At 38.5% G+C, this 144,179-nt stretch overlaps 4 protein-coding genes and 4 long non-coding RNA genes across 9 annotated transcripts in view; 3 read left to right on the top strand and 5 right to left on the bottom strand.

The window, feature by feature from the left end:
- LAMA5 (laminin subunit alpha 5) overlaps positions 1–10,738 on the bottom strand; it is a 97,004-nt gene extending 86,266 nt beyond the window's left edge. The window contains exons 1-2 of the mRNA XM_072414450.1: positions 10,421–10,738; positions 6,511–6,663 (exon numbers count right to left, since the gene is read on the bottom strand). Coding sequence (XP_072270551.1) covers positions 6,511–6,663; positions 10,421–10,669 — 402 coding nt within the window. The 5' untranslated portion in view covers positions 10,670–10,738. The remainder of the gene's footprint in view (positions 1–6,510; positions 6,664–10,420) is intronic.
- Positions 10,739–43,373: 32,635 nt separating this feature from the next.
- RPS21 (ribosomal protein S21) lies at positions 43,374–52,571 on the bottom strand. The gene is made up of 6 exons (XM_072414449.1): positions 52,489–52,571; positions 47,681–47,756; positions 46,903–46,966; positions 46,170–46,241; positions 44,762–44,817; positions 43,374–44,107 (listed from the first exon to the last, which is right to left on the bottom strand). Exons 2-6 carry the CDS (start codon positions 47,728–47,730, stop codon positions 44,098–44,100), a joined length of 252 nt encoding a protein of 83 aa, XP_072270550.1. The 5' UTR covers positions 47,731–47,756; positions 52,489–52,571; the 3' UTR covers positions 43,374–44,097.
- A 116-nt stretch (positions 52,572–52,687) lies between these two features.
- On the top strand, positions 52,688–67,793 carry LOC140333059 (uncharacterized). Its single transcript, XR_011921275.1, has 4 exons — positions 52,688–52,787; positions 61,820–61,963; positions 63,613–63,775; positions 67,170–67,793. It is a non-coding gene; the product is annotated as an uncharacterized lncRNA (long non-coding RNA).
- Positions 67,794–68,458: 665 nt separating this feature from the next.
- Positions 68,459–69,211, bottom strand: LOC140333057 (uncharacterized). The gene is made up of 3 exons (XR_011921274.1): positions 69,079–69,211; positions 68,871–68,987; positions 68,459–68,734 (listed from the first exon to the last, which is right to left on the bottom strand). It is a non-coding gene; the product is annotated as an uncharacterized lncRNA (long non-coding RNA).
- On the top strand, positions 68,813–82,121 carry LOC140333056 (uncharacterized). The gene is made up of 3 exons (XR_011921273.1): positions 68,813–68,991; positions 71,229–71,402; positions 81,467–82,121. It is a non-coding gene; the product is annotated as an uncharacterized lncRNA (long non-coding RNA).
- On the bottom strand, positions 72,384–84,839 carry CABLES2 (Cdk5 and Abl enzyme substrate 2). Its single transcript, XM_072414447.1, has 9 exons — positions 84,101–84,839; positions 83,374–83,460; positions 82,921–82,998; positions 81,456–81,564; positions 80,596–80,743; positions 79,270–79,370; positions 79,057–79,163; positions 78,581–78,785; positions 72,384–78,234 (listed from the first exon to the last, which is right to left on the bottom strand). Exons 1-9 carry the CDS (start codon positions 84,190–84,192, stop codon positions 78,094–78,096), a joined length of 1,068 nt encoding a protein of 355 aa, XP_072270548.1. The 5' UTR covers positions 84,193–84,839; the 3' UTR covers positions 72,384–78,093.
- Positions 84,840–88,882: 4,043 nt separating this feature from the next.
- Positions 88,883–118,744, bottom strand: RBBP8NL (RBBP8 N-terminal like). 2 transcript variants are annotated; one of them, XM_072414445.1, is made up of 13 exons: positions 113,332–118,744; positions 106,701–106,816; positions 100,804–100,846; positions 99,969–100,064; positions 98,717–98,829; positions 95,666–95,738; positions 95,338–95,507; positions 94,313–94,395; positions 93,715–93,872; positions 92,289–93,096; positions 91,152–91,245; positions 90,694–90,767; positions 88,883–89,049 (listed from the first exon to the last, which is right to left on the bottom strand). In XM_072414445.1, the coding sequence occupies exons 2-13, from the start codon at positions 106,765–106,767 to the stop codon at positions 88,942–88,944; spliced, it is 1,887 nt and encodes a 628-aa protein (XP_072270546.1). In that variant the 5' UTR covers positions 106,768–106,816; positions 113,332–118,744; the 3' UTR covers positions 88,883–88,941. The 2 variants fall into 2 exon arrangements, with proteins under 2 accessions (XP_072270546.1, XP_072270547.1); XM_072414446.1 differs by lacking the exon at positions 113,332–118,744 and having other exon boundaries at positions 106,701–106,984.
- Positions 97,594–103,640, top strand: LOC140333054 (uncharacterized). Its single transcript, XR_011921272.1, has 3 exons — positions 97,594–97,671; positions 98,267–98,347; positions 101,955–103,640. It is a non-coding gene; the product is annotated as an uncharacterized lncRNA (long non-coding RNA).
- Positions 118,745–144,179: the final 25,435 nt, after the last annotated feature.

The raw sequence follows: 144,179 nt of genomic DNA, 5'->3' as shown, positions 1-144,179 counted from the left end.
CTCCAAAAAGTAGCTGCCAACTTGTTTGCTGAGGTACAATGCCACCAAGCTCCACAGCCTATTAACCATAACTGCAACTATTCATGAGCTACAGTAAAGTCAACGCTATAATTAAAGAGCAAACTGGGTGGCCCCGTGGAGGTTGTTAACTAGCTTGTTAAAAGCTGTGATAAATAGCAGTAAACATTCAGCTCTGTTACCCTGATCTGGAAGGGTGCTAGACCATGAATTCATATAGGCTGTGCATGAATCCCCCACCTACCTGTGTTTGTCTTCACCTTCTGTCACCTCCTCATTGCCCGCACACACTCCCTGTGACCTTATTTTATTAACAGCATTTCTTTTTTCATTGTTCTGACACTCTGTCAAAGAGTTTACAACTTTGTGTAGAGAAAAGGGAACAAAGCAGAGCGGCAGATGGATAGAGGAAAGGGCTGTAATGCAGCATTAAAAGTCTGGAGACGCTAAGCAGATACTGCGTATGCTAGGTTTTATATCCATGCTGTCAATGTCATCCTAGCTTGACTTGTTGGGGAGTCACTGACCCAGAACAAATGCACAGATCATTAGGCTTGTGAGTTATATTCTAATGCAAACCATACACTAAAGATCCAAACAAGGATTTAAAGGTATAGGTAGTATCATACAACAAACTAACTGTATATTCTGCCTGAACAAACAAGAAGAGTATTGTGGCTGCAAGTAATTCCATAGGTTGGAAAATCTGAACAATCCACAAGAATATCTAATACTTTAGGATGTTAATGGTTTAAATTAGCATTTATCTCCCTTTCAACATGTGGGAACCCTAAATATAATATTTAATTCTTCAGGCAAACCGTGCTAGAATAACTATATCCACAGCTCACAGTACATTAGTGTGTCTGTCATTGAGAAGAACATCTTTTACATTGCTGATCAGTGGGAGGAAGGTCATCTTTGCAAAAAGATCCCGTATCCTGGTATTTTTAATAGTTTACTGCAAAGTGAAGGGTAGAACAACAACCCTTGTTCTGGACTATTTACTGTATGTATTCAAGGTTACTGTGAACAAAAAAAGAGTGCAGTGCTGGAATCTGAAAATATTTGACTTGCATATCACTAGTTTCAGTTTTAAAGACCATTTAGAAGATGCAGATACCATCAAGGAGGGAGGTTTATCAAGCAGTACAGCCAGGCACACACAAAATAATGGCAGCCACTAGGCAGATACAGAATATCACCTAGTGAGTTTAAAGGAAAATAGTTATGTTTTATGTATCTTTAGGAGACTAATTATGTACTGTTGTGCGAACTTTCAGTGCTCAGCTGATGTCTGGGAAAATCTTTTGTGATTATCCCTCATAGACCAGAAACACAATATGACTTCTAACTGGCCTTTTCCTTCCGCGGATTACAGAAACATTTCTACCCGCAGCCCGGAGGTTTTTTTTGCCCTCTGAAGTATAATCAATGATGTCAGTGTGAGCTCTTGCTGACTGATGGAAGTGAAGCAAGAAGAGGCCTGCACCAACATGCACTCCTGAGGGGGGCAAAGCAATGCAACAGAGGTGGAGGGGAATTAGTGCAAAGTGCCATCTCTGGCCACATCCTGAGATTTTCACCTGACTGCTCAAAACCAAAAAAAGAAAATAGAAAAAATGAGAAGCATCCATTAGCTGTCTCACATCACAGAGCATGGATTTCCTGATTGTATTTTCATTGTCCTTTCCTGAGTGACGGCTTTGAACTTTGAACTAAGATACAGAAAAGTTTAGAACAAGCTAGTCCAAATTATGCTGCCACCTTCCTCCATGGCCCAGTGGTTGACATGCTCAACAAAGTCTGGAGATCTTTTAAAGGTTTCTAGAGCCAAATCAAACATGACTTGAGTTCATCCTTCTAAATATAGACAGCTAATTAAATGGAAAACTAGCGGCTCTGGAAATTATCAAGTGCTTCCAGGCAGCTAATTTTTCAAACAAAAAGGAACTTTCTGAAGTTAAGAAATAGAACGATAGATAGATAGATAGATAGATAGATAGATAGATAGATAGATAGATAGATTCAATGACATTTTGTTCTAAAGCGCTAACAAATTTATATAACAATGCATTTTATTGTATCCAAACTCATGTTATTTTCTTTAGAAAGATACCTTAACACCCTCCCCTTGAAAAGTCATACTATGTGGAGCTTAAATGGTCACAGGAAAGACAGTTTGATGGCAAGCTATTAAAAGAACCCACAATGACAGGCGCCACAGGCAAATTACCTGTGTATGTTAAGGAGGGGAGGTACCCAGCTATAAAGCCTAGGTATTTAAGGAATTCTCCTTAAGGGGTCCTCAAAATGCACAACAAACACATTCCAAAAAATGACATCCAATGCCTCATTCAACTAAACCTATTTGCCCACCCGGAGTGCACAATTACAAATACTGAGTAAATATAGGAATGTGTGGAAATATAGGTGGTACAACAACACATGGCAATTAGGTCCCTGTATTTTAAATTAGGGGATTTTACTGTGTTTTTTTTACATTTGATGTTACTATAAAACTTCCCAGAAAATACTGCAGTGGACCCCAAGCATATATTTCTACAGGAGAAAAGCATTGACATTTACAATTTATACTATTGGGCATTTATGACATAAAATAATTATTGTCCATTAAATAAATGTTTTTAATGTTCTACTGCACGCTAACATTATTTAAAGTGGAACCTTAAAAGTTAAGGTTTGCAAATGAGCAGATTTTTCATTGCACCTGCAATAAAAATTCTTATCTACCTTTTCACAAATTTCTGTAGAATGTACATTTAGCTGGCCATACTTGGTTTGCCCCAGGATAAAAAGGAATAACAACTTCATTATCTAGTCAATAAAGATGTTTGAAGATTCTGAATCCAGAAGAAGGTGGAAAAAATATGTCAACGCTGGCAATGTGCATGTAACATTGCTGGAGGGATGGTAAGTATATTTCCACAATAAAGTAGCAGCTGAATAGGTGGAAGCCAATAGGTAAGCAGCTGGATGCACAGAATAAATGTTCAATGTTTACCTGCCAATACACTTACATTTTAGTTCAGTGTATCTTGTGATTCATATACCCCTGCCAGACAGCACTGCTAGGTTGGTGCCATCATTTGTTTCCAGCTGTGGTTCAGTAATACAGCTTTTTCATCCGCCCACCACTACTCTGCCGACTGGTTTACAAACGCCAAAAAGTTAATCAATATTCTTCATAATTGGAACCAACCAGGATTATTTATCATCTGCTTGAAGTTCAGTGACTTTGACAAGCCCTAAGACCATCCAGGTATCTTTAGTGATAGTCAAGTCATAAAAGGAGAGAAGTGCAGATGATTAAAAGTGCAGTGCAGTCATACTAGACATAAACCTCCAAAGACTAAGCACACAGTCTAAATGCAAAAAATCTTTTTTATCAAGCTAAAAAGATGGATTTCAGCCAATTCTGACCTGAGTTGTAACCCATGATTGCCAAAGTGCATCAGAAGAGGAGACCCTTCTTTTGGGGCCTATGTGTTTTAGATTGCGAGCTGGCTCTTTGGTGATTTCTGTGAAATGTTATGCTGGTGGGAAAGGTGCACTGTCTGCGGCTGCTGCTGGATTAGATCAGTGCACAGCCAGGTGAGCCAACAATATGCCTTTTTATGCCTCGGAACCTTTTCCAGCCAATCTGTGATCACTCTGACTGGCCAAAAAAAAAAAAAACAGAAGAGCTCTGTATTACACAATCTGTAAATGCAATACAGTGAATGATACCAAACAGCCTGGAAATTGTGTTTTTGGGAGATGGATCTCAGTCCAAAATATTCCTATTTAAGGATACCAAATTTTAGTTAAAATAGATCAGCAAATTTAACTGCTGAAGAGCTAAGTCATTAGGGGGTTAAATGGATAGGGACATACATGCCACCAAAGATGTCAAGAACTCTTGTTTGAAAGGAAAAATTTGTAAGCTCTCCGGATGTACTAGAGACTGCACAGGTACAGACTGATCCCAGGATAACTGGAATTCCATACATATCCGCAGCACAGGAAACAAAGACATTCTTCATCTTCTTCTACCTGACTGTAGAAAAGAATAATGGACTGAGAGAGAGTTAAGAAGTTTCAGGGAAACAAGAGTATAAACTGATGAAAGGGACAACTTACAGAAGAAAGCATGGAAAGACTAAAAGTTAAGTGCAAAGTAAACTCAGAAACCAATCGGAATCTATCCATCAAAATGAACACTTCTTAAAGGAATTATTTATGTCAAGGACAGAGAGAAAATCCTTGAATTGATTGCATTTATTACAACCCAATATATTTATTGGTGGTATTGGCTACAGTACATACATTGACTTATGGATGGCAAAAACTTCCTAGTGTTGCACGGTACCTTAAAAAGTCCTAAACTGATTATTATCAACATGTCCAATCAATCCAGTAGTCTCTTTAAATTCTCTTCAGATCTGAATATTTTATCAGAAAATTGGTTGTACATATATTTTGGCCTGTGTGTCCTACATGCATGTGATCTGAAGCCACTGTTATCTTTCCCATATACTGTTTTTGTATGTTGTTTTGTAAATCATCTTTTTAAGGTTTGCTTCTTTATTTTCTTACTCTCTCCCCCCATTACATACTTTGTCATCCTGTATTTCCCCCTAATCTTTCATGTTGGCTCAGTATTACTGTGCTTATCTAGAGTAGTTCTTCTATTTCAAGATATGGGCTCTGAAAACCTTTCCTTTCATCCTAAGCTGCTCTTTTCAATGATGGAACTTTAGGAGTACTGTCTGGAGATTTAATGCACCAGTGGTACTCAGTAAATAAGTAATTGACAGATAAGAGGCACTGTAGGGTGGATGCAGCGGTGAATCATGGCTCATGGCGGAACCCCTAGAGACTCGTCTCAGAAGCCCTTCTGAGAAACTCTGAAGCATCTGAGCTAGGAAGCATCTCCTTTTTTTGTATAAAATGTTTCCCCTTTCAACAAAAATTGAATGGCCAGCTTTCACTGGTCCTTTTGACCTTGACATTCTGCTTGTTCTATACATTGTTTAGTTGGAAACATTACTTCTCTATTACAACCATCCAGGGAATGTATCAACATTGTGACTTAGCAATTTTCCCACACTGGATTATAAAAGTGCTCTCAAGATCGCAATAATCTGAAAAATGTCAGCAAGTATTAGTCATCTTACATCATTTGTGCTGGAAGAATCTACGAGGACACAGATGGGGATCAGCCTTAAAGGTACCTAAAACCACTTTGTGCCACAAAGGAATTGATTGTTATGAGCTTTTATCAATTTGTTTTAGGAACACTACAAGAATCAGAGTAGGAGTTCAGTGTTCTATGAAGAGATTTCCCAGCGTGCCAAGTATTCACTTGCATTAGCTATTTCATCATTTCACAGCGCGAAATTAAACCTAATGAGCCAGCAAAGGCATTACAGAAATAGACAAATAATTGTAACTTTAGCAAAATACAAATGGCACATAGAAGGGCATTCAGATGTGAATAGGTCAAAACATGGTGGTCATGCATAATAATGATATATTTCCTATTCTCATGGTACTGAACTGATTGCTCATCACTGTACATGGCTAAACCTGTTGCTGACTAGACAACCATTAGCCAAAATAGCGCTGTCATGCAGTTGCACTTTATGTTTGAGCAACATAAAAATGAAGATAATTATGAGCAATGTGTGCTAATATTAAAAGAGAAAACAATGTATAAGCGCTACATGGTTTCTGGAGCACAGCCCAAGCCTGTAACATTAAATAAGGACCATAAGAAGAACCCATCAGGGCATCCCTTCCTTTTCACCTTGCCATCCCATCCCTAAATCTAAAACAAGTGAAAAACAACTACACATCTCCTAACCTTACACAGATTAGTTTAATTTCCAAATTTAAGTGCCTGCTTTGTTTAGCACAGATATAAAAAACCTGCACTGCTGGGACACTTAAGAGTTCATCAAAGCCGGGAATGCTGCAGCTTGCTACACTTAGATGAGACTCCTATTTGTCACTTCACAGCAGAATGTCAGTTTGCTCCCAGAATACTGCTCTGTTGTCACAGTGTCCTGAAATGTGTGTGTTGGGGGAAGGGTTCCACACACAATAAAATACAATTAAATGCACCATCCCCTCCTCCTGCACAGACAGACTGGAGGAGTCACAATATTAGAGGCCACCAACAGTTAAACGACCAACGAGAGTGTAACCTCAGCCCTCGGAACAAAGACACGACTACATCAAAACTAGGCTCTCAGCTGATATTTTAGATCTAGAAGGAACAATCCCATACAGAAGTTTTCAGAACTTCCTTTACGCTCTAAATTGTAATTGAAACACTGGTTCTGGATGAACTTTTACATTTGGTAAAACTGTCTTACACATCAACTGAAAACTTGATACAATGTGACACAAGAGTTCCCTAAACCTGAATCATGCAGCAAAAGTTAAGACACTTGCTCAAATTATCCTACATTAAGTTCCACACACCTGCCCCAAATCCAATGTGACATTGACTTGGTTGTACTGCAGTCCTCTGGACAAGGGAGGGCTCTGCCACCATCTTTCTGTGCCATCAATAGCATTAGTTATGGGGTGCGCTCTCTCTCCACCAGTAGCTAGACATATGTCGCAGTATTGCCCCTGAAAAAGAAATCAAGACAGTCAGTAAAGTAATACACACATGATAAAAGTTGTTGCATTTAAAATATTTGTGTTTTTGACAAAAATAAATACTGAAGGCTGTTACATATTTAGAGTGCGATTTGATGAAAATAATTTTATTAAACACAAGGCAATGTAATTGCAACATTTTCTTTTAAAACACAGGACCTGCCCAAATACACCTTTAAAACCTACAGATCCCAAGAACTTTGGTTTTAACCCTGTGACAAAGATTTTTTAAGAATCCTACTACATGATGAAAATGTTGCATATTTTTTTTCACCACCTGATGCCATTGGTGACATTGGATGACAATTTGGAATTTTTTTGGCTCAGATTGAGAGATCTTATAGGGTCTGATTTATTACAGCTCACTAAGACTGAAGAAGATAGACTATTATGGGAGAACCTTGGTGATCCAGCAAACCTGTAATGGATTTCTTCAAAATCATTTGCCATTATTTGGCAAATGATTTCATCCCTGGACCAGATCCATTTCAGGTTTGCTTACCAGTATTGCTACCTTGGTTTTGCCATTTGAAACAGGAGAGTATAAGCAACCACGCCTATGCGGGAAAAAACAAAATATTGCTCCTTAGCAATCTAACGCAGAGAATCGATACTACATATAGCCAAATCTCATCCTCTGTCATGAGGAATTATTAAATAATGTGATAATATTAATGTGTGATTAATGTATGTATTCAGGCATTTTCACTATCTCATTGTTTCCTAGTGGGAAATGAATGCTTTACAGCCCTACCCTCCTGATTAAACCATGAATGCATCCTGCTGGGGCTCTTAAGTACTTGTATGCCTCTCAGAGCAAGGTCAGACATTTGGCGGTTCAAAGGGGCCGCTGGCAGCTCTGATAAGGGAGCCATGCAGCAATTAGTGATATATAAGCTTAGTCAAACTCAAATCTGTGAAGGAGACCTGGATGAAAAGGCGAGACAGGGGCATGGTCTACAGCTCCATAGACACCTGTAAATGAATGGGCTATGGGATTTAGGGGTTTAAGAAAATGTGGATAGCTGATGATAAGGCCCCTTTATAATCCTAGTATCTGCCAATTACAGAGCTGGATCTTACAGAAAGAAATCTAGGCGGGAGCCTAGGGAACAGTGGATAATAAAGGGACCCAGCTACAACAACAGCTACACCTCCTTTAGTAAACTAGTAAACTTAGAAGTTCAAAAATATTCACCCAAGGGAGAATGTATTTGTGGCCAGTGGGGGTCTGATTGGATGGCTCATGCCAGTACAGCCAATGTAAATGGCGTGCCTTCCCTTTGTCTACTGCAGTTCTTATTAATGCCATTTAAAAGGATGAGCAAGGCTAAGCTGCTACCTTGCCTAAGGCCACTTTCCTAATCATTCTCTGCCTGATAGGCTTCAGTGTGAATTACTACCAACAGCCAAAAAGGAGACATACTGAGCAATGCTTTCTACCAATGTCAGCCATTCTTATGATGATAATGTCCTAAGAGCTACAGTGTAGCAGTCAAGGCCAGACACTTTCCTACTACCCCAAGCCGATTATATAACAGTGGCCCTGTGATGAATTGTATTCACTTATGTAATATAACAATTGTAAAGGACTGACCACTGCAAGTACCATCTATTTGTCACTGAGCCTACAATCTAATACAGCATAGACTGAAAATTGACTGCAAAATACAAATAATTCATCACAAAATAAATCAATAAAATAAAAAACCACAGAAGACCATTGTATGCCTCACGAGCCACACTCTTTCCAATAATCCCAGCGCCATTTTATTTTGGCACTGAGAATGCTAAAGCAAGGCCAGAATGCTCACGCTGTCAGTGTGTAAATAATTTCTATGACCCCCATAGCTGGAATCCATTCATCACTCCCATCACACCATACATTGCCAGTTATTGATTTTATTAATAAATGTGAAGAAACTTTATCCCATCAAAATTAAGACTGGTACTGACAGGAAAGTCAATTTTCCATCAGCTTGACAAAAAATAAGTTGTTCAAACTCTCTACCATGCTTTAGTAGTGTGAACAAAGTTGTCCTGATACCTAGAAATAAGTGCACCCTCATGACTGTGTAACAGCACCACAAAGCTACAATCCACAACCCAGCACTGAACACATTTAAGGAAAGGGTTGTACAAAGATGCTGAACTCCTGCAACAGCGCAAATGAAGAAATGTTACATTTATTTGAAAAGTGTTGCACAAATTAAACAAAACACTAAACATCACTTTATAAAGGTTATCACACATGATTCACACAATATATATATAATATATACAATATATATTGAAGATTCCCAGAGAATCAGATTACAAGTGTGTGAAACTTGGGTTATAAAAATGTATAAATGGACCCCCAAAGTAATTATCTGACAACAACCTTTGTAATGACTGTATGTGAGAACTGACATTGACATCATATTACAAAACATTATTGGCAACCTTTATAAAGCAGGGAATTTTATCATGCATCTACTGGGGATAATGTGTCACTTAAACAACTGGATTAGAAAAAAAAATCACCTGTAGTAATTGTTTTGTGAAAGTCAGAGTCACTACTTTAATATATGCTGCAACTGTATCTGAACCCTCAAAATTGCAACTAATATAAAATATTTAAGATTATAAGAGCTGCCAGCACCATGCAAATGGATGAGCACAGACATTCCATACCAGTACACAACTCTACATACTGTCTGTGTTTACAGCCAACATGGCATACTATAGTAATTGGCTTACATTATCTTTTTCTTAACAAGTCTTATCACATTCTGACTTTGGCTTCTTTTCATAGTAAACCTTGCTAGGAAGTCAGCTGGGTACAGCAAAAAATCATCCCTCCAACAATCAAACTGTATCTAAGTTGTCTGCACTTATAAGCACCTAGAGCAGGATTTCTTCACCTTTTTGAATATGGGGGTGCCATAGAAAAAAAATTTAGGTCTTGGTGAACCCCTGCTATAATTACTATATCCACAACTCACACTATATTAGCTTTGTAATCAGTGGGAAAATGCCTCCTACATGGTTAGCAATTGGATAGAATGTCACCCTTACAGATCATTGGTGTCACATACACTGATCTAAGAGGCACAACTTGCTTATTGCCCCCAGCCACCTCTGGAAGATCCCTGGTTGGGAAACATTTCTCCAGAGCTTTTAAAGACATAGAATGTATCTGTGAATTGTTCAAAACCATTTCTGTGCATAAACTTTTGCTTACAATGACACCAGCCACAAGTGACAAGTACACAGATTCCTGGGTTATACCATTGTATAGGGGAACCTCTACCAGAGTTTGTAGACATTACAATGTATTATAAAGTCATTGGAGACCTGGTAACAAAAAGACATCCTTGTAAAGTTGTCTTTGTTCCTGTGGATTTGTATGTATTTCATGATGTTTATTCTTATGTTGACATCATTCTGTATTTTACACCTACACTTCTCTCATTGTTTAATAAATGTTTTATTTGTTTCTATGTGATCCTGCATTGTTGTATTCCTATATATGTTAAAATCTTTAATACAATGTTACTTAAAAAAAAAGAGGGGCATCCACCCCCTACTAAAGGCTGTTTGTGCTGCAGCTCCTAATGAAAGTGAAACATCAGCTAAGTTGGACTCAAAGTAACAATGATATAACAGCAGGGGACAAGGGACACAATTTCCTCCCCTATAAACAATGCCAGGCTTTAACCCAGTGTGTGCCATGATACAGTACCTGGATAGTCTGGCTGGGCTCCCCTAACACAGGTCCACCCACTAGCTTGCAGTACAGGTCCTCAACAGGTCTGCCATCTTCACCCTCTCCGCAGGTGGCTGTGGCTGAAATCTTGGTGCCCTCTGCCAGGTTAAAGTAGGGAGGGTGCAGGCTGAAGCCATTGACTCCAATAATGGGCAGCACGTGGGCACAGATCGTCCTCCAGAGGAGACAGAGAAGCAGGCAGTGGTAGGGTCCGGGCACTGCCATCCTCCCGGGGTGCTGTGTATGGAGAGATGAGACTGCGCTACTGCTTCTGCTGCCTGATTCATCCAGCACTGAGAGATGGAGCCACTGACGAGGGGGCGGGGCATAACACAGACCTGCCCCAGGGCTCTCACCACTGCTGGGGGCATCAGCTACACCCACTGCCCTGTGCTGAGACCCAGCAGGACCTGTATATAGGGCATGTATGGGGCTCATTTACATCCCTCCCTGATCAAATCTTATCATTGTGCAGCTGTTTTACTGTTTATGTTCATTGTATTTGTAAATGAAAGGTTTATAAACATGCATCATTGATTTGTTTGCCTTTTTTGTTTTACTTTAGGCTGCACTTTGTAGTAACATAAACTGGGGTTGTAGCATTATTTCATCAAAGGGTCAGCCCACATATGACCATATTCAGGTTTCCTTGTATTTTATGCAAGGGATATTATTATTATTATTATTATTACTACTTATAATAATAATAATAATAAACTGTGTTTATTTAGCATCACCATATTAGCCAATAAATAGGGGTTACAAATGACTGACAGATACAAACACTGTCATAGGAAGAGGAGAGAAGAGCTGCCCAGAAGAGCTTACAATCTAAGAAATTATGCTCACATATATATATTGTTATCATGATCTCAGCAGTTTGCACATATTATTGTACAATATTGTTACATTATCAGCACAATATTTATTCATATTATTCATTTATATTTCTAACTTCTAAATTTATATAGCGCAGGTTGTAGAAAACTGATAGAAACTGTTATGAGAGTGTTAGAAAAGTGCTAATTTAATTTAACACTGCTTGAAAATGGATACAGAACTGATGTGTGAAGACAGAGTGCCTGATTTATTAAAGTTCTCCAAGGCTGGACAGGATACACTTTCTTCAGTGAAGCTGGGTGAACCAGAAAACCTGAAATGGATCTGGTCCAGGATTCAAAACATTTTCTATCAAATAGCAAATGACTTTGAAGAAATCCATTCCAGGTTTGCTGGATCACCCAGCATCACTGAAGAAAGTGTATCCTCTCTAGCCTTGGAGAGCTTTAATAAATCAGGTCCAGAGTTTCTCAACTGGGTCCCACCAGAGTTTGGGGGTTCATTAAGTAAAAAGCAGTTTTTACCTCACAGGTCAATTTAGGTAAAACCAATATTCTTTTTGGTAGTCTCAAGGGATGATATTCTTCCCACTGGCCAGCAAAGTTAAGGGGCATGCTTCCCACTGACCACCACATTAATGCACTGTGAATATACTAATTTAAAAGTATTGGGTGCAGAAAATGTGCATTTTTGAATGTTTGACAAACAGTACAACCAATGATTGCAATTTGTTTGACAACAATATTATTCTGTCTTTTTTCCACCCAGTGACTTCTTCAAACTGTACAAACCAACTGCAGGACTTTATTATGAGCAACATCTGCATTTGACTCTCATCAACTGTCATCAGTAGGGCTCTGTTAAATGAACATATTGCTTTTATAACTAAGCTACTGCAGCCTCTGGGTCAGGAAGCCCAGTACTGTGTAGATCTGTGTACTCAAGTTATGGAGCAGCATCAGTGATTAGGAGTGAAGATGCTGGGTGGAGGACAGGAAGGGAGAAACCTAACGCTTCTTCTTCCTGCTTTAACAATGCAGACAGAATTGTTCACAGGGGACATGGGGTGTGCTATGATATTAAAAGGGAACACTTTTTTTTTTAAAACTATTCCAAACAGTCCTAAAATCCTTTTACAGTACCATCTTGGCTATTGGTAAAATGACTTCCTTTTTCCATCATGGCATGATGCATGTCACACCACCTCGAGCTTTCTAGGAATTTCTCAGTTTGGTGTTTTATTTCAATGTACATTGTTTCTGTGACTTTCATGTGCAACCATGCAATGCAATACTAAGGTAAAAAAGGAGAAGTGTGCTCATAAGTTGGAGACCACTTGTAACACCAACATGAAAACCTGTTGACTAATTTATTAGCCGAAGGCAAAATTTCAGAAGACAATGAGCTCTTTGGCAGGTATAAAAGGACAACATGGTGAGACGTCTAAAGCCTAGGACACACAAACAGATGAATTGCCAATATTTGAAATTATATTGAAATACCAGTTTAAATATTTGGACTTTAAATAATCAAAATTCTGACTGTAACCTGGCTTATTTGCATTATGTTTGTGTGCTTAAAATAACAGATGCAATGACTGTCCAACAAATGATCTGTAGTGCCCAACGTAAATCATCAAGTGGCTGGCTAAACGCAGTTGTTGATAATCTCGCCCCCAGCTAAGGTTACAGAACAGGCCTTACCAGCTGGGAAACAGCTGTCTGCATGGCACTGCCCTTGTAGCTGGCATGCCGCAGCAGTGGCATCATTGGATTACTGTTGCAGGAGGTGGAGATTGGGCACTGTCACCGAGAGTGGCACTCAATTTGTAAATGGTTCACTGCTCTATTGGAATGCAAATTATACTAAAGCACATAGCAGGAATGGTCTACTGAGCAATGTTTAGATTATAAAACAAACAATAGGAATAAATAGATGATTTTGTGTTCAAGATGACTACATGGAATCCCTGTTAGTATGACCCTGTTAGTTGCCAATTCAAATAATATTTTTAGTAAAATATTCATAACATAAATATTAAAAAAAAGAGTATAATCACAAAGAGTAATACAATATGCAGCCATGAGTCACATTGGATGCTAACACGATGGAAGAAGGTGAATGATTAGTCTGTGTGCTTATGTAGATATTCACCAGTGTACTGGAAAAAGTGTCTTGCAATTAACATTTGTAATGCTTGCACATCCTGGGTTGGTTTGATTGAGTGCCACATTCTAAATTCAGATTAGTCTTGTTTAGAGAGATTATTAATGAGTGAGAGTAGAAAAAAGAAAAACCGGGGAAGCAAAAAAAAAAAACTGTTAGGAGGAAAGGGAAAGGGAGTGAAAGAGAAGAAATAGAAAGAAAAGGAAGAAAGAGGGAGAAAAAGGAGAAGTAGAAGATATAGCAAAACTAAAAAGTGGAGGGGGGGGGGGCAGATGGGAAAAAAAAAAGGGCAAGTAAGAAAGATGAAAACAAAAACTGAGAAAGAGAAGAGTGGAAAGAAAGAGAAGGAGAGAAGAGACAAGGAAAATAGAGAAAGAGAAAAAAAGGAGTAAAAAGGGAAGAGAGAAAAGAGAGGAAGAAGATAAGAGAAATAAAGAAAGATAGGAGAGAAAGAGGTGATACAAGGAAAGAGAAAAATAGGCGAGCAGGTTAAAGAAAAGAGAAGAGAGAAAAATGAGAGAGAGAGAAAATGAATGAAAGTAAAAAGCGAAGCAAAGGAGGAGGGGAGATAAAAAAGAAGAAGGAAGAAGAGGGGTTAAAATGAAGAGGAACAAAGAAGGTGAGAAAAGAAAGGACCAGATAGGAGATGAGAAGAGAGAAGAAAATAAAAAAAAGAACAATGGAGCACAAGAGAGACGAGGAAAAGATAGAGAAAAATGAGAGAGAGAGAAAATGAATGAAAGTAAAAAGCGAAGCAAAGGAGGAGGGGAGATAAAAAAGAAGAAGGAAGAAGAGGGGTTAAAATGAAGAGGAACAAAGAAGGTGAGAAAAGAAAGGACCAGATAGGAGATGAGAAGAGAGAAGAAAATAAAAAAAAGAACAATGGAGCACAAGAGAGACGAGGAAAAGATAGAGAAAAATGAGAGAAGTGAAAAGACAGAAGAAAAGCAAATAAAAGAGAGAACATTCCAAGTATGCACTTTTTAGTGGTTAAAAAAACAGAGTAGAAAAAAAGGATTCAAAATTAAAGTACTATCTGCCCAGTATGTGAATTTTAATATTTTAGGTCTTGCCTAGAGTTTTTTGCGAGTTCAGTAGGGTCATTGCATTTTGCATTCAGAGAAACCCAAGATTTGAATACATTTTATTTTTACAAATGCATTTTACATTTTTAAGCAATATTTCTTCTAAAATGATGCCTCCAGGAAATTTCCTTTTAAGGCTTGCTCCAACATGCGGTTTTTAATCCCATGTTTATATGTGTGATGTGACAGAAGGCCACAAATCTCTAAGGGCCACATTCTGTGGAAAACACCGGGAATTCTCAGCGGTTTGAGGACACAGGAAAAAGCTTTTTGTCTTGTTTCTTTGCAAGAATTGCATGTTAGCCAGTCATCTGGTGTTTGTGCAAAAGGATAAACATAAGTGAAGGACCTCCGCAGTAAACATACAAATAGATAATATGTCCTGCGCTTTGCTACGGAGAGGTCACAGGTCACAAATCTGCAAATCGTTACATTTAAACAACACAATCTTTTCATATAAACAAATATAAGGAACAAATTCTGCATCCTATCGGGTTAGGTAGTGGCAACAGCAGTTCAGCTTGATAAATTATCACAATCATGTTGTTGTAAGGGGGGTTATTAGGATGGAAACAGGACCTTCAATACCTTTCAGAATCCCTTTACTTTATCTGGCTCACAGTTTTCCAGAAGGCTGGAGGCTGAATTGCTTACAGTTGATTACGTAAAATATGGCATCCCAAGCACAGGCTCCTGGTTTACTTTGCTGAGTGTGTTGTTTTAGTAAGATTACAAAACACTGATTGCAGTTAAAGCAGCCTTAGCCTCATACATGGCAAGATATTCATCACCAGAGGCGATTGTGTTCATCCTGAGCAAAATTAAGCATTTGTTCAGCTATAATCTGTCCTGTACTGATGACAATAAAGAATGCTTACTACTGGGGTGGACACAGCTGTGAGCTTCATACTCATCCTCCCTTCTCCATAAAACAACAAGGCCGTGTCTGTACAGTAATCATTCATTCTGACTTTTTCTGGCCATGAGCTTATTATTAAACATCTGTATGATGCCAAACACTTAACACTTATTCTAAAACATGTCAGCACTGGAATGATGTGTCACACATTTTACAGAACAGAAGCAGATATGTATCTGTTATAAAGTCTGACATAATGTTTGCAATGTATACAGCTGACGTAAGAGGGAGGAAATGGTTGTGAGAAGTAATTTTCCTAAGCCAAATTAAATCTCTCAAAATGGTTTTAACAAGCACAGAAAATTCAGAAAGGTAAAAAAAAATGTTGTCCTCTACTTGACTGAAATCATGGCTGGCACAAGAAGAGTGCCCATTACATATTACATGATTTGTTTTTTTCTTATTCTGATCAGTCCAGCTGTGACATGGTGAAGAGGTGGACTGGCCCACACATGAAGACTCAGATCTTTCTGCATATTTCTGTGAAACGGTAACAGTTCTCTGTTTTCATAAGGGGTTTGTAGTTTTTATAAAATGATAGTGGTGCTGTGCAGTGTTATCTGTGGATACAAATAGCTCTGGTGTGTAATCATTCAGCCATAGGGTGACGACACTGGAGACTAAGATTAACACTGAAGAATGATTCACTTTCCTACTGTATAAATCTCTTTTGTTTCACATTTTCAAAATCCACAGGGAAAGCTTATCTGACTGGATAAAACAGGTGAAACTGAAAACGGCCGCATAGCTTGGCCTGGGAACTGCATCCAACCACCGAAGCAGGCTCTGTGTGAGTGGGGCGGCACTCAACTTCATCCCAGAAAGAGGAAATATGAGAAGAGAGAGATGCAGGATTGAAATATGCAGATATCTGTACAATTCTTTGACATTTACATGGAGGCCTAAGTAACAGATGGACAAATACATTCCCTCATGTAATCTGCATGTCCTGCTTAATGTACTATGAATGCTTGGGTCCTCTGGGAAGCCATTTTGTACTGGTGCCAAACTCATGCACACTGGAATCTCAGCCAGGGTTCATGGAGCAGACCTCCAGCTGTTAAAGGACCAAGGGACTGCTGATACTAGAATGCCCTGTCAGCTACTAGCTTCCAGGACCTGATGCAATCTGCAGTCTCTCAGCAGGCGGATGATCTTCTGTAACCCAAAGTGGCTTTAAGAACTACAGTATGGACATGTGATTCTAAAACTTTTATGCTTTTTTTTAACCTATGCCTTTCCCACAGTTTCCTGTAAGATCTGTCTATCAGTGATCAGCTTAAAAAGCACGCTTACACTCCAATAATTTCTCCACATTTCCTACACTGTCCAGCTCATGCTGTAGGTCAGTCCTAAAGAATCTTGTGATGAGAAGTGGGCTCAGTGCCAGAGCAAACACAAGACAGCAGGTGGAACCTGCCAGTGCACTTAAGTGGGTGAATGTATGGTGGGGGCTGGGAGAATGATCGGACTGCACGTCTATCAAACTGATGATTCTGGGAAGACTCTTGTAGAGTCAATGACATTTCACTGATAGGCAGAATTTGGTGAACTTGCAGTCTTTCATAAATAAATGTTACAGGTCTGCTGAGAACAGACATCTTAACCAAGTTACTGAAAGAATATGATAGCCCACCAGGCACTGGGGACATGGGATACTTCTGTACCAAGACCCAATGAAAAGAGCTTGACTTTTGCAATGCAGGAACTTTCAGATATGGTGGAAGGGTAGGAAGTTTTCTGAGTATGAGACCCAGAAATTCCTGATAGTGGCCCTCTTGCCAGGTAATATCATTTACCTGCATTTACAAAGAATGAAATGTCAATCCTGCATAATAGGTTGGCGCTTTATAAATCCTGTTTGGTAATATTATTAATAATATTCCTAGGTGGAGCCACACTTTAGGCACACATTTCAGATTTGTAAAGATCAACTGTATAATTGCCACTATATGGATGAGAAAATCATTAATAAACTAAAATAAACAGGTGAATCTATCTTTGGTCTAATAAACAGTAACTCCCCATATTTCACTGAATACGGAAATAACAAAAAAGTCGTAATACCATTATTTGCCCATTTCATGCTTGCTGGGAAACCTTAACTGCTCAGGCTACAGGCTTACTAAATTCCCATAATCAGGTAAACATGCAAAACTGTTATTTATCTATCCATTGGTTTGCCGAAAGGGAATCTATTTTTTTCTGGCAAGTGAGAATGATTTTTGTCCTCTAAATGACATATCCACTGAACTAAAAACAATTACAATGCAGGCACATTACTGCGGGGCTTTTACATATGCCGCTCAGTTTGATTTTAGCCTTGGCAGCTGCTTTCCAGCACCAAATAGAAGCTTCAACTAATCTAAAGAGATGAAGTTTTGACAGGTTCTCTTTTCAGATTCCAGCCCTGCTAAATTAAAAACATCCTGACAAATTATTGTAAACAATAGTCAGTTATCATTATTACATTTAAAATAATGCAAATTATTATTTAATGTTCCATGCAAGGTGCACAGTTTACAGCTCTGCTCTATGGCAGTAGATTGGTAAAAAAGACTTTGAAGCAGGAAAAAAAAGGCTCAGCTAGTATAAATTACAAGGAAAGCTGAATTCTGGGGAGAGATCAGAAAAGAAGAGAGAAATGGTACATTCAGCAAACAAGAACAGAGAAGGGAGGAGACATTCTTGGCATACTGAGGGTGTAGGGGGCATTCATAGTCCAGGTGGTCTGCTACGTTCTCACACAGTATAGAGGGAGGGATGAGGCACCTACAGCTTATATAGAACAGCTGGATATTTCTGTACCACTCTGTGCCTGCATTCTGCCCTCATATGTGCATTCCAACCGTCCTATACAGCTGGAAGTATTCATTTCATGTCAGTAGGGCCCATTTAGAAGGCATGCCGCTCTCATGTCGTGTACACCTGATTCAATTGTAACAAGTGCACTAGGGCTACCCACACATGTAGGATTATTGGTCTCTGAAAGTGATCCTTCCCAGTGACAGATGATTTTATACAATAGATTAATATTACATAGTATTTATATAGCACCAGCATGTTACACAGCGCTGTACAAAGTCCATAGTAATGTCAGTAGCTGTCCCTCAAAGGGGCTTACAATCTCATGTAGATGTATCTATACAACATTCTACATTCTACTCTTCTGGGCTGAAGCACAGGACAGATAGGAGCTCTCATGTGTACCAGGTCTCAGTAAGATCAGACCAAGGTAAACTGCAAAAATCTATCAAAAGCAAGTGTGTACAATTCAGTCTAATACACCCATTGCTTCCTAACAGCCAGGAGAAGCTCAGCAAGCCAGAGGATCCCAAAGCATCCCGCATAATAAAAAGTCACATGTGTAAATAAGATTGGAAAGGTCACATGACCACTGAAAGATGCCGGGTCATGTTATCACACTAAATATACAATATATATACATTCAATTCTATTGTGATGGACCTTTTATTGCCTTTGGGTGAATGAGATGCTATTTCAAACAAAACTCTCCTGTCTGATTCCTAGAAAAACAAGCCCAATCATGCTGGGACTTGCGGTACATCTGCAGCTAGAAGAAGGCCAATTTCCTTTTCATGCTTTATATCTATTAAACCATACCTGTCTCTTATTTATAAGGAATATCCATCTCTTGAAAACAAATTTGTCTCCTAAAAATTTTCAGTTGATTGAATTTTTTAATTCAGGATATTAGTATTGGTAAACAAAAACGCACATGGGTTTACCAATCATTTGGGGCATGACAGGGGTGTGTCTTTAGCCTAAATACTTTGTTCAATGCAACCTTTCTTTCCTACCTCAGCTATACCTACACTTTTATGTGTCTGTGACTACATGGCCTAGTGACATGAAATCTCTTACCTGTATGAGTCTACCTCACACTACATCAGTAATCACCTCAACATGTCTGACACAGGAGATCTACTAGTTATGTCTGGGACAGGTCACTGAGGTAACACATTAATCTACTATTGATGTCTGAGAAAGGTCACAATCCACTAGTGATGTCTGGGACAAGTCACTAGGGTAACCCATTGATCTACTAGTGATGTCTGGCACAGGACATTTAAGTGAAAGTACAATCTACTAGTAATGTCTGGAACAGGCCCCAATCTACTACTACTGTCTGGGACAGGTCACAATCCACTAGTAATGTCTGGGACAGGCCCTAATCTACTACTAATGTCTAGGACAGGTTGCTAAGGTTAGAGTGATCTACTACTACTGTCTGGGATAGACCACAATCTACTAGTAATGTCTAGATCAGGGTGCTAAGGTTACAGTGTGATCTACTAGTAATGTCTGGGACAGGCCACAATCCACTAGTAATGTCTGGAACAGGTTACTTAGGTAACACATTAATCCACTAGTAGTGTCTGAGAACAATCATAATCTACTAGTCATGTCTGGGACAGGCCACAATCTACTACTAATGTCTATGACAGGTCATAATCAACTAGTAATGTCTGGGATAGGTCACTATGGTTGCATGGTGATCTACTAGTAATGTCTGGGAAAAGTCACAATCTTTCTACTAGTAAAGTCTGGGACAGGACTCAATCTACTACTAATGTCTGGGACAGGACTCAATCTACTACTAATGTCTGGGACAGGTCACAATCTACTACTAATGTCTGGGGAAAAGTCACAATCAACTAGTCATGTCTGGGACAGGGCACAATCTACTACTAATGTCTGGGAAAGGTCAAAATATACTAGTAATGTCTGGGACAGGTCACAATCGTTCTACTAGTAAAGTCTGGGATATGTCACAATATACTATTAATGTCTGGAAAAGGTCACATAATACTAGTAATGTCTGGGACTGGTCACTAAGGTTACAGTGTGATCTACTGGTAATGTCTAGGATAGATCACAATCTACTATTAATGTCTGGGTAAGGTCAGAATAAACTAATGTCTGGGAAAGGTCACTAAGGTTACAGAGTAATCTACTAGTAATGTCTGGGATAGGTCACAGTCTTTCTACTAGTAATGTCTGGGACAGGTCACTAAGGTTACAAAAGAATCTATTAGTAATGTCTGGGACAAGCCACAATCTACTAGTAATGTCTGGGACAGGTCACCAAGGTTATAGAGTGATCTAATAATAATGTCTGGGTCAGGTTGCAATCTACTAGTAATGTCTTAGACAGGTCACCAAGGTGGCAGTGATCTAATAGGGATGTCTACACTACTGGCCAGTAGGAATAATTTCACCCTAACAGATTACCCAAAAGATCATTGGTGTCCGTTAAACTGGCCTGAGAGTTCAAACTGTTCATTGCTTAAGGAACCCCCAGCAACCTCTGAATGAACCCTGGTTGACAAAAACTGTAAAAGGAAATGATAATGTTTGTCCCCAGTATGTCATCTACTGATGCACCCAGTGGATTTCTGATGTCAGTGAACCACTGTATATGCTATATCATGGCTGCTCCTCTTTGCGATGGTTATCTAGCACAGAGAACTCAACAAGGTGTCTCTCCTCTCCATAAATATGAACAGCACTGTGTGTACATTTATCATTCATTACACTGTCACTGGAAATCATCACAAAACATTGTTTCCAACAATAGAAATCTAGCACATGTACATAGCTTTAGTTCAATATAGGTAGGCAAATGGCAGTGCACTATCATGCCTCTAAACTGTGTACCATAAAAATGATTGGCTAAACTGAGAAGAGCATTTTTTTAGTTTCACTTATGCACTAACAATGGAATAACGTAGAGGCTGGATGAAAGGTTATTATTATTATTATTATTATACAGTATTTATATAGCGCCATCATATTACACAGCGCTGTACAGAGTCCATAGTTATGTCACTAACTGTCCCTCAAAGGAGCTCACAATCTAATGTCCCTACTATAGTCATATGTTATTAATGTAAAGCACACTTTGGATAGTTAAATACTGGTTAATAAATTTTATAAGGGTCTGAATATCAACCCAAAATGAGGGACAATGGGACTTGGTTTTGAAGAATGGACAATCTCTCCGGATCAGGGACATTAGGGAGGTTTAATTATGTTTTGTAATGGAAAGATAACATTTTTTCTTTTAATGTGAGGCAGGTTGTCCCAACACCTGCAAAGGTGTTAGAAGCAGGTAAACCTACGTTTCCCACACAATAGTCCCTTGTGCTGCTGGAGAAAATAATGGAGGTTTGTCTGTTGTCTGCTCCCCCCCACTGCCCCACGCACTTTTCATGCCCTCACCTGAGACACCTTTGATCTGACATAAAACAAGATGTATGTTTGAAGTCAGGAATAAAGAAAACGGCTGAATTCTCTGATAGCGAGTGCCTAACTAAACATTCTTTTTTATTTATAGGAAGTCAGGCTGGTTCTTGTAAAAAGAACATTGTTCAATCAGACTACAATCAGCAACTATGTAGTGTAAACCCAAATACATACGCATGATTCTCCCCCAAAAACCGTCATGGCTGTCTTGGGGAAGAATCAGACATGTGTACAAAAGCTCCCCAATATTGTGGATTGATGAATAACCAATCTGGAATGGGGTTCTGCTCGCTCGTCCTACCCCATATTCTCCAAATGTGTATGTACTGTGCTCATTCATTTATCTGTCAAAATGCTCTCAAAATATTGTTTCAAGGGACAATCATCTGACATCCTAAGAGCTTACCTAATTATATAAAAGTTAAGTATTTTGTGGGTGGGTCTAAGTACTACATATATAGCTGTTAAAAAATATAAAGAAGATTGTACAGAGATTACAAATGCATTATATGGCGGAAGACTTCTACTAGTCATTTGCCGCCAGTCTACAGAACTACAAGTTCAGAGGTGCTGAGTCGTCTGAAGATTTGTCTGTACACGTTATCCCCCCTCATCTCCTCGTCTTAATGTCACCCATTACGTATTTCAGTAGGCCACTGCAGGCCTTTTACAGGTATATTATTATTATCATTTCAATATACACCCTTTGATGTATTTCCTGCAAATTATATCAGAGTAAACAATCTAGACTGTTTATACAATCTTTTCATTGTTACTGTCCTATTCTTGTGTTTTATAGGAAAATTCCAAAATGTTATTGTATGACTAAAATTAAAAAATGTGTATATAAAAAGTTACACAAGCTGTTTTGCAATTTTTTTTTCATTTTAAACTGCAACCACCATAATTTTTTAAAACTGACATTTGTCACTGTGGGTTATCAAAGACTTATATTTCTGCTTTTCTATAAATGCATGCAGAATAGGAAATGGGAATAGAAAGAACCTATGTGAAAGGCTTTGTGTACAAGGGCATGGAAAACACCCACTCCCTAGAAATGAACACCTAAATGGAGTCTTACCTGAATGTCTCCTAAAAACCTACTGATAGGTTACTTGCCCCCCGCCCACCCCAACTGGCCTTAAGCTCTGTACCCATGTCAAATATTAGTCACCTGAGACAAACGGTTGTGCTCATCTTGGGTGAAAATCTGGCATGCTTACAGTGGTTTCTCCCCACCGCCAAGGCACATTGAAGAACAACAGATCTGAAATGACCGCTGTTCACTCCAAAGGAGGAGTGCACAGTGGGGTGCAGCTTGCCTGTCCTTGCCCCTCTACTTTCCATAGAACAGAATGGTGCTGTGTGTGCTGTGTGTACAGTGCTTATTCTTTCATCTGTCACTGGAAACAACCACAAAAGACTGTTATCTGATCTTCACCAGACATCTGTACAAGGCTTTAAACTTTATTAATGACATTAGGGACATCGGATTGTAAGATCCTCTAAAGGACATTCTGTAAAGTCAACAAAATTTAAAAATACACATTCAGTAAAGCATGTGCTTCCTTGTGAGTGCCCACCTATGTAAAAAGCTCCCCCACTACAAAATATGATCAGATCCATAGTGGAAAGGTACAAACAGTACAGACACAGTACCCAGTGCTATATTGACTGCATGAATAATATGACCAGATGTTTAGAGACTAATTAGAGAGTACAACATTCATACGGAAATCTACAAAACCCACTCAAATGGACTGGAAGACGAACCCACTGTCTTTGGGTACTAGCAGAGATCAGCAGATGTTCATGGCCAAATGTTCTTGAGAAAATACCAATTACCAGGGAATGTTTTTTTGGCAGATGTTTCATCCTTCCTCTAGCATGAGATATTTATTACTTACCCCCCTTTATACATATTAGAATGCTTTGTTGGGTAGCCAAGTTTGCATACAGTTTAGTATACAATCATTAACAAAAAAGATCAGTTTGCAGTCAGGTTGTGCCTGACATTTATTATCTATAGCAAGCTTCACCTTAACCTCCCATATACATCTACCTTTACTGTGGTCATTCCTTTGGGAGTCTAGGAAGTGTTTGGCCCCAGGTGGTGTGTAGGTAAGCCATGTGCCACTCTCACTATCCCCCCCCCTCTCCCTAAATCTGATATCATAAGGTTGGAATGTGGGCCCTGGGGCGTGGTGTTTTACAATAAAGGAGACATTCTGCAGGAGCCAGAGATCACATCTCAAACACTCACCTGCACTGCTTACAGAGAACAGGGACTGGAGAGGATAACCCCATGCACACTACAATACAAGCTGCTGCAACTTGTACAGGGAAATTCCACCTTGTACTATGTCATTTTTAAACAATGAAAAAGTGCCTAAACTAGCATTTTGTCATATGTAGCTGTTAAACAAACAATGTTTTAGGGAGTTATAAAAAGAATACCCAAATACAAGGAACCTTTTTGTATTATCTATTCTTCTCTGCTCTAGCATAAGCCCATCCAAACCCCTAAATGATTGTTTTTATATAAAAAAAGGTGATATCTGCACATATCTGATTTTTATATGTCCCTGTTATATTAGTACGGTATTACCGCATCGCCCAAAAATATCTTAAAAAATGCGGAAGGATTGCCTACTAATCATATCAGAAAGCACCTTTTTGGTGAATGGAGGTCTCCTTCCCTGTCTGAGTTCATGGAAAACTTGACTGTTACTATTGCTATACTATATACTATTGCACTTTTTTATCCTGCATGTGGAAACTACTTGATAGTTATAAACTGATGAACTGTTTGCAGTTTTGTCCTAGATTTGTAAAAATACCAACACAACTATTATTTATTTAATTCTTTTTAAAAAATATATAAATGTCAAACTATTTTCTTCTAGAGGAAATATCACACAATGCACCGTCCCAGCTTTTTTCTTCACTGTTGCACAGCACTCATTCTGTAACAAAAAAAAAGAAAATTAGTAATGTACAGCGAAGTGTATTAAAATATTTTTTTCGATAATATTCAATATTGCTACAAACAGCCCGAGTTTCCCTTACTACAATATGAGAAAACTGTTCTGACTCTTGTTTTCAAGAAACTGGCGAAAAACTCTAGACCCTCCCGTGATCCCTAATCTCCTGGAAGGCGTCTGTATCTTCTCACCTGAAAACAAGTCTGTAATTGTCATTAATTATCTGTAGAGTAAATTGCAAACACTAGATTTTCTCTGAACTGTAAAAATTCCTTCAGCAGAACGTCACTTTATATCCCATGTTATGAATTATGTGGGAACATATATAGGAGCACCCAGGAAACACTGGGAAAAAAACCCTTACTGCTTTTTCTCCTAATACATTCTGATATATATAAAATATAACTTTAAAGGCTTATTCGCTTGAACAGTTGTGATGCTGTGTGGTTACCACCTCATATCTGCATGTAACTGTGGCTTCTTCTGTATGTTCATTCATTTTGAACAAGTATGAAGATGGGGCTTTACCAGTGGCTGTCATTTGCCTGGAAAATGGGCAAGTGTCACCCTGTGTGAAGAAAACCCAAAGCTGACTGGGGGATTTGGAAGTGAAATATTCAACAAAAAAGCACCTAAATACATATACCAGAGCTTTACATCTGTGGGATTCCGCCTCTAATACCAATTCTTCCTTTTTGTCGGCCTAAACCCCGCTCTGAAAGATAGCCCTTCACGGACACCTCACCCAGAGGTTTGTAGCAAGCTTACATAAACTAGCCCATCATAATGTTAACACTACGTTCCTGAAAAAAAAAGGTTCATCAAAACACTTCAAGACTAGGGAATATGGATCATCAGAGAACCAGCAAACCTGAAATAGATTGTTATTAGACAGTATTAAATAGCGCCCACATATTACGCAGAGCTGTACAAAGTCCATAGTCATGTAACTAGCCATCCCTCAAGGTGGCTCACAATCTAATGTCCCTACCATAGTCATAAGTCTTTAATACAGTCTGGATAATTTTGGGGGGATGCCAATTAACCTAACTACATGTTTTTGGAATGTAGTAAGAAACAAGATTACCCAGAAGAAATCCACTCAAATATGTGAAGAACCTACAAGCTCCATTAAGTTTCCTGGCTGAGATTTGAACCTGGGACCCAGCGCTGCAAAATCCAGAGTGATAATCACTGAGCCACCATGCTGCCCCTAATCTAGTCAAACTAATAGCAAATCTACTCCCCACCTCCTAGATTGTAAGCTCTTCGGAGCAGGGTCCTCTCCTCCTCCTGTGTCACTGTCTGTATTCGTCTGTCATTTGCAATCCCTATTTAATGTACAGCGCTGCGTAATATGTTGGCGCTATATAAATCCTGTTGATTATGATTATTATTATTATTATTTTTATTAATATTAAAATAATTTTAGGAAATACATTCAATTTGCTGGATCACCTGTTACACCCAGGATGGTCTATATTCTCCAGTCTTGGACAGCTTTAATAAATGAAGCCCAATGTCCACTCTCATATCTACTGAAAGCCCACTGTCATAGCCTCTGCGTTCTTCAACATTGTAGTATTAAGTCTTGTTGTTTTGGAATGAGAACATTTTTCCTAGTACGGATATTCATCCTACGCATCATGCGCATATCATTGCGTACTACGCAAAACTAATTCACCCTCTCTACACTTTTGATAAACTGGAGAAGAGAGCAGTAGACAAGTTGTGTATAAGCAGGCTGAACAGGTATTTATGTATCATGTAATCTTTCTTCACTATTTGTTGCATCTCAGCTTCTGATCTCTTGTGGCCGCTTTTCTGATGGAGACAACAGTAGACAATGCCTGTGTAAGATGTTTTAAAATAATTTGTGGTCTCCATTGAAAGCCTGATACAGGGTGACCATGCAGGAGCACAGTATAGAGACACAGTATCCTCACCCTGTAACAAGGAACTCTATGGCATGATTGCCAGGTATTATTTAATTGAAGCTGCAAATTAAAAAAAAAAAAAGATGATGTTTGAGATTCCATTAACATGTCAAAGCTTATATGAGATTTTAGTGATTGGGGTTACGTACGCCTAAATTAATATGTTGTTTTCCTTGCATGGATAACACACAGGTTTGCATAAGGCTATTCAAAATAAAACAAAAATAACTATTGAGACTTTTACCGGAGTTCAGTGAAAATGACCCCCAGATTCTAGACATTGATCTGGAAGGCCTGAGAAATACCTAATCCTAAATCTCGGCATAAGTCCATGAGAATTCCCAGGTATGCCAAGATTCCAAAGACCTTTAAAGGGAGGAGCAATCTGGGAAATTTGGTCAGTAATGATTCTTTATGTGACTGACATCAATAATGGAAACCTCTCAAGTCCTCTTGAAGTGCTGACATGAGATACTACAAATATACCCACTTTACATTGCTCCTATTTATAAAATGCACGAATGAAAACATCCGCTGCTATTATGCGAATGAAGGACAGAAAAACCCCGGGGGGCTTCTGTGTTTCTGCATTCCTTCATCAGAGATAGAAAAGCTTGGAAATATTTTGGCTAGAAGGGTGACAGGTTCTCCTCAGGAATGAACAGAATATAACGGGAACCGGCAAGTTTGAGTCACTCACACCAGAAGTTTATATGGATATAATAGACACAACATTCCTTTTAAACAGAGTGAATATCTTTAAGAATTTATAGCTCTGTTTAAGGTTCCTTCCTGCTTCATCATAGGAAAAGCACAAACCAAGGACAATTTAACCCTGAAAATGGTTGCCTGGATCGCAGCAGAGAAGTGAGCTGGGACAGAGAACCAGGGAAGAACTGGCAAAGAGGGCAAATGACACAGGGCACTCTTAGATGGATACACAATATATGTGCAAGTGAACTCTAATATGTAAATGGTGATCCGCTCTTATGGTTGCTGTCCCCTTGTTCTCACATTCTACACCTCCCTTTAAGCCCACCACTATGTAGGGGGGCCTCACTAACAAAAAGTGAGAAGGTGCAAGTGGTGGTAGAGGTGGTTAGGACCTAGAACCTCAGTGATTGGTGCCTATTAGACCACCCTAGTATTAAAGACGCCTGGGTGAGTTCTGCTGCAAAAGGGGATTGATGTCCATGGACTGGGAGGTAAGTGGCAGTGGATTACTTTATTGAATAAATATGAATATATGAATGAATATATTGAATAAATATGAATATTTATTGAATAATTAATTAATAAAATAAATATGTAAGTTTCTGCTGCAAAAGGGGAAGGATTTGTAAGAACCTGGAGGTAACTAGTAGTTTTGTGTCAATTGGATTTCTTTAATGAATCACTGACATGGAATAAACATATAGGATTGGAGTTCCAGCTTTACTACTTGCGCACTAAGTCATTAAATAACCAGTTAATGAAGCAAGGTTAAATATGTTCAGAGCTTGCGGAGTAAGTTGCCAATGGCAAATCCCAAGCTTTTCTTATTAGAGATCTCAGATTTGTGATAAAACCCAACCACCGGCATCTAGCCCCAGGCACTTATGGACCTATTATATATAAGCACTTTTACTTGCTCCTTGATAGAAGGATGTGTGGGTGAGGTTTAGCTGCAGGGTGGACTGCTATTAACCCACTAGATTGACGAAGTTGAGTCTGGAATGCGCTCATAATTAGAGGGGTGTTTTTTTAAGTAAAAAAGCCAATAACAGACACCTTGCCTTATCAGCTCTCAGACAAGACTCATAGTTTAAAAATCCCAACAGGTTAACAACTATTTCAGCATGTCGTGATTGTGGATATCTGAATCCGGATCAAAAAAAAATGTTGCTTTCAGCAGCCAATCAGAGTTTTCCTTTATTTGATTCAATGTTGGAGTAGGTACAGACACAACTTGGCTCCCAATGATTTTACAGGAGGTTGGGCCCCAAAAACAACTATTCTGTGTGTCTGGTTTAGAGAAACAATTCACTTGTTAATGAGTAGCCCTTTCAACTTCAGAGACAAATAGAATGGTTTACATGTAATTAGTGCTTTTAGAAACTGTTAAAAAAACTTTTTTTTAAAGCAGAGTTCTTCTTCACCTTTGTGGTGTCCCCAGTGAGTGGGATGGATGACTGTGTGAACAGACAAGGCACTGTGTAATTACAGGAGAGAGAAATGGCAGTCAGACGTGAAGTGAATGAAAGAGTTTGGGCACGTTGGCTCTTGTGCCTGTAAATGGGACGTTTTTCGGATACCTGGAAAGGCATCCAGCTGTGCAGTAATGGCACACACTCTTTCACTGCCAGAACAACTTTCTTTGCTAAAGTAATAAACCAACAGTTATTAGGTTGGTCATTTTGTCATAGATACCGCCAAAGTTTACCTGACATCATCTGTGGCGTGGAAAAAGGTGAAAGGTGATAGTGTTGGTGGTCTGAGAACAGAATTCAAAGAATTTTGGAATGTGAAAAACAGCCCTGGAAAATTATATTTGTTTTGTAAATTTATTTCACTGCCTACTTGTATATTGTTACAGGAGAACCTCAGGTATAACACCTGATTCTTTCATTTTTCATATTTTTTACCTGACCATTTTTGGAGGTTGCTTTGGGAAAAAAAAAATATATTTTTTAGTTCAACCAATATATTAACCCAAATTGAAACTTGACAATGTTCTACTGTATTGACACTGTCTAACTATTGTACAAAATAGTTTCACCCAGCAGAGAATTGCGTCCTTCCAACATTTACTTGGATTAAAAAAATACATTACAGCTACAGGAAACTGTGGGTTTAATATTTACAAATAAAGAAACTCAAAGGGCTCTATTAATAAAACAGAGAATTTGACATTCCCTGAATCATTCCCAGGTAGGAATTAATTACTGCATATACCTGGAAGATTTCCACTAGGGAATGTTTGATTCCCTGTTTTATACAGTACATAGATCCCCAAGTGTTCATCACTTTCTATTATATAGGTCTGCTGATAACTTTGCTTTTGAGTGGAGTTTTCTTTTCAGAGAAAGCACAAATGGGCGCAGTTACACAAACTTTCTAATTTTCACACCACATCCATTTATCTTGATTGAGGATGACATGGCTGTCATACACATCCCTTCAGTTTCCAAAACACAGCATATACAGCATACATATTTAGAACAAGTCTGTAGCAGTTAGTATTCAGAATTTGTCTGCCAATTAAAGTGCTCTTATGCTCAGATTATGGATATGATATATTCTTAACAAGCAGTAAAGGAGCTTAAAAATGAGACATCTTTGAAACTGGTTTTAATGTGAAGCTATCATTTCTCAAATATCACGGAAAGGCTCCAGAGTTGGGTTTAAGTTGTATTTAACAGTTTAAACTTGGTTTGCACAAATGCTTTTTCAATGTTCATAGGCTGCAGTAACCAGACAGTTGACAGCCTACCAACCACCAAATGATCGCCACCTCCATGTTATATAATTAAAACAAATGGGAACATTCATAGTGGTGGTTTTATTAAGCATTCATCCCCCATGGTAGTGACTCCTGAGTTCTCAAACCTTGGCAATCAGTTGTCTCTTAAAATGGTTTTAAAAACCTCTGTGCCTGTCAACTTCTACGGAAAAAGTCCAACACATCTGTAGACAGCCTGATTGCATGCAGATGGGAAGAGGTAGCTGCACTGCTTTACAACCGTAAACCTGTAAACCAGGACTTAGAAATACCAGATTTAAATTTCAATGTCTTTGTTGCAAACTTTATAAATCAATTTCTTTATAGGCTTATGGATCTTGAGATTAATACTAGCTTGTTTAAAAAAAGGGCTTCAGAAATTGTAAATACTTAAGTGTGCGTGAACTGGGTGCACAAGTTCACTTTAAGTCCCCAAACTCCACATTGTTGGCTAGGCCTATATTGGTCTCATCATCAGTTTTTAGGCAATAAACACATTAGCACCTAAGGGTAGAAATATACCTAAAATTGTGTGTTTAACAGTCCAGCAGCATACTGTAAAGAAAGAGTAATTGAGAACCTGAAAAACCTTTTCTGGAAACAACAGGACCTATGTCCAGCAGCTGGGCATTTGACCAACATGCAAATGTATTTTACATCAAAAGGAATGCATGGCTCTAAGGCAGAAAGGAAGTGATATCTGAAGCTCCTATACAACACAAACTCGTCAAACTAAGTATCAAAACTTCATGGAACACATAAAGAAACCTAAATATTTTTTCTAAACATTTATATTTGCAAAAAGTTCCCCACGTCTTCTTCTAAAAATAAGTGGAGCTATGTTCGATATATTGAAAAATCAAAGTCCTAGAGTCAGCATGGACCCTGGCTTAACTACAAACCAGTATGATCACAAAGGCTTCTTCTAGTCATAAAGGTAAAAATTTCTTCACTTAATGAGTTTTTGCTTAAAGATATTTTCACAATCTGGTGTTAGTGGTGCTTATTAGCCCTTTTAAGTTAGGAAGCAGGCTCTGTCCCCTTCACTTAATTAGTCTATGTTTAAAGATTATACATTAGGGGTTCATCCAAATAAAAGAGTCAGTTAGAATGAACATGGGCTGTACACAGCACTGTTGTGTTCTTTTCTATGGAGGAAAGATGAGGTGCAGACTCCCCTCGCAGTGTTCTCCCCAGGAGTAAACAGTACTTAGAGGTTTACTAACAACCACTGATGTTTCCTCCGGCATGGAGGATGGCTAAATGATGTCTAGAGACAGATGTACGAAGTTAGAATTTTAGCATCTTGAGGTTTTACTGTTTTATCTTACAGCAGACACCCGAAGTTTCCTGAAAGTGCTCCTATTAACCCCCCAAAATGTTACCCTTTGACACTAGTTTCAATTTGTTTTTCTTCATCTTAATCCCCAACTTCAGGACCAAGCCTCACCCATACATCACCCCTTGTTCATTGAGGGAATTTAATAAAAATGCTCTGGAAAGGGGTCAGCATTTAGGAACACTTCTTTTCTAGGGTGTAATGCTTAGATACAAAATCAAGGAAACCAGAATCAGGGGAAAAAAGAAAAACCTTTATCTGTGAACAAAGGTAAATAATAGGCAACTTGTGCTCTCTGATTTCAGGTAGAACTTTTCTAAAAGTTTTACTGGATTTGATCTTTTGCTTTGAAGGCCATTCTCTTTTAACCATTCCTTTGAGGTGATACTACAAAAGCTCAAATCACCAAAACACTGACTGGTCTTCCTTAGTGAGCATCACAAACACCAATGGCACGCTAGGTTCAAAAAGAGTCAAAGACAACAAATAAAGATAAAATGATTAGTATCAGCTTGTAGCAACAAAATGCTTATCAGCACATGTTGCATAGAATGATTGAAAAACATAAAGAATGATATTTTAATTTTTTATTAAAAAACATATTGTATGTTCATACTGATAGTAAAAACATGACTGGAAAAGAGAGTGGTGAAGGAAAGAGACACAGAGGGGTTTAGATCTGGATTGGTGGTAACTATAGAAGTATATTTTCCAGAATGCTTTCCTTTTCTTTGCATGTGTAATAACAGCTGGAGGAGCCCAGGCCTGTCAGTGGGCTGATCCATCATCTATAATTTTAGATATGCAATGAAGAAAATACATGTTTGTTCTGTCCACACTGTAACAGGTTGAAGCTTATAAATAAAGTTCATTCATATTGCAGGGCCAGCTGTCATCCAGAAAACCCAGCACTGTAATGAGACAAGCAAACTCAGCTCTTTCACATCAATCCCAAAATACCTTTTCCAGTAACCCCAATATTTTTTTTCACATTAACATTCACAATTAAGCTGTAACAACATCACTAACCCTTCCTGAAACCCCAACTATAAGCCTTCCTATACTATTACAGTAACCCTCCATGTAACCCCAGCTGTAGCCCTCCCTAACACTGACCTATTCCTATAAAACACACATTACCTGTAACCTTCACAGTAAACCTACATTGCTTGAATGCTCACTACGCAAAACCTTTCTGTGCCAAAGTTCAGGGCCCAAATCTCAGTCACCCTTTTCCTTTCTGGATCAGCCAGGTTTTCTTTTGACTAATTTTACATGTCTGGAAAGTGGAAGTGCTGGGTGAACGTAGAGACAAGGTGGCGAAGTCTTGAGAGTAGACTGAGAATTTGGCAGCTTGGTGTCATGGAGTGACATAAGGGCAGTCTGACACACACAAGGACATAATATTTCCTTTAATGGACTGCAAAGCTACCCAGAAGGCCTTGACAAAGGTGTGTACGGAACAAAGAATGCCATTCAAAAACTATGTTGTTGGCAAAAACCTTTTTGTAGTTTGTAATGGGAGACATGTTTAAATACCTTAAAAAAATACACCAAGCATGGCGCCTCATTTGGGAGAGCCAATATGTCTTGACAGAAATTGCTTGTTGCCCACCTCTTTTATCATTTATAACTTTTGTTGCTCCTTGATTTCACATGATTTAATGAATATATTTGTACCTAACCTATTATTAATATTAGTGAGGTGATTACTGGTATATATTGGGATGCCTGGAAGTTAAAGGATATCAGCAGCGTTGCCTAAAAAATGCTGGGTCTGGCTTTCTACACATCCACAGTAGTGCTCTGTAGACTTCTGTGGAGTTGGGAAACATATTGGCCTCATAGTCCTAAATACATAGGCAATAGACCACAGCCACAGGTAAACATTGTGACAGAATAATATTTAACACAGTGCCAAATCTTTGTAAGGGTTGTAAGGGTTAAGTTCAACATAGGAACTTTCAACACATAGGAAAACATTCACAATTTTCCTAACCTTTAAAGTCCAACTAAAGCCAAAACTGAATTAATGAAGCAACTGGAAACCTGTTTATGCTCTGCCATCTACCCCACAACTGCAAACTTTCCTTTATTGTAGTGGGAAAGACAGGATTCGAGTTTTACATGGTGCACAACCAGCTAAACCACTATTACTGTTGCCATTTTGATTTATTTATTTTGGCATTTATGATATTACTAAAATGTGATATACATCTGAATTCCCATAGTACAAGGTGCTGCTGTTCTGGCACACTGGTATGCATGCGTGCCTTCCATATTTAGGGTTTTGGGTTCAAGGCTGTCTATCAACATTTTAATGGTTGTAAAATGTGTATGTTTCTGCAAAAATTCATAATTTGCTGGAGTATCATCCGGCAAGTTTACAAAATCTACATTTATTCTGTACTACATATACTGAATATTAAAAACATGCAGTATTGAAAGCACCACTAACCATTACTCCAGGATAACACAAACTTTAGAGCTAACTCACACAGGCAATTGCATTCAAAGTTGTTTCAATGTCAATATGTAACATTCTGGTGTAATAGTAAACAGCTAACCTTATTGAAACAGGCAGATTGCTAGGATTGCTGTTCTAGTATAGTGGTAAATCTTTCTGTGTTATATACTTAAAGTTTTGGGTTCTACGTTATGTATTATCTGTAATTTTAATGGTTGTAAAATTTTCATGTTTCTGCAATAGTTCATAACTTGGAGTAACATCCAGAATGTTTTAGGATTACAGATTTGTTTTACATTTCTTTCCTTCCCCTGGTCAGTGGTAGCACTGGATGAGGTAGGGCCCAACATATAATATATATAATATTCTATATCAACAGAATACAAGAAATATTACATAATAATTACATAATACATAATTACATATTACATAATACATAATAACAATACCACGTTTTCAAAGAATAAAACAGAAATGTTGCCAAATACTAATCACTTGCAACAAAACTAAAATTATTAAGGCTTGGACATTACTGGCCAGTCCTGAACTTATGACTTTAGGCATAAGAGAGAACACCACTATTACAGGACAGCAGGACATGGACGTTGTGCTGTAGCGTGAACTTGTTGGCATCTATTGTACTTATGTATTGGGTGCCATTTTCAAATAATGTTACCTTAATACATGGCACAGTGTGCTAATCCACACAGGCAGTTGCACACTCAGTCATTTTAATGATAGGAGCATATTATAGGCAGTTCATGAGCAGTTGGCAGGCATTCAGCTACTCTAGAAACTATCCCAAAAGTATGTGGTACCACCTACTGGTCACTACAAGAAGTTTAAAACATACCTGTCACTAATACTTTAATGGTAATTAACCTTTACCACAACCACCGGTCTTACGTTTGCAGTTCTGGCATAATGGTAACCCTTCTTGTCTAGTATATGTAAAGTTTTAGGTTCAAGGCTGTCTATCAACATTTTGATGGTTGTATAACATATGTGTTTCTGCAAAAAAATAATAATTTACAGATTTTTTTTAGGTTTACAAAAGCACTGGATGAGGTAGGGCCCAGCACATAATTTATATAATATTCTATATTAACAGAATACAAGAAATATTACCTAATAACAATACCATGTTTTCTAAGAATAAAACAGAAATGTTGCCAAATGCTATTCACTTGCAACAAAATTATCCAGGCTAGGACATTACTGGCCAGTCATGAACTTATGACTTTAGGCATAAAAGAGAACACCACTATTACACTAAACTAATGCAAGACAGCAGGACATGGATGTTGTGCTGTAGTGTGAACTTGTTGGCATCTATTGTACTTATGTATTGGTTGCCATTTTCAAATAATGTTACCTTAATACATAGCACAGAGTGCTAATCCACACAGGCAGTTGCACACTAATAGGCAGTTCATGAGCAGTTGGCAGGCATTCAGCTACTCTACAAACAATCCCAAAAGTATGTGGTACCACCTACTGGTCACTACAAGAAGTTTAAAACATACCTGTCACTAATGCTTTAATGGTTATTATCTTTACCACAACCCCTGATCTTAAGTTTGCAGTTCTGGTGTAATGGTAACCCTTATTGTCTAGTATATGTAAAGTTTTAGGTTCAAGGCTGTCCATCAACATTTTGATGGTTATATAACATATGTGTTTCTGCAAAAAGATCATAATTAGCAGATTTTTTTTAGGTTTACAAAATCCTATTAACATTTTTCCTGTCCTGCATATTCTCTCCCCTGGTTATACAGAGATTAGTGGTAGACAAGATAGGACCCAGCATATGCAGAATTGGAGAAATGTTTTCTAAAAAAAAAGAACATTTTTAACAATTAAAACAGAAATGTTGACAAATGCTAATTACTTGTAGCAAAACTAAAATTATACAAGAAAGGACATTACTGCCTGGTCGCAAACTTATAACCATAGGGAGTAAAGAGGGCACCACTAACCATTACACCAGACTAGGACAAGGTAGTGAGCTGTAAGTGTGAGAGACAAAACGTAAGTCTTTAACTTAAGATGCACCAATTGCACCATTTTCATTTCATTTTCAATAAAAAGGCAGACCTGTATTTCATGAATGCAGTGTACAGCAATGCAAGGTACACATGTTGTGCTGTGTAGTATCATGGGCCTTTTGACACCTGCTGTACTTGTGTATTGGGTGCTATTTTAAATTAATGGCAATTTAATGGAGTATCAAGATTGCTAATCCGCAGGGGCAAGTGCACTCTCAGTCATTTTATTGTTACAAATATATAAGGAGGCAGTTCATGAGCAGTTGGCAGGCATTCAGCTACCCTAGGAACAGGAGTATAACCACTCACCCATGTGAATTGGCCCTAAAGTATCACAATTCTGTGGCGCCACCTGCTGGTCACTACAAATAGTGTAAAACATAGCTGACACTAATATTTCCATAGCAAGTAGCCTTTACCAAAATGCTGGCTTCTAGGATGAATGTTCTGGTGTAATGGTAGTTGTTCCTATCCAAAATACATGGGGCTTTGTGTTCAAGGCTGTCTATAAACATTTTGATGACCCGGTTGGGATCACTGCACTAAAGTATCACACAATTCTGTGGTTCTGCCTGCTGGTCACTACATGTAATTTAAAACATAGCTGTCATTAATGGTTTCGTAGAACCTAACCTTTACAGCAGAGCAAGTGTCACAACATTGCAGTTCTGGCATAGTGGTAACAAGTTCTGTCTACCATACATAAAGTCTTGGGTTCAAGGCTTCCCACTGACATTTGGAGGGGTTATAAAAATGTATGTGTGGAAGGACATGTGACATTCCATTTTTTTTTAAGTTTACAAAGCCAACATAATCTTTCCTGCATATACTTGACTCCAATCATATAGAACTTAGCAGTTGGTAAGTCAAGGCCCACTATATGCAGGAAAAGAAAAATGTTGTCTAAAATAACTTCCAGACTAAGAAATGTCTACCCGTGAAGAATCCATTAGCATACGCATAGAAGAAATAACCACCAACCTTTGCATCAACTAAAAATCTGACATACAAGATAGAAACTAGACGAAACAAAGGGAAATATTTGGAAAGGGAATGTAAGGGATATTCAGGCTGGTGGTATTTTTGCTCATGGGCACCTATTGGTTATAGTGAGGAATCCAGGGCCAGTGGTCTTAGCAGGTGTTTTTCATTCCTAAAGTCAGTTGTTTTACCAGAAAAAAAGTGTGGCATCCTCCTAATATTGAAACCAGGCCCTTTAAGGACCTTTAAGAAATGAGGACCTGCATATGTATCCCCCTTCCCTATCCAATAAAGATTTCTAGAATCTGGTGCACCAAAAGTGGAAGGGGGCTTTGTAATGCATCAGAAACAAAATAGAATGCGCACCTAGACACGTGCCAAAATTCTAATGATTCTTGTGTGGAAGGTGGTATGTACAAGGAAACACAATTATATGCATTTAGGGCAGGAGAGAACTTATTCTACTGCTTTACTAAACAGATGGATAAAAAGCTGAGCCATAGGTAGACACCCTTTAATAAAAGTAACAAGTTTGTACAATTTTTTTATTGTATCTTTTTGTTTGAGTTTGGTGGTTAAGAAATGTAGTTTGAAATGAAACTATTTTACATGTGAGTTTTTAGGAGTGATACCCAAAAATATTTTGCTTTGTTTTCCTTTTAGGGTTAAAATCAAACAATTCAAACTATTATTTACTGGGGTCAAGAAAAACCTGACCTTAGGACAGACGTGCGTAGGAAGCATTGTACAGTTTTATGTAGACAGATAAAAATCCCAGACACAAAATGACACAGGAACCCAAAGATATGTTCTTTGAAAGGCATGTAAATATTTAAAGAACTGCCAGTGACTATGAACTGTGGAATCTTCCATTTCAGAACATCAATGTGCGTGCTTTCTGTCCCCGACGCTCCAATGCAGAAGAAATGGCATTCTAGGTGCTCCCTCTTGACTTGATCGGTCAACAAAATCTATTACGATATCTTGCCAAAGCAAACACTGTAATGTTAGCAAAATTACCAAACTTAGCTTTTAATTGATGTTAAATGGAAAGGTTCCTAGAATACAAATAGAAAAGGATGATGAATTCACAAATGTTATATTAGGTACCAAAGAGTAAAAATTGCTCACATGAGGAGAGAAGCTGCAAATCTATTTATACATTTAGCACTGGAAAGTGATTGGATAATTTCTAGAATTGTTTAAATCTTCACAAATCATTGAAATACTGAATTCTAATGGCTAGTGCACACAAGCAGATCCATTGCCAATTTTGGACTCATCAACTTTTTACTGTTAATTCAATAGAAAAGGTGGTAACCTAAAGAAAGTTCTATTATCCAACAAATTCCACTACGTTCCGATATAAATGAAAGCATAATCTCTGCTGTCTTGGTCGTAACAAACCCCCCCTTTTATTCCTATTCTTGGTAAAAAGGTAAATATATTTCTTGGACAAAAAGGCTCAAGGCCAGAGAAGATCCAGATTATTTCAACAGATTGCATTCTGCTGAGGGCTAATTAATGGAATTTTTATGCACTCACCACTAAGTATTTAGAAGCCGTTTAGATCTTCTGCATTATACATTTTACAAATATCTAAAAAGCAGAATATTGATGGTTTATGTATTTGTTGCTAAAATTGCAATACTTTGTAAGTTACAGCTGAGAGGGTCAGGGCACTGTAGACAAACTCAGTTGTGGTGTAAAGATTTACAAATGATAAATGATTAATTAAAATCATGATCACTTGCTAATGCAAAAAAAACATCAGAATATTTGTGTGTGTGTTCTGTTCAGGGCATCTGAACAGAAAGTCAATCATATCAGCCAAGCTTAAGGCTATGTACACATTGAATTTCTGTTAATGGAAAAAATCTTTGATAGTTTCCAATGACAGGAGAATAAACAAGCCCTCCTGTATAGAAAAGTACAGTGGTTGTTCTTGCTAAATTATTCATTAATCTGCCAAGACATTGATAAATGATGGAAAATCACTGTAAATACGCTAGATTTTTGCCTGAGATTATGATCTTTTGTCAATAGAGATAATTATCTAGCTTGTGTACATAAACTTAGGCTATGTACACATACAATAATTGTCGTTGGAAAGGATCTCTCATGATCCTTTCAACAACAAACGATTGCACGATGCATGAGCACTGTACATACAGCACCGTTTTGCTCTACAGAGAGAACGACAGAGCAGCAACCCGCTATGCTCTCTGCCCTTCGCTCATTACGTTCATTCATCAGTGAATATGCCAGGACAGTCGTTCAGATGATGGACGTTGTACACACGCCAGATTCTCCTCAGATATGTTGAGGCGATTATCTGATGAGAATGATCTGATGTGTGTACCCTGCTTTACTCTGCCAGCAAACAAATGACAATAAGTTATTAGTACAAGTGGTTACTAAAAAGCCTTTGGCCATTAATTGACTGTACTCCACATCTTCAGCAGGCCTGCAGAATTTCAGTACTTTACACATTCCTCCACCTGTCACCTAAAGGCTGCCTGTGACACCTGGCACTACCAATGTGCCTGTATGAGGCAAAAAGGACAAGCAGAAAGTGGTACATGTTAGCTGCACACTAACTTGGCACAGGCTCAGCTCTTATTGTATGAAATTCTGAAAATTCAGTAATGGCCAACAAGGCAGACCTATTACTACAAGGGAAAAGTGAAAAGACATATGCAGCAACCAATCCAAAACACGTTCTCATTTGTAACACGTCTGGAATGCATTATTTCCTTTTTGACTCATGTGAGACCGTCTCTCAAACACTGATACAGTTCTTTAAAAGGTCTAATTTTTAAGGTTAGAGAAGATGGAGGCAGTTCATAGCCAGCTTGTGGGATTTCCAACAAAAGTAAAACCATCCATTAAGCAGTCTTTTAAAAGGTTACCCACACTTTTCAACACAGGTGACAACTAGAATGTGCTGGGGAATTAGACTTCTGTGGGTGCCAGTGACTATTTTGCCATAAATTGGCTCAACGAATGAAAACCTGCCAAGCATTGTGCCCTCTTCATCCCAAAACTTGCAATGCTTTCCCCAGCAGACTGAACTCCTTGCTAGTGTTTTAAGGCATCTCAAGTGTTTCTAAAAACTCAAACGTCCTGATGTCCAACGCCCTGCACTGTTGCACATGCGTCCAGTGGTGCCTACAAGTGGCCCTTTACCAAGCATGATAAAGGCATGGTCTGTTATCATCAAAAACCTGACTTGAGAAATGCCATGCAGTAATAACTGGAGTACATGTAGAAAGAAAATGGCTGAAAAGGCAAAAAGGGGAACAGAACTAAAGAGCAACAGAAAGAAAAAATATATGGTATATCATACATCTTGCATGTGCAAGCTAAATGTCATACAGTTAAGGTTTACTTTACAAAACAGTAAAATCTTGAATATCATGCCAAGGACAGCACACTTTCCATCACTCAGATAAAGCTGGCCTGTGTGGGTGCTCCTTATGTCAAACATCCCATCATATTTCACCTATAACCAGCACAGATATTGGGGGAACAATGTATCCTGATGGCAAGCCTGATTAGTGCCAGGATAAGTTTTATTCACTACGGACTACAGACAAGACATGAATTTTGCTGACATGTGGCTTAAATGATCCAGACAAGCTTTTCTAAAGCTACGTACACACGTCAGATTTTTATCGCCCGATAATCGGCATCGGCCAATTATCGGGCGAAAATCTGCCGTGTGTAGTCGGCGTCGTCCATCGTCCGGACGACCGACCTGCCGGATCCACGGACGATGGACGACAGCCGATCCTAATGAAAGTGAAGGGGAGAGCGCGCAGCAGGGTGCCGCTCCGTCGCTCTCCCCCTCTCCTCTCCATAGAGCATGAACGGTGCTGTATGTACAGCACCGTTCATGCATCGTGCACTCCCTTGTCGTTGGAAAGGATCGTGAAAGATCCTTTCCAACGACAAAAATTGCAAGTGTGTACGCAGCTTAACAGTTTGTGCTGGACTGAAGGTCAGGACTAAGACTGCCAAGTCTGAAACAAAGGACATGTATAGAAAAAACTGCTGTCAGGTCACCCATTTATTGGCTCTGTAATCAGTATAGAAACTTCTTGACACTTCAGAGCAATGCCTTTTTAATCGGTCTGGAGATATTTTACATTTTTTGTAAGTTTTTCTATATGGTATTTTAATTGTAGGGTAGGCAATTTGCACCTGCTTTGGAAAAAGTTATATCTGACTAAAGTTCCTTCAGGAAAAATTCACTTTCAATCAGGAAAAGCTTGCAGTTTTTGCACAGGTGGTTTAAAACCTTAAAAAACCACAGAAATGCAAAATAACAATTTGATGTGCACACCAGCTCAAATAAAATACCTCATTACTATGAATGGAGTTTTGACTATTGAAAACATAGGTAGGCAACAGCTGGCATTTAATGTTTCTAAATATTTACTGATTAAATAAACTGCCATTGCTGAACTGCTCGATATATAAACTGCCATTGCTGAACTGCTCGATATATAAACTGCCATTGCTGAACTGCGCGATATATAAACTGCCATTGCTGAACTGCGCGATATATAAACTGCCATTGCTGAACTGCGTGATATATAAACTGCCATTGCTGAACTCCTTGTCAATTCCCTAGAAAAAAATATATTTGGTGTCAGTAGATGTAGTCATACACCTGAAACTATCATACAGATAATTACTGAACACCTGAGCTGCATACTCATACTAAGTCAGATTCAGAAGGAATTTTATAGAATCAGGTCGCAAAGGGCAGCCTAAATCACCTTCGTATAGGTCCTTGTAAGACCATTCATTCTCTGGATCATCATGGTAAGAATACATAATATACAATACGGAGGACAATTGCATAACAAAAATAACCTTACAACAGCTAAGTCATTAGTCTTTCTTTTTCATTTCTATTGCTTTCTTACTCACCAGGGACTTTGACATTGGAAAGGATCCTTAGTAATAGTTTCCAATGATGATGATAAAGACAGCACTGATCTATTTCATGTAGGGTGGGATCCAGCAGCACAGAAGTCTGAACTATGTATGACAGCTGTATAGAAGCTGCATTTAAAAAGTAGCTCACCACTATTCCTAAACTTAATGCTTGCATAGTCAATGTGATTACAACACAAATGTTTCGGATCTGGGTTCAATGAATCATATTAACCAACTAGCATCTTCAAAAAAAAATTAGCCCGCATGCTAATGGTAAAATGACTAGACGGTCTTGTTTACTGTCAAACATAAGAAACAAGTGCAAAAATACATGCCGATTGTCAAATTTAGACTTCTCATGCACTCCACTCAAGTATTTTCTATAAGATTCCCAAGCATCCCTTCCAGTTTTCCACACTGGAACACTTCCAAATTCAACACTATTTTAAACCCAATTGAATACAGCAAGAATCTTCTGCATGTAAATGCCCCAGCAAAAGTTACAACAGCAGCTAAAAACAAAGCTTGAATAATTTGATTTTTTGCAACTTGGTTAAATGTTTTATAGCTACATGAAGTACAAAGCAACTACATTCGGATTTTAGAGATATACGCCTAATCCTCGTTTAGGGTGTCCGTATTCTGCTGGCTACATCAAAAGGATATCCCATGAGGATAAATTGCACTCTACTAAGTTTGACAGATCCATGCTAAATAATATCCATTGATGCAAAATGTGCTATATTCCACAACAGCAGGGGTTCCAAAACTTTTTGGTGGAAGGGCCAGCTAACTATTTTTACCTACCTGTACCATGCTGGTATTTTTACATCAAATCCTCTGCCAGCCTATCAAAAGCTGTTGATGCTGGAATGTAAACTGTTTTGTCATCAGCCACCCCCTGCCAATGACAACCATGTTAGAAATTTCCTTAATTTCAGCTGCATTTCCAAAACAGAGTGAAGTGAAATTGAAGATTTAACCACATATTAAAAGGGTTGGTTAAAAAATGAATGCAGCCTGTCAAGTATGGGAGCTGTCAAACTGTACATGCTTCAGGGTTGTCAGTCTAAGCCTTGAATGCTAAAAGCCCAAGTGAATGCTAAAGTAGATGTGGTTAGAAAACAAAACTAATTTTTAAGCGTCTTACCTTCCTATTGGTGGATGCAGTTTTTTTTTTTTTTTACTACATCCCTACAGTCCCATTAGGCACCAAAGTTTGATCACACTGCACTCTATATTATTCAGACTCAATTACAATTGTGTGTCCAGACACTTGTACCTAGGGGTACGTTCTTATCAATGTAGCCACTAAGTACATATGAAAGGTTAGTAATAAGGTTACAAAAAATTACTGAAGAAACCCAAAACCAGATGATCATAAAGACTTCGGTTGGGCATAAAAAAAATCCATTACCCGCATCATGTAACAAGAGTCCTATTCCTTCACTGGATAACGTGACACATTTCAAGCTTAGTCTTTATTAACATTTTCACATTCACTGAAAAAATATTTTAATTTGAAAGGGCAAGTGCAAGCAAAAAAATAGGCATGTTTTCTTCCACTTACACTACTGCAGCCTGTTATTAGATTCCAGACAACCTTCACATGATCTCAGGGTAGGTCTATAACCAATCCACAACCTGTGATCTGCATTTTAGTCTTAATTAGACCACTACAAACTACAGGCAAGTATAGGTAAAAAAGCACTGGTCATTTAGGCAGCCTAGAAATCCACCTTACTTCATGTGTACCTAAACTCAGAATTTTTACTTTACATTAAAGGTTAGACAATGCTTTATTTAAATTACAAATTTTGTTTGTTTTTTAAAAAATTTGCTGATCTCACACATCTGTTTTTTCCCCAAACCTGATGTCACCTGATTTCACACCTGCGCAGTGCAATATTGGGTGATGCAGGAACAACCCCGAAGAGAGTTGCCGGGCCAATGCAGGACCCAATGGAAGAAACCTCCTAACAGATAGGCTGAGCTGCAGGATTAAGGGCAAGTGTGATTTTATGGTTTTGAGTTTACTTCCGCTTTAGGGTCCAACATATCTGGTTTGATAACTGGTGCCCTACAGCTGTGCTCTTAACTGGACAGTACCAATAAAGAAAAACAGATCAAAACATTTTTTTCCAACATTTTATTTTTCTTAATGGTCCATTTCAAGGTTTCTTTGTCTAGAAGTTCCTAGGAGAAAAAAAGAAAGCAATTAATAGATGAACATATTTCACTGATCTTTTAATAAAAAATAGAAGCTGCAAGTCCTTCCTTTTGGCTTCCCAAGCCACAAGTTTGCAAAGTGAAATTTGCTATGGCAAAGCCAAGGAATGGCTGATGACTGTCTCTGGCTTTATACAGCACTAGATTTAACCAATAATGTTCAGTGATGGGGAAGGTGTGTGAAGGCTAATGCAGCTATTTGCCAAGTTAGGGAGATGCAAACAAGTCTTAGCGGGACCTTAAACCACTTAACATATGGGGACTTTTTTTTGGAGATGATACCTACTATGCCCTTGCCAAAAAGGATTTTAACCTGCCTGTTTGCATCATTACAATGTACAACGAGCTGCACATGCTGAAATTAATAAAGTCTAGTTCACAAGCAGAAGTTCATTTATACCACCATAGCCAATCTAGAGGATGAAGTGCTGAACCAAAATGAAGTCATTGTTCAGCAACAGTAGAGGAGCTTGCAGATTATGCAGAAAACCACTATAGGCTAAGACTGATTGTATGCAACCCTTGCAGCATTATTCCCCAATCTCAGGGAACAAACTAGTTACAGAGCACCATTTCAGATGATAACTTTAAAACAAGTTTTGCCCTAGATTTAACACTTACTTTGAAACAATGCCATCATTTTTTGCCAGCCTGAGAATGGCATCATCGGATTCACCCTGTATAAAAGAGTAAAGATTAAAATTAAAGATTTTTCTGCAAGTAAACATTCTAAAAATACTAAGTCAGTTTCAAAATCCCTCAGACTAAAGCTTCAGACCACCTAAAGTTTAAGCTGCATGTTGCCACTACTGCAGAAACATTATCTAGTACATAGTTTTAAGCTTGGCTAAGCCAAAACAGTTTTGGAGATATTTAGGAAGTCTTATGTTTTGTATTGCTGCTTTGATTTTTTTTTGCCAATTTCTTGTACTGTCGCTGGAAGAATGTGATCTCAAAATGGTCATAACCAAACAGGAAGACATCTGGATTGGGGAAAGTGCACTGTAATGAAGTTCGGACCAAGCTGCTTGTCCTATGAAAAAAACCTGAGATTAAAACAATGACTTTCCCTCTACAGGGAAAAAAACAGACTGCTAGTCTTGGAAGCAATCATCTATTAAAGGCTCAGAATGCAGATGAACATTTTAGAAATTGCTTCCCCCTTCTCAATGCTATCAATTTTAATGTCAGGTAAAAAATGAAACATTTAATACCTCCAATTAATGAAATATCAAAGCAACTTAATCCTATTAAAATTAAAAATATAAATTACAAAGGTGTGCTAAAAGAAAACGTTTTAATGTTCATGACTACCTAATTGTACACTTCAAACCAAAGAATCAAATGAAGAGGATGCAGATTTTTTGTCAGCAGAAGTCCAATATTTTAGATTGCTTGCAAGATCTTGCAATCACACAAATATTTTCTATTTCCTGTCTGGACACAAAGTGGGGGGAAAATCTATCCAATAGCGTGACAAAATGTAGTAAAAATCTGGTAAGCTTTTGGTGAAGTCGAGCAGTTTTATATTATCCAGCTTGCCTGGTGTTTTGCATCTCTGCTATGAATCCCTGACCCAGAATGAGTATACAGCTCAGGTGTTCAGTAATTGTGTTATCTGATTGTTTCAGGTGTGTGACTGCATCTACAAACAACTGTTTTGTCACAGATAAATGATTGTATCAGTCTTACACTTCTAAAGCTAAAAGGATCAGCAGCTTTCAGCCCAGTCTCCGCTTTTTTGCCCAATGTTAACCACATTTTAAGAGCTTCAAACAAGCATTGTTTAAATACACTGTAGCTATACATTGAAGGCAAATTGGAAGTTTTCAGGGATGCCACTGCTTCATTTCAAAATCAAGACAGCATGTTGCCTTATTGACACATTGAAGCACATTCATAAAAAATGCATTGAAAATGGCAAATGTGGAGACTGATCTTGCATCCAGGCAATTAGATTAGTAAGCTTTTAAATTCCAGTATAGGCATACTGACATTTCAAAGAACAGCACACATTAGCATCACTTACCATTCTACGAATGCTGCCGCAGATAGCATAGGTCTTGTACTGGCCAGTAACTCTGCCGGTTGTCTTTTCAACCTAGAAAAAGAAAAATACTGTTTGTGCTGCCCTCAAACCACTGAGTCTCCAGGCACAGTTTTTCAGAGCCCTGCTCTGTAGTTAATAAGCCATCAACCTAAAAGGTTCATGGTTTTAGCTGCTTGGTACAACTCATTGATAGTGAGCAAAGAAAAGCAAAACCACTGCACAGAACTACAAAGCAGCCTTCCATTATATGAAGAAAAAATGGCTGCCCCCTCATACAAATATAGACATTCACCTTCCCCTTTGATCATTTACTCAAATATCCTAGCACACTACACATTCCATTCAAGCACAGTCAATAGTTTAGACAACTTGAGAACCTGTGACAAAAACAGAAAGATGACTAATGACAGAAGCCCTAACAAATACAAGATAACTAGAATCACAGTCATTCCATCAGAATTGTGGACTCCATCCAGGACAGATAAGCTTTGGTACATTCTGCTCCACAAACATGAAGCTACATTTTTAACATTCCTGTCTCCCGCTAAAATCAAACTAAAAAAAACAGTAGTACTAAAATATGTAGCTTTAAAAAAAAATAGTGTTTAGGAGTTTTCCTAAATTGGCTAAATTCAAACTTTAAATAAAAAAATAGTTTTTCCATTTACTGCAAAGCCATGCACATTCAAGAATCAGATATAAAGCCGCTCACCTCTGCAATGTTTATCTGGATGGAAGCATGGTCCTTGGCACCAATAATTCTGTTGCTAGCAGAACTAAAGAGGGAAAAAAACAGGGTCAGGAGGAGCATTTTGCAAAGGTGCGGATTGAAGTAGCAAGTTTTTATACTCCAAAAAGTATGACAAAAATGTGCCGGGCGATTATGTAATTCCAGACACTTATCCAAGATTTAAGAGGTATTTTTCATTTTCCCCCACAAAGAAAAAAGTTTTATTCAATTTTATTATTATTAGACATAGGTCTTTAAATGTAGTCTAAGGTCAATTTTGGGGAGAAGCCAATTAACCTCAGGGCATGTTTTTGGGATGTGGGAGAGAAAACCGAGTAGCTGGAGGAAACCCACCCAGACACGGGGAAATATTGCAAACTCCATGCAGATAGTGTCCAGGCTGAGATTGGAACCTGGGACCCAGCCCTGCAAAGGCCAGAGCCCTAACCATTGAGCCACCATGCCGCCCCTAATTAAAAAAGGATATTTATCAGTGGTCCACGGCTCTGACCAGTGCACTCCCGAGCGGGGTCAGAAGTACCCGGCTGGGGGGAAGCACAGGCTAGAGCCCCAAGACAACATCCACCCTACAGATCCAGGCTCAGATCTGCGATGGGTGGGGTGGGAAACAGATTTTCCGGATTTTACTATGACCTTTATTCCTCACCACCACAGAGTTCCTCACAAAACCTCGACCCCAACTGTAATAAGTGCACTGCATAGCTATAGAGAGAATTTTTTTTATCAGATAAAAACGTACCATTTACGGGGGACATACAAGTCCACAAATTCACCAGCGTCGTTCTGCATTTTGCACCTGATTACGTGACAAGGACCTGTCAAAAAACAAAGATTTTAGTGAGGTATTCATTTTGTACACCTGGGTACCCAACATAGGAAACAAGTCTGCAAACCTTATTTTTCACAATTGGGTATTGAACTCGTGTATCATTAAACCTGCATGTATTTATGAATAAAGGAAGAGATTGGGTTTGACTACAGCTCCAAGCCCATCAGTATATTTACATTATAAAAACAGTTGAACGTCAGACAACACATACAGCACAATGCAGGAGGCTGGTGCGCTAGAAAATGAACCCAGAGCCAAAAGTCCATGAACCTAAAATGCTGCGGAAGAATACAAAGGACTACAAGGGACATGATACATTAAACTAGTATTGACTTGCCTGCTATTACCCCTTTACAACTCAAAGCTTTAATTCCCACTACCAACCTACTAGGTGCCAAATATCCAGGGACCGGGTGTGGCCCTCATGCTGCAAGATCTCTAGAGGATACATGTAAAAAGTTAATCTAAATACTAAAACAAAACTAGTATGATATTGTAATTTCAATCTTGTGCTTTTTAGGATCTGATGGACCTTTTTTAATACTGGATAGGTGTTAAGACTAAAAATAATAATAATAATAAAACCCTCCACTCAATAGCTTTTTTATTGGGCAAACGCTAAACAGTGCAGAGTGCACAGGATACTAGTTTTCTAGCAGTATTAGACAAATCAAGCAAATAAAACTGAAGGAAATAGACCTAAAAATGCTCTCTAGAGGGATAGACCCAAATGTAGCAAGAGATAGCGAGTAAAATATAAGCAGCCATGTAGCAAATCACTAATTCGTATACACTCGAAATGGTTACATTACAAGGTATTAAATGCTCACTTACATACAATACATCTTGCCCACCCTTAGGCTGCCTACTCACATCCAATGGTTCTTGACCAATAATCAGCTCCCGGACGGTATCGGACAAGTCTGGCGTGTGTACAGCACCCGTCGTCCAAACAACCAATCTGGCGGATACATGGACAATGGGCGATGAACGATCGTTAACAGGGAGAGCGCAGTGAGGTGCTGCTCAGTCGTTCTCCCCCTTCCCTCTACATAGAGCAGAACGTGCTGTATTGTACAACGCTCCTTCATGCATCATGCAATCGTTAGTCCTTGGAAAGGATCATGAAAGATCCTTTCCAACGACAATAATTACACGTGTGTGTTGCACTACAGTTGCAGGCTACAAGGGATAAAGGCTAGTCTGCACATCATACAAGCAAACCTCACACCCAATGGGAGAAGATCTTGTTCCAGCAAAAGCCCTGCTGGAAAACTTTATAATCCCAATCAAGGCCAGATGAGGTGGATAATTAGGATTCTTACTCAGGTGCTGAACCTGCAAAGAGTAGACTGGGGATTGTAACCAGTTTAATCAGTAAAGCCAGACATGCAGCAGGCATGCAACTTTGTAACTGACATTAGCTTCCCCCTTTCCAATGTCCCTATTAGTAAAACTGCCAATTGTAAGGCATCAATGAGTCAAAGTCAACTTCAATATTTACCTGGCTGGAGTTTCTTGGTTCTTGTAATCAAGGCAAGTTTTAGGTCATCCATAACTACAGATCCATTTTAATGCTGGCCAGTGCCATGATTTTATTGTGCAAATAGGAAAGAATTATCTAATTTATGATGGGTGAGTGCTTGCCATTCCTCCAATTAAAATTTATGTAATGAGGTATCACTAACGGATATCAAGCAAAAAACTCGAGGGTGTATTTATAAATTATTCCTGTCAATTAGACATTTGCCCCTATACCAAGGGTGGGCAAACTTTTTTAGTCAGGGGCCACAACCTAATATAAAATTTGACTGAACGTGACATGATGGCATAACCCCGCCCACTCTTCCATCACAGATCTGAGCATGTGATGAGTGAGTGGGCTGTGTGCAGAGACAGCCCGCCCACCTCCAAGAGCAAGGATACAAACAGAACCGTGTTCCGCAGCTCTGGCCAGTACCCTCCCCAGTGCGGGGTCCTTCTTCTGACCCTGCTCGGGGTGGCACCGGCCAGAGCCGCAGACCACCCATTGGGCCGTAGTTTGCCCATGCCTGCCCTATACTGTGTTAGAAGACATAGCATTTATATTACTGCTGTTCACTTGTGATAATTGACCACTAGGTGGCAGAACGAGTCAGTTTTAATAGGCACTGGAAAATAAGAATTGCTGTCAGCAAACCTCCAGTCAATTTGACAGGGGAATCATTTATAAAAATACCCCTCGTTTTGGAGAGAAGAATTTTTGAAAATTCCCAAGGCAAAGTTTACTCAAACTAAAGCCTTGGTGCTCAGACACCCAGAAGCATTTCCATTTAAATGAGGTTATGAGTATGTAAGCATTTAAAGGTGTATTCCCTTGAACCTTCCATATGCCACTAATAAAAGTTAGTTTTCAGACATTTTAATGTGTTATCTGACTGAGGTTGCAGATCAGCGCAACTTTAAATAATCAAAGAATGAATAATGTTTAAAGGACAATTCCAGCCACCACATTTCTAATAGGAAAAATAGTGCTGCTCCTGGGCAATTTGAATATGTACAGACATTTTATTCCTGGCTTAGCTTAGCTCTACTTCTATTGATCAGATATCATGAGCAAAAGTTCAGGAACTGCACCTTTTCTTAGAGCAATCACAGGAGTGCCTGGATTTACCAGTAGTTGGCCAAAAAGAGGAAAGGTTGTAAAAATGTCAACATACTGCTGACTTATAAACACTTGCTATAGTAAGGGCTGGGTAAAAGGAGAATAGTACTGCACCGGGAAAGTGAAAACCTAAGGAGGTCCAAGTAAATTCAACCCAAAATGGTTGTTTCAAAAATGGAGAAAAATTAAGGCTTCCGTTCCATGGCTACAGACTGGACAGCTACTGCGACCTTAAGCCTTACTACCCTGTGTTGCCCATATATAGTGTAATAAGGACAAAATGAAATACATTTTCAGCTGATCTTTCCTCACTTCCTGCGTGATTGCACTTACGATCGATTTTGAAGATAGTGAACTTCCCTGACTGAGTACAATAGATAAGCAAGTGAATGCTGTTCTATGGAGAGGGGAGGGGGAAGACAACAAGCAACACCCCACTGTTCACTGTCCCATAGAAAAGCACAGCAGTTTATGCTGTTCATGGTGGATTGCAGTACAGCAGCAATCCACCATGACATTTATAAACGATGTTGAAGGACCAATGTAAACATCAGATTTTCACTGGAGACAAGTATGGTCATTCATCTCAGACAAGAAACATCTGATGTGTACCCAGGGAAAAGACTCCCCAACAGTTGCACATTTAAAGAGCAACTGTTTATTGTAGTTGGGACAGGCTGTCTAGTCAAACCAATTTTATCTGTGTGCAATCTTCTATATCAGTGTTCTCTTTAGTCCCTTTTAGCTAGGCGCACCACCCAGCACCTTCCCATAACTATCCAGCTGATTTTAGTTGGTTACTGAAAAGTTAGGTCAGAATACAGTGGCAGCCACCCAACTACAATTTCTTACCACCCAGCTAAAAAACTGCCTAGGTTGAACACCATTGTGTAATCTGACATGCACAGCTCAGTGTATGAGCCGGCTTTGCTGGCTGCTGGGAATGTGTGGGAACCAAATCGTCAAATCTGACCCAAGATAATAAACCTGCCAAAATCTGAGGATGGCAGCCTGGCACACAGAAATTAATGGAGAGGCTACAGAATACAGAATGTTGTAGTAAAGGACTTACCGGTCACTTTTCATATTAAGGTCTATGGCTACGTACACACGTGCAATAATTGTCATTAGAAATGGGACCATTAACAAACGATCATGCATGATTACTTTGAACGATTGTATTGTGCACAATTGTATACATGCTGTGAGGATACGATATAATCTAGCAATGTACACACACTAAACCAGATACAATCAATGGAACCATGCAGGAAGTGACACGTAGGGGGGGGGGGGGGGACAGGATTACAGAACAATCCACAATCACTGAACGTACACAATAGCGAGCGATCGTGGCCCTAACAGATCAGCCGGGGCAGTCGTTTGCTTCCAGCAAGATGCCTCGTTCATCGGCATTGTTGTGCACTTTTTTTGTTAATGATTATCAAACAACCTGTCATTCATTTCCAACGATAATTATTGCATGTGTGTACGCAGCCTTAGTCTGCATTTACCTGAATGGTCACTCAGCAGGGATCTTCAGTCTATAGATTAGGGCAATGGGGACAATAGGAAGCTGAACATTGGGGGCTACAGAACTAGAGATAAAATATTCCAGGCCTGAGAGATGTACAAGTTTATACTTAATGTAATATTAGCTAGATGATAGAATTTAGCCTGCAGGTGGAGCAGCAGGAAAACAGCATGCATTGCCTCGTCCATGTTCATTGTACCGGATTATATGACAGGGAATGGTCTGTATACAGCCCATAGGCCTGCCATGGCTATACATGGATATAAAGGCTCCATAAGGCGGGAGGGTCACTGAGCAGTAATAGACTTAGTTACGAGTTTTCCCCTTTATCCCCCCATGTACAGGCCTACGTGTGTCCGGCCCATGCCGGGGCCCCCAGACACATGCATGGCTAACCCCTGCCTGCAGAAGTTAGGCCGCACCGGCGACTTTCGATGACAGTCCCGAGATTGCCCTGGCCCCGAAGAGCACAAGACAGACGGACACCGAGCACTCAAACCCGCCCAAAAGCCATCCGGACCACACAGCGCCGAAGCTCACCTCACGCTCGCTGTAATGGCCGACACGAAAGAGAAAGAAGCTCCGCCCCGGAAGGACTTTATTACATCCGCAAGGGAACCCTTCCGGGTCACCGCCCTGGATCTGTCACCATGGCAACAGAAAGCAAGAATACATTTTAAATCCTGGCCGCCAGGGGGCGACCGGCCAAGTAAAAGGAAAACGGTGATTGGCTGCAGAAAAATGCCGCCATTTCCAAAGACAGGCTGCCTGCTTGCTGGGGTGTGGAGATAGGAGTCACGTGAGAGAGATGAGGATGAATACATTGCGGGGGTTTTGAGGTTGGTATTTGTAATAGAGAGATGTTTAGAGAAAGGTTCTGCCTGGCCGGCATCTCACAACCCTTCAGTCACAGAGCCTCTCCTGTCTCAGGATATCCCTGCCTGGCACCTCAACCTCCCACAGGGCACAGGGCCTTCCTGCCTGGCACCTCACCCACCCCCAGGGCACAGGGCCTTCCTGCCTGGCACCTCACCCTCCTTCAGAGCATAGGATCTCCCTACCTGGCACCCCCCCCCCCTATCAGGGCACAGGGCCTTCCTGCCTGGCACCTCACCCTCCTTCAGAGCATAGGACTTTCCTGCCTGGCACCTCACCCAGGGCACAGGGCCTCCCTGCCTGGCACCTTCCCCTTTTTTTTTAACACATTTGTCATATAGGACGCACTAACTTTTCCCCCTAAGTTTTGGGGAAGAAAAAGTGCGTCTTATATGGCAAAAAATACGGTAATTGTTATTCCCACACACAATTCTTCATGCAATCTGATGTCATGGTTTATTTGTGCCCCCTCCTTTACCCCATACCCTTACTGCTGCCTCTCCTTTCTGCGCCTCTTTATTGTCACATGTCCGTGTCTGTCCTGGCAATTTACTATTGTGACTGATATGGGTTGAAGTTTGATGATCTTAACCCAGACAGAAATCAATGCTCCATTTATAGTGCGGGGTCTGGGATCCGAAGGTGCTGCATGGTGTGAATGTGACGTAAGATTTCTGTACTTTAGCTCTGTATTTACCTCAGCAATGTTTACCTGAAAATAAACACTGATGGTATAGCCATCACAATGATCAAAATATTTAAACTTTTATTGTCTTAAAGCTGAGCTTTCTCTGATTAATGTATATTATTTCTACTCTGCATTTCTGCATTTCTTTTAATCCCCTCCCAGTAACTTTTTGTTGCTAAAGATGCATTTCTTACGACAGCAGCTTTCCTGGCATATAAACAAATTCACGGTCATTATAGAGTTTGTTGATAGATCTCCAGATGACACATGGCTTTTTGAATACCGTGTTTCCCCGATTTTAGGACATCCCCATTAAGTAAGCCACCCCCGATTTTAAAAAAAATAATTAAAATAAGACACTCACCCGTTTATAACTGTAGTCTTCTTCATGGAAAAATAAGACATCCCCTGAAAATAAGACCCAGGGCATATTTTGGCATTTCAAAAAATATAAGAGAGTGCCTTATAATCGGGGAAACAGGGTAGCAGAGATCCGAGCTGCTTAATCATCTCTGTAGTTTCCTATGGTGTCCATTGTAATTCTTCAAACCTTGGTGCAGGGTGGCATGAGTTCCTCCTGGTACAGGTCAGGGCCCAGCTTCATGTGGCTATAATTCAGGCATGGCATTGATGTCAATGACTGGCCCACATGATCCCCAGACCTGAATCCAGCAGTTATCCTATAGGACAAGGGTGTCAAACTCTGGCCCGGGGTCCAAATCTGGCCCGAATGTCTTTTTTTTTGGCCCCCAAAGGAATCCTAAATATGAACTGCAGCTGGCCCACAGCTGCACTGAAATAGCACCGCTACTACAATTATCGGTATCACTCGCATCTCTAGACCAGCGTGCTCTCTGCCTATGCGTGGCCCCGCATTGGACTGTTTTATAGACTCCAATATTGCCGGGTATTTTAGTAGCGGCGCTATATCAATGAAGAGGAAGTTTTAGCAGCGGGCCACTCACAAGATTTAGCCCCTCATTGGCCGCGTCTGGCATTTAAAGCACTCCCCCTCAGCTGTACTTTTCCTTGCTATTGCAAGGCATGGACTTGAATGGTTGGATTTTCATAGAAGAATATTGGTATTATTTTTAGCCTGTGCAAAAAGGTTATCACTGAAATTTAACTCAGAAGGCTACAAATAGAGAAAGAGGCATAAGATTTTTCTTAAGTAAAATTTAAAAAAATTTCTTATGCCTCTTTCTCTATTATAGGCTTGTTCCAGATAGAATCTGAAGCAAAACCTCTTTGTTTCCATATGAAAAGGGTTTATATCTAATGAGAAGGAAAAATTTACCTCAATTTTTTCAATAAAAGGTTGGCCTGCGACTTTGTCTAAGTTTTTAATTTTGGCCCTCTGTGTATTTAGGTTTGACACCCCTGGTATAGGACATCATGTAATGGTGCATTCAACTCCACCAATTAGTGGCACAGACTGTCCAGGAGCTCACTGATGCCCTAAGTCTGGGAAGAGAACCCAGCGGGCACCATCTGCTGTCTAATCAGAAGCACGGTCACACCTCGTCCATACAGACATTTGAGGGCCACACACTACCAAGCTACAATATGAGTTGTGATGAAATTCACATCATTTTGATCATGCTTTGATTTTCAGTAGGATTTTGAGTTCAGCCCTCCGGGAATTAATGCTCTGGATCTCCATTAAGTACTCTTACATTATTTTGTTTTCAATAAAGATTTTTAACTTTGTTATTTCCGTCATTAGGATCTGATACATGAATTTAGCAGTGTTACCTTTGTGTGTGCACATATATATTTAAAGTTGAACCAAATGTATAAATTAAAAAATTGCAACCAAGCAGCATTTTTATTGCAGTGGGGACAGACAATGTACATTTCTGCAATAAAATAAACATACCTGCCTGACTGCAATTTTATAAATATACTTGCCTGTCCTTGTTGCAGTGTGGGTGCCGCCATCTTCTAATCCTTATTTCTTGATCTTTGGCTATCTTGATTTGCCAGGGCAGGATGACCTAACCCTCCGGTATTGGGCAGGGTTTACTTAGTACCTGGCATATAGCAACATCATACGCTGATCTAGGTGTGTGCAGATTAGCAGTTTTCTTCTACAAAGTTAGCAAACACAGGTAAATGTGTTTTATTGCAGAAAGGACATCCACTATAGTTCTGCTTTAAACAGATCAACAACCTGTTTCTATCTTTTAAGGGAAGCGCAGGAGAGACATTATAGACCTCTGATGACTCATTAAAGTGAAGCAGCATTGTTCTACCTCCTAGGGGGCTATTCACAGGTATGAAAACCAACATTGCACCACACGTCGTTTGCATGTTAGAATGAAAGCAATAATGCTCCACATTACCTGGAGTCTTCCACATTACCGTCTTCTGGCTGTTTCACAGGCACATGCAGTTTTGAGACTGCTTATATCTGTTATCTGTTTACTCAATACAACAGGCAATGTCCTTTCTGCAATAAAACATATATGCCTGTTTGCAGTCTTTTTCCCACACAGAGCTGTAGTAAGATAGATAATAAGTTCCTTGGGGTAGGATTCTCTCCTCCTCCTGTGTCACTGTCTGTATGTATCTGTCTTTTGCAACCTCCTATTTAATGTACAACGCTGCGTAATATGTTGACACTATATAAGTCCTATTTATTAAGAATATTAGGTAGTGTAGGATGCTGGGATATGTCGGTTATCCCAGCATTTCCCAGGGATACTGGGATTGAATTAATGTTATGCCATCTCAAATTGGCCAATCAAGATGGCCAAAGATCCAGCACTCAAAAGAGGACAGGTGAGTTTGGTCGCTATAAATATGTTATCTAATATTCTTGCTGGCTTACCCATGTTAAGGATTGGTTTATACAGAAGTGCATATTAAGATCTTTGGATGGGGTTTATTATGCAAACCAAATTGATCAGTCAAAGTTTATGAACTTTGACACAAAACCACCAAATATGATTCATAGTAGCCATGTCCTGACAGCCCCTGGGGGCCCAAGGCTGAGGATTAACTGGTATTAAAGAAGATATGTTTTTCCTAAGCTATATGTATTAAGATAGTATTGGGGATATCATATACCTGTCTGAGATATTGAGACATAATAGTACTTGGAGATGTTAATAGGGAATACATTGTAAAGTTTTTATTTTGCCATAGGGATTTATCCAAGGAAGGAACAAGGTAATGTGCAATGCAAACCTACGGGTTAGGAGAACTTTTAATCAAATCCCTTATGGCCAGGGAGTAATTGATGAGGGGGTTGGGGGCCCAAGGCTATGTATGCATATCAAATAATTATTGCCCAAGATGAGTACTGACATGTACAGCGCCTAACATCCTGAATCCATCAGAGCAGTTTATTGAAAGACCTATTGAAAATGACCACTATACAAGTCAAGGGAGGAGAGAGCAGCGGGGTGCGGTTTGCTTGTTGTTCTCCTTCCTTTATCCTTAGAATAGGACATTCTTTCGCTCATCTGTCACTGGAAACAATCATGAAAGATAATTTCGAAAGTTTACTATATATACAGCTTAAGGAAAGTAGGCTGGAAAAAAATCAATCCAGTCTGGTAGGGTCCACAATAGTGTGTCTACAAGGGAATACAGATACAGGTTTAATGCCCTGGTCAGTAGTAGGGGTCTATATGGGGGACTCCCAGACCTCCTTACAGTGTGGGATGGAAAAAAAAACTGATTAACGCAAGGTCTCACTGACTCACAGAGTTCTGAACATGTCAGACCTTTTAGGACAAGAGTATAGAATTAACTCTTATAGGATAAAATAGTTTAGGCAAAATGGACATTTTAATCATATGAATTTAACCAAGCTACCCTGTTTCCCCGATGATAAGACACTGTCTTATTTTTTTTGGAAGGCCAAAATATGCTCTAGGGCTTATTTTCAGGGGGATGCCTTATTTGGCTTATTTTTAATTTTTCCCTAAAAAGGGGGGGCTGTCTTATTTGATGGCCCTGCCTTATCATCGGGGAAACACGGTAGGATATGGTGGGTTTGGTTCCAAGAGTCATGGAGGGTATAAACACTGTTCAACAATTCTGGGAGGTTAAAGAAATGGTGCCTATAAGTTTATTATATCTTCTTTGCCATCCACAATATTTTAACAACATATGAAGGGTATGTTTGTGGTAAGCAATTAGGGTACTTCGCTTTCCAGTGGGTGCACTTAACTGAAAGAATTGAGGGTAAAAAAGTGTAAAAATCTCAGGTTGTGAGAGAATGCCAAGTGTGACAATATCTATTCTTTGCAAACAAAGATACCTGGAGGTCATGAAACACTTATAGGGTGAATTCATGTTGTGTGCACTAAGAGACAAGAATGTTAAAGCCAGTCAGTCATTGAGAAAGAGGATATATTTAGTCAACCCAGTGGGTGGTGGCTGGAGTGGGTAAGGTATCGGAGGGATAGGTAAAGACTAGGCAGTGTTTAGGTCCAGTATGGGGAGAGGGGAGACACATGGAAAGGCCCCCAGGATACCTAAATATTACAAACTGCACATATAATAGGAGGATGGGCAGGATAGAAAGAAGTGGTCAAGAAGAGGGGGAACGGAGGGAAATAGATAACATGCAAAGCGTGTAGGCAGCAAAATACAGTAAACTATGTGGCATACAAACAGTTGTAGTCAACCTAAACAGTGGCGACAGCTGGTTGGGAAAGGAGGTGTAAACCTAACAATAACAGTTTTATAGTGTGATAATAAACCTCGGTGGAATTCTTCTTGGAATGATCATCCATCAGACATTCAGTAGAAAGACTGGAATTGCAATCATCCCAAGATTTTGGATTGGTGGCTTTCTGGGGCGTCCTGGTACCATGAAGCTAGAAAAGCAGTACCTGAAGCAACATTACTTTACTGTGCAGTTTGGGAAAATTTTGCTTGATCTTTAGAGTTTTATATTGCAGAGATTTCCTGAGTTCCGAGAAGGTTGGGTCAGCAAATTTTTAGTTTTAGTATTTGAAAAGTAAATAAGTGCAATCCCCACAAATAACCAATATTATTTAATGATGTATTTGTATATATGGTGTCAAGGACCCATGTTTCTGGATGCAAATTCCGCTAAATCTGTAAAGACCCGGTACTTATGATCATAGAATGTGCATGACTCTGTGGGTCTGGCAGCTTGTAGGATCTGATCCATAGTAAGGAAAAAAATAAATGTGTTATTATCCTGGGGCGTGCCTATATCATTTTTGCTGTACAGGGCTTCAGTAGCCCTCCAATGTTATGTTACATAGTAAGTCAGGTTGAAAAAAAAAAGACATAAGTCCGTCAAATTCAACCACTAGGGAAATAAACGGATCCCAGATATAAAACCCTATGGACATAGTTGGTCCAGAGGAAGGCAAAAAAAAAAATCACTGGCACAGTTTGCTCCAACAGGGGACAAAAAATTCCTTCCTGATTCCATTAAGCAATCAGATGTTCCCTGGATCAGCAGTCTCTGTTATTTTTACTTTAAAGCCTTAAAACCCAGTTATATTCTGTGCTTCTAGATATCATCCAGCTTTTTCTTAAAGCATTCTATAGAACTTGCTGAAACTACTTCCTGAGGGAGCCGATTCCACATTTTCACAGACCTTACAGTAAAGAATCCCTTCCTTATCCGGAGTTTAAACTTCTTTTCCTCCAGACACAAAGAGTGCTCTCTTGTTCTTTGTAATGATCTCAAAGTTAATAATTGGGAAGAGAGTTCTCTATATGGACCATTTATATACTTATACAGGGTGATCATATCCCCCCTTATCCGTCTCTTGTAAAGGGAGAATAGATTCAGTTCAGCTAATCTCTCCTCATCTTCCCAATTCCACAACGTCCTTTTTGTGAACCGGTGTTCTTATATTTTTGGCATGTTCCAGCTGGTCTCAGAATCTCTACTTCACATCTGAGCTCTCCTGCATCAGTGTCTTGCCCTTCTAGGATCATTGTAGAACTACCCATACAGTCTTTCAGGGTGACTCTTTGCTGGCCTATTTTCTGCCGTCTTTAGGTAGGTTGGTGAATTAGGGCGATCTAAGACCTCTTTTATTTTCACTGTACAGTGGTGTATTTTTTAGTATAGCTGCAATTATTTAGGGAAACTGGAATATGACTGCCTCTGATTGGCATTTGTTGACTGCAGTGAAGAAATTCACATTTGAGTTGGATGAGTGAAAGTTAGTGTTCAGTGTGCAATGCTTATTTACCCATAGAATTTTTAAAGGGACAGATTTTGAGCAGGTCTATCACTATCCATTTACTGGTTTATTCCACAGGGATACAAACACAACACAACACATGCAACACATTTTAAGACCAGTTCATAAAATACAGGCTGTGGTGATATGTCTATGGGAGCTTGTCTCAACCCATCGCTGCCCTGTGCCATACGCCCCATATTTGAAAATGTTAAAAGACTCTCACATGTGCAGTCAGAATCTTGTTTCCTTTGTATTTTAGCAGGCTCTGGGATTTTAGGGTTTAATGAAACATTTACTTCCAATATGTAAGATGTTTCACAACTACAGTAAAAGGCGTAAAGAGAATTATTTTTACATACACTTTCAATAAATCCCCCACAACAGCAGTCAGTGGCAGACTTGTTACTTGTTATTGTTCTTCCGGCTGTCCCTATACTATAGCAATCCAATACAGCTCACCCCTGGTGGGAAGAGCCCAGGGACCACAGCCTTGTGACATCCTTACAGCAAAGTAATCTTGTCACTAGAGTTACCAGCCCATTACTAATTGCTGAGTTCGCTGGTAATGAACAGGTACGACTTATATTCTGTGCACCAGGTATCTCAGTGTCAGTTATTTTTAAATGAAACAACTCGGATGCAGTTGAACTGCAGACTTTCAGCTTTAATTCAGTGGGTTGAACAAAAAGATTGCATACCACATCATCTGTAAAACATGGCGGAGGCAGTGTGATGGCTTGGGCATGCATGGCTGCCATGGCACTGGGACACTAGTGTTTATCCATGATGTGACACAGGACAGAAGCAGCTGACGGAGTTCTGAGGTGTTCAGAGACATACTGTCTGCTCAAATCCAGCTAAATGCAGTCAAATTGATTGGGAGGCGTTTCATAATACAGATGGACAATGACCCAAAACATACAGCCAAAGAAACCCAGGAGTTTATTAAAGCAAAGAAGTCAGTCACCTGATCTGAACCCGATTGAGCATGCGTTTCACTTGTTGAAGACTAAACTTCGGACAGAAAGGTCCACAAACAAACAGCAACTCAAAGCAGCTGCAGTAAAGGCCGGGCAGAGCAATAAAAAGGAGGAAACCCAGCATCTGGTGATGTCCATGAGTTCAAGACTACAGGCTGTCATTGCCAGCAAAGGGTTTTCAACCAAGTATTAGAAATGAACATTTTTTTATTTTTAGCTTTTTAATTTGTCCATCTACTTTTGAGCCCCTGAAATGATGTGACTGTGTAAAAAAATGTTTTAGTTCCTCACATTTTTATGCAATCTTTTTGTTCAACCCACCGAATTAAAGCTGAAAGTCTGCAGTTCAACTGCATCCTAGTTGTTTCGTTTAAAATTATTTGTGGTAATGTACAGCACCAAAATTCGAAAAAAGTTGTCTCTGTCCAAATATTTATGGACCTAACTGTAGGTGGTGTCCTTTATATAAGCCAATATTTCAGGGCCACACAGGATCCCCATATGTGCTTTGGGGATTAACCTCGGCATATAAACTTGTTCCATATTGAGCAGCCCATTCAAATGCAACATGTGCCAGAAAATGCATTCTACAGCCATAGTGGGAACCTAGCCAAAATCTATGTTTACCCTTTTATGTGGTTACTGTCCTATGACGGACATGCTGGCTTATTTCTTTTCTTATTTTTCACCTCTCATCTGCACAGAGAGCATCTCAGGAGGCTTGGAGGTTTATCCATTGCCCAAATAAACTGCTGGTGGTGAAGAGACAACCAGTAACCTACTGGTAGGGCTTTCATGCAGAGTGGTTCCTTTGGTGTAGTTTTGAGAACTAAAGAAACTGAGGTAATATGTCAGTTTTGCCAAAACTAAATGATCCTCAGTATGATTTTTTTAATATTATTATTAATAATAATAAACAGGATTTAGATAGTTCCAACATATTAGGCAGCGCTGTACATGAAACGGGTTGCAAATGACAGACAGATACAGACAGTGACACAGGAGGAGGAGAGGACCCTGCCCAGAAGAGCTTACAATCTAGGAGGTGGGGGGAGTATCACAGGAGGGGGATATTAAAGGTAATAAACGTTTTATAGTTATCTGTGTATATTTTGTGATTGTTATGTCTATAGGAGGCAAACTAATGAAGGAATAGGACACCAGAAGTTCTCTGTAACCTGAGGGCTTGGATAAAGGATATTGCATAGTATCACCACCATGCCACCATCTCAATGGACGTTAGCTTTCTGTTATCAAACTATATTAGAAACCACAGGGTAAGTAGGCCTTGTTTCCTGGGCACCAAAACATTTGCAGCCACACAATTTTAGGGTCCTAGAGATGCTTGTAGTTGGAATTTTCATTGAATGTCATTTCTAGTGGTAAACATAAATGAAAGTCTTTTTCAAGCTTTCCCTGCATGAATAATGAAAACCATAAATAACTGCATGTTTGATGGGTATACCAGCGTGCAGATGTCTATCCTTGTTTATCCTTGTTCAATGCATCATCAGCATTGTTAATGCCATTCCCAGCATTGTTATTGCCATTCTACCTGATCAGCAGTATTTGTTAGGTATGGGAACACCTGCATATAACTGCTTAGTGGAGGAGGGATCATTCATAGTAGGATAGAGATTGCTCCTTATTGCTCAGTGAGGGTGGGATTGCTTGTTACTGCTCAGACTGGATTACCATTTGGCAATTGCCGTATCAGAAATGCCTTGTAGGACTAAGAAACAGGTTTATGGTAATGGCAGCCACTCCTTCTGTACATTGAGTTCACCTTTTTTGTTGCTGCTGACCATTTCAGCTTTCTATTCACAAATATGTGTTTGAGTGTGGTAGGTACATTGTTGGTATTTATCATTTAGTTATATTATTCTGATGTTCTCGCACTGTATTATTATTATTACTATATATATATTGTTGTTTAATACTACAGTCAAATCTATTACATATTCTCTGTGTACCTATATTATACATATTTGTAATATATCGTACAGTTATCCTGCTAACACTTTTCAATGTCATCTGATAAAAGGCAATTATGGGTTTCTAATTTTTGGTGTTGGTGGGAACAAAAGTGATGACTTTACTGTCATTTAGTTTTGTATTATTGTCACATATACTCCCCCGTTTGTGAGAGAAGGTGCACCAGAAATACAGCAGAGCTGCATTACGGGCAAATCATCACCCAACAAATGCAACCTGAATACAGGTAAAATTTACAGAATATAAAATAGGTTTTTTCCTTTGGTCTTGGGTGATGTTTTTTCCCCTTATTGGGCAGAAATTAGTTTTAACATTGAATATCTTTACGTAGCTTTATACATGGTATGGGGTTGAAAGAAGCTCAAGTGCATGGTCTTTTGTCATGTTTCAAAATTTAAATTATTAATGAATGTGTTGATATATTAAATGTATGTTGTGTTGGGTCACTTAATACTCTCTGCTTGCAGAAAATACCTGTTCTAAGAAAGGAAGAACTAACTTGGCTTTAAGTGCTCCGACTGAAGTTCATCATAATTAGGTCTCCATGCTGACCCCTGTATGACTCAAGGCAGTGAATGTCTTCATAGAGCCAGGATACAGGATGGAGATGTTGCGGAGGCTAGCACCCCCTTGTGGTTATAGAAAAGAATTCAGGTCTGACCTATTGGCTTGTGTCTTTCTGCTGGATAATGTATCTGTGCTGTGTATTTGTACTGTCAAACCAGGGCCACTATCAAAAATTTCTAGACCCCATAATAGGTGAACTTTTCTGGATCTGCCTCACCCATGTTTAAAAGTTTCATGATTGCAAAATTCAAGCTCAGGGCCCAAAACAGAAGTAACGTTTTGCCTCCCGAATAGCAGCCCTTTATGGAAAAACTAACTTTTTTTACATTTTTTTCTTTATTTTGTTCTGCTGATCTCTTCCAAGGCTTTTTTTTAGCCTATCTGCATACGCTTTTTCCAACCTTGGCTGCCCACTATGGCTCCGGACGGTAATGAATGTGACAGACCCTGCCTATGCAATTTGTGCCTGGTAAGATGACACAGGAGCACAGCTGGGGACACAAACAAGGAGCTTTGTGACAAAAAAGGTATTCTTTGAATTAAAGCCACACTTTTCCAATGCCTAAAACTTCATAAAGCTTATAAGAACTTTTACTGATTGGGTTGAGATTTATATATGTGGATTTTTCTATTTTAGCAATTAAAGCAGAATAATTAATTCCATTCATAGTTTCAGTGGAAACAACTGGGGTTGAAATCCAAATTACTTTATGGGTATTTATTGTAGGTAATCTTATTTTTTTTTTAATGTGTTTATTCTGCCAACTTCTGAAATAGAAAAACGAGCACCTTAACTTTTGAGCTACGGTTGTAGCTCACAGGGTAAGAACTCTGACCACTCTGCTGGAGACTTGAGTTCGAATCCCACTGAGGGAAAGTCTGGTGCTCTCAGGTGCTGTGACATACCTGATCTTCCTGAAGTTGGAAAGGGATGAATGGTAAGTGTCCATCCAAGCGGCTGTATAGTCCCTGTACCCCTTCACCCCACTGACCCTTGAATAGCAATGTCTGCTAGATAATGTGCAGAATCTAGACAGGTAAGTGTGCAAGGTGTAGGGGTGGGGGTTGAGGGAAAAAGGGTGAAGAAATGGGGGTTGGAAGGAAGAAGTATGAAGAAAATGTTAATTTGCTGTAAAAAAAAATATATATATAATTTGCATGTTATCAGCCTCTCTGGAACAGACAAGTCCATTCTTCATGAGCTCTTGGGGCTCAACAATGCTTTCGCATATATCATATCTTTCATCTTCTTCAGCACTTTTCACATATCCATCTCTGGATCTTCCCAGTACTTTCACATACATGTTTTTCTTACTACATCCATTTCTCTCAGTGCTTACCTGGCGCCCCAATTCAGGGAGACTTTCATGTATCCACCCACCTTAGAAAGGCTTGGTGGTCTGTCACACCTTCCTGGAATGAGCCTTCCGGTTCTCAGCATCTTTCAAGGATCCTTCCTTTCTCAGAGTCTACAGGCACTTACAAGGATTCGAACTCAAGCCTTCAGCCCTCTTGGTCAAGGTTCTTATCCTCTGAGCTATTTGCCTCTGCTCTTTAACTGTTGTGTTTGTTTTCCTATTTCTGGAATAGAATATTATCAGAAATGAAAAAGGATAAACCAAGAATTGAACCTACAACTCCTAAACCACTTCTGTAGTTTGTGGCGTTTACCAACCCATTGGACCATAGGATCTGCTTAGTGGGTTTGATGAGGACCTTGCTTTAGTTTAAAGAAAATGATTTCTAATTCCTACAAATTGAAATTACTGAACCGGGAATCGAACCAGCAAATACAAAATCAACTTATGGTCAGAGGTTGACAGTTTATCCTCTGAGCTAAAGTAGCTTTATAGCTACTTCCAGTCCTTGTGCACTAAAGTATACTAACTAAAACTTGAAGCCCAATGTCTTAAAAAGTCACACTAACCAGGAATTGAACCTACAAATACAAACTCTGTTTGTGGTCATAGGCTGACAGCTAAACCACTGAGTTAAAGGAATGCTTCAAGCTACATACACATGTCCAGTGGTTCTTGCTCGATAATCGGCTCAGGGCCAATATCGAGCGAGAATCGGACGTGTGTGTTCAGCGCCCATACTCCATTGTCCAAACGACCATCCTAGTGGGACTACGAACGATTGTAATGCGCCATCGTTCATGCATCATGCAGTCTTTTGTCGTTGGAAAGGATCGTGACAGATGACAATAATTGCAGGTGTGTATGGAGCTTTAGGCTGTGTGTAGTAAACAAACTTTAGTAACTAAAACTTAATACCCAAGTCACGCTAACCAGGAATCGAACTTGCAAATACTTAATTATGTATTGCTGTTAGGCTGGCAGCTAAACTACTGAGCCAAAGCAGCTACTTTGTGCTTCCCTAGGAAACTAAGCTTTAGTAACTAAAACACAATGCCTAAAGCCCTACAAATTCAAACTAACTAGGACTTGAACCTGCAAATACAAAACCATTGGTGGGTAGTGGGCTCTTTGCTAAAACTCTGAGCTAAAGCTGGTAATTTAGAGTAGGTGAAACAGTCTTCAGTGCAGTAAACAAAGCTTTAGTAAATAGAATGTTTTTCCTAATGCCATATCAATTCATGTTTACTAACCGGGTATCAAACCTGTAAATACAAAATCAACAGTGTGCTATGTGCTAACCACTAAACCTCTGAGCCTAAGAAGCACTTTACATGCTCAGTAAAAAAATGGGCCTTAGTAAATAAAAGATAACCTTTACCACCCTACAAATTCAGAATGCTGAACCAGGAATTGAACTTGAAAATACTAAATAATTGCAAAATTATGAATTAGCTATTAAACCCCTGAGCCACAGCAGCTTTTAAAAAAATGAGGCAGTAAACCAAGTTTTAGTAAATACAACATGAACAGAAACTCCCTCTATAATTAAATGAATTACCCAGTAATCAAACCTGCAAATGCAAATATAGCCATAGGCTGGCTACTAAAGCTATTAGCCAAAGTGGTGCTTTGAAGAGGGGGCTTTAAGCCAAACGTTAATATTAAAAACCTTATTCATGAAATTTTGAATTGATATATAACGGATCGAACCAGAAAATACAAACATAGTAGGGCTATGGGTTGATAGCTAAACTGCTCAGCCAAAACAACGCTTTGGATGGAGGATAGCAAACCAAGCTTTTTATAAACCAGAAATCTGAGCAAAAGCAGCTCTTTGAATTTTTAAAGCCAGGTAGGTGAAATGCAGGGCTTTAAATATATTATTTTTAGGGCTGTAAATCTGCTTAGGGGTTTACCAGCCAGCTACCGCAATGTTAGGATTAAGTAAATCAATTATCAATATTTTTTTAATTGTTGATGTTCTCTTCACCCTTTTTCATTTATTTGGCAGACTAATGAAGATTTGCATCAGATGATACAATATCCATGCTAAAGTTTTTACCCGCAGCAATTTCTGTAGGAACACCTTACCCAAGAGGGTGAAAAGTTGGACTTTTTTTATTTTCATCTTAATTAATGGGATGTAGATCAGAACTTTTACTAGATGGGCTAATATGTTCCGATTTTGAAAACATAAGTTGGGTTTATTTGATGAGAACAGTATGATTTATTTATTTAGCTACTTCAGGGAATCCATGGAGATCCATGTTCTAACACTAGAACCTGCTATTTGCATTGAACTGTATAATAGAACTACGTCATACAAAGGTCCTACTGTTTTCTTATATGAGAAATCATCATGTATATATAATTTCCATAAAAAATGAGCTTGAGTTGTCAATTGGGCATCTGATTCAGGAGTTGATGGTCAGTAAAGACATTAAAAAAATTGCAGCTTGCAAGCAGTACACCCACCAAATACTGGAAAGCCTACATCTTTTGGAATTTATTCATCTGCTTTTATTCATTGTCATATTTATCTTTTTTTTATAATTGGAAGTCCGCAGGATTCACAGACATCTAAGTGAAAGCCTTGAGACCATGGACAACCCACTAGTTTGCTTCAGTTCTAGAAGACCCCCAAGCCCTGTAACATGTGTGGGTATAACATTGGATTGTAGGCCTCTTCTCCTATTCTTTCCGTGGTCTGGATTATCATTGAAACAATTACAATTGGCTGTCTTACTGGGAAAGTCCAGTCCAAACGAGGAATCCCTTTATATACAATATCCTGGTTCCTGTGAGGTCGTTGCCTTTCTCTCAGATACTCCCACAGGGGCGAGGATAGGATGAGGCTTTCCTGGAAATTAACTATGTTTACTGCAGAACGGCGCATTAGAATAAAAAACACACACAGGTGAACATACTGTCACTTTTCATCTTTATTGAGAACAATTGTGGTTTCCTGTGATCTAAAAAACAGAACAAATACAAATCATAGAGTTCCTGGGTAAATGAAGGGGAAGCCTTGGTTTTCATTCTCTCAAACCTTCCCAGAAGAAAATATAGGACAGCATGAAATATGACATCTGAGAGCAGTAATATCCAAGCAGCCGATAAATGGAAATATCTAAAATAAAAAAAACAAATAGTAAAGAAAAATGACAACATTGATCTTCCTTTAATAGCTACTACTTGGTATAAAGATAATATTATCGTTTGTAAACGAACGACGAACGATCCTGCACGATATCTGCGAATGATCGTATAGCACCGATCCTGTACATACAGATAACGACACGATCATTCAAAGATATTGTACACACATATATATACACAGTATATATATATATATACACACACACATACATACATACATATATACACACACATACATATATACACACATATACATATACACACACACTCACATACACAATACAGCCTGTATCGATCAAATGTTCGTTCATCGCGCATGCTCAGAACATGCAAGATCACTGAACGATACACACACACGATATGTACACACGATAGATGGTCAACGATCGTCGTCCAATCCGCCGGTCCGGTCGTTCATCTCCAATGACTATCCTCGTTCGTCGGCGTCGTTGGTTACTTTTTCTACAAACGATTTTTGGCCAATCGGTCATTCGTCGTTCATTTCCAACGATAAAAATTGGACGTGTGTACGCAGCTTTAGGGCCACTCCTGAGAAGGGTAGAACATAGTAAACTACTATGTTATTGAAGCCAAGGAATCTTCAGCATGAAACATCTACCTGTGCTGCATGTCTGGTCCCCTGCTGTCTGTTCTGGTTTCATCTGTACCCAGTGCTCATTAATTTTTGTGTCGTGGAATGACATTGTGTCTTCAGATGGAACCACAGCAAGCACCAGGTGACCTGAACACATCTGGAAGTGCGGTTTCCTTTTTATTTTGAATTTGGGCATATTGTTATATTCAGATATTGGACAGCCACATTTATTTCATATACAGTCTGAGGTTTATGATTGTGCTTTCTTGTTCCTCTCACCTAACTGCAACTGGACACATCATACATTTTCTCTGAAAACCATTCACTGATTGCATGTTCCCAATCATCCACTAGAGGGAGCATTTGCCCATCTGGAAATGAACAATTATGATAAAATTTTTATTATTAAAGTCACAATTTGACCCTAAAATTTACCTTAAAAATAACTTACCTTAAAAATTGTGCTCAGCTAAATTATAGGGTTATAACTACTAAATATCTACTTACACAGCATAGATGGTAATTTTCTTCTGTTTGCAACTCTGCTAATCCTTGAGTCTTTGTATTTCAGAGAGAGCCACAAAAGGGCAAAATCTTCAAGTGGACCAGAAAAGCACTTTTAATCTAAGTAAGACAACTGTGAACTTGCTACTTTTCCTTTACAGTTCTTAAAGTGAATAAAGTCATTAACTTCTAAATAAATTCCAGAACTTACCTACCTACAGCATGGTAAAACCTTCTCCACTATCAGAACCTACCAACGAGAAGCTAGAAGTGCTGCAGCCCTGTGTACCCAGCTATGTGGGGATCTGCGTCCATCATGCTGGGGTTTCTGAAACCTGCAATAGTTAAAAAAAAAAGGTTGCAACAAATCAAGGGGGTTAAGTTTGACAGTGTAGAAACAGATTTGGGTAAATGTTTTACACGTCTTTCCACATTAAAAAAAGATTGCATGGCAGCCATAAAGCTAGCATTTTCAGAAGTGAAAACAATGACAGAGTCATGACAGGTTTCCTGTAACCACTAAACAATCCTTTACAGAAGCCGTTTACTACGCTTTGGCAAAATTCTTACCTGCAGCCCATTGCTTATATTTCTTTGTGAAAAACAATGGAAAGTATCAATACAGCCATGTCCTGGGTCTGCCTGATTCACATGGGATTCACCTTGTATAAAGCAGTGTATACAACAAGTTTTAGGAAACTTTGTTAGACCTGAACTCCAGGTTCAACTACTAAAACCCACTGCAAAGGTTTAGTGATCATTTTGTCTAGGGGTCAATGGGGGCAATGACAGCCTGCACTCAGAATAAAATCTGTTATTAACATGTTTGTACTACAGAAAGTAGTGTTTGTGTTTATAACATACTAAAATTTATAGCTAAAGGATGCTTTAAAGAAAACTCTCTGTACACACTGCACCCATATAAGCTGAAGTCTGTATGAACAAACACTGTGATGTAGCTGCATTGGACCGGGTCTATTTAGACACCTGCAAACATAAATACGCCAAATGGAAATGGTGCAAATTAATTGCATCAATTTACCAACTATCAACCTAAAATCTGACAAAAGTAGTTTCTTACCTTTTACAGTTTCTGTAGTTACCAGCTTTGCAGACACTCCCATATAATGGCTGACATATTCTCACCTGTGCTGGAAAATTCTGATCATGCTATTGCTGAATCTCCTTCTTCCTCCTAGCTATCATGATGCTTTCACTTAAAACTAATTAGGAACCAGTTGCAGGATTATAAAACCTCTCTGGCTGCATGCAAGCCCTGGGTCAGAGACTCTGAATGTATTGAGACATTGCATCTGAGGAAGTGTGCGATCACAGCTCTCTCTCTAGCAAAAAGTGAGCACTGCACCAATTCATAAGTAAATATCCAAGTTTTCTGCACTAAGGAGTTTGTACCCCATAATGGAGGGTTTGAGGCTTGTGTACACACAGGAATATGTCACAGGATAATTAGATAGGCAGAAGAAGTGATGTTATTTTATGTCTGATGGTTGTAAGAGCTAAGCTACAATTTGGCGAAACATCAGACACAAAACTTCTTATGCATTTCCAACTCTGCTGTGACAAAGTCTTGTGTGATTACATATATATATATATATATATATACCTTTACTTTTTAAGGGTATTCTGGCTGTTCTCATATATTTACAGGTTGTTCTAGGCTACCCCTGGCAGCGGTCATTACTGCCACATGCAGTAATATTCTGTGTGCCGATTCTACCCCAGCAGGTGAGTTCATTACGTCCTGGAGCCATAGAGATAGGGTTTAATGACACAGACTGTCTCTTAACCCAAAAGACTAAGGGTCTCTGATGTAGGGGATGCAGGAAAAAGCTTTGTAAATATTGATCCCCCCCTTCAATGTTTTAGTCAGTTGTTTATTTTGTAGAAAGTTCCACCTGAAGCTTTCAGCATTTATCAAACACTGTAATATTGGGTTTGCGTGGACCTGGTCCTGAGGCTGATTCACACCAATGGCATGCTAACTGCATCTAGGTTGATATGTGTTGGAATGAAGGAGCCAAAATGTTTACCTAAAGTTTATGATATTAAGTAACATAACCAATGAATGATGAATGTGGGGTTCACCACCACCCTACACTAAAAGGAACCAATATTGAACAATCTCCCCCTAAATCTTTGAAGGATATGTGGAGTTCTGATGTAGATAGACAAATACAAAAATTATCATAGATTGACTGCTTGATCTAGATGAAGCTGCCAGAATCATATAGACGTATAACATGTGTAGATTGCTTTACATTTAGCTTCACCCAAAACTTTTATTAGTTTGGAGTTTATTCTACCAAATGGAATCAATTTCTGGTTTTATATCTCTTACAGTTGCCATTAAGACCATCAAATAGGAAAGATAGAGAAAAATTGAAGGTGTGTCTTTTCATTGTGATGATGTATTTCCTGCAGAGAACTGGAATGGATGAAACAAACCAAACCAAAATAAATTGCAATTGGAACCGTCTCCATCTTCTGTGCACTCTATCCCTCAGTGACATCAATGTAAGTGTACAAGTAATTATTATCCTTAAACCATATCTAAACCCAGGAAGAAAAATGTCAAACATGGGTGAAAATAGTCACTAATCATACTTTTATCTTTGGAGGAGCAGTGATGTCACCCTATCTATAGAACACCTTCGTCTCATCTTCATAGGAAAAAGTGAGGAAAGATTTACCAGACCAAAGGGGAAGCAAATTAGGTTAATTGTAAGGATATATATATATATATATATATATATATATATATATTTATATATATTGTATATGGAATATTTAGCTATAACAACTTTATTTATGATTGCACAGTTGACACTGGGTCTTGTTGCTGGGTCTACCAGGATTGTACATTTCTCTTTAAAACAGCAGTGTTTTCCACACAATGGGCCTGCAATTTATGTTTTTCATGGCTGCCAAGGTGAGACGCCTGCAGTGTCCCACAGAGCTCTCTCAGCTTATATTTGGGACTAGAGGTGGTGCAGCCAAGACTTACAATTCATGGTCTGGCTTCATATTTGTGCAGAAATATAAGGTTTGTGTGGTATGGCATGGATATGACTGTTTTTTAAAGGAAGCCTGGAATAGAATTGTTCTGGCTGTGTATACAATTAAATGCTCCCAATATGTGAGGTCACAATAGGCATCACACAGCGGAGGAGAGGTATATTATAAAGATAATGAATAAGTACATAAAAAGTATCTATTAATCATTATCAATTAATGAGGATTTCTGCTGAAATTTCTAGTAATTTGGGTTTCAGTTTCTTAAATCAGAGACCTAAAACAATGCAGACACATGTTTTTTCCCAAAAAGAAAAATCTAGACTTGACTGTAAGCTCTTCAGGACAGGGTCTTCTCCTCCTCCTGTGTTACTGTCTGTCATTTGCAACCCCTATTGAATGTACATCGCTGCATAATATGTTGGCGCTATATAAATCCTGTTTATTAATAACAATGAAAAGGAAAACACTCGAGCCAAGTAGTTTGTTTTTAAAATCGGTATAAAAACTTTATTCACATCAGCATTTTCACAAATGCATTATCCACAGGAACACACTGGAATGAGATTTCACAAACAAGGTGCTTGTTTCATATTCCTTTACTGAAAAATGTACATTATCTGCACAATACAAATCCCAAAAAATAACAAGTTTATTTTCATTGGCATTAAAACAGATCATTGGTAATATAGCATAACAGCAGCCATTTTGTACCTGAACCAATGACATCAGAAATTCCCATTGGCTGGATATTGGTTCAGATTCATATATGCTGCGGCTATCCAAATAAAACAGAACAATTTGGATCTATAAAATTAGGTGCAATCCGGCAAAGACACACACATACCCCAATATCAAAATATAGATTTTTCTTAGCTTGCACACAAACACTATACATTGTCTACATGAATAATAAAATAACACAATCTACAGTAAAATGCATCTCCAAAATCCACCGCTTGTTTGCCCCGCATAAAAATGACCTAATTGGACATCACAAGTTCGCATGTCACCCTAAACAATGGAAGCACCCAGTAGGCGGCATTACTTGGTATGGAAGTCTATGGAGGACGTGGATTGGGATTCCACAATGGCTGCCCGGTGCTCTCCCTGTGTTAGTGTAATCACAGTTTTTACAGCTCATTATTGCAAGAATACGCAGACACAGAGGCAGAAAATAATTCTGTATTGCCCATAAGACTCCCCCTTCTTGGTTTCAGTGTATGAAGAGAAATCTGATTGGATGTGACGGGCAACAAATATTACAAATGACAGAAATGTATCACAGTGACTGCAGAGAATCTGTTCACCGTCTAATGCTTGATGTCAATTTAGGGAGAACACTGCAGCTACAAAGAAGCCGAGGGCAACCAAGTAAAGGCTTCCTGCTGGGATAAAAAAACAACACTATAAAAACAAAAATAACTAAAATTTTATATTGGAAAATGTTTTAAAAAGTCTTCTCTACAGTGCAATTGGGCCATACAGAGAATCCTCCTAGCTTTACAATCCCTCTTCGGTAATGGGGGTTCCTGCTTTATCTTGTATAAAAGATACCTTCAACTTGTACTTCATATATATCAAAACTTGTGCAGTCATTTTACAAAAGCTCAAAAAATATAAAGAAATAATTCCTCACTAAGTTGTAACAAACATCATAATTCTCGCCAAACAGGAACTCAACTCTGCTGGTTTGTAAAACATGCACTCCACTCCTACTGCCACAAGATGGCGATATTCAAGGGTCAATTGTGCAAAGTTACTTTTTTTGTAGGTTAAATAAAGAGAACTGGTCATTTAATTCTTAGAGTGTTGACCATGGTGAGTATTTAGATGCAAATTCCTAGGCTGTCACTTTTGATTTGTTGCAAAGTCATGAGGTGGGTTGAAGACATACCAGTGACGCGAGTCCAGCAACATGTAGCCTCTTAAAAGGCCTAATTCCTAAAATCAGTATGACCAAGTCCCTTCAAAATGGCAGAAATAATTTGTCACAGTGATCCATTAATCAGGAGGAAAGGACTTAGGGTGAAATAAGTGAATTACACCGCCTCTGTCTGGAAGGGAATGGGTGCAACTTGCATAACTAGCAGGATTCTGGCATCTTGTTCTGAACATAAGCATTACTTGTGAACAGATTCCTGGCTTTGTGCTCACTACCACAATTTACACCGGATGATTTGTAGATGTGAGGCAGGGGTAATGCACACCATAATACCTACCTGACCTCCATCTCCAGGCCCTTGTATCCTGCAGATAAAAGTTGGCTTGATTTTTTTTTTTAGAGCCTGCATTGTGCACAAGATCCACAATAAAACTTTTAGAAAAAGACCGACTGACTTAACACCTTATAAACCACAACCAGTTCAGCGTCCGGACTGGCTATTGAGGTTATGGTTAGCACTGACAATTCACCTCGTCATGAGCAGCACAACAAATGTGCTCAGTTATATCATTCTCTAACATAGAGATAGTCCTTACTTTTTATAACAAACAACAAAAACACCAGATTGCTCCTACGGACAGTCACAGTGGTGAACAACACTCGGAAGAACGGCAATGCCAGTGTCACCCAGAAATGGCACCAGTGTCGTAATGCTAAATGCTGCAGTTTGGTTATCAGCGGCGGTACGGAGGAGAATGAAATCACACACAGGATTCTGGACGGACACAGAAATGAACAAATAACGGACTGCAAATCACAGACTGAGCGCCTTATTACTGGCTGATACAGAGAAAAGCTGGAAGAGATTTGTGCTAATTGCTTCTACCCAGACGGCCAACAAGTAACGGAAGTAAGCTCATACATGGCCACAGAACAGGGAAATTTACAATTCTACAGACTGCTCAGTGGCCAGAAAATAAAGCACTCAAACAACTGCGCTTATATTAGGTAGTAAAGCAGTAGTAGTAGTAGTATGCGAGCAAAAGTTACCATTCTGTGTGTGCAGCTGCCAAGTCCCCACTTTAGTAAGAAAGAAAACAAACACAAATACAATGTATATGAAGCCCAACTCTGGGTAAAATGTTTCTGCATGGAGTAAATTAAGTAGGTTCTCACCCCTCTATTTTTCTGTCGCACCCTGGGTCCCCACTAGACGGATTTCCCTTCAGTTCCTGTCCTGAATGGAGGTGGCAGTTACTCGCCTCAGTGGGGTCACAGACTGCATAACCCCCCCACTTCGCTCCACACTCTGTCCAGCCCAGGAAAAATGTTTTTTGGAATATGTATGTGTATATATTGTGTGTTTATCAGCAGACTGGTACAAAATATTTTAGCTGGATCTGGGCCTGACACAAAACTGCTGCCTAAGGAGCCCAACACTTCAATGGAAGCTGGTGACCCCACTGAAAAAGCCAATGTCTTCCTAAACCAGACTAAATCTGCCCGAACAATTGTCACCCCCACACTGGTTTAGTTTTGTGATGATATCATTGATATTTCAGAGCACTTGGCTGTAAATTCCCAATCAAAGCAGCAGACAGAAGTCCTTCTCAATGGAAAAAACAACAGCCAAGTGCTGTAAAAATAATCAAATTGGTCAAAAATGTCCGACAATCAGCAAAGCTTCCAGCCACGGCTGGTAGGCAAACAGTGGTGACTGCTCTGATGAGTGCCAGGCCGCTGAAGATAGTAATAGCGGCAAAATGCACCGTACTTAATTGGGCCATCCACTAGATGGGTGAATGACTGAGCAAACAATTCCCAATCAATGTTTGATTGATTCAGAGATTGGGAATGTTCTGGTTCTGAAAAGCTGCGACTTCTGCTCAGGTTCTTTTTTTTAATGCAATTTGATGGAAATATCTCAGTGGCATCATTCACTCCCAATCACTTTGACTTGAGGACTGCTTGTGCTTCTACAAATACCTTAACAGAAAAGCAATAAATAGAATCGTCCCGGTACCAGACCAGGCGCGGATTAGGCACGTTTCTTTAAATAGCATATTACTAAAAAATGTATTTTTCTTTTGGAATGACACTACTTAGAAGTCAAACATATGTACAGTTATAAAGAACTAAAATCTCAAAAATACAAAGAAAATTAAAAAAGAAAACTGAATTCACATATTACAAATATAAACCTCGTACTCTGCTAGTTATTGCCTTATTGCCTATAAATAACTAGAATCTGTACGTTTGTTACTTGGCTGCTTGACATTGAGATGGAAGTCCAGAGATCAGGACGCATCTATGGCACCTACATTACTAGAAAGGATATGCGGTGTTACATGCAGGGGGCAGGCCAATTCAGCCATATTACAGCCTATCACACCCCTGCCAGATATGGGAGAAGCACTCAGTGGGAAATTGGAGGTATTACCTGGACTGGAGAGTCCTCAATCACTAACCGGTCTAAACAAAAAGCCATGTTAGCTTGGGGGTTAGAGCTGCCATGGCTGGCCTGCCTGCAGATCAAAGCTCCAGAAACGTCATCTTCATCCCACATTAACATGAGACATTAACTAAGCAAGCATGTGGATATCCGCTATACATGCTTCTGTTCTAGTGATGGATGACCCTGTACTTCAGCAATCGCAGCCCCTAATATTGTCCTGATGGGTTCCTTAAGTCCAATGTTGACATCTTCAATGGCTGAAATCAGACTACAAATGCAGCAAAGAAAGTAAAGGAGCTCGCCAAGCTTTAGAGATGTATTTTGAAGGTGAGCAGTACTGACAGTATTAGGGAGGCTTCCAATTTTGGCTTCTAGGTCACGGATGACTAACTTATTCTGCATGGTAATCAGAAAGTATTGGAAGCAGCCAGAAATCCCAGCTTGTTATGTATTTCCCCCTTACAGTGCTCAGACATGAGGAGATCCCCAAGACGTGCAGATAAATTCTACAGATGGATTGTCTCTTCACATTTCTGGCCCTTTAAAACATCCAAGGCATTAAAGAAGGATTTCCCAAAAACCATGGCAAGATCAACCAAAAGGCCAAACATGGACAGCAACACTGCATAACAATGCAAGGGACAGTCCACCCCCCCAAACTGGCACCTCCATCAAAAATGGAAACCTGGACATAGCTCCTTTTCAGTCAGGATCACATGACCAAGTTCCTGAACTTGCACACATGCAGTCAGCATTCGGAGGAGCCATGAGCAGAATTTATTCTATTACTGTCTACATATTGACTGCAGCAAGAATCACCTAACTTGGCTAGTGGACAGTGTCTGCTGATCGCTAACCTCCTGACAAAGTATCCTCACCATTCTGCTCCTTCCAGCCACCTTCATCATCCCAGGAAAGCTCCAATACCAGAACCTACAGAGGGGGCACTGCCGTGGCAGGGGGGTAATGAAGGATTGCAGATAGAGGATTGGTTATAAGAAGGCAATGTTATTTTGCCATTAACTGGTAGTGGGACAGTCTCTTTACAAATTTAGTTACATTGGGAATAGATTGTGTACAATTTTAAGGATTAAATTTAGTCTTAAAAGAAAAAAAAAAAAAACTAATTTAATATTTTTTATCTGGTTGAAAAAAAAAATACCGCATACAAACATTTTAGCTTTACTGCTTCCAGCCAACAGGTGGCACTCGAGACAACCTACATATCGGGGTTACCTGCTTTGCCAAAAGTTAGGTAAAACCCCAATTAGAATGTTGAATCTCTAAGCTGAATGGATAGGACAGATCCCCTCCCCAGCAATCAAAGTATTCCATGCAGTTTCAGCAGACAGATACCAAATGATTGGCTACTGCTGGAATCCCGCTCCCAGGAAAACCCATCTGCTTAGCTTATACCAAGTATTTCAGTGTACTGGAACTTCACCCCTTGAATCTGGGGGGATTGTACCAACATCTGAGCACAAGGCAAATGGGGACACTGCTCATTGTTATGCAGGTTTGGCCTTCCATGTTTATATCTTCCATAGGGAAATCTTACACCCTCAGCATAAAAACAAAAAACAAGAAGGGCCTCAGAAAAGAGCGCTTCAACAATGTGCAATTATGCAAATATCAGAAAAATATATTAAAATATGAACTATATGATCAGTACTCTACAACTCCCAACTACACTTGTGCTTGTCTGTCTTGTAATAAATAGAGTTTCTGACTCCTCCGCTGGTGCTGAGAACAGACGCTGACTTGGCAGGGCTTCCACAAAAACGGAACGAGAGCCAGGCATTTCCAGCTGTGCACAAAGTTGACAGTTTTGTATTGTCTCTGCGGAGGACCCTTTACTGCTGCTTGGTCAGACGACGGAAGTGAGGTAATACCTGGACCTCTGGGAGGTAGAGCGCCAGCTCCATGGCCACCAGCACCGTCAGCTCAAATGACACTAGGTCCCGTCTATTAGACCGGAAGCGCTCTTCAAGCTTCTATATTACAACACAAGAAATAAAAAAAATAAAGCATTACTAAGGAAAGAGGAAGAAAATATTCAGCAAGTCACGGAAACAAACTTTTTAGGCAATTCTGTAAAAGGGTCAGCGTACCACCGGAGAAAACAAATGTAAGACTTGAGTATAGAAGGAGAGTGATTGTAGTTACAGGATGGCAGAGGAAGCCCTTTAGCAGTAATGCGTGACTGGGCAGTCACAAATCTTTGGACAGATGAAAGTGCAGTCTTTTATTTGTATGAGTTCAGCTTTAAATACTAAATTGATGTAGCTGTATAAAAAGTCTTATTCCATGCTCATGTAGGAGAGTCCATGTCACACTTACATCCAACAGATGTTTCAGTTCGGGTTTCTTAAAGTCGCTGCTGATTTTGGCCGCCAGGAGGACGCAGGCCCCAGCACACAGCTTGCGGTTCTGCTTGTTCACCTTCCCCTGTAGCACCAGCTTCTCAAAGTAGACATAAGACATGGCCACCGTCACTGGCTCCATGCTGCACTCCACCGCCACGTTACGCATCTCACGCTTTAAACTGAAGGGGAAAGCACAAAGAAAATTAAGTGAAACAATTCTAGAAAGACTGAAACTACGTAAACTAGCACAACTAATGGCAGCCAGCTTGTCACCAGATCATACACCTGCCTCAAAGCTTCCAAGGAGAACTGACAAATGACTAGGACGACAATTTTTAAACAGTTAGGACTTATTGACTATTCAATGCCAAGGATGTAACTGCTTAGTGTGAGGTCTGTACAGGAAGAGTTTTACATTGTGACTGATCCTTTGAACACATTTCTCCTCACCTTCTGATCTTGCTCAGAGTAAGCTTCACGCCGGGAAACTTCTCCTTGAACATCTCATTCATGTCTTTCTTCAAGTCCGATGGTTTCACATACTCTATGACTGTTGTCTGGAATGGTAAAGATACATTTTATCTGTAGCTGACACTTCACACAAGGACAGGTAACAAGTAAGTTAGTAACATGAAACCATAAAAGAAAAATATGAATAATTACCATATAAGAAGCAAAGATAAGAACTCGCTTGTGTTTTCCACAGGGCCACTGAGGGTCATCCAATATGTCAGGGTTATATTCAAAGCTATCTGCTTCAGTACCTACAGCACAAATGTTAGACATCAGCATGGCAGAAATACTCAAATATTATACCAGGAAGCATCCTGTGCACTAATCAGAGCTTTCCCACTGTCCTGTCATCTGTATTGTGTGACGGCACACAGACAAAGGGTTTGTATCCACAACTATCCAGCAAGCACTGCACAGATTCATACATTGCTGTCCATGTGATCTCTAAAATGTCTCTGTCTTAGCAATAAAGTATGCAGAAACATGGTCTCCCCGAATTGCCATTCTGCTTACCTAATTCTTATATATTGGAGATCACACAAAAAACAATTCAAGATTTATAAGGAGAGTGCACTTATTTACATTTAGGTTTGAATAGGAGTATGACATGGGTAAAACCTATAGCTTTCTGCTCAATAAATCATAATTCAGGGAGATTTTCCTTCTCTTACAATTCTGAAGATACAACAGGAAGTGACAGAAAATATCAAAATGAGAGAAAATATTTTCATACAGTTGCCATCAAAACAAGTGCCCCATTGGAGGAATTCCACTCCTATTCTAGGTTCTAGGGACGGCATTAAAATTTCAGATACCCATCACATCATAAGTCGCCAGGACAAATAAGGGGAAAGTCTTCAGAGTAGTGACAGACCGCAATAAAAGACAGAATAAAGGGTCTAACCCAGGCATGTTCAAAGTTCGGCACGGATTTCCACCGGCCCACAGCCTGTCATTTACTCCGCCATGCAATACTCGGCGGGCATAATTTTCGGGACGGGAGTCCCCATGTGTGCACAGGGAATCCCCTACATCAATATAGTGGGCATGTGGGACCCACACGGACCACGCCCACTCCGATTTCAAAAACATACTCTGCACTGACCCTGGACTCTGTGCAAAGGGAATCCCTCACGTCACCCTGGTGGACATGTGCTGTGCAGGACCGGCGCAGACCACGCACACACTAACCCTGAATCGTCAGCTGCCACACATTTTCACCTTACTAAATCTGTCCCTCTCTGCAAAAAGTTTGGACATCCCTGGACTAACCCATCCACACTCCAACCACAAATGAAAGGCGGCAGCAACAGCTGCATGAAACTTTTTACAGGGAAGCAACATCAGATGGTCACATGGCTATCTATAAGTATATTCAGAATGAAGTAAATGTAATGCAAAAACCTGAAAGTCTTAAGATAGTAAATGTCAAAAAAGCAGATGGGAAGTATGGGTTGCTGTCTGAGTAATAATTACCTAATTCGGCTCCTAAGGATACAGGTGTGAAGCGGGTATTAGAGAAGTTGCGTTTGGAAGCCTCAGGGGGTCCCATCCTGCTCTGGTTCTCATCTTTTTGGCTAACAAGGGCATTTGTTGGGTATAAGTATTTTGCATATGAAACAACCTATAAAAAAAAAAAAAAAAACGACAAGTATAGTATAGTGCTAATACTAAATATATTAATGTAGAAAGTGAAGGACATTCAGTACAGTCCAAAATACAAGCAACCATCTTAGAAAATTACTTTCCAAACTAATTACCTCTCCTAGAATATACAGACAACAAGCACCCGGAAATATAATCTACTGTGTGCACCTCTCTCTGAGCTCTTAGAACGAATATTGAAAGTATTTAAAATAAGTGCAGCTCTGTTTATAATTAGCCTGTCTATGGCTACAGAAAAGGAGTGACAACAAATAAGATCCATTTCCATTACCCATTTCATTCACCCAAACCCAGCTGAAGTCATCCACTAGCTACCTGCGAAAAGCAAAATGTCAGCACATGTGCGGTCTCCACAGAGCAGAGGTTGGCAGCCTCTAACATTGTAACCTTCAGTGGTTATGAGGGCCTAATATTCTTCCTACCAAAGACAAATGAAAATGTCAGAGGCAAGTTTTCCCTCCCTGGTGTACGGACTACCCAACTATATCATTCCAGTCTACCATAAATGTGGTCAATAAAACCAGAAGCTTGCAGAAATAATTCTGTCCTATGGTAGACCAACTGCACTGCACTCTGGTACACAGCAGACTACTATGACGCCCTTATGAAAACGTTTTTTGCTCTTCCTGGCGATTACAAAAATTGTGTGCAATCATCAACTATTCTCTTACCTCTCCTTCAGCGCCAAGCTCCACACCTTCCATCCCGAGCGCAGGGTCTGTGGAAGACGAGGTTCCTCCAGATGGATGCCGCTGCCTAGCCCCCTCTACTCGTAGCTCGCTGTGTAAAAATACAAGGCTTCGGTGAAGAATTTCATAGTATAGTGATGGACAACAATGAGTCTGCTTTAGAGCAAGCAAAACTTTACAAAATCTACATTTATCCAGCCTTTTACAGATCAACCCATATTCACAAGATACCATGACACCGCAAACAAACTCTGTCCCTTTATGTGCTGCTAAAACACAACTTGTAACAAATGGACAATGATTGTTATATAGGACAATGCCGTCTCCCTGGCCACGTCTCCTTCCTTTCTGCTCTTCCACAAATTATGAACTCTGCATAATACACAATGTGCACAGCTTGGGTATTGGTCAGCTCACAATCTTCACTACAAAGGACAGTGAAAGTAAACGTGAGGCAGCATTCTGCTTAATGGAGCCGGGTTGTGGGAGAGGACGAGTCCAGGGACAGAGAAATCCTGGCATAGAGGAATACCAGTTCTTCAGTGCTTGTGGTGGAGCTGTGGGAATGCCAAGGACAATAATACAACCACATCACAGTATGTAAGGATTATTATTGGAAGTAAAAATACATATTATATGTCATTGTACCAGGTTGCTTATTGTGTAAGTAAATTATGTCCTTGTTGCCCACAGCAACCACAGTTTTGCAGCCATTTTCAGTCTGTGGAAAATAACATCTGGAAATTGTTCTATCCAACCAGAACACTTATCTTTGTGTTTTCATAAATGAGACGATAGGTGTGGGTAAGCATACACATGTAAAAGAAATTATGGGGGTTACAAATTCTAACACTAGCCAAACTTTTTTCTGATAGCTAACCAGGGTTCAAAGTTAGAAACATTTTAACCCTCGAGTAAGCAGACCTGAAAATTATAGTAAGGGAGGAGTATATGAGACCATATAGTAATATTACCTGACAACATACCATGAGAAATGAGAGGAGAGACATCTGTGTACATGTGCAGCTAAGGTGGACCGGCATATTCAGAATGACAGAGGATGGTGCTGGTCTTTGTGTACAAGGCAATAGGAGCAGCATCACTCTATACTCTCTATACAAAAATGGGACACTAGGAAGTTGGCTCACAACACGACATGCGACTGTCAGTTGATTTCAGGCACATTGCATGGTACAGAATGTTAAACATAAATTGCCTCTGACTGGTCCTTTCTGTGCTGAAGTAGGAATGTAACCAAGGGAGTCAGCAAATTATTCCCTCAGTGCATGAACACCAATTCTGTGGTCCTATCAAAGCACCATTTATTGTGTACGGGTAGCATGAACCTGGTGTACAAAGCCCATGTGGCTTCTTAATGTTATACAGTATGACAAATACAAACTCCTGACATTATTCACATCTGAAAAGGATGGCAGCAGACTCTCACCTGATCCGTAGGCTCTCTCCATATGGAAGAACAGAGAAGGCAGCACACAAGGATCGCTTCGCACAAATCAAAACTATCCTGTAAGGGGGAAGAAAAAATAAACCATAGAAATCAGCTTAGTCTCTAGATAAGGTCTGTTCAAACACAACACACAAGGAGGCAAGGAAAGCGAGGTACATGGTCTTCACGGTCATATTCCAGTTAGAAGGTGCTAAGCCTTTGTTTTGGCTCCAAAGTTACTGGAAGCCAACATTTGTGTTTTGATTTACATCCATCTATAAACAAATTAAAGTTTTATCCTAAGCCGTCAAGTCTGTAATGTGTTCTGGGGTTTATTAGTGTGCAGCAAAATCATATGTTACTTACAGCATAGCGACTCCTATCATTCCTGTACTAGAGGAGCAGCAATATATCAAACTAAGACTCCTGTAGTCCATAGGGCGAGACTCTTACCTGCTACTCCGGGTGTCGTATTGCCTCATGCTTTTGATAAAATGTGTTTTCCTCATATGTCGCGGAGACTCTGGCACAGGTTTGGACCTATAAAGAACATAACACATAAAGACATCTAACAAATAAAGAAACACAAAACTGTCCAGCAAAGCTAAAAGAAAGGAAAAGGAAAAGAAAGTAGAATGTTTTGCTAAGACTTGAACATATGATATAAAAAGTAACATTGCTTTAACTGCAGCATTGCATGCTAAGAATAATGTAAAATAGTCAGAGAACCCAATAGGGAATTTTGGTTAGGATTTTAATTTTTAGCACATTCCAGCAAACACCCCCAATGCTTCAGATTCCAAAGGGGCCCAAGCACCATAATCTCAGAATGTAAATTCCCAGCTCCACCCACCAGTTACACCAATTATGAGGAAACGGACTCTCCCCATTGGGGTACTTTGATGGGTGAGGTGCACATAGGAAAACTTTGCAGCCAAATATCCATAGTCATGGGGCAATTCAAGGCACCCAAACCTTCCGGTGACTTCATCACAAATGATGAAATGATAAACGTTAAAGGGCCAGTCCACTCATCAGTTAGAGAGGAGATCAAGGGAAGAGGTAAGTGAAGAGAAATTCAGATGTGAGCAGCAGGCAGGGCAGCAGGGAGGTTAGTCTGCAGAGCAGCCAATATGGCGTACAGGGTTAGTGTGGTCAGCTCCTCTGTCTGGAGGAATACCTTGGCACCGGTGAGAATTCTGTTAAATCATCTAGAAGCTCGAAGGAGCAGCGATGAGACAGATGACGTCGCCTGCAAGAGGAAGCAATCATTGGGGGTGAAACCGCTGATCAACCAAGAACAATATTCAAAATAATTTCACGTTTTTTCTTTAACTCATAAGGATCAGAGAGGGTTAAAGTACACAGATTTATATGAAGCTTTTCAAGGCACTAAGTATCAAACAATTACCATGTTTTTTGGCCACATGGCTTAAATAAAGATTTTAATGCTCGGTCTGTGTAATGTGCGCTTAAAGAATCATTGGAAATTGCAGATTAAAAATAAACATGAGATCTGAAAGCTAGTATGGAACTATAACAAATGTGTTTACAAAGAATGAACTTCTACAGAACAGACATGCCCAGCACATTCACGCGATTCAACAATTGTGTCCCCAGAACATCAGATTAGCAGCAAAAAGCAGATCTTCAGCGATCGTAATGTAAGGGAAGGGGGAGAGCACACAGCAGGGTGCCTCTCCATCGTTCTCCTTATGTACAGCACTTGTTCATGCATCGTGCAGTGCATAGTCGTTGGAAGCGATCATGAAAGATCCTTCCAACATCTATAATTGGAAGTGTGTACACAGCTTAAGAGACAGACAATAAAAACAGAGAGCAATCTAATCCTTTGAGAAGCGAGATGAAATCCTGCATCAGGAATCAGACATTTGTCATGAGACGTAGAGGTCATCACCAAAACTCTGCATCTGTGTGGTGTGTGTGGATCCGCAAACACGGCTGTGTGGATCCGAGGTCTGTAATGGGCTTTACATACACGATGCCAGTTTTCTTTTGTAATCTGTGCATTGTGAAGATTAAATATCGAACTGCCACACCAGGCCTTATATCCAACAAGACAACAATTGTGTATCGCTTCAAATCTCAGCTTCAATTTCCCCAACTAGTAAAGTGTACCGGTCGGGTGCAGAAGATAAATTTAGAAACCTCTTAGCAGCAAGTTATTTTTCCTGTAGCAAATACATGCAGGAGCAGCATCATTCATGGCCACACAATGGCAGAAAGGGGAAAAAATGTCCGACATGATGAATAGATCGGGAACATGTCAAACTTAAATCCCCTTTACAAGAATTCTGAACTGGAAGGCTGCAATTTTGTTTTATCTCCTTCAGAAAATAAAAGTTGTCTGTCTGATGTAAGCTGATCAGTAAGAGGATTTGGAGCCAAGAAAAAAATCATTTTAAGAAAAATCATTAAGAACCTCAGACAAACCGTATTATCAGAAATCAGCAATGGAAGTCTCCATTTGTCTCTGAATTCAGGTTTGCATCCTATTTAAGATGAATAGCAATATCAGCCCCCAACCCTTCTACATTCCACCCAAAATAAATCACTGGCCTTACATAGAGCCGGTATAGACAATGATAATGACATTGAACCGCAAGGACAGAAAGTCCTACAAAGTAGAATGGAAGGGCCATGAAGTTCACTCAGGCAGTGGAGGACAAGTAAGTGAATTCTTTCACAAATACACACGGTATGTAACCCTTCCCATGCCGGGTGACCTCCATACCATGCCACCAGCAAGGCTAATTATAGTGCCTATTGTCCCGTCACAGATGACTTGCAGAGTTCAGGGCTGTGCCTCACGAAAACAAGAACATCTTATCTTCACCAAGCTAGTTTGTTTTATGTATAAACTGAGTGTAAAACTCCGTGAATGCATGACACAAATCACAGAGATCCCGCTCAACCCCCGGCTCCCGTCTGGCTGGTTACAAACACTTAGGACAAGTTCAGTCACAGCGGGTCATTCAGGGACTGTCAGCAAACTTTTCATAAAAACACCTCTATGACAAGGGCACTGAACACACATTCACCCACAAGGCCTGAATACACATTCACCCACAAGGCAGGCTTGTCCTATGGAAGGATCACTGAACATAATCAGAAACATCTTCAGCCCAGATTTGCTATAACTCCATCAGAATCAGGAAAAGATAACTGGGCCGATCCAATTATTACCAAACCTAAAAGTGTTCTTATCCAACACCCACCCAGGATGGGGAGTAAGCCAGGGACACACGGGGGAGGGGAGACATCTAATAGCCGGGCTTTTATTTAGCAAATGTCCCGTGATAAGACATTGTTGGCAGCAAAGTGGTTAAACTATTTGTGAACGCTTGCTCACATCGTATGAATATTCATTTCAATTATCCACTTATGTGAAAAACAAATTCCTCTCGAGTCTGAACTGCCGATCATATGCAGATGAAATCATTTCACAGAACTGGATGACTGAAAGGAATATTGACAATTTCCTGAGTGAAGAATTTCGGCTCCTTTGGACCACTCGTTATATTGCATTGAATCTCCAAGCAGATTAGCCCACCCTGCGCGGATTCTTTGTGACTACAGAACACCTCCCCCCGATACTATGGGGAAAGATCTGAGGTGAGAACATGGGATGGAATCACAACATCAGTAAAGTGTTATCAGCACAACAAGAAATGTCGGGGTTCACTGGATTTCAAGCATATCAGCGGGGTCTATTTTCATATCAGTGAATCTCATAATCATTGAAACATTCCGTGGTGGCTAATCAATCACTCCTATTGGAGCACATGGACCTGAAGATTCTCCACAAAGGAAAGTAGCAATGAATGTTAGATTCACTGCTTTATTAAATAGACCCCACAGAGTGGTAATACAGAAGGAAAGGTGAATGTACCTCAGACGTGTAATGAATGTTTATTTGCTGCGGTCACCTGCAGCCATAACATTCACCTATATAAGATGCAGCTCTGTGCACACTGACACCTGCAGGTGAAAAGCAGTATTACTCTGTGTAAATATAAAATTGAGGCTGCCGCAGTTAAAAGCTTATTTACCTGCAGAGAAGAGAAGAGGTAAACTTCAACGAAATGTGAATGAGACCACAGCTAGCAGTGTATATGTTCCTAGTAGTTACACATACAGTGAATCACCCATTCACACAATGAACAAAGAATTTAAACTCTGATATGGATACACAGCTGCCAGATGTCTCGGTAAGATTCCTATGGGGACATTCTATAGGAATGAGATCGCTGCTGATATAAATGGTGACACCAAGACTTCCTGCACGTGATTCCCTAATTATATTCACCGAGCTGGAGGATGTGAAAGAACATTCACAGAGGAGTTACATCATCTTTATAATGAATCCCCCTCCTCAGTTTTTTGTTTACATTATTATTATTATATTTATAAACAATAGAATGTGAGGAAAGTGTCAGCACATCTAACGCATAAACCATCTACAGATACTAGATAATCATCGCTGATGTGAATGATACCTTGGGTGAATGTCTGGCACCTGTATAGCCCCCCCATAAGTGTATGAGAGAATTATACTGCGCTTCCTACACCAGGTCCAAGGTGACCCAGCCAGGCATACAAAGAGCGGCTTAGCAGCAGGAAACTTAAACCAGCAAAACCTGGGGAAGTTACAATGTCTGAGAACAACCCGAGCTGGCTGATATTATGTTTGCTAAAGCTTCATACACAATATAACTATTACATTGCACCCTCATCTAATGATAAGGAGCTCAAATAAAAAAAAATATATATTTTTATATAAATAAAAAATACATTATTAAAAAAACGTTATTAGAACAGGTTCAATGCTTTTTTTTCTTGGAATTGGACTTTATAGGTTCTGTGTGCAAACCTAATGACATGAAAATACTTATTTTGTTTAAAAGAAAATGTTTCTTAAAGAATTCACTGTGATCATGATCAAATTAATCTAATTCATATGATAATATATCTATTTATTTAAATGTATGTTTATCATGATTCATTATCCCAAGATCAATGGCTCAGTGGTTAGTACTCTTGTCTTTGCAGCGCTGGGTCCCAGGTTTGTATCTCGGACAGGACAATATCTGCATGGAGTTTGCAGGTTCTCCCTGTGTCTGCGTGGGTTTCCTCCCACATTCCAAACACATGCAGTTAGGTTAATTGGCTTCCCCCCAAAAATTGACCTTAGACTACATTAATGAGAAATGGCTATGGTAGGGACATTAGATTGTGAGCTCCTTTGAGGGACAGTTAGTGACACGACTATCGACTTTGTACGGCGCTGCGTAATATGATGGCGCTATATGAATACTGTGCAGTAATAATTTATCAGATGATTAATAACTGTTCATTAATATCTGATAATTAATCATCTGATAAATTAAGCATCATTAGTTGATATAACCTACTTTACTTGTTTTTTCCTGGGAACACATTGGGACACAGGATTCCCTATCAGCGACGGACTGACACTGAAAAATAATGAGATTGTATGAATATATACACAAACGGGTCTATCTATAAAACAGGGAATCACACATTCCCTCCAACATTCCTTTATGAGAATCTTCCAGGTCCATGTGTTTCAATGTCAGTAACTGAATTATTTCTTTAGTGCAGAAAAAATGAAATTTTGCAATCACATCTCTAGGAGGACCTTCTGGGTTTGGTCTAGTAAGTGTGCGGTGCCCCATGGCTGCCCCCATACACATATACTGAATAGAACAAGGCATGGTAAGTAAGTAATGGGAAAAATACCAACGCAGGGAGATTATAGATAATGGTGGTGACTACCTCCTTACTTTATAATTTTTAGATGGACTTGCACACTAAAACATATTCTTATATGTTGGTTTCATACCAATCTAGCACATACTATTGGCCTTTTTTTCTTTTTGTATTTTCAATCAGTAATGTAACTCATTAATCCTGTCAGTATGCTGGCAGCTAATGGTAGGTGTGCAGTTACATCTCTGCAGTATCCCAATGAACGTTCTACTCACCTTGAGACAGCCTCTTCTTCCACCGGCTGTGATTCCTTTCACTTACATAATTTTCTCTGGTTGTCTCTGCCTGAGAATGTTGAGCTCTTTCTATCTCCCCCTGTAAAATGCCATTTAGAAAGAGGATGAGAATTATATAGATTAAAGAAACATTGCCAGCAGTTTAATGGAGGGGTTTTGAGCCTTGTGGTTGGAAGTTTCATCATGCCCTGCTAACCTAGTGCTGCCAAGACATGCTGGTCCTTGCAGTTCGATGACATCAAGAGGGTTATATCTTGTTCTCTGAATGGAGTCCTTGTAATTTAAAACAAATACATAGGACCTGATTTATTAAAGACTGGACAATATAGACTATAATGGGAGAAATAGAGGTGATCCAGCAAAGGTATTACTTAAAAATTATTTGCTAATATTTGGGAAATATTTCAATCCTGCACCAGATCCATTCCAGGTGTGCTCAGTTACCCAGGCTCCCCTATAATGGTCTATCTCTTCCAGTCTTGAAGAATTTTAATAAATCCGGCCCATGGTTGGTAAATATTTGTTAAATAAGTGACATTGATGATATGGCTTTGTGGGAGGGGCTAAGACACCCCAAAATTGAGCAAAGTTGGCCATTGGCTCCAGCTTTTCAGAAAAGATCACAAATTATGTAAGTGTGCAAATATTTTTGTAATTTTTCACCCCCTATTTATATGCTGAGACCTGATAGCCAGCATTACTGCCTGAGTGTGGTCAGATCAAGCCTGTAAATCCACATATCATGTCAATGTCATGTGCAAATCACAGACACTCACCTGTTTAAATTTAGCTTATTCCTTACCAATGTTGTGAATGTTTGACCTACTTAGTATAAGACCAGTGGTCGCCAAGCAGTGGTTCATGTGAAAATTTTTGTTGGTCCACAGAAAAATATAGACATTATTTATATTTTTGTTTTATTATTATTAAAACAAAAATAATATTCAGATCAATTCTTATATTCTGAATGACAATTTTCGCCTTTAAAATTGCACTAAGTTCACAAACTGTTCTAGAGACGGAATAACAAGGGAGGCGCAGCGTGACGTCAGTGTAGTCTCAAGTTGTATGAGGCAACCATTGCCGGGCCGTACGCTTCAGTATTGTTTCCACCATTACAACAGCCACCCCGCTCCGCCAATACCGATTCTCATCCGAAAATCATTGTTTTATTTTATTTGTTTATTTCTCAGATGCTCTTTCAGGTAAGTATGACCTTACCTGTGTATTTTCTTTACCTGTTATATTTAATGGCATCACATAGTTTGACTTTGATAACTATCATTTCTTGTTTGGTCTTAGATTCCAATGAAACAAACCCATAATGAGCGAGAAAAAGCAAACAAATAATTTGCATTTCTTTAGTAATACCAAAGACAAAACTAATGATATTAGTAACAATAGTAATACTTCACTTTCCTGTGACCTGATCAATGAGTCAGAGCCTTCACAGTCCTTGTCAGGCACCATTAGGAAGATTACATTATTTTACAAATGTATTCATGTTTTTAAAAAAAATTCATAATAATGGTCGGCAGGATTTAAAATTATGAATTTAGAGGTCTGTAAGGTCCAAAAGGTTGGCGACCGCTGCTCTATGGTATATCCTTTACTCCTTTACCAATAGCTAAATAAAATTTTAGGTAGGGAAGTAATGAGAGAGGGATTCAGCAGCTGGGTCTGAACTGCAAACACATAGCATTCCTATAGAAACTTTACATACCTCGCTATCAGATGAATCTGCATCTTCATCCATGTCTTGATTTGGTGAATTCCCACATATTCCCTCCTCCTCATCTGTTGGTAAAGGACAGACATGTTACACAGCCCAATTCCTATTTGTATCAAAACATGACTGCTACACATTTGAACATAAGTAAAGACACAATAAAGGAACTACAGTGATGTTCTACATGCAGTGAAACATATGCAGTCATTTAGTAACCACAACGTATTAAAATGTAATATATGCACTATGCATATGTAACACATGCCTTTATGTAGCTGCTATAATACTGAATGTAGAAAACATATTTTATATTGCTTGGACTGGCTAGAGGCACATCTGGCAATTGGTAGAAGGGCAGATGTGTATAGAATTCTGTTCACCAGGACTCACACATTTCCATAATATAGTATACTAGAGCATCTCCTCTTTTTTAATCTTTTATTTTTTTTCACCTGCTTCTGATCCCCGATGTCTCTTGTATCCCTGTCCTGGTCTTTTAATGATTGGAATCGACTCTCTGGTCATTTCTGTGCCTTCATTGCGTTCCTGGAAAAGAAGAACTTTGAGTGAATATTGGAATCACTGGAATAGACCTTCCTAATCGTTCTGGTGATTAGGATATTAAAAGGATCAATGGGGGGGCTTCAAAAATGAACATGGTTCTGGTTAAAAATAACAATTGCGTAAGTATTGGATATCTTTTTTGGAATGCTACATAGGTATATTTTTGTGTCTTTATAAGATTTGAAAAGAGTGATATAATTTCTCTCCTAATACAAGGCAAGGCAAGGCAATCGTTTTTTTTAAATATTATCCCAAACTTAAACCTAAAGCTGAACTGCAAAAATGTGTCTGTTTTGATTTTGCCAGTGTAAGAAGAGTTAGACTCTTTATTGGGTTTTAATTTCCATTTGTAGTCTCAGGGGGTACTCTCTCACTTCCTGTCCAGGAAACAGTAATATATGGGTCAGGAAGTGAGGGTGAATCTCTCAAAATGAGAAACAGACACAAATAACCCAGTTAGAAAAGTTAGAGAAAAGTTTGACTGACAATCACCTTTCTGTCTGTTTCAAGCCAGAAAAAGTTGTGGGATCCTGTTACCTGCAGCACAAAGTGACAGTGTCTGCTGATAGCCCCTCCGGTAAAGTTTTGCACAGCAATCCTCACCTTCCTTTACCACCATCCTTACCACCTCCCTTGGCGCACTCAGTTTGTGGTTGAGTGGGCTTTCTGGAGATAGGGGAGCATGTAATCTCTCTTGTGTGACAGGGCCTAAATCTGAGTGGTGTATCACCAGGCCAAAGCTCTGTTATGTGGGGAAAGACAGCTGAGCGGTAGAAAGGAAGCTTGGGGATGTGATAATAGTTTGATAGGGAGACAGATAAACAGACATTGCCACCTTGCCTTGAATGGTGTTTATTTTGACTGGGGTTACATTACTCTCCAAATGTAAGTTCCTCTTTATAGACCAAAATTGCTACTGGTCAAATATAAAAGCCTGTCATAGCTATTCTTCATATATAAATATTTTCTCCAGAACAGAAACTAGTACTATCCAACTTAAAGTTATATTTGATAGTTGTACTCACCATCGGCACATTTAGTGTGTCTTCCCCTTTATCTCTTTCGTGTTCACTCTTAGCCAACAAAACGGAATCTTCTGTGTGGACTCCATGTCCAGAAAATGAAGCCCTGTTTGGAGATGAATCATTATTTCTGGAAGCTAGATTTGCCATATGTGTTTCATAATAGCCCTTTGGTTCTCTCTTGATGTCATTCTGAGCATTGTGATGCCCTCTTCTGGCATCGGAAAGGTCAAGTGGTTTATCTGGGGTGGCGACTTCTTCAGAATGGCGTCTCTTTGCTGGCTCTGCACACCTTGTCTCTCTATGTGACCAATCTGTTTCCTCCTCTTGACTATCTTGACGTCTGTTGTTTTTCCAATGTGTGCTCAAGACTTGTATCAGTGACAGTTCCTTTTCAACAGGGCTTTCCCTCGTTAAATACTTTGGCACATCCCCTGGTGAACTGGGTGATCTGTGTCCTTGGTTCTGCTTGGATATCACATAATGAATCTTCTCTCGTTGGTTGGTTATGTTCATTCGGTTTTTATATCCTTGCTCCCTCATGTATAACATAGCACCATGTAACTCTGCCATTGCAGCTTTTTCCTCCCACTCATCATCCGAACGCTTCCTCTCTGCTGCTGGCTCACGATTTTTGGCCAAAACATAGTGAACCTGCCCATCGTTGGGCACTCTTGGACCTCGCTGTACAAGGTGCTTTTGTATGAAATGTTGGCGCAGAAGGTTTAGTTGTTCCTCAGGGATGACATGTTTCAGAGAATCAAGAGGGGAAGGTACTTCAGGCAAATCTGTTCGAGTTTCCTTAGGATGCCTGCAAATTAGACCAGATCACTAAAAATGAAATACTCCTTTAATCTACTGTCATGGAACTGCAGAAACAAATGAGGTCAATCAGTGGTTAACACTCTTTGAGCTTTGCAGCGCTATGTCCCAGGTTTGAATCATGGCCAGGGTACTATCTGCATGGAGTTTGCTGGTTCTCTCCATGTTTCTGTGGGTTTCTTCCCACATTCCAAAAACATGCAGTAAGTTAAATTACTTACCCCCCAAAATTGACCTTAGCCTGTATTAAAGACATTTGACTATGGTAGGGACATTAGATTGTGAGCTGCTTTGAAGGACAGCTAGTGACATGACTATGAACTTTGTACAGCGCTGCGTAATATGTCAGCGCTATATAAATACTGTGTAATAATAACAATAATAATCAGTAAACAGCTAATGCTATCCAGAAAACAGTGCAACTGCTCCTCAAAAGATACAATAGGGTGATATGTGTTGTCACCTTGGGAAACATGTTACTTGTACCCAATGATAATAAAGGAAAAAACATGGAAATGAGAGTTTAGCTTAAGGTTGCTAACAAGTAAATGAAACTTTTGATAAGGATACAGAAAGTAGTAAAGCAGGGAAAATAAATATTACTTACACATCATTGGCAGAGCTGTGTTTTTGTATAGATGGCATTGTGACACTCTGTCCAGACTTCGCTCCTGGTCTCATCAATGCGATGGTTCCATGAAGCTGGTTGGAGATTCTCTGCTGGTTATGTGAGGTCAAAAGAACCTTTTGTACCCCAGATAAAGCCTACAAAATGAAATACAAGGTAGAACCACATATCTAAAAATATATCATCATCAGCTTCTAGTAGCCACTGTGGCCAAAAACCAGAAACAAAACATGTAACACATTGTGATAACTCTGAACGATATTGATGTTACTTGATGTAATTGTCCCACTCAGTTTATACTTATTACTTATTAAAATTTTAGGTAGCTGACATGTTCATATTTTCCTTATTTGATAATCTGTGATGTCTGAATACGGTTATCTACCTGAAAACTTGAGGTAGCTGTGGGGGGATTGGGGGGGACTCTGAAGAAGGTCAAAATGGTTGTTAGGTCAAGGGAATGTAGCATTCATCTATTACAATACTCATGGGGTATAGTTTGATTCTACATCTGTGTACTTCTTAAAGTGGGGAAAGATTAACAAACAGCATAATTACATACATATACATCACATACCAAGTCAGATTGCCGAGTTTCATTGTTTGCCGTCTGGATGCTCTTCAGCACTGGTGACAATTTTAGGACAGTGGGAGATGTTTCTGAATAAGGAAAATGCATGGGATTTTACAACGAACACAGTGACACGAATACAGTGGGAATGATGAACCCAAGGCAAAGAATTTGTGATTATTTTAAGCATGTAATTCCTGCAGAATTTCAACTCTCCTCTGTGGGGACCCAAACTTACTCCACACTAAGTTACATCTAACAGGCTAAGTATATGGTCATATTACCTTTCCTGATACAGAGGTGCAATCCTTCTGAACTGCCTAGAGCAGTATTTTTGCCCTGCTATAGCTGGTTATACATTCAAGCAACACTTGGACTTTCTACTTTTCTATGCAATACAGGCAATAAAGGGTGTAGAACATGGTAGTTTAGTTTTCTGAAAACATTCCAGCACCCTGCTTTAGCATTCCTTTGAAATGGTTTTAGCCCTGATTCAATTAGTAGGTTGGCTCTCTGGAGGAGTTATGCAAATGCCATAATGGGTGAATATCAGTCTGTAGCAGTGGGCATTCTTAGGCATGCATACACCCATAAGTAATGCCCACATGTGATGCTGAGTCTCCATAAATAAAATAACTGAAATTCTAAGAATAAAGGTGGTGGGCAATGGAAATTAAGGCTGTAAAGGAAAGGGCTAGGTGAAGCTGGATGTCCTCCAACTAATAAACTAGGCAGGCTACATCTGACTTGATGCAACTTCTATTGCACACTGTGAGAAGCACACACTTTGCAATGAAATCAGAATAACCTATTTCAGTATAGGAACCTGTACAATTTTTGAGTCTCAAAAGAATACTTGAGTTCAGCTCCCTCTAGTGGCTGTCATTAATGACAGAACAATCATACTCTTCCATAATTCTCTTTTTTAGATGAATAGTGAATTCTACCTTGAACCAATTACAATGAGAATGCATAGAATTAGCACAACTTGTTTCCTACTCTGTGAAGACGTGAACACATGTATAACTGACCTTCTGAAGCATTGTGATCAGAAACAAATTCCTGTGCCTCGTCGTCTTTACTTGTCTGTGTTCTGTTTTGTTCTGGGTTGTTTTTAGGGTTGGATGTGGGGAGCTCAGAGTGTGGTGGCTCTGGCGTAGCATTACTTTCAGGGCTATGGCTTCTAGATCTGTTCTTCTCACTGCAAACAAACACAAACCATTGTAATAATCAGAGGATAAGCATACCCTGGTCGGAGTGACAGTAGAGCTTTAAAAAAAAAAGTAAAAAAACAAAACAGGAATGTTGTTCCCTGAAATGGCGGCCAGCGCTTTGAAATGATGAGCACCAAGCACTTACTCCAAGCTCTTGAGTTTTCTCAGCTCCTCAAGGAGAGACTTGTTTTCTTCTTTTAACAAATTAATTTGATTGGCTGAAACAAAGAAAATGAAAGAATGCCATAAAACCTACAATAATAATGTTTCTTCTATAGTCCAAATAGCAACAAAATGTCATAAATTTGTAACATACATTATAATAAATTCATGCTTAAAGCTAAAATCCAGACAATGAAATATAATATATGAAAAACATTTTTCCTGTGAAAACTGGTATTGGCTTTACTGTATTATTTCTGTTCATCCAGTCATTATAATTACACAGTTTTATCAGATCAGGCCATCTTCCTGCTCCTATCAAATGATTATTTGCAAACATGTGTGCTTGGAAAACATTGGCTCCTAATACTGACAACCCCTTACCCTCCAGGTATATATGCTGATGTACAGCGGATTGTAAAAAGATCAAACTTAAGTCAAATTCAGCTATTTCTGCAATCTGCATTGAAATATATATTTGAAGGTTTTTAAATAAATACACAAACACAATAAATAAAAAAATAAATGCTACTAGTATTGTTTAATAGCTGCCTGGAATTCAGCTTTAAATGTAGCCCTATCTGGTCTAACATTTCTTAACACTGTATAGTACAACAGTACAGTTGTGTATTTTTGTTTCTATGATGGGTTTGTTTTGCAACAGCAATACCAAATACCAAAACGAAAGCCACAGAAACCCAGTGCAGAGGTTGAACTGGGTCTCTACTATCTAAAGCTACGTACACACTTCCAATTAATATCGTTGGTAAACGAACGACGAACAATCCTGCACGATATCTGCGAACGATCGTATAGCACCGATCCTGTACATACAGATAACGACACGATCGTTCGCAGATATTGTACACACGATAGATGCGATCGTTTGAACGATACAGGAAGTGACGTGCACCACAGGAAGTAAGCGAACGTTCGTTCACCGCGCATGCTCAGACCATGGACGATCAATGAACGACCGTACACACGATAGATGGTAAACGATCGTCGTCCAATCCGATCCGCCGGTCCGGTCGTTCATTTCCAGCGACTATTCTCGTTCGTCGGCGTCGTTGGTTACTTTTTTTACGAACGATGTTTGCCCAATCGTTCGTTCGTCGTTCGTTCGTCGTTCATTTCCAATGATAAAAATTGGAAGTGTGTACGCAGCTTAATTAAAAGTTCAATAAGGCATTTTAGAGACTTGATGTATTAAAGCTCCTCAAGGCTGGAGAAGATACACTTTCATCAGTGAAGCTGGGTGATCCATCAAACCTGGAATGGATCTGGTCCAAGACTGAAACCATTTTCTAACAAATATCAAATGATTTTTAGGAAATCCATTTCAGGTTTGCTGGATCACCCAGCTTCAGTGATGAAAGTTTATCTTCTCCAGCCTTGAAGAGCTTTAATAAATCAGGCCCTTAAACAGAAGTCAAGAGGAGAGAATTGACATGAAGGAAACGGAGAAGATGGTTTACTTTGTATGGAATGTCCTGTGGCCATCAGATAGTAAGTGCAAGCCTTAATATGAGCCCAGACACTCACTTATAGAAATAGGCTGGGTGTGAAATATCATTATATCACAATCAGTAAGTATTCAGACTTTGAAGACAACTGTTTGGAAGTTTTGACTGGCTTTTATAGTTTAACCCATGTGGATATAAAGTAGAATTATGATAAATGATTCTGCTGCTAACATCTATATACATTTATAGGGTCACCTTTGGTTTACTCTCTTGTCAGCAATACAGCTGCTGAATTTTATAGTAGCAGGAAAGAGCATAGAGTCATTCTTCCATCAGTACAGCTATCAGGTAATGCAGGAACAGGGAACAAAGAAATCTCATGACACAGTCTATTCTCTTGTATTCACAATACTCCATTGTTTTACATATCACTATCATTTTATTGCTGGGCTCCACACAACATGTGACTTCTTGTGACCAGAGCAAGCTGCTGTGTTGTCAGACTCAGAAACTCCGGTAACAGGTCAGATTTTTTTTTTAATTTAAAAAAAAAACTCAGATATGGAAACATATATGGAAACAAATAAAAGCAACACTTTCATTTACTTTTCACTGTTTATTGGGCTAATACGTGTTTTTGAAGGAAATATAGTTTTAGTCATAAATTTCAGCGTGATTGTGTTAATAGTAATATTTATTTTCTATGTCTGTAAGTTTTCTAACATTTATCACTCAGTTGTAATATTGATCTAGTGCTAGTAGTCAACTAGAGGGCATTTAATCAGTCGTTTGCCTGCCCGGTGGGTGCATCATCGCACAAGCTGGCTAAACGGTACTTTAGGACTGAGTGGTGGGCATACAGCATTACATAAGTGATGGTCAGCCCTAGAAGATAACCTACCCCCTGTGCAGCACTGCGTAACATAAATCCTGTTTATTAATAATAATAATAATAATAACCCTGTCTGGGGGGAATTGTGTGCAGTGTGGCTCAGGTGGGGAAGGTCAACTGCTTGTTGTACTATTTTAAAATGTATCTAAACCTAAAAACATGCAGCTTACATTTGCTTAAATGTGATGGCTACATTCATTTTTTCTTATTGTGTTTATTTTTTCAGGATGGGGAGAACACTTTGGCATCCTTACCTTGAGTACCCGATGATCTTGTCCATGCACTACTCACATGTGATTGTATTTAGGTATTCTATTCACATCACCGTTATTTTGTGATTTGGGGTTGACAATAAATTTAATGCACCGCCCTCCAAAATTTAATAAGGGTCAGTCCTTCCAAAATAGACATTTCAATATTTTTGTCAAATGCTGGATGAGTTAAACCAATTGTGTAAAATTCATCTGAAAACTACATTCGGGAGATCTGTGACTTCCCAGTTCTCCCAGGAAATAAAGCTTGGAGGTCTTACTATCCAAAATATATAAAAAAAACAGGGGTTGTCTAAACTAACTATATTCCACATATTACATAAACAGCCCATCCGTGGATAAAACGCATTTAAATATTGGTAAATGTACCAATGGGGTATTCAAGGCCCTTTGGGTATACTTACTCAGGGAGGAAATCTGCTGCAGATTGTGAAAGTGACAGTTCTCATATTCTTGCTGTTTCTTTTTTGCTAGTTCTTGGGTCACTGTGCACCTGTCACACAATCCGGCTCGTAACCTTAACAAACAAAAATAAAAAGCCAATATTAAATCACATGCCAGGAATAATACGAAGTATAATTAATTAAAGAGGAAGCTTTGCTATGTCATTTTAGATAACAGCCTGGGGAACTGGTATGAAGAACTGAGCACAGCCTGGTAGAGTTGTCCTTAAAACACATTTTTTTTAGTACTGAAAAACTTGTGACAAAATTTTTAATTTATTTATTTAATTTTAATGTTTAAGTTATAAAACTGAACAACTTTTTCAATGAATAAAGTTTTAACTGAGAGGTAAGGCATTTCAACTATTATTGTATCAACATATAAAGTAGTTCAAACAAGAGAAGTTCATAATGTACAAAAATAAAGAATGTGGCCCACAGGACCAAGTTTTACAAGATGTGATTCATTAATGAAAATTGTGCCCACTGTGCCCTCACTGCACACACAAGCGACATGCAGTGCCAGTAGTGTGCCAGGCATTGGAATGTTCATTGTGTTCCAGGACCTGCCCAGAAGTTGTAACAGTAGAGCTATAGTCCCAGCCCGGCATGAAAGAGTTTGACACAAGAATGTGTGTTCAGGTAAAACACCTCCAGTGCTGTGGAGAGGGTTTATTTTGACTGCCTGCCACTGACGCATAGTGCAGAGGAGGTTTTAGGATTACTACCCATTGATCAACAATGGAGGGGGGTTATTGTCATTTACACCAGTGTTGGGGGTTATTATTGCTGCCACTGACACCAATGATGGGGTTTATTTCATTACCACACTACAAGTCATGCATCATTAAGCAACGGCCACTTCTTGTGCCTGCTTTTGTATGGCAGCCTCCAATATTATGTGAGCAGCATTTTACCTAATAACTTCAAAATATTTTAAATACCTATTTATTTGGGGTTCCTAGCTAGTACAGCTAGTGCAGGATACAACATCTCCTAGCAAACGTCTGTATTCTGGGTGGATCGATATGGTTTAGATGAGGCTTTACTCTAATTTTCGGATACAAAAAGTGGTCTTTGGGCTCTTTGAAGATAGATAACCCTGGATAAGATCAATGGAAATCCACTCATATGAACCTGAACAAATATCAACTACTAAAACACTCCTTACATGAATAGCATATTCATTCCTTGAGTGACATGAAGTTCTTACCTGTTCTCAAGCACTTTAATATTCTCATTGAGCACTTTGTGCTGCTCCCGCAGTAAGTGATTCTTAGAGAACAGCTCCTCAAGCCTCTGAGTGTCCCTAAATAAAGAAAAAAGACAACATATTGTGAAAAGCTCAAACATTCCAGAAACCAAATACTATAGGGAAAATTGTTCACAGATGTTAACAATGTAGGTGGAATGCATAATTGTGGCATGAGACAGTGTTCAGACCTTAGAAATACTTTTTTTTGTTAGCTGTCACTGGCATTCTTGTGCATTTTCGCTTTTGTACAGATATTTATAAAAAGAAAACAAAGAAATAGGAGAAAAATAATTCCACCTAGGGCATCTATGAAAAGGTATTGACAGCCAGGCTGGTATAGCTGGAAGACAGCCAGTTGCAAAAGATCAATTAGACAGCTACACATACAAGCTCTCCACACTTGCTGCAAGGGTGCTCTGTTCTCATCTGATTCCTATTCCATGTGTTCATGACTATCCCCATTCATCTACTTTTCATTTGGTACCTTCCTGGGGTAGCAGGAAATAATAATTTAGTACACCTATCTGACTCCTGTATACCATTGGTGAACACATTTATAATGAATTTTACATGAGCCTGATGATGGGTAAAGGTAATGTCAAGAAGTTGTTGGGAGGCAGTAAAGTTCTGCCTTATGAAACAAAACAAGAGATATCATTCTGAATAATAGGTTACCATTAGTCTTCTGTGAAAGTAAAAGCAAGTAAACAGTATGTAGATTCTTGTGGAGGAGCAAATGATGCATTGTGTTTAATGACTACAATGACCATCTGTCAGCTTGCTTTGCACTTACCGGCATCTCTCCATTGTTAGTTCTGTAAGCTTTGCCTGCATTCCTGAAACAAAACAAGACAAGTCCATTATTTCTTCCAGCATGTGCCGGTTTCCTGGTGTTGAAAACCAATTAACCAAACTTGCCTGTTTGCAGCTTAGTCTATCTGTGAACGTCCAAAGCAAAAGCTTTATTAAATATAATGCATGGCCCAATTACAGATTTACTTAGCTCTAAAATGTCATATTAGGGGAAAAGGTTGCAGATTATGATTGCTGTTGCTCCCCAACATGAGGTCTTATTAATTAAAGCTCTCCAAGGTTGGAGAATATACACTTTCATCAGTGAACCTGGGTCATCCAAAAAAACTAGAAGAGATCTCAACCAGGATTAAAAACATTTCCCAACAAATAGCAAAAGACTTTCGGAAATCCATTCCAGATTTGCTGGATCCCCACAGTGTATCCTCTCCAGCCTTGGAGAGCTTTAATAAATCAGGGCCATGAATAAACATGAATGCTTTGTCAATACATATATGCCTTTACATCCAGGGTTCAAAAAAATATTCAGCGGCTGTTGGAAGCTGCTTACCAGGATTAGGAATAGTGCTTTAAATCTAGAGTTTTCCTTTAACCGGTCACATGTTCCAGTTCAAGCAGTACGTATCCCAAATGCCTCTAGTGCAGGAGAACAGGTAAAGGTGGAGGCTTATTTCAGATCCTCTTACATGTTTATCAAAGGAGTGGTTAATAATTATTCTTACAACACAATTGCTGCAAGCAAGAAAGAGATTGCAGCTTTTAAAACAGTATTTGTGGTTAAAATAGCTAAAAGTGATCCTACATTAGGTGGGAGTTTTGGAGACAGTTGAAGGTTTTCTATTATCCATAAAGGGATTTTGGATGCCATGTACAAGATGATACATAAAGGCAGATATTGTTATAGGCATTTTTTATATAGCCTTATTCCTAGATTTCATCCACCCCTTGACATGCCCTTTGGCATTTTTTGTGCAGCCTTAAGGGTCACTGCAGACACGGTTCTTAATTTTTGCTTCTTACTCAATCAGTAAAGAAAAAATATGAATTTTACAGCTATTATTTAAATTGTTTGATTTATTCTATTCTATTGAATTTTTTTATGTTGTTTATTTTTTATCTTTGTTTTGACAGGTTTTTTCCTCTTTTTTAATATGGCTATGGAGAGGTGGTTGCACTTACTTTGGAGGTGACTGTTAAAATTTGGCATTGGTTGGGGCGCCAGTGTTTTTCTGTGTATGTTTGTGTAAACTGGTGAAGTGCTGCACACTATGAAGATATCATTCATTTTTTAATAAGACCTGGATAGACCGCAGGGATACTTGTGGCTGGCCCCCCTGCAACTGGACAGAAATCTGTCCAGCTAAGTAAGGTGAATAAAGACCCTCTATGTGTGGTGGTGTGAACTGGTGAGGTGTGTACTATAAGGATATCAAAAGACCATTTGTTAATGATCTAGACAATAATGCCAACTTGTCCCCTTATAGCCAGACATAATGAAGCCTAGTAAAACAAGGCGAATGAAGATTACCTTTTCATTTATTTTTGTAACTACAGTATACCATTGCTGCCATAAGCACCTCCTTCCCTGCAACAATTTTAAATAAGAGGGCTCCTGGAAGTACAAACATCAGGTACTTGTTTATGTAATTTTGTATATTTGTATTTTTGTTTTTGGATCATTATGTGATTTAGATTTGTTCTTTATCTTGTATTTTCCATAAATGAAAGTAATATAGGTCTCTATGGTTATAGACTTCTCTCCTGAAGAAGTGGATTTTTTTCCGCGAAACGCGTCGAGAAGTATTTTTTAGAATTTAAACCCTTTGGGGGTATTCTGTAAGGAGAGGTCATTATATACACCCATGATTTTTTTGTGTTTTTTGTATTTGAAATGATGTTTGTTTTTAATGTTTATTAATAATAACATTTTGTTATTTTTGTAATCTATGGATGGTACTAGCTTTAAAAGTCCTGCTTAAAATTTATGTCTTTCATCGCATATCTTTTCCTATGTTTTTTCCTCTTTTATATTTGAGAAATACTCTTTTTTGGGCAAAATATTAAATGCGGCAAATACCTAAATATCTACGGATCACAGGTGGAAGTATTGACTTGAAAAATGGGCTGTAATCTCTAGCTGTGTAATGTAACATGCTTCCAAGTCACTGCATACCTTCTAAAGCATCTTCTACAGCATGCCTGTGATGGCTGAGGTAGTGGCCCCTTTTATTATGTAAATTGACAACCACTGCTGTAGATCTATGCCCCAGGATTCATTTTTCTTTTACTTTGTTCCTGTAGCTGCAGTGCTTTAAAGGTATAAAACCCATGGAAATGTGCCTGTATTCAACAATAAATTTAAAAAAATAATTTACTCAACATATATTGTAATGAACCAAAACCAATGATGAATGTGAAGGTTGAAAATTGTCATCATTGGAAGGAGAAAAAAAAAAAGAACTGACCAGGCATAAGAGGTCCAAGCAGGAGTTATTCACAATGATATTGGTGAATTATTACAAGTGCACAAGCACTAGTTAAAAGAAAAAATGTTTTATGCTACATGGATTCCTGAAAATTTGTTGGCAAACCTTGGCAGCAGGGTGATAATGTATGGACCATACCAGCTTGTTAGGTTGTGTTCCAGTAGGAAGGTCAGTGTTATTGTATTTAATGAAAACAGTCTATAATATTACAATGTGTTAAACTTCCTGCCAAATGCATTGTTAAACGTCTGCTCAGGCTCAATAAATGTAAAATATTCAATGCGGTCCACGTGACAAACCTGTCTGTCGAGTTTCTGTCTTTTTGCACAACTCAAACAGGTATTTGCACTTCAACTTAAACTGTGTTTGTGTTATAGGTAAAGGTGACATTGAGGGAGGTCCTGTTAAATTCCATATACCATCCGCTGGTAGTAGACCCACAACCTCAATTTACGAGGTAATTTAAAGGGTCACATGCAACTCACAAGCTTGCGTTATGTAAAATAGGTATTTAAAATTAAACTGACCAGGTCTAAAGCAGCAACAGTGTTGAAGTGCAGGGACTTTGAGCTGCCCTAAGGTATCTTTTCATCAATGTGTTCCTATACTGCTAGGCTGTACATGGGGTCTTTACTGCATCCCAAATAGCTATTAGGTTTTAGACATTCTGCCATTAAGCCCACTTCTTGTCAATCATATGTCAAAAACACAGAAACATGACAGCTGACTGATAGGGCAAGGTAAGGGATAGGTCACAGTGAATCTGTTGTTGCCAACAAATCATCAGTGAGAAAATTACTGAGAACCAACTATGGTGTGGCTTCTTTGTTGCCTTAACCAGCTAGGCGTGAATCCTTTGATTCTGCTTTGTTTTGGTAAGTGACAAGTTGACCTCTAGCAAGGAAAGTGTTAGCTGTAATCACTTGACACTATTGTGAGTGTGACAAGGACCTTAAAATCAAAAGGTGAAGGGCTTTACATACCTACAATTCATGGTCAAGTACAAGAAGACATGGTCTTATGAACACCCCAGTCCTAGGTTTTAGGGGGCTCCATAGGTTCACATGGATGAATCAGGATATTGACTAACATAGACACTTGCAGCTGAACAAGGTAGATGAAATTTAGCATAGTTGTTACCTAAGGGATGTTTTAGGCCAGGATGAATAGCCAACTAGATGAATCACCAAATACTTCATCCAGGTATCCACAAAAAAGAAGAACATCATAGACAACTGGCTTTAGGTTCTGTCCATCCTTCAAATAAATTACAGACCTCTGGGTATTACAGTCACTTGTTGCTGTGTCTTATAAAATAGTATGGTCAGATTTGTAGCTGCAGAAAATGTAATGCACAAATTTAAATGTGAATTCCTAAATCATTAACTATGCAAACCTAATTGTTCAAAAAAAAAAACTGATGAAAAGTCTTGTTGCCTACCTTTGCTAAAAGTCATTGACCCAGAACGGGTATGAATATAAGGACTTTTCTCTGCATCTAATCTGCATACTTGTCCCAGTTCAGCAACTTAGCAACTACTGAACCAAGAGTCAACCAAGTAAATAATGTCTTTTAGACTGGTGGTCCTAAGTGGAGATAAATCTACAACCCCGTCCCCCCCAAAAAAACCTCAGTCAGTCAATGACAGCTACTGGGCAAGCCAATGCTATCCGCTCGTTGCTCAAACCTGTGATCCCAGCACCTGAAAGGAGAGTATCTTCCGAAAAACATGACATGACCAAAAGTAGAAAGCTGCAAAGGAAGACGATGCTGACTTCAGAGCATAGAGACACCAGTTGACAGGCTTTGATGCAACACTTTTGAAACAAATTATATTTAAGTGCAAGCATAGTTGACCTGCAGTTGACTTGCCTATTTGACTATTGGGACCTTTCCTAAGCTGTCAAAAATTGGACACCATTGATGTATGTATATATATATATATATATATATATATATACATACAGTATATATATGATATAAGGTGCATTCAAATAGAAAATATTCTTTAGAACAATGCCCACCTCTTTTACCAGGGTTGCAACCGCTGCAGCACTGTGGGGGCCCTTTATGTGATGCACATGAAGTTGTTCCTACCATGCAAGTGGTTGTGAAAGCCTCTAAAGATGGGAGAAATCCTCTCTGTCAAACAAATAGCATTTTCCAAGGAAGATCAGCAGTGGTAGTCCCTATATTGTTCTCCATTTAGGTATAACTTACATTTGTAAAATTGGTGTGCCAATAGATTATCCTAAGTATTTTAATAAAAAAAAGCTACATGTTGTATTAAAATGTACAATATTACACCAATACTGAATCATAAGCAGCCTCTGACTGAGGAGTAGGACAAGTCTGTTCAAGAGTTGTTGTCCTGTGGCCTGTCTGAACGAGACACAGAACAATGCAGTCTTACCACCAGCTTTACTCGTTTAACCAACACAGCCTAATTCACTTTCCCAGAGTATTTTTCTCACGACTCTTTTCATAACATGCCTCATCCTGTACTTTATTATAGGACAAATAATTAAGGACCAGGAAACCAAAATGACACTCTAATTTCCACAAATACACTACAAATGTAAAAATTGCCATTGTTTCACAAAAAATGAGAGTTCTGACACACTTTCACAGCCTTGCTAGCTGGCATTTTAGACTAAAAGAAAGTACAGTTCTGAAGTGAACAAAAACTCATAGACACATATTTTAAATGTATTTAAAAAAGACAGATGGTATCAGTAACTGAATTAATCTGTACTTTTATCTATTGTACAACATAACTCAGACTGATAAAGTGAGGGATAGCACAGGGAACTGGCCAGGCACTGTGCATTGCAAACTTCTGTTGGTCCAACACTGGGCCTGATTTATCAAAGCTCTCTAAGACTGGAGAAGATGGACTTCTCATGGGAGAACTTGGGTGATGCAACAAACCTAGAATGGATTTCTTAAAAATAATTTCTTATTAGCAAATGTTTTTAATCCTGGACATTAGGGTTTGCTGGATCACCCGGGTTCTCCAATGATTATCATTTGCTCTGGTCTTGGATAGCTTTAATAAGTCAGGCTAAAAGAAGGAGATAACAAAGTAACAATATATCAATGTGTTCATTCTGGGCCTATTTAGGGAGTTTAGAAATCCAACTGTGTTGTTGTGTGCTTGTGTAGGTTTGCATTCTGGATCACAAGACTGGCTGAACTAAATTACAAATTCTTTGTCAGGTTTCACAGTATGAATATATATGACTTAGTGACTCACCGAACAGTGAGGGGAAGGTCAGTAAGGACAGGTCTAGTCTACAGCACCTTTAAAAAATGAGTCAGCAATGGCAGTTCCAATATCTCACTATGGCAGGGAGTGGATGATTAAACTAGCAAAAAATAACTTCTTACCTAGAACCTCCTTGTCATGGATCTCCTTCAGTCTGTGGAGCGCTTCACTAAAGCTCTCATTTGCCATGTTGCTGTCAGCAGTAGCCAATATCTGTAGCAATCATTTACTTGTCGTTCTGAAAATAGAAATAAAAAACACAAGTATTCATATTAGCATGCGGAAGTGGTAAGGTGGACATACCATTTGTGTACATAGAGGACCGATTTATGTTACAAGTGGGTGAGGTGGGTGCATAAAGGCCTGGATATGATCCAATCCATGTCTCAATTTGGTCAGTACTGGGGTCAGAATCTTTGTTATTTTGCACTTGCATACTGCTGATAAAGAGATGCAGCATGCTAACATAAATTGGCTGCTTGCTTGATATTATTGGCTTATACCAACCAGTGATAGATTTTTTAGATGAAGGATGAATGAATTGATGACGTTCACAAAAGGACATGCTGGGATCCTTAGTTGTAAGACTGTAGGGTGTGTTTAGCTAGGAGATGTGGCCCTTGACCCATTGTACAGAAAACTTGTTATTTCACTTTATGTTGACTATCTGGTTGAACTTGTGAGCGCTAATGTTTAACTCCACCTCATATTAACAACAATGCTTAAAAAAGTAAAATAGTCTGCATTGGGCAATTATCTTCCCCACTGAAGCGTCTCTCAATGCTTCAATCCTGGGATCAATTGATGAGCTGTAAGGTATTCAAATGTGTAGGTCATCCTACTTCGTCAATTCAACCAAAATGACTGCCATTTTCTTCTTTTAAGGATGAAACGCGTGCCTATCTAACATTGGGGATACACTATTAGTTGGACTGGTTTAAAAGTCTAGTGTGCCCCAAATTTGTCCTTCAGTATTGCAAAACTCTTCTTTTCCCCCATTATTTGGTAATAGTAATAAACACCAATGCCCTGTCAAGCCAGGTTGAGCATTTATGTTAAGGTGAGTGCTGTCTTTTTGGTAGTTGATAACTTCATAACCAGTCTATCCAATATATCTTTACATACTAAGCTTTCAGTACTATTACCTCCTGGAAACATTTGTGGCATTTGATTGAACATACGAAATGCCAAAACAAAGCCCTAAAAACACCAACTTGTACAGTTTAGGGATGATTCTGTCCATGTTTTGAATGATGATTCATTCCCTACAGACCTACTGTTGATCATATAAAAGAGTAAGAACATTTTCTCTTCCAACAACATCCATGGTACATGGTGATGTTAGCATTCTGGCCTCTGCATGGAGTTTGCACATTCTCCCTGTGTCTAAGTGGGCTTGTTCCAGGTTTCCTCCTACATTCCTAAAATATGCAGTTAGATTAATTAAAACCCTCCAAAAACTGGCCTTAAACTGTGTTAATAACTTATGACTATGGAAGGGACATTAGACTGTAAGCCCCTTTGTGAAACAGTAACTGACACGCTTATGGACTTTTGCATAATGTCAGCACTAAATAAATACAAGATAATAATAATAATAGTATGGTCAGGGCTGCAGATAGCCCCTGTGCTGTGGCTAATAATGCTTTGAGATAATTGTGAGTAGATCTTCAAATTACAGGAATTATACCCCAATAGACTCCATATTACTGCCCAATTACACATGGATGTTTCAGGTTTCTGTCCCATTACTGACTTCGTGGCTACTTTAGGTCAGTATTTCACAACGTAATAAAGCAAAGATAAAGATGTTTGGGTTTTTTTCCAGCACAAATGTTCTTTAGATCATCAGTATGTAACTGATACAATGCATCCTGTATTCTGCATTGATCTGTAATTCTGCCAGTGCAACCACCGGAAAATCAACAGATTCCCTGCAGCAGAAAATATAGCTGAATCTAGGCTGTTATATATACAAGCAGTGCAGGCTTGAGACAGTAAACTTGTCCAGTATTAGGGTGTGACCTGTCTGCCCGGTTTCATTAGCAGGAAACCTGATGACTTCTCTAAACCCTTGCCATAGAAAAACACCCCATATGACACAATGGCAAACAGCCTGTAGGCCATAATCTTTGTCATACTATGCCACATATACAGTATGTTTTCTTCCATTATATATTCAAGAAATAATGCTTCGAAGTAGACCGTCTGCCAAGACTGTACATAGCACATATCTGTACTGTTGACCTGGCAAAATTCTGCTGCAATTCTGTGAAGGCAGCCTTGTGATTTGCACACCCCTGACACACAATATAGCCAGAAACATTAGATCACCCATAAAGCTTGCAGCTTTGCAGCTACATATACCACTTTTCTGCCTCCAGTCTGCTCAGTTCTTACCATGTAACCCTGCATAAATAAAGAAAAATAGCTTGTTTTGTGTACACCCAGTTAGCTAAAGAGAAGTACTCTTGCCAGCATTATTCTATGTGTATGACAACAGACATATTTGCTCATTACATGTTGTATAAGTACATAGTATATTCCTTCTTAGTAAAGTATGGCATTGTCCTACTTCCTGCCTGCTGTATAGGGAGTACTAGCAAATATCACCAAACTCCCAACACTCAGTCTAAGCTCCCATAAGACCATGTATTACTTATATATATTCATATTACAGAGCAGCCACTCGTACTAAACGTCAAATTATGTGTGACAACACATAGATGTCTGGTGATCAGACAATTGCCTAAATCAGCTAAATTGTGTTTTGTAGTATGTTATATGCTTTCTTATTCCACAAGTCTAGAATACTTTCCCCTGTGTATCCAGACCCTTCAGGCACTTCCTTCTGTATATTTTTCTCTCCATGGCTCTTCTGTTGCAGGTTCACGTGTGTGACATTGACAGTTTATGAACCTGCCAGACCTGAAAAGCCAGAGAATTTCACAAAAAGCTGCAATGAAATCTCACTACAATGTGCCGAACACAAGTTGTAAAAGAAAAAAAACAAACTTGGATTTCACATTATCTGCATGAATGAGTGCTGTAACTCAATAATGCCAAATAAATTCCTGAGTTATTTTTTTATCTATTTCTATCTTGTTTCCTCAGAGCTTTAGAAGTATTCCTGGAGAAGTAGGTCCTGGAGATCAGTAGCCTTCTAAACCTTTAGGTGGGATAAACCTTCCTTGCCTAATGTAGTCCACATTAGCTGGCTGAACAGGGCCGAGAAGATTTGTTGGTTTACAGAAGGGCAGTCAGACTGGTGGGCAGGCATCTGGGGACAGAAATGGCATCTGTCCACTAAGTAATGCCCTAAGTGACACTTCTATATTACATGGAACTTGCCATGAGTATGTCTCCTGCATTGGATTCTGTATTATTAAGTAAAACTGCAGGACAAACCTGCTTGGATTTTTTCTACGGGTTCCTGTCCCATGGAAGGTTTACCACTGCCCCATTGCCTGACCCCATGCTACACTGGCACACATACAAACATTTAATAATTACATAAAATAAAAATTATTTCTGTTCTAAATAAAGTGGGAAATGGTTAGAAACCTTATTGCAATATATATTACTGGGGAGAATCAGCCTTTCCATTTGTCCTGGTGCGGAATAGGAGGTGTTTGTGTTCAGATTTATTATATTTTCCTCATCCTTATCATTTTCTGTATAAATTTACAGAACACAATGCAGACAATTGCAGGTAACATTACATTAACATTTCATATCCTTGCAAAGTTGGATCTTCAGTGATAGGGATAAAAAACACATATATATCGAATGTAAAGTATACAGTTACATGCCTAGGTAGAACCATTACAAATTATTGTAAGGAGGTCCCTTTTCTCGTGAGCCGGTTAATGTACAGCGCTGCATAATATGTTGGCACTATATAAATACTGTTCATTATTATTATTATTAATAATAATAATAATAATAATATTAATAATAATATTATTAATCTGGAGATGTTCTGACAACATTTGTTTAAGCAGAGTTTTCCTTTGATTTGAAGAAATTTCCTTTTTATTTCCTGTGTGTCTCCAGTACAGAAAGTAAAGGAAAAAAAGCACACATGACAGGTTTTAACCATTCCCTATCCATCACTTCAAAGAACTGTGATCTTTAGATATTCTATAACATACATTTATAATAATTCACATTAAACAAATTATGTTCAGAGCTATTGAAAACTCCTTTAGATGGTTTCCAGTTACTGGTAAGAAATCTGTGCTATCATATGTGGCAGGCTTCTTCATGATGTTACTTTGATTATGTTGTAATAATGTGAAGACAAAAGACTGTTTATTGTTCTGTTCTTGTTCCTGTTTGGACGGCTTCTCTCGCGCACAGGTCAACTACAAAGCTTCCCTTATGTGGCAGCCAAATCTTTTGGATTTTTGTACGGTTACATGGAAGCCGCAGCATTGTCCTCAGAAAACGTATGGCCTAACACATTGGCATTTCCTGACCATGCTGATGTGTTACATTATCTCTTTTATTTCCTAGAACAATTTCATTACAATGAAGATCAGCACACAAAAAACGCACCACAGATGGCTTATTTCCCATGATTACATGCTTACTCCTATATCAGCCAACAATGAAAAATCAGGCACAAAGGGGGTCTATTTATAAAGAAGCAAACCTGACATTCACTAAAACATTCCTTGGTGGAGAATCCTCCATGTGTTTCAATGGCTTTAATTGATTCTTTCACAGGGAATGTTTCATTGAATGACAGATTCACTGCTTTATAAATAGACACCACAGAGCAGCTATCATCAATGAATAAACATCCTGCACTATGATCCCCAGGAATGATGATCCCCTGCTGCCATTGTGTCTGGCAACTTTGTGGCTTAATTAAAGTAAACACTTTTTATCAGGTTAGAGAATGAAAATGGTTACAACCTGGTCAGTATATATTTTTTCTTTTATTTTGGTCTGTGTCCCATATTACATTCTGCATTATGCTGCAGAAAAAATCTGCATGGAAGAAGGAGCATTCAGATGGGAGAAGAGAGCATTTTGACAGAGAGATGTGCTAAAAAGAGTATGCTAAGTAAAGGAGTGTGCTGCAGGAAATAGGGATGCACTCATAGGTCTGCTGCTTCTCTTTTACTGTTCAGTCACGTTAAGGGAGGTTAATAGCCTAAAATGGATGTAAGGTGCAGCTGTAGGTGCCCAGGGTTTTGCCATAAAATGAAAGATGGCCTCTGTAGTGCAGTGATGGCTGTCATCTTCACCTGGTCTTCTTCCAGATTTCAGCGATCTTCACTGGCCAGGTTGGGATGACGTAACTCTGGCGCATGTGCAAAGCAGCTTCATCTCAGCTTAAAATTGTGCTAAGGCTTGCACATTAGTGTATAAAAAAAGGAAAATGTGCTGACAGTCCAGCAGAATGATTCCTGACGGAAGAGTCACAAAAAGCCTGCCTGTCAGAACTTCCACTTAAACTGCAACAGAGAAAGTCAGTCCTTATCCCCTGCCAACCCGCGCTGTGTAAATCCAAGGAATGAGAATGAATGGACAGAAATACAAATCCTTTGGCAGTTAAAACAGCTCCCATAGATGTATGTCATCTATGTATATATAGAGCTGAGATTCACCATCTCTGTGTGTCCTGGTGAACACTGTCACGATGATAAGAAATGATGGGAAATCCAAATATGTTGTCACCAGAAAACATGTAACTCTTACAATGAAGACAGGTATTAAGTGACAAATGAGGACCCCTAATATTTTACAGGTCCTAGTAAGTTCTAGGAATAATGGATGATACAGTGAAAGAATGAATGTACAAATGCCTAAAAACTAAAAAAACTAAAAAAATGTCTTGCAGATGAGATTTATCAAGCAGGATATTGACAAATCCAGCGTGTTTCCTAGTAACTCAGCAGCTAAAGAATTTGTAGTGCAGCTACTACAGGTTTACCTACATCTATGACACATTTATCATGCTAGTTTAGGCACCCGGACAGATCTAATAACTGGTTGGGTCATGTTCTGTATTTAAAGCATGTAGGTATAGAAGGGAATTAATTAATAAGTAATAAAAACAACTACATAAGAAAGCTCTCCAAAAGCTAACAAGGCTCCTGTTCTGTTCCACCCTGCTCTGTAGCAAATTTAATATGTCTCTCCATTACATACACCGTCCATGCTGTCCCAGTCAGTCTGCAGCCAGTACAGTTGTGCCAATGGAAGACAGTATCTATCTATTTTGAAGCTAGTCAAAAACTTTGTATGGCAGTTGCAAAAAAAAATGAGATCTTCCTAGGAATATGGTTATTCAGAGTGTCCGGGAATGTGTGTTTATACCTATTTATACTTAGAGTGAAATTAGCTGGTCACAAGCTGTCCTGAATAGTTGCAAAGTACTTAAAGACATACAGTCATATACTAATATGTCTGTAACCATCTGAACTCTTAACTTAATGATAATTATCATTGCAAATCAAGAGAAAATACAAATCCTGCTTTATTTAATACAGTGTTATATAGTATACAATATGTGCAAACAGATGGTGAATAAACAAAGTAATGTACGGGCCTCCAAATTTAGGGGACCTAGAGCAGCTGCACCCCTGTAATTACAGCCCAGGCTCCCTAATTTTTAAAGATGTCAGAAAATGGTAAAACTGTAGTTTACTAATCAATGGATAACACTATATGAATCTACCTTAATGTGCAAGCACTGTCAGGACTGTGACTCCACAAGGCATAACAAATTACACTTACCTGTGCCTCCCAGGCTGGTCCTTTATCCCACGTTATGGCATCCACATGAAAATTTGGATAGTTCCTGAAACACAGATAAGAGCCAGCAGTCTGTCCGCATACACACCAAACACACAAATAAAATAAATTTGTCTTTTTTTTCTTCTTCGTTTTTTTTCTTTTTGACAAACCCGTTGAACAGGTTTATGTTCCTTCATCCCTGCAGCAGGAATGAGGCAAACCATACTGGGACTGAACAGACCGGTTCTGCTGTTTCCCAACAAAGCTGCAGAACTTGTATGGTGCTGGATCAAATAGAGATACGATTGTGGCTGGGACATAGCGCAGGAGGTGGAGGCTGTGTGGTAGAGAGAAAAATGTGACACCTATTTGTGTGCATGTACTGAGGTATTGATTAAGAGGACGATGTGACATTAACTTTTTCTGTATTCTTTTTGAGCTTACTACAAATCATATTAATAGGGACTCTGCTCAGAGCTATGGTTAGCATTGGTCCTCCTAACTGCACTAAACCACTTTCACTCATTGACATATGAGCACTGTCCAGCCCTGAATACTTTTAGCTCACACTATACTGTCACCCCACCTGGCGGGTCAAATAACAGCTTGGACTCAGAGGAAGTGGGTTGCATGACCTTGGCCATCATGTAACCTGAAAGACGGGACTAGTGGCAAAAAGGTAATACTGCAGAGGACAGCTCCTGATTGAAGTAGATTTTTTTTGTAATTCCAATAATGCTGGCCCCTAGTATTTAAAATAAAATAATAGAATTCTTTATGTTAGCTTGGTCCTCACCAGAAGTATGTACCTACTATTGGGAGTAAAAGGAGCCCTCTGTAAGCTATGGGTTACTAGAGTTATCACATGGGGCTATGGGCTCCACATGTAAGAGCTCTAATTGCCCCAGTCCTGTTACCTATGGTGAGACAAGTGCTCCTCTAGAAACAGCAGTAATAGAGAGGGTTGGCAGTGTCTGTTACATTTACCACTATAAGAGTTGTGGTTACTTACAGCTCAAAGGGCAAACCTTCTTTTCCTTAATATATAATATATTAACATTTTCCCACCACCAGTAACTGGTGTATTCTTCGGCTCCTTGTGCTGCATCGGGCATCACCAACACTGTCTTGTGATAAAAAAACAAAACAATAGTGAATAAGAAACAACCCCTCTACACAAAGAATGAGCCATAGTATGTTTTCATGGATCAGATCTACTGTGGACAACAGGATCAGAATGAACTCTAATGAACTGAGTATAACAGTGTTCCTATTATATTGGGATTACAGAGGCCTTATCATTAAAGGAGGAAGTTACTTTGTGTCTCACTATCATTGTAAGAAACGTCTTAGAATCAATGTGTAAGGTGATACCCCGCCACATTTAGCTGCCCACACCCAGCTCGGAGGAATAGGTCCAATATAGTCCTTTCAGGAGGAAGAGAAGAACAAATGTGTTTACTGTACTAGATCAATGGCAGCTGAATAGAAAACGAACCCACACACATTGCTCAAACATGTACCCAGACATGAATTTGAGCCAGTGAATTTTTAAATGCTGATACAAATTACAAAATATAATAAAACATAAGATCTGGATTGGGACTGAGTAATATAAAATGTTCTGATTTATATTACTTTTCATTTACATGGTGTCTCCATGCTGTCAGAAAACATGTGTAGTCATTTAAATTATTCTTGTGTGTGGTTGTTATTCCCTGGAATGCCACCAAAGAGAAGCCCTTAGTCAAGTTTAGGGCAGATAAACTCAAAATGGACCGGCACTATTGACCACCCATTGAGTACTTCATTTGACATTTTCAATTCTGAACTAAGCTTGGCAGGTGTATGGTATAAGTTTTTAGGCAGTTTGTTGTAAATATTGGATGCCTGCAGAATATTTTTACTGCCACCTAAAGGAAACTTCCCAAATCACTAACATGGTCTCTAGTGAATGCCAAGCATTTAGGACCAACACCACCTTTTCTAAAGTTTCTAAGTTTATATTGCACCATATCCATCTTCAACATGGTGACCTACTTAGAGAGATCTCCCATTCTGGATAATACTGTATGCATTTAAAAAGCGCACAGCTACCCTTGAGGAAGTCCACAAAGGGCGAAAAGCGTCGGCTATTCAGGCTGGGTGCAACTTAAAACCAACTCCCTCCTTTTATTCCGCATTGGCTCTTAGCCGTCTTGCCATATTGATGACAATACGGTATTGAGTAGGTGATCTATGTCTAAAAATATCTATACCAGTTGACTGTTGGACCACAGAGATTGAGGTCCTGATATAATCACTTTGTATACTGTACTAATTTACTTTGAAATTACATGAAATCTACCCTGGAATTTTGCCTTTCTTTCTTTATTCAGTGGTGAATAATAACACTTACAACAGGCAGCTGCTTATTTGCCTAGAAATACGTTGTCATTCGAACCACAGCACTGTGAAACAACGGTGAAACCTACGGATGAGCAGATGTTACTGTGTCCTGAAGACACCATTATTGTAATCCAGGAATCAAAGGCATAAAATATGTTCCTAATTAATAGCAGAGCAGACTGACCCTTATATGTGATTTGGTTTGTGATTACATTTAGAAAGAAAAGTGGTAATCCTATAAGATGTTCAGTACCCAGCTATTTTTGGTATTTGCCAGACCTACAGAATAAAAACATGTCCTGTCCCCTCCTGCTCTCTATGCCATACTATCAATGTGTCGTTATGACTGGTCAATAGTGGAACGTAAGAGGGTGACGAGCCTATTTTTTGACCAGGATGCCTGCACAATATGTGCAGTTCCCTGTTTAGTGGAGGCACTTTGGACTCTGAATAGCTAAGGTAATGTAAACAAAGGTTAAATAAGGTGCCAGCCATGTGTTAGGACTGGTGGTAAGACGAAATGCGGTATGAGTATATATTGTACATATATTGTAGTATTTTCCTACAACATTTACTTATTTATTACACTAGGGTTGTTTATCATTCAGTGTATTTACTGAAAGCATCAGTGCTTCAGTGGTTGTAAGTGTCTCTAGTGACAACTGTGCAATGATTTACATTACAATATATAAGAACAAAACCAAACAAAACAAAAGCTAAGGTAATAAAGTAGAAATAAACACAGGTGTTGACAGATAGGGAAATGACAATAATTTGTCACATTATTGCAATAAAATATAACACAACAGAGAAAAATGTTAGCGCTGTATACATACAGTTTATTAATATTATTATTATTATTATTATTATTAATTATTGTTGTTATTGTTATTATAATTATTATTGTTATTGTTAATAATATTATTATGATTGTATTATTATTACCTGTTGGTATTATCATGTGACAAAACAAAAGAATAAATTGGTACTAAAGTAAGATAAAGGACAGAAATGGTAAATAATTAAAACATAAGAAAAGCATTCACCATCATTGATTTCACCATTTGGGTTAGAAAACCTACATACTGCAATATCAAATAAAAATCTGCTGTACTTACTTATTGTTTTGGTGATATTTCCAGAGGTTTTCAATCTTGGACAGCAGATTCAGAAAGGGCTTACCATTAAACTTGTTTTTTTTTTTTACCAGGACTTCCCAAAGATGCCCACTAAAGTACCTAAGCTGGACAGATAACTCATCAGAGAGGGTTACAAACGTGTTGGAGATTTGCTACAGTTCCTTGCAAGCTTTCAATGCAAGTTGTGAGAAAAGAATAAATATGAACAAAAGTAAAATGAGTACAAAGTACATATGCATTCATTTACAACATAATAACAAAAATAATACCCATTACAATACAGTAGGCTTAGACATTTTATCTCCATGCATCATGACCATTCTCCTTTGACAACACTAAAGACTATCAGGTATTGTGATTTTAAATACTTTGGATTCATAACCACCTCCTGCCAGTGGGTTGTCCCAATGGTGATTGTATTCTTGCACTTTTCTTTAAGCCTTTACAAGAGTAATACCATAAGAAGTAAATACTCTACAAGTTCCATTATTTTAACCAAAGTTTAGCTAAAGTATGACAAAGCAATCCCTCTTAACCTTTTTTCATATATTTTCTTTTATTAGAATGTTTGGAACATATATTTTCCACAACAATAGTATGAATGTAATATGCTGGTTGGTGATTTAACCTAGAACACATTTTAAAACTGAAAAATAATTCTGGTATAGAGTTGGCTTTTAGGAGAGTAAAGACCTATAGTGTCAACTTAGGGAAACAGTGGCAACTAGTCCAATTCCTTGAACTTAGGAAACCTGTTGAATGTGTACAACCTTGGTGCCCAATGTGTAGCCCAAAGCTTGCATGTGACCCTTTGGTACTTGTGCCACCCTCGGAGCCCAGAAATCAATACAGTGAGTGAGATCACTATAGCATATCCACAGTCTCTGACCATCTTCTGAAGTACATTTTGGAGTACTGCATATATTAAGTATTATGTGTGGCCCATTGGTGATGTTCTGAGGCCCCTTGGGTTGATCGTAGCTGAACTGCAGCTACCTATCAAACATGAAATTATTTCATAACCTGGCCAAAACAAGAGGAAAGTAATAATAAATCTATACCATTGCACAGCCTTTTTAAGCAGGATGCAATCAGGTGTCTGTATTCTCAGCAGGTGTGGGAAACAGTTCCCGATTATGACCGTCTCGGTATGACACATTTGTGACTTGCTAGTCAGTTGCAATCTGTGGCATTAAATTGTTTTTCTAGCTGTCCTTTCTGAGCCACCTAAATGAGGGCTTTATCAAGCCAGAAACACTCCCCATGATAAGACTTCAAACACAACACAGCCTAAATACACCTCTTGAAAGCCTCAAAAAATGTTGTTTCATAAATGTTTGTTATGCGATTTATAGATAAAAGCCAGGGGCATTGTCCAACCGCATTGTGTTCCCCCTGAATTCTGACCAAGTGGCTTCTCCTATCAGATAAATAGCTAACTTATTATACCATATCAGAATATAATGTGTAATTGTCAGCTAATCTTCATCTGTATACACACCAGCTGGAGTATTTAATTAGACCTGACCCCATGTCTCTCTCTTGAGTGAGAGAGAGTACACTCATTCCAGACTTCACATGTAACCTGCCAGGAAAGAAACACAGGAGCTGGGGACTTGTTTTTGAAGTTGCATTTGTGTTTTGGAGCTGCCATCATAATCCTTTAATTACTACTGGTTCATCACTGATCTAGAACAAGTATATGTAATTTAGAAGCCGTGACATATCACTGGCTACATGCTTATTCCAGCTCAGTGACTTACTAAGCAGTGAAGAATTAATCGGAATGGCAGCCTTGGGACCTGGACCTTCAAAACAACTGTGCAATACCAACACCTGTGTTCTGACAGGTTCCTTTAAATGACCTTGAATTAGAAGTCAGACTAAAGCTGCGTACACACTTCCAATTTTTGTCGTTGGAAAGGATCTTTCACGATCCTTTCCAACGACAAGGGAGTGCACGATGCATGAACGGTGCTGTACATAATCATATGAGGAGCAATCTTGTTCTAATGGCTTTGAAAGATTACCTCTAACTTCCTGTTGTGTCTGCAGATCGGGAAGTTAAAGGGAAATAAGATGACAAAGAGGATAAAAGGGGCAATAGATTTAACCATCCCCTAAATACTCAAATAAAAAATGGTACTAGATATAGTTTTAATAAAAAAGTTTCCATACTATTTTGAGCTTTGAAGAGGCAGTTAAGCACATGGAGGCTTGGTGATAATCTAAAGTCATATTGAAGGAGTCCTTGTTGCCTGGTTGTTTTTGGACTTTTACCGGACTGCAGCATCATCCATTCCTCTCAGTCACGGTCACTCACATTTTTCATTTCCAGGCAAGAGAGATTTGAGTCATTCCTGTGGTCTCAAAAAATAAACAAGGCATTTTAAACATTTTTCTATCCTTTGCGCCTTTTTATTTTATTTTGTCATTTTGTCGGTGATGTGTGTTTTCTTTGAAGCTTGTCTTTATTTGTATTGGAAGATGATCAGAAATGTGATCCTTTTCTACAATTTGATAATATGTACACTAATACTTGTGAGGGCTTTAGTACACCCACATGCCTCCTTATCATCACAAGTGATGCCAAGATCAGTCATGACAACTCGGCCTTGCTGGGGCAATGTAGAGAAGACTGATATTTAGGATCTGCGCAAATCAGCTGGTGAAATTACCCAAGGGCTTCTAAATATCATCCTGCAAGCTTGTTCAGTATGGATGACTCAAGCTGAGCTGGAAAATGGATTTCACACAATTTGTAAAACATTTGTCACTAGAGCAAGATCTGATATTTCATTGGATGAAGACAGTTTTTAGTAATGTCTACCTACAAAGACGATCCTGTGTATATGTATAACTGAAACACCAATAAAATACCTGTATTTTTCACTTGCTGGGACTATACCTGGAAAAATTACAAATTCTGGAATGAGAAGAGCAAGACTGCAAATTCGAGCACAAATATCAAGTTAAGAGCATCCTGGAGAGATAGCAGAATTTATTAAAAAATAACCATTTTAAGTCCCGAATACTTGGGCAACGAAACAAGAGCAAGTGTTACTTATTTCTCAGGTGATGAGGCTGAAATAGTACAACTGAGCTGAAAACTGTGCCTATAGTTCCAACTGGATCCTTATAGCATTCAATGTCCACATATGTTTATGATACAAAATTGCTTATTATTCATATAAAACTTTGCTTAGAATATCCAACCTTTATTTTGTATCCTACTAGACCAGTGAGCCAAGTACAATCTGCACAGTTCATTCCAGTACAGGCTCCTAATTTTCTCTCTAAGATACCCAGAAGGGTGAAGATCTATGCATCCCTGGTGGCAGCCAAACAATTATTGGGAACATTAAATGGCTTAAGGCTGGTAATGTAGTATCTGCACTGTCCTCCTGCACTATGAATGAGCCAGCCTTGCACATTTATTAAGTCCTCTGCAGCCCTGGGGGATTTCTTTTATGCCATATTCTGACAAAATCTGATCACCATTATTATTATTATTATTATTATTATTATTATTAATAAACAGGATTAATATAGCGCAAACATATTATGCAGCGCTGTACATTAAATAGGGGTTGCAAATGACAGACCAATACAGACAGAGACACAGGAGGAGAGGACCCTGCCCCGAAGACCATCTATAGTCTATAGGGAATCCCAAAGATAGAGATTATCTTATTAATAAGTCTGGTATCCTTGTATTTGTATCTGCAATACTGCCTTGTTCAGAAGAGAAAAAAAATATGTTGCATTCTTTACTTTTGTTTAAAATAACTTCTTCAAAGGCTCAGCAATGTGCGACCAAACATCAAACATTAGTCTGTAGGCTCCCAGTGATTAAGTGGGTTGACGTCTCAGCAGCTTAGATACAACTTCAGGAACTTTGGTAAAAAACTGACTGCAGTCACTAGGCCTCTTTTGATATCATTTTGAATATTGCTTTCTATAGGTAGAATGAAGAGATTATCACTATGCAGCCTGTGTTGGATATCATCTGCCTATGAAAATGAGTTTAGTGTAGAGAATTAGACAATGTGTTCAGTGAAATGTTCCCAAGCAGTCTATTGCTTTTCAGTTTATTACAATTAGAACAGTGAAAGAAGAAATATGATTGGCTGCCTCTCTACTGCATTTTGCCTTTTAGACTATATAGAATGAACTAAGCTCTTATGAGCAAGTTCCTCTACTCCTGTATTATTGTCTGTATCTGTCTGTCATTGCAATCTCTATATAATGTACAGCATTGTGTAATACGTTGGCGCTATTTAAATACTATTTTTTATTATTATTATTATTATTATTATTATTAATAATAATGATAATAATATCGATAATAACTACATTCAAGTGACTATATGGTCACAGGTTTGTACATTTGCATTTTAGAAGCAATTCTCTATCCATTTGCTCCTCTTCTTCCTGGGACCTTACCAGATTTCCTTGTATTTCCTGACAGTCAGCAGACACAGGGTCCTCCTCATAAGAAGGCATCCCCGACGTCTCTTGAATGTGCAAGACACAGGAAACACGTATCTAAAGTGAAGTGGGGACTTCCCTTATTAAATATACCACCAGGAAAGATGTTCTGCTTTCTCCTCTTTTCTTCTCTTTTCTACATGTTTTTGGACACTTCACTGAAAGTATTTTCAAACTCTTTATCTCTCCTTAAAATATGCAGAAAGAAAGGGGACCTAATTGGCACATGTATAAAATCAAATAACAAAAACTATTTATTTAGAAAAAATGTAAAACACCAATAAAAGATTATGCCATTTGTCTTAACATGCAAGACGGCACGATCTGAACATCAATATTGCTTATAGATTGGACTATAGTATATCAAATAGTTTAACAGCTAACAGTATAGCATCTCACAACATTAGAGGGTGTCTCAGTGTTGTGAGATGCTATACTGTTAGCTGTTAAACTATTTGATATACTATAGTCCAATCTTTAAGCAATATTGATGTTCAGATCGTGCCGTCTTGCATGTTAAGACAAATGGCATAATCTTTTATTGGTGTTTTAATACTTTCTAAAGTATACTTTCTTTTTGATTTTATACATGTGCCAATTAAGTCCCCTTTATTTCTGCATATGTGGAATTGCTACAATACTGTGGGGATATGGCAGGCAATTATTGAAATATTGAACTAAGCAGGTGATTAACTCATCATACCAGTTTTAATAACTCTTTATCTCTCCTAAAATATGTATGTTTTTCGGCCTGCTGAAATTAAGAAAAACAGATAAAGGAAAGAACATTTTTATTTCTATCACAAATGTGCACTTATACTTTGTTTAAAATGCAGTTTCCTCTTGAGCATTCTAAATAAGAAAAATGAAGGATGGAAGAAGCCAAAAGTAAATGTGTTTTCTATAGCGATCATTTGTTAGCTTTAATTTTTTAACCTCTATTTATAAAAAAAAGTGACAGCTCCAATCTGATTGGCTGCTCTAGGCACTGGAAAGTCTTTTTTGGTTTCCTCCTGTTAAGTGTTCAGCAGCATCCCCAGGCCGTCTGACATGTTAAATGTTTTAATACATTTGGCAGCTCTTGTTTTATTGCTTGCTTGTTCTCGCTGATATAAACACAACACAGAATCGCTCGGTGGCAATTCTCCCAGACCGATTAGCGGTGCCTGGAAATGATACTCCGCAGAGATCCTTGATCCGCTGGAATTTATATGAGTCTTAATGGGGTCTGCAAGGCTTTGTCACTCTAGGTATCTCCGATTCATCTTAGGCCGCAGTGTCAGACGCATGCAAGACCAGGCGACTGGCTGGAGGCAACTAAAGAGTACCTGTCACAAATTGACTAGAGTCACAATTGACAATTGACAAATTGAGTCTAAATGTTCATTTAGAAATAATTATACTCACTAAGGTTTTTTTTTTATAAAATATTTATATGCGTTTAGTTTTTAGCTTTATTTGCACTAAACCCCATGTTTTTCACCTGTGCCCATTCCCTTGCAGAGCGCCGTCATCTTCTCCTTTCTTTGGATCTTCCTTGCAATTTTCGGCCATCTTGATCCTGGGCCTGGATGAGGTCACTCTCGCGCAGTTGCACTGTTCATTCATTACCAGCACGCGCAGAGGAAATCGGGAATGCTGGGAATCCTGGCAACCAAAGCCAATGCTTTGTTTGCAGAAGGGATATTGCCTAATGTGGTGATCAATGGGAAGCGTGTTTCTGATATTGCTGGTCAGTGGGAAGAATGTCTGCCATTACAGATAGCCAAAAAAGATCATTGGTGTTAGTGGTACCTGACCTGAGGCACACAAATTGCTCATTGCTCAAGGAACCCTTAACAGTCTCTGGAAGAACCTTGAGCTTTAGAGAGAACATCATTTTTACTAGTAGCCATATGCTGCCTATTGATGTGATGTTTCTATAATAGGACAAGCTAAAATTGGAAAATGTTAAAGTGTCTGAATTGGCTTGCTTAAATAATAAAGAGAGGTAAAAACATTATATTGAGCATTAAAACATTATATGAGTCAAGAGGTGGAGCACAACATATTATACTCTTCAGTTATTTAGCAGTGGGAAACTAAATACTAATAGCTCCGACATGGTACATAAAAACCACACAAAAACATTGTTATAGGTAGTCAGTACCCAATATAAGTTCCTCTCTCATTACCAGGGTTCTCCCTTAAGTCAAGCCTAAAGCAGCCATTTACTGCCGAGCTGGGCGCTTGCTCACCAGTACAGCAACAAAAGTGTCTTAACTGATGAAGCTGATAGTGACAGGCCATATAAAAGAGCCAGTCCCAGGGCAATGGCTCACAAGCACGTCGTAAAAGATAGATTCGTCTAAGAAAATACTAATATTTAAGTTTCCTGAGTGATGCTTTTTTTTTAAATATGGAAAGGCACAAATTTTACTGTTTCTGGAGAAATAAAAATGTTAAATAGTAATAGCCAAAGTCAGGTTATGAGGTTATTGGATACCAGATCTAAGAAGGATTTTGGGCAAACCTTTCAATAAAATGAAAGTTTTCCCTGGAAGCGCAATATCCTCGGCTTTAATGACAGAAAAAGGACATCTTTATGATTTCTCTCCTTGTGGTTGGGTTTTTAAAGGAAACCTCTGCTGGGAAATACATAGAGAATCTATGTTGACCTCTTTTTTAAAAAATGATGGTTGCCTGACTGTCTCCGCTTCAATCCTTTGAGAAGTATGTAATTTAGAAATGTCAGGGTGAAGTCAGAACTGTATACTTTTCCAAGCAAGTGCTAGATGCAGAAAATACTGTGTTCGTCATTGCATCCACCCCCCCCTCCCAGGGTATCTAAAGTAAGTAATTCTCACCTAATTGTTGTTTTGGTCTATTACAATTGTGGCAGGGTTGAGCTTTCCTTCCTTTAAATGGGACCATGAGTAACACTAGCATTGGGCACAAATGGCACATAATCTGGATCCTTTGCCTGGTAGGCCAAGTCAGTAGGTTGTTCCATAGCATACAGGGGTCTTTCATAGCCTCTACCAATATGATCCACATTCTGACTTACAATTGGTTTGCCAACACACAGATATCTGATATACCATCTTGCAAATATCTATTTAATCGTTTAGAAGTGGTCCCTGACATTTCGCCATTGCTGGCTCAACGTGATGATAGAGAGATAACTATATCTGTATGATAGAGGGTCTTTGGTTTAAGATTTATGTTTAGTTTATCAAGTCACAATGAATGATACATGTTTGGGTTGCTAGATCCTTCATCATTCTAACAACCCTGAAATGGATTATGATGATAAAGTGTGTTATGTGTGGGCAGCCAACCCAGAGCGTGATCATTCACAATGCAACCCTAAGCAGAAGCCTAGGACCCAATGGTTGTCCAAAGGGCCCAGGCACAGTAATCAGAGAAATAGCACAGTAGTGCCTGTGGCTACACAAGTGAGAATGGACTTGTCTTACTGGCCCATACCAATATAAAATGGTCTTTGCAATCTCTTTCAATTGAAAGATTAGTTAGGGGGGACCAAGCTGCTATCTGGGGCCTCATTATACATTAATCTATCTCTGAGCCTATCCATCTCCTATGTACCTTATGCTATCATTACAGCATGATGACCTAGATGTGGCAACAGAGCAAGTCCTCCCAGTATACATTAAATGGATATTAATCCATGAATGACTTTGTCTGCTCCCCACATATGCCCTACTGTAAACAACCACCTGTGCCTTTCCTAATTTATCTAAGGTAAATCGGTCTAAACAATATCACTAAGCACATACCAAGTGGATTCGTTGTGTGGTCCTCTTCTATATTCTGCCTGTTTCCTGAGCATAAACGACGATAACACTTAATAAACATTGTTTTATCATGGTTAGTGTTTGACAACCACTTGAGTTATTTTGTTAGCTAAAAAACAGCTGCCTGATACACACAGGAAATGAAGCAGAAAAGGGATAGTTTTGATCGAACATCAAAGACCTGGAATAGCTATGGCCATGATGGAAATTTCTTTTGGAGATTGTCGGGCTGAAACATTCTGTTGCAATGAGATTATTGCAAACAATAAAAGAGAATGTTTCTTTTTTCAGGTTGTATAAATATTTGGAAATATTTCAAAGAAATTTAGGCAGAACAGTTTTGGTATCCAAGAAAATATCTGGTGCAGAAAAATTGATACCTTTATAGCAGGTTGTATTTAGTAGGTGAGAAAATCTAGGCAAAAGTACCACTGACTAGTGGGGGCAGACATAGGGAGTAAACAGAAAGTGCAGAGCACGAGGCTGGGATTTTCATAGTTCCTTGCCCATGCTAGCTCTTCATTTAAAATCTTAAAAAAAATTGTAATGTATTTATTCCTTGAATTCTGCTCAGAAAATATAACATTAATATTTGATATCTACAACCTTTGCCAAGTCAAGTAGGATGTGTGAATGTTGTAACTTTTTATGCAGAATCGACCCATCTGATGGGAAACGCCCTTTCACTTCCCTGTAAATCCTTCTCTCTATGAAGTTTCATTTAGACAAAGACAGTCAGAAAGTGAGCTCACCATCTCCTCAAAATGCATATGACTGAGTGTTTCTAGCTTTATTACTTTTATACCAGAACAAATATGGTTATATGGGAAGTCAGGGAATTTTGGCCATCACAGTGTTGGTATTAATGCTATAAATAAAGGCAAATAAAAGAGCAAGCCTGCAAACTGACAACATTTTTACTTCCTGCTCCCATAGATCAGCTGTCTTGGCCATTTTCTTACCACCACAGCTTCCCATTCAACCCTTCTATCATGCTAACAAGATTAGATGTCATAGCCACAAAAAGCTACATCAATATTGGGATCAATACACCAACATTTGAAGGAAAAGTCACCCTGTTCTGTAGCAGCTTTGGTTCTAGGTTTATAGTTCCAAAGTGAATAAATTGCAGCTATCCCATTAACAGAAATGTTCGAGGACATAAACCATGAGAATCTAAGGCCTCGCAAGGTGGCAATGTGGAACTTTATACACATAGGCATGTTTTATTGTACTCAGAAACATGACTTCAAACTCCTGCTGCCCTCAGACATGGCCTGCTTTACATAAATCCAACCCTGCTTACCTGTTTGCATATCTGCATTGCATTTTTCCTATATTCTTCAAACCTTGCCATATCAGAGAAAAGACAATTGGGGTTGGAGAAGCATGAACATTAGGTAGAAAACCTGTATACGGTGGATTTACAAAGGTCAGAGGCGCAACTGACAATAGTATTTTTTTCAATGTTAAAGACAAAAGGAGAAAACTAGTTCAAACGCTGGGGTATTTATACTGCAATTATCAGTGAAAGCTCTTATAAAGGTGAAGAGAGGGACAAAGACAGTTGACGGGATCTGGACAAAATGACTAGCACCGTCTGAAATAGCGGATGATCTCAGGCAATTTGTTCGGGAATAACAATTGGGCTGAGCTGTTGTTGCTGCATCCTTAAATACCAGCAGCAGCAACTGCTATCAACTTTCCCATGTCAAGTTGAGGTTACACACCAGAACTTTCCTTGTTCCGTGTGGCACCACATCACACAGCACTGGTGTTGTTTTTTCCAAGACACAAGGGGAAGGCTTGTAACAGGCTCCTTCAGCTCCCACCGTTCCCAGCTAGTGGGACATGGCTGGTGGACTATGGAGGAGCCAGTCTGACTGCTGCAGGATCTGCAAGCTGAACTCTGATAAGCTTCCCTGACATAAATTACTTTAGACTTTGACAGGGGGACACTGACCAGAGCTGCTGAGGGAGAGCCAGGCCCACTCAGATACTTTACAAGAGACGTCACGTGGGAAGGAGAGAAGCTCTTGTAGATTTGGACGGTGGGGGCTGTTCTGTCACTTCAGGCCTGATCCATACTGTCTAAAGGAAAAACTCTTCTTGTATAACAGCAAAGCGGATGTGTTACATGTTTACCAGGGAGAGAAATAGAAAATCTTTCTAAAGCAAATTTTTTTTTTCATTTAGTTTTGGATAAATTAAGGATGGATTGCCAACACTATCAGTTTTTTTTGAAGGGGAAATTTTCAAATTGCAAACTTGTTTGTCTGGCAAATGTTTATGAGAGTATTTTTCTTCTCTTTAAGGAGTATTCTTCTAACCTGTTATACAGAACTGAAAGTAAAGGGAAATCTCCCCAATGGGACACAAATAGAAATTTTAAAAAAAATTTTTCTAAAGTTTCAAGTGTCAATACCCTTGTACAGCAAAATACAGAAAAAAAAATAAAACAGAAATAAACCTAAATCCAATGGAAATAAACACTTTTTTTTTATAAAGGTAAAGGTAAAGATGCCAGCAATAAAGCACAGAGAGAGTTAAATTAAAAAACTGCTAATGCTTATTTTATTGTAGAAGAGACATCACCTATCCCTTCTGCAATAAAACAATACAGAATCTACCTGCAGAACACCAGGCTCTGATTTTTATCATATATTTTAATGTTTTACAAAATATGTGCTAGATCACAAAAGTATGAATTAATTATCTTTTTAAAGTTAGAGCTCATTACATGCATGCTATCAGATATATTCGGGGCAGGGTCCTCTCCTCCTGTGTCACTGTCTGTATTCGTCTATCATTTGCAATTCCTATTCAATGTACAGCGCTGTGTAATATGTTGGCGCTTTATAAATAGTGTTTATTATTAATAATAATAATAATAATAATAATATTATTATTAATAATAATACACATGCATGCTATCCTCCATATAAAAACAAAGACAAAATTGGTAATATGATTTAGAGTTTAAAAGTATAAAAGTATTTAGAGATCCTACAAATCCGCCAATATAATGAAACAAATGTTAAAAATGGAGTCTACTTATAAAGCATGGAGAATCTTTCAGGTCTATTTGACTGAATGACAGTAACTGATATTCCACCAGGGAATGTTTCATTGAATTTCAGATTTACTTCTTTATAAGTAGACCCCATGATCTCATTGACCTGCATTTTAGTACTCGCACTATTGCAAAAGTGATGTTGCAGTTGAGGAAAATATCAAAGTAGCAAGTAGAGGCAAGCATGCAGACCAAGTTCTGACATTATTTGGTGCATGCATTTTGCAGGACTGAGGGTCAGAATGTGTTGATCTTATATGGAGGCCAGCGATGACAGAATTCTACAATTTTTTTTAAAATCTTCTACATTTTGCTGCCATTGCAGAGTAATACGCAGTGCAAAATCTCATGCATTGGACTTTTTTTTGTTTAAGTCTAAGAAACTATAGAAGAATGTCTTGTGAACTTGGTACTATAAATGCTGCAGGTAACTATTTACAGTGGCTAAATGTACACTGAATTTTGCATAAAATTATTACATCAGTGAAATCTAACTAGTGAACTAGTCAAAGTACTGTAGATCTGCACTAGTACAAAGATGGACAATCAAAATCTAACAGGTTGCAATGGGTAACACCAATGTTCCTCCTTCTCCTCAAAGAATGGCACATCAAAGTGAAATGTGCAGATGTTTTAAGCTGCGTACACACTTCCAATTTTTATCGTTGGAAATGAACGACGAACGAACGACGAACGACCGATTGGCCAAAAATCGTTCGTAAAAAAAGTAACCAACGACACCGACGAACGAGGATAGTCGTTGGAAATGAACGACCGGACCGGCGGATCAGATTGGACGACGATCGTTGACCATCTATCGTGTGTACGGTCGTTCAGTGATCGTCCATGGTCTGAGCATGCGCAGTGAACGAACGTTCGCTCACTTCCTGTGGTGCACGTCATTTCCTGTATCGTTCAAACGATTGCATCTATCGTGTGTACAATATCTTTGAACGATCGTGTCGTTATCTGTATGTACAGGATCGGTGCCATACGATCGTTCGCAGATATCGTGCAGGATCGTTCGTCGTTCGTTTACCAACGATAAAAATTGGAAGTGTGTACGTAGCTTTACACATCTCTGCTTGATGCTAGATTGTAACCCTAGCATTATATTGTGGAGCTATTTTAACATGTTATTTTATTCATATAAAAGAAACACTGTATCTACAGACCTCAGATCCTCCTCCGCTATGAGTCCTCTTCATGTTCCTATTGCAATCATTTTTACACTTCCTCCCTTCCTACTCTCTATATTACTCAAACCTAATTACACGCTTACAGAAGAAAAATATGCTAGACAAATATTGTGTACACTGAAATATTGGATTCTGTGCCTGCTCCAAAAAAAATCTCATCTCAGGTTTATCATACAGAAACATATACATAAACATATAATATAGATGTTCCTGATAAAAAAATTTATACATTTAAATAGTGTTTCATGAAGACAGCTGGGCTTTATTTATTAAATTGTCTACAGAGCTATCTTCATCGGCTTCCCACTTGTGATTTTTTTGGATCTGGATGGAAGCTATGGGTCAAAACAGACAGCTTACACTTGTTTTATGCGCCACTTTTATGTATATGTGGTGAGAAATCTTTAGGCAGGCAGCATGTCTACCAGCTAAATATTAATACTGTATAGCTAATGGGTCTGTACAAGAACAATGGAGCCAAGGAACTAAACTGTTTTTCTAATTACTCGATTCATAATATTGAAAACTATACATTATCTCTTAGAGCGTAAGCTCTTTGGGGCAGGGTCCTCTCCTCTTCCTGTGTCACTGTCTGTATCTGTCTGTCATTTGCAACACCTATGTAATGTACAGTGCTGCAAAATATGTTGGTGCTATATAAATACAGGTTAATAATAATAATCCTACAAAACATTGCACATAGAAACATTCAACATGTATATGTTGACAATGTATAGTGTTATGTACTGTGACACATGCATTTACCTTACTTCCTTGGAAAATAATCAGGAATAGCAAACTGGCAAAACTTCTGCTATTTTTGTGTCCAGGTAGCTATATCTCTTTTTTAGTCTATCCATTATTTCTTTGGAACTTCAACCTGTCAGTGGTAAAAATATTGATTTCAATGGTCAGTATTGAAGCATACAAATTCTTTCTCAAATTTCAAATATACTTGTACATATTTTGTACAGCTTTGTCAAATTTGCATATTACTAAAATACTTCTTTTTATTTATAAAAATTATCATCTACCTTGCTTTTATTTTTACATTTACAAAAATCAGAGTAATTTATATTTTACAGAACTGCAGCCTTTCAGAACTTTGTTACCAATTTATGCTGCTTTTTACATTAAATTTTATTGTCTGTAAAGCTCATTGGATTTTTAAAGTAAAATGCAATAATATAGAGGGTATTGAAAATGTTTATTGAAGTATTACACTTTTGGTAACTGAATAGTAAAAGACAGAGGTCTAATGTGAGTATAAAATGAGGGAAAACTAAGAAGAGAATAGATTTGGTTTAAAAGAGGGGCAGTAGTAATAAAAGGAAACAATATGAAGCTGATTTCATTATATTTTTGTTATAAAAAAAAGAAAACAATCAACTGCCCTGTAATTTGTTTCTGATATATGTTTTTACATCACAAAATTGTTATTTGTTAGTTCCCTCATTTTTTCCAATATAAATGCTTTGACATAAAACATATTTGACAATTCTTCCTGATGTGGACTGTCTACATTGTAAAGATTTTTCCCTGAAAAATATACATTCTTTGCCTATTATTACTCTGTTACTGCAATTTAGGATCTCAGAATAATGTGCATCGACGAAAAGCATTTAGTGCACCGGATAAGTATCCCAGTTTTATAAATTTATCACAGCTAGGTATAGTGACCTTTATTGTTTTTGAAAAAGTAAACTTTTAACACAGCACTGGCTTAGCTTAGGACATTTTTTATTTTTAATATGTCTGTATCTATGACATATTACAAAACAGCTATGTTCACTATTTAAGGAAAGTAAATTTTGCTTATACATTTTACTTAGTAATAAAAAAAATGACAAGTTAGTAGAGATAAAAAAAAATTTGCTTTGTTTTTTAATAAATATTAAAGTTGAGAAGAAGTCCCTTGTGATGATGGTTCCTATATCTGCCTAGTAATTATAGGTGCTGAAAGATGGAAATTGCTATATATATATATATATATATATATATATATATATATATATATATATATATATATATATACCGGTATATATAATAAGATTTTTAAAGTATCCAAAGTACATTTAAAGTGATACCGTCTGGCTGATTGCAAAATAATTGAAAAATTACATTACAATTGTACATCCCATACTCTTGCTAAGTATACATGGATACATCATGTCAAATAAATACTCATGATTATATTAGTGTATTATTAACACTCTGCAGAAGAAACAAAATAATAATTATATTAAAATAATAATATGTATTTAAAATATTACACACAATAACATCAAAGTTTGTAATAAAATACAATAAATAAAAGCAATTATGAAATATGTCCACACAGATACAGTTATGATCTGACCATTAGAAGGTTTGTATGAATTTCAGTTTATAAAATACAACATGATTTATTTTATTTATTTTTATGTAAAAGGATCTGCTTTTTTGAATTCGTACTTTAAATTACCTAAAAAATTATAAATACATTTAAGAACTGAAAAGAAACAAAATAACCATTTTGTTGAATGTTAATAATAATAATATTACTGCTACTACTACAATACAATGTATTTTATCATCATTCATTCATCATGCTGTTTATTAAAAAAAAAACAAGTCATATACTAATGAAATAAACTTTTTTATTTGAATGATTTATAAACATTAAAAAGTTACAAATGATTTAAATTGTTATATAAAATAAATTGTTGATTAGAATATGTACAATATGGACACTGGCAACAAAAGCAGATATTTTTGTGAGCATTTATAATGATTCAATAGATGTAATGAAGGAGGGGATAGTATTTCATATATACAGTATATACATATGTATACACTCAGTATATATATATATATATATATATATATATATATATATATCACTTCTAGCTGTGTGTTTGTATGTCATACCATTAAATATTATCACAGCTTATTTTATATTTGTCCTATTGCAAAAAAAAAAAAAATATATATATATATATAAAAGAGCTTTGTTCATTCTAGTGAAGTGCTCATTCTACACAGTCTTGGCATTGTACTTTCACTAGCTCTTCTTGTCTTTTTACATAGAGATAACAGTCCCTGTGTGTGGGATCCTCTGAATCTTCCTGCCAATCATTGAATCCTCCTCCTGCCCTCTCTGGCGTCTTCAGGCTTTCTTTTAAAAATCTCCTAATTTATCTTAGGGCTGCACAGACACTGCTGGACCACTGGGGTCTAGGAGCTGTCAGTAGAGCCACCTTATCTATCCAAAATGTTTAGCTAACCCTTTGTCATACAGGCCTCCTAACAATGGACCTGTAATCTATGAAACAACATCAAATCCTAAAAGCAATCACTTCAAGAGACTGTTTATAGCCTTAACTTAAAAATCCTACAAAGTAAACATGACATCTTCAGTTGCTAAACAATACATTTGCAGATAGTTAATGTGAGCAATAACATTTTGATGTCCCTATATATACATATATTTGGCCGGCGTGGCTTGATATTTGCCAGTTATTAGAACAAAGCAGAACTTGCAACTTTTGAACTGTTAAGGGGTTAAAGGCCAATTTCATTAACAGAAAAAAAATCAGGTTTATTTGTACACTGCCAAGTTGCATTAAATTGGACATTTGCAAAAGGCATTAGAGATTTTTTGATCAAAAATTCACACTTCTAATTTCTACATATTGTAAAATAACATTGCCAAATCCAACCTGTTTCAAAAAACATGGCCACATCCCTTTTGAACATATAGAAATCAAATTTTGGTGAACCACCCACTTATAGGACTCTTAAGCCCAACAATTACCAATAATTATTGTATAAAATTGTTTTCTCTTTTTTGGATAACATTAAAACTTTTTTTAAACCAAACAAACAAACTAGCAAACATATTTAAAACCATTGTCACATGACAGATACTCCATATTGGGGTTCATCCTTAAGGGGATAAGCCCAATTCTCTTTATATACATTTCACGGATATAATCCACTTCTTCTGGAAAAAGGAGATCTGGTAGATATGGACAATGGCAGAAGATATTATCCCAGAGATTATAAACCAATTAATGTACTTGTCTGTGCTTATTAAAAAGTTTCAAAATGATTATAATAATTTCAAAGCAGTTTTTTCTCTGAAGACACCTAGAGCTTCTTTTTATGTAAATAAACAATTTTCCTGATTCTTTCGCTTCCTAAAGTGCCTCTGTGTGTACCTGTTACAAAATATTGATATATCTTGCCCTCACGCCGTCCTGCTTTATCCCAGTGTGACAGCTTTTTTAAAAAGGAATTTTAATGTTATCCAATAAAGAGAAAAAAAATTATACAATAATTAATGGTAATTGTTGGCCTTAAAAGTCCTATAAGTGGGTGGTTCAGCAAAAATTAGTTTCTATATATTGTAAAATAAAAAAACATACAAAAAGTCCAACTGCAAGAGGGTGACATAGTAGGCTGTTTACATTTTTTTAAAAAGTTAATAGCTGACTACTATCTGATCGATCAATTAACAAACATTGAACAAACTGACTCTCCAACAAGGCAGAAAATGATACTCAGTAGAAGACCAAGACTACCAATATGAACAGTATTATGGAGAGATGAGAAGTAAAAATGCTGGCCAGGATAGGTGGTACAAGGAACAAAATTCTCTACAAGATATAACTTGATCTACATTTAGAAATTATTTTAAATTTGTTTTTTTTTAGGAGATAAACATCACAAGACAGATTGGGTATACATTACTGTTCACACATTCTCAAAGGGATAGTTTTTTACTGCCTGAACCAGGATCTTCATGACAAGATCAAGAAATATTTCAATGCAGTGTTTCCCAACTAGGGTTCCTCCAGAGGTTACTAAGTGATTTACTAAGAAATGATGAATTTGTGACTCTCAATGTTTTTTTTTCTATCTGTAAGGGTGGCAGCCTTCTTATTGACCAGCATTGTATAAGGAATTCTTCCCAATGACCACCACACTAATGTACTATGAGCTGTGGATATAGTATTTATAGCTGGGGTTCCCCAAGACCTGAAAGTTTTTTGAAAGGCTGTCCCATGCTCAGAAGGCAGGGAAAGGCTGATCTAGTAGACTGAAGGATCTTGTGAGTAAGGAAGTTTTCCTTTTCATTGGTCCATGTAACATAAGGTAGAATTAAACTTAAAAACTGTTAAATACTGTTAGTATGAAATACTGTTTACAATAAAAAGAACATACCTGTCTGTGTGTAATCTTATTATTGTTAAACAGGATTTATATATAACATATTATGCAGCGCTGTAATCTTCCCTGTAATGTACACTGAGCTTTGCATGCGATCCCAGCATATCTTGCAGCCATGAATGAATGGACTCCACGCGCAGGAGTTATGTCATTCTTGCCTGGACAATAAAGAATGCTGAAAATCCCCTCTGAAAGGAGGAAGAGGAAGATACCGGTGATCAAGCGAGAAGAGGTGAGCTTGAATAAAGGATTGTGAGCAGGTTTAGGTTATTGTACGGGGATACAATAAGGGATATTGCCTGTCCTTTCTGCGATAAAGAATGTGCCAACTCACAATTATTTCATTTTTTACTTCCACACTTCTGTGACTGGTGCTTATTGCTTAGCCCTACATAATATGTTTCTAAGCTTTTTTTATGGAAAAGCTAAAGCTTCGGTTCCACCAAATGTGTCTCGTGTTACATTCTCTATAATATAAAAAACACACATAGGCACAGAAGGTGTGAAGACTTGGGAACTTGCAGACAGAAAAGACTATCAGGTGGTTTACCTGTTCAATTCCAACCAGAAAGGTATACTCTAAATGAATGGCATTAAAGGTAGTACCCACCAGTCTCTGTTCTTTTGTGGGTGCCACTATCTTCTCTTCCTCCTGCCAATCTTCAGCCATCTTGACTGGTCGCACTGCATGTGCAGCTCAGTTGAAGGGAGCGATCAGGCAGGAAAGAATGTTTCAGATGGGACATCACCTGTTCCTTTCTGCAATAAAGCCCTCCCTGACTGCAATTTACTTTAGGTTTAAGTTTGATAAAATACCATGTAAATTATAGCATTTGTTTTTTTTAATTGTTTTTATGATCTCTCTTGTAGGCTTTGGTACATCTCAGAACTACTGATCCCCTGCACCCTGTTTGTAGCCACCTCTTGTTTGCATTCTGGTGGGCTACCTGATGGAGACAGCAATGGGCCATGCCTTGGTAATTTGTGTTAAAACTGAGACATGTAGTCTGCATTTGAAGACATTTTGACAGGACAGGAGTACATTTGGGAGACATAGCCCCTGATTCATCAATAAAATCCACGCTCGCTGGAAGCGCGAAAGTACGCGTGGCCAGCGATCGCGGTTTACCGCGGTCCGGACTCGAGTGTGCACGTACACTCGCCTCCTCACTGCCAGCCGGATTCCTGCCTTCATAATAATGAGGCCGGAGATGCGCGGCTCCGGCCGCGAGCTTTTTCAGTTGCTGAATAGCGCGACGGCGTACGATTTCGGATCGCGAATACGAATGCGCGACCGATAATCCGATTCTGCTTGATGAATCAGGGGCATAGGCTTTATTTGAAATGACTGCTGAATGAACATTACCATGTTAAAGCTTAATTGAAATTTTGGTCATTCACTTCATATATAATTTTATATTTGGAATTATGTGTATTTGCTCTTTTGTTCATTTACATGATGGCTGACCTGTGTTTATATGTACTGTAAAGCCAGCGTGAGGCCCATGCACTCTACATACAGATGACCTTGTGGTGACTTCTAGCACCACCATTGAGGATGTAATCACTTGAACATCTAGTGCACTTCTAGGCTGCCAATCTTATTGAAATGTCAATTTCCTTAAATAAACAACTCTGCTAAACAATATAATACTGTACTTTGGTTTCAGCTAAAACAGAACTTCCTATTAAGTGAAGGTGTCCTCATGTGACACAATTTGAGATAGTTAAGGAAGAAACAAACATAAACTAGGAACTCAAATCAGAAAACAATTAATTAATTTAAAGTAAAACACACACAAACAGATAATAAATGTGCTTAGTAATATGTCAGTCGGGGTTCTGTAAATAAAAAGCAGCTCTGGCTTTTTTTAATACCTCCTGCTGCTGTTCCCCCACATTAATCCCGTCCAACTACTATATGTCATAGGAATCATACAACCAGGACAACTGAGGACATTCTGGGAGTGCAGGCTGTCAATAGCTGACCCCCAAAGGGTACAACACCATAATGCCCTACACATACATACTATGATGCAGGGAACCCCTTATGTCATTACACCAACACTACTTTCTTAAACATTGAGGACCACCTGCAGATGGAAAAAAATGAAATGAGATAATATAAAACAATCGGGAGCAAGGTGACCACAGACAGGAGGAACACAGAAGTCAGACTTTTACTTATAACTATGAACCTTGCCATTATTCCAAATCTCTAGTTTAATCCCAAAACCCAGTCTCTAGTCTTTGACCTAAATTATTAACATACCACAGAAATTATCCCTGATTAATAAAAATACCTGGAATATGCTGGTTTACACTTTAAGATTACTAGTCACCCACTGGTATACTGATGCCCTGGTATTATTATTTATTGAATCACTGACCAAAATCTATAAAAATAAAAAAGAGCTCTGCACTTGTTCACTTTGCATACTTGTTTAAGGGTCTTTGATTTAAAAAGTAAAAAAAATCAAAGAGCCAGGTAACTAACCTTTTGCAGAAAGCTTAATTTTTGATCTTTAGCTTAACACAAACATCCAGGGTTCCTAGGGGATTCCCAGGGTTCCTATAGGTTGCTGGGGGTTCCTTGAATATGAAGGTTGTGACTGTAAGGCAATTTTAAGCGGCACCAATTATGTTTTTGTCCATCTGCAATAATGACATTGTTTTACCTAAAACACATATATATTTTATGTTTGTGTTAAAACTTTCATGCAACAAAACATATCCATGTCATAATACATTGTAAACAAAGTAATATAACATTATTGCAAAAAGGATGCAACTAACAGAACATATGCTAAAAAAATAAAAAATAAAAAAACAAATTCTGGAAAAAATGTGCTGAAATGGTCAGTGCAATCACAAATGATACTACGTGAGAATTTTCTGTAAACATCTAATCTACGTGCTACAAAAATATAAACAGAAAACAAATTAATAGTTCACAGGCTGAGTAAAACAGGAAGTTTTATTTTTGCAGAGCTGCAGAAAAGAGCTATTAGTGGTAGACTGGAAGGTGATGGGATAGGGAACGATACCCCAGACAGGGAAGTCCTGTGTCCTTGTGACCTACATGTTTTAGGACAATCTGAACCCCCTGGGTGACTCCAGTGGAGTGGATGCTGCTGGGGCTGTGCTGGTTATAAACTCATTAGGTTAATGTGTTGAAACAATTGGGGGCTTAATTGAGGTCTGAGACACTTAACACAACACACTAATGACTCTGGGGTGGATGCCAGGGAAACTTTCAGTGTGTCATTCCCAGCAGCTCAGGGTAAAGAATGACAGCCTCCTATAATGGAATGCATACGTAATTCTAGAAAACAAAACAAAATTTATATCACTTTATTATAAAAATGGAGAAAAATATTGTTGGAGCATACACATTCTGCTTTTTGAATAAAACCGATAAATAAAAAATAAAATAAAAATGTTTACTTTTTGGATACATTTGAAAAGAATAACAAAATGGGAGAGAAATAGAAGCCAACATTACACGTGAACAGCTGTCAGGTCATTTTATTTTATGGGTCGGTCTACAAGAAAATGCAAGCTGATGGTAATTACTAATGAATTGAGGAAATCATTTATCTATCCTAATGTAGTGAAAATCTCAGCCACATATTAACAATCCAGATTTTGGAAATTAGGAAACAAAACAAGGGAAGGGGTGACATGAAGGCTGATGTGAAAGACCAGCAATATATTCTGGATATGTGAAGGAACATCGGATTTGTAGAAGGTCAGCAATATGTGTACCATATAGTGGATAGATTAGATACGGAGTGAACAGGGAACTCTCCATGGACTGATAACCCCAATTAGTGGTTTAATGTTTTGCAAAGCTTATGAGCATCAATCTGAATGCTCCCAAGTCACCTAAGAGAAGTCCATTCACAAACACTTTTCTCATTCCATCACAAAGAATGGTTCCCCTTGATAGATTGATAAGTTAGGAGTGATTTCTGGTAAATGTGTGATGATATAGTTGAAAATGCCTTCCATCTTACTGCAGAATTAGAAAATCAAGGATGCAATGTGTAGAATTAGAAAATATTTTAATTTATTCAAAAAAAATAAAAAAACGAATAAAAGAAAACATGAAAAAGCTGTGGCAAAAAAAGGCAGAAGACGGGATAAGTTATCAGTACTGACAAAAGACATGGTGCCCTACAGCTGGTCTTTTCCCTAATATTTCCCTGCCTCTTCAATAGGAAAGTACAGCACCCCCCCCCCCCAGGTCAGTTCATCAATCTGATAGGGTAGTTAATGAATAATGTTACCCCTGTACGCATGTTACATTTTCCCCCAAGACAATCACAATGGTTCTTCCTGGGCAACAATCACTGAGCATGTATATGTAGCTTTAGTGTAGTGGATCATAGGACTCACTTCATAAATGTTTAGTACCTAGGGACTTTTGCATGGGAGTGGGGAGATAATCGGCCATGTGTGTACTAAAGTTTAAAATTAGGCTCCAACAGAGTGGTCTTCCCTTGCTTGTGACAACTGAATATTGTGTCCAAGAGAATATAAAGAAGGTAATAAGCTGAAGAGGGGGCCGTATACCGGTAAATAAACCTGTTGCTTTGCTTGCATGACAAAGTAAAAGTTCACTTTAAACTCTGCCCTGAACTCCAAATCTCCACACTAATGTGGCCAATTGAAATCAGGGAATTAATCCATGTGTAAAGTCTTGTACAGATGTCTGATGGACGTCAGAGGTCCGCCACTGGAATCGTTTCATGTGGTGAACCTGCAATATTTCCAGGCAATATGTGTGAACCTGGACCTCAAATATTGAAAAGTAAGACTCTGTTCAGCCATACCCAAACCTCCCAATACTCCACCTCTACGGTCACAGACCTCAAAATCTGCACTGCTTCTTGTAGCTTGGTGCAGGTGGGTCATGAGATAGTAAACAACCAATTTTCCAGCAGAACATTTTGCCTGGTTCAAGCTAACAATTGTACTACACAGGATCGAAAACGGGCAATTTCCTGATAAAGAGCAAAACAAGCACCTGGGGGTTTAATAAAATCTGAGACCAGACTGTACTTTGGTTTACTGGCAGCTATTTTTATTTTCGTTAGTATAACCTTTGATCTCTACTATACGCTGCATTGGAGTAATAATACAGATATACTCATACAAATGACTGTTCAACTTTTATGCCCCTCTAGTTAACCTTTACATTACTGTGAAGTTTGCAATTTACCTGAAAAAATGCATTGTAATTTAAAATGATAATTTCCATAATGCATTTTATTAATATTATTATTACTATTATTAATAAACAGGATTTTATAGCGCCAACATATCACGCAGCGCTGTACATTAAACAGGGGTTGCAAATGACAGACAGATACAGACAGTGACACAGGAGGATAGAACCTTGCCCTGAAGAGCTTACAATCTAGGAGGTGGGGGAAGAATCACACAATAGGATGGGAGATATGTAGTGGTGGGAAGTAGTGATGGTTTCAAAAAACGTCTTTGAAAAAGTTTGAAAAAATGTCTTTTGAGTGCTCTTTTAAATCAGCAGAAAGTAGGAGCAAGCCGAACAGGATGAGGAAAACCATTCCAGAGAGTTGGGGCAGCTCTAGAAAAGTCTTGTATCCGTGCGTGTGATGAGGTTATGAGTGAGGAAGTCATTAGTAGGTCATTGGAGGAGCGAAGTGAGTGGCTAGGGGGAGTACTTCTTTACCAGGTTAGAAAGGTAAGTGGGACAAGAACTGTGGAGGGATTTAAAGGCAAAGTACAGGAACTTGAATTGTATTCTCAGGTGAAATGGAAGCCAAAGAAGGGAACTACAAAGAGAGGCAGCAGAAGAAGAGCAGTGGGAAGGATGGATGAGTCATTTTGATTTTTTTTTTTTACTATAGACAGATTATTATACTTTAATTATATTGATTATTTCATGTAATATGCAACTCAATTAAATGATAAGTCCAGTTTATTATGACTAACTACTTTTCAGTATATTAAATCGTTGAAATCCCAGAACCTATTATTATTACTAAACTGTATTTAAAAAGTACCAACTAACTATGAGGCAAATGACAGACAAATACAAACAATGACACAGGAGTAGGAGAAGACCTTGCACAAAAGAGCTTACAATCTAAGAGGTGGGAGAGATTAGTACACAATAGGTTATATAGTGTATCTTTGCAGTACTAGCATCTCACCTTTGAACTGTTATTCTCCATATGACAATTGAAGGGTTGTATTCCATCTCTGACTGATTCAACTATAGGTTTTCTGAATAGGGATGGGCATCAGGGAATAAAACTTTGTATTTTTTTTACAGTGTAAAAATAAAGAACTGCAATAGGTCAGCAAACCCAAATGCTCAGCTTGCATATCCAAATGCCACATTTGTAATTTACGTAATATTGGGAAAATATGTAATAAATATTAACTAAAAAGATTTCCTATATTTTTCAGTACTAGCATTGCTTTGTAGATATAATTTGTGCTTCTCCAGAGCATCACAGAAGGGACAATAAAAAGAAAGGTGGGGGAAAATAAAACCTGAGAAATTTTATATTGTACCTAATTTCAAAACGAAACCAGAAACAAGAATTTTATTGTATATCTTTTTTCACTGGAAAACATAGAAAAACAACACAATAATTCTGTGTGTTTTGTTTTTCACTGTAATAAAAAATGTTTTCTTGTATTTTCCTGGGGAGACCTGTAGTCACATTATTTAATATATATTACTTCTTGGTCAGACCTCTCTGGTTCAACTTCATTACATTCATGCAGCTGAGGTTCCGGTCTAGGTTTAGAAATGTAGCCATGCTTTTAAACAGGTTAGCAACCCCCTACACAATCATCTGCGTGGGCTGAAGGACTGCTAAGTAATACTTTATATAATACGATCATATTTAGAAGGAATATTGTTGCACCTCTCAATTGCTGGGAGAGAGAGGGAAATATAGTAAAGATCCCAACAAGATTGACCAGTTGTCTTGCAGACCGGTTGTATCTAAGACGGTGTTGCATTTCTTTAGGAAAGGAATTCAGATGACCAGGACCACCTAAAAAGAAGTACTGGCTAGAAATTGTGGTGCAGCCGAGTTAACTAGCAAACAAATGGGGACTCAAACTCCTACTAAAGTCGCCAATTGGATGAGAAAATGACTCTTAAATATAAGGTAAAACTGTATACATGCAAAATAAAAATGACGGATAATAGAATAAAGCTTTTAAAAGGACAAAACAAAAATGGAACACATGCAATGAAAAGCATTTTGCATGAACTATCCATTAGGTAATCATTTTCATTTTTAAATAGGAGTAAAGAAGCCAAAACAGCAAAAGATTATTGTTTAGCTGCTGTACTTTGCTTATTGATCTTTGTCTTAATAATTAATTAAGAAGTTTCAGTAGAATGTTGTTGAAAAAATGCACATTTGGCAATGAAGTCGCAGTGACTGCAGGTAATATACAGTGCCACGTTTCCAGTTATGGTGCTCTTTGTTATTGCTGGAGACCTTGAACATAGTTGAGCATCTATCTGCAGATACAAACACAGCTGGTAATAAATAGCTCCAAGATAAGATGATAGCAGATGTATATAAACTCCAAATGTCCCCGAATTCCAGGGACAGACCTGGGTATTGGAAATTCAGCCACAGAATATGTTTACTAATGGTAATGGCGATCATGAAAAATGTTTATTCTGCAAAACCATCTAACATCATTTTGAAAATACAGTATACTCCAAATTTAAAAAAATCTGCTTTCCTGCTAGGTGGCACTATAGTTCATCCTCCAATCTGAACAGATGCCTAACCTTCTATCAAAATCACAATATCAATATGGAGCCAGTGTGGTCTCTTCTCTACAAACTCATTATGTATGGTAAAACAACTAACATAGGACTAGGTCTTCACCAGCAAAGTATCAATGGAAATTATTTGTATTATTTCCGGCAACTATAGACAACTATTCTATAATGGCCCACATCCAGCTGCTTGTCTTATTCTGGCCACATTAATGTATATGTTTATGTTTGGTCAGGGTAATGACAGTTTATTGTGCCTTGTTTTCCAGTGTCTGCTCTCTGAGGCTCCAGCCTACATCCTGCATTGGACCATCATCTTCAGTCTCCATCCTGGTGTGGAATCTAACCCTCTTGTGTCTCTGGCTATGTCTGGATAGAATGATTTGCCCACAATCTGCTTCTGAAGATAAGCTTCCTAAAATAACAGGACAAAGGGGGTTCCAAGGAAATTACCAGGTAGACAAATGTGGCTTGTGTGTAAGCCATGACTATATGCATCCTCATCATCCAAAAACAAGAAATTATAGTACAATCCACAGGACTCTGAGGAAAAGGTTTAGTAGATGTCTTATTGTTTTAGAATCTGTCCAATATATAATGTTTGTTGAATAACAGAAAAAACAAACAAACAAAAAGCTATTTGAAGTTTGGACGTTCTGTTCATGTGTTTGTTGGTTTCTTCTATGCACAATGGTTTACTCACAGCATCCAAAATATACACATACATTAACATACTTTTTCCAGGTCAAGGTTTGCCAGATCACCCAGGTTCTCCTGTGACAGTCTATCTTCTCTAGTCTTGGGGAGTTTTAATAAATCTGGTCCAATCTGAAATCACTCATCAATCACTGTGCTGCAAACTAAGCACATCTAGCATCTAAACAGCCCCAGGTAAAGGTACAGACAACATTAGTGAGTAATGTTATCAAATATAAAAAGAATGTGATGACTTCACATATACATGTAACGGTCATTTTTAAAAATAGGATGGTCAATGCAGGAAAAGATAAGATAAAGTTATGCATATGGCATCAAAAAGTGACTAGTAAAAAGAAGATACACAAATATGAGCTAAAACTTTACTAGAGGCAGCGCCTTGGGCTATGAAATAGTTCAAGCAAATGCGATGGAAACATTTCTTTAAATCAGTCTATTTCAACCAAGGTTTTTTCAGAGATTTCTGGGGGTTTCTTGAGCAATGACAGATTATTGTTCTGCATGACAGTGGCTGCATAGTTCTAGCAGTAGCATCACGCAGCAAAGCCAGCAACAGGGAACAAGCAATTGCCAATTTGGAAGGGTGACATTTTTCCCTCTGACCATCAATGCAAGCTGGCACTACACTGAATATCATTGTAAAATGCATCCCATTACCAGGTTATTCAGGCTGTGGCAAATAATATAGGGATCTGTTTTCCATTAACCACCAATGTAAACATACACTGCAATTTTCACTGTCGTGACTGGCTAATATTAATATTTGTTTCATTTTGTAATTGTTATCAAATTGTCATGGAGAGTATTAAAAAAAAGGATCCTTTTACAATGTATTGATTTACTGCAAGCTGTAAGGATTCTCTGAGACCTAAAAAAGGATTCCAATGGTTCTCACTATGGTAAAAAAAAAACTTCTTTAAGTGAATAGTTGCATCCTTTTACATTGAACAGACATTCATAAATGATGTGGCATACAGATATAGCCCCTTTCACACAGGATATTGCTGGTACCACAGGAAAACA

This window comes from Pyxicephalus adspersus, chromosome 6, assembly GCF_032062135.1.
Source record: "Pyxicephalus adspersus chromosome 6, UCB_Pads_2.0, whole genome shotgun sequence".
NCBI classification, from domain to species: Eukaryota; Metazoa; Chordata; class Amphibia; order Anura; family Pyxicephalidae; genus Pyxicephalus; species Pyxicephalus adspersus.
Note: the sequence above shows the minus strand (reverse complement) of the source record. Positions and strands in the feature narration are given on the sequence as shown.

Coding starts and splice junctions, on each gene's coding strand:
- RPS21 (XM_072414449.1), bottom strand. CDS start 47,730: ATGCAGAACGACGCTGGTGAATTTGTGGACTTGTATGTCCCCCGTAAA. Junction 46,967..47,680: donor TTGTATGTCCCCCGTAAATG/GTACGTTTTTAT, acceptor TTCCCTCTTTAG/TTCTGCTAGCAACAGAATTA. Junction 46,242..46,902: donor TCCAGATAAACATTGCAGAG/GTGAGCGGCTTT, acceptor TTCTTTTTCTAG/GTTGAAAAGACAACCGGCAG.
- CABLES2 (XM_072414447.1), bottom strand. CDS start 84,192: ATGATTGCTTCCTCTTGCAGGCGACGTCATCTGTCTCATCGCTGCTCC. Junction 79,164..79,269: donor TTATCTTTGCTTCTTATATG/GTAATTATTCAT, acceptor TTACCATTCCAG/ACAACAGTCATAGAGTATGT. Junction 78,786..79,056: donor ACTCTGAGCAAGATCAGAAG/GTGAGGAGAAAT, acceptor TTTCCCCTTCAG/TTTAAAGCGTGAGATGCGTA.
- RBBP8NL (XM_072414445.1), bottom strand. CDS start 106,767: ATGGCAAATGAGAGCTTTAGTGAAGCGCTCCACAGACTGAAGGAGATC. Junction 95,739..98,716: donor GCAGCAGATTTCCTCCCTGA/GTAAGTATACCC, acceptor TCTTTGTTTCAG/CCAATCAAATTAATTTGTTA. Junction 93,097..93,714: donor CACAGCTCTGCCAATGATGT/GTAAGTAATATT, acceptor TCTAATTTGCAG/GCATCCTAAGGAAACTCGAA.